General features: G+C 37.2%; 2 protein-coding genes and 1 non-coding gene across 15 annotated transcripts; 1 reads left to right on the top strand and 2 right to left on the bottom strand.

The window, feature by feature from the left end:
• Positions 1-26,217: 26,217 nt before the first annotated feature.
• On the bottom strand, positions 26,218-81,472 carry LOC117310586 (zinc finger X-chromosomal protein). Of its 6 annotated transcripts, none has more exons than XM_073799764.1 (10): positions 81,144-81,471; positions 78,329-78,464; positions 51,722-52,186; positions 46,725-46,813; positions 41,697-42,266; positions 32,336-32,485; positions 31,982-32,122; positions 31,454-31,609; positions 30,828-30,968; positions 26,218-29,929 (listed from the first exon to the last, which is right to left on the bottom strand). In XM_073799764.1, exons 4-10 carry the CDS (start codon positions 46,783-46,785, stop codon positions 28,746-28,748), a joined length of 2,403 nt encoding a protein of 800 aa, XP_073655865.1. In that variant the 5' UTR covers positions 46,786-46,813; positions 51,722-52,186; positions 78,329-78,464; positions 81,144-81,471; the 3' UTR covers positions 26,218-28,745. The 6 variants fall into 6 exon arrangements, with proteins under 6 accessions (XP_073655865.1, XP_033706166.1, XP_033706170.1 ...); XM_033850275.2 differs by lacking the exon at positions 51,722-52,186 and adding an exon at positions 47,672-47,759; XM_033850279.2 differs by lacking the exon at positions 51,722-52,186.
• A 788-nt stretch (positions 81,473-82,260) lies between these two features.
• LOC117310587 (eukaryotic translation initiation factor 2 subunit 3-like) lies at positions 82,261-126,980 on the bottom strand. Of its 8 annotated transcripts, XR_012329470.1 has the most exons (15): positions 126,780-126,967; positions 126,121-126,184; positions 124,745-124,872; positions 124,533-124,654; positions 117,287-117,381; positions 114,944-115,102; positions 113,898-114,032; positions 112,022-112,116; positions 111,617-111,761; positions 110,477-110,646; positions 108,758-108,930; positions 92,541-92,614; positions 90,278-90,548; positions 87,792-87,836; positions 82,261-82,418 (listed from the first exon to the last, which is right to left on the bottom strand). XR_012329470.1 is itself a non-coding variant. In XM_033850281.2 (13 exons), the coding sequence occupies exons 1-13, from the start codon at positions 126,846-126,848 to the stop codon at positions 84,846-84,848; spliced, it is 1,527 nt and encodes a 508-aa protein (XP_033706172.1). In that variant the 5' UTR covers positions 126,849-126,976; the 3' UTR covers positions 82,261-84,845. The 8 variants fall into 8 exon arrangements, 7 of the variants coding, with proteins under 7 accessions (XP_033706172.1, XP_033706173.1, XP_073655868.1 ...); XM_033850281.2 differs by lacking the exons at positions 90,278-90,548; positions 92,541-92,614 and having other exon boundaries at positions 82,261-84,972; positions 126,780-126,976; XM_033850282.2 differs by lacking the exons at positions 90,278-90,548; positions 92,541-92,614 and having other exon boundaries at positions 126,780-126,972.
• On the top strand, positions 114,543-114,647 carry LOC117310660 (U6 spliceosomal RNA). The gene has a single exon (XR_004524743.1). It is a non-coding gene; the product is annotated as a U6 spliceosomal RNA (small nuclear RNA).
• Positions 126,981-144,179: the final 17,199 nt, after the last annotated feature.

Raw genomic sequence — 144,179 nt, 5'->3', positions numbered from 1 at the left:
ACAATTCAATAACTACATTAAAATAATTGGCAAAAGACCTAGGTAGACATTCCTCCAAAGAAGACATACAGATGGCCAACAGGCACATGAAAAGGTGCTCAACAACGGAAGTCTTCAGAGAAATGCAAATCAAAGCACAAGGAGATATTGCCTCACACCTGTCAGAATGGCTATCATCAAAAAGACCAGAAGTAGCAACAGTTGGCAAGGATGTGGGGAAGAGAACCCTCATGCATTATTGGCAGAAATGTATATTGGTTCATCCACTATGGAAAAGAGTATGGAGGTGCCTTGAAAAAATAAAAATAGCGCTACCATATAACCCAGAAATTCTACCTCTGGAAATGAAAACACTAATTTGAAAAGTTTCATGGACCCCAATGTTCATAGCAGCTTTAAATACAACAGCCAAGTTATAGAAGAAACCTAAGTATCCACTGACGAATGGGCAAAAAAGATATGGTATATACCACAGAATTCTACTCGAGCGAAAAATGAATGAAATTTTGCCATTTGCATTAACATGGATGAGGCTGGAAAGTATTATGCTTAATGAAATAAGTCAAACAGAGAAAGATGAATACTGTGTGTTTTCACTTATATGTGGAATCTAAAAAACAAAAATAAAAGAATGAATGTAGTAAAACAGAAACAGACTCACAGATATTGAGGACAAACTAGTGATTACCTGTGGAAAAAGGGAAGTGGGCTGGGCAAGTAGAAGTAGGGTATAAGACTTACAAACTACTTAGCTACAAGATATATTGTACCGCACAGGTAATATAGCCAATCTTATGATATCTTTAAATGGAATATAACGTATAAAATTGTTGAATCTTTATGTAGTACACCTGCAACTAATTTAATATTGTAAAGCAACTATGCTTCAATTAAAAAACATTTTTAAAGGATACATTTAGTGTATTTTAAAAGGACATATTAAGTTAATAAATTAATTTTATAAAGGATGTTAACTAACTCCAAAAGTCAAATGGATATTAAATAATGGAGCAGGACTTGAACCAATATCTGTTTAACTGGATTGCCCCATTGCAGTTAAGAGTATCTCCCAATGATGTTAAAAATAGTTTAGTATAACCAAGCAAACTTGTGGTTGGCCATTACTGTCAATACTAGTATTAATTGCTTCTAATTGGCTGGTAGATTGTTTGATTGTTCCACTCATCAGTCACTGATGAACATTTCATTAAATACAGGTTCTACTGAGTCTGCGCTCTGGAGCCCGTGCTCCACAACAAGAGAAGCCACCACAATGAGAAACCCGTGCACTGTAGCGAAGACCCAACACAGCCAAAAATAAAATAAATAAATTTATTCTTTAAAAATACAGATTCTATCAACTGTGTTTTACATTCATGTAATGTTTGCATTACTTGTTTTACACAGTGCCTAAAATTTTGTTTTAAGTAAGTATTTGACAATGTTCAGTTGAAAATATTCTGCAAGTTATATTTTCCTATGTATAATATCTTTCCCTTCAAAGAGCCTAATGGAAACATACTGTGGTTTACAAACTCAGAATTTGTGTAACAAATAGGCAATATATTCATATGTAATTTTACTGTAACCAAGCTCAAGTCCATGGCATGTGATGACCCTTGAACATTTAAGGTTGATGGCACATGGCCAGGGGTATCAACCCTTTAAAATCCTCCCTTCTACTAAACAAAAAAATCTCACATGCCCTCCCCAGCCAGGATTACTCTGATACCAAAGTCAGACAAAAATATACCACTAGAAAAGAAAATTACAGACAAATATCCTTGATGAATATTGATGTAAAATCCTCAACAAAATACTAGCCAACTGAACTTACCAGCATGTCTAAAGAATTATATAAGGGCTTCCCTGTGGTGCAGTGGTTGAGAGTCCACCTGCCGATGCAGGGGACACGGGTTTGTGCCCCGGTCCGGGAAGATCCCACATGCCACGGAGCAGCTGGGCCCGTAAGCCATGGCCGCTGAGCCTGCGTGTCAGAGCCTGTGCTCTGCAACGAGAGAGGCCACAACAGTGAGAGGCCCGCGTACTGCAAAAAAAAAAAAGACATAACATGGCCAGGTGCATTTTACCTATTAATTGAACGGTAGTTCAGCATACAAAAATCAACCAATGTAACAAACCACAGGAATTGAATGAAGAGGGGGAAACACGATTGGTGCAGAAAAATTATTTGACAACACACAGTACCTTTTCAAGATAGATACTCAACAAACCAGAAACAGAAAGGAAATCTCCCCAATAATAGAATGTTTATGGAATAAAACCAGAGCTAACATCATACTCAATGGTACAGAATGAAATATTTCCCCCATATGATTAGGAACAAAATAATGTTTCATGCTTTTACCACTGCTACTCACATTGTACTGAAATTGCTAGGCAGAGCAATTAGGAAAGAAAAAGAAATTAATGGAATCCAAATTGGAAAAAAAAAAACCTCTATTTCTCTTTATTTAAAAAAATCAAAGAATTTACAAGAACATTAATTTAGCAAAATTTTGTGATACAAGATTTACACACAAAAACTCTGTAATTTTCACTGAGGGGAGGAGGAAGTGGGGAATTTCCATTCAATGGGTATAGAACTTCATTTTTACAAAATACAAAAAGTTCAGGAGATCTGTTGCACAAAAATGTAATAAACAGTACTGGAGTGCATATATAAAATGGTTAAGATGGTACATTTTATGCTGTAAGTTTTTAAATTTTTTTAGAATTAAATTTGATAGCCATATTTTCTGCATGAGTTTTTAAATAATTTTACAGTTGTCTCTAAAATTATAGCATTATCTGATCTACCAATAAAAGTATATAAAGGAAATATTAAGGCATTTATATTTACAAGTGAGGAGAAGGAGAGTAAAAGGACGTAAGATTTCTATACCTCACTCAAAGTGGTAAGGTGTTGATACTACTAGACCATAATAAGTAACATATACACATCGTAATAACTAGAGCAATCAAAAAAGTATACAGAGAGATAAATTTTAAAACACTTAAACAAATGTAGAATTCTAAATATATTTCCTGTTATACCACAAAAAGACCCAAAATTGGAAAAAGAAAAGAAACAGACATAATGAACAGAACACAGTAAATGTAGAGTTTAATTTTTTTAATAAATAATTGTGTATATATGTCAATCCCAATATCCCAGTTCATCTCACCACCACCCCCGCCACATTTTCCCCCCTTCGTATCCATATGTTTTTTTCTCTACATCTGTGACTCTATTTCTGCCTTGCACTCTGGTTCATCTGTACCATTTTTCTAGATTCCACATATATGTGTTAATATACAATATTTGTTTTCTCTTTCTGACTTACTTCACTCTGTGTGACAGTCTCTAGGTCCATCCACGTCTCTACAAATGACACAATTTCTATCCTTTATATGGCTGAGTAATATTCCATTGTATTTATGTACCACAACTTCTTTATCCATTCATCTGTTGATGGGCATTTAGTTTGCTTCCATGACCTAGTTATTGTAAATAGTGCTGCAATGAATATTGGAGTGCATTTTTCTCTTGAATTATGGTTTTCTCGTGGTACATAGCCAGTAGTGGGATTGCTGGGTCACATTGTAGTTCTATTTGCAGTTTTTAAAGGAACCTCTGTACTGTTCTCAATAGTGGCTGCATCCATTTACATTCCCACCAGTAGTGCAAGAGGAATCCCTTTTCTCCACATCCTCTCCAGCGTTTGTTGTGTGTAGATTTTCTGATGATGCTCATTCTAACTGGTGTGAGGTGATACCTCACTGTAGTTTTGATTTGCATTTCTTTAATAATTAGTGATGTTGAGCATCTTTTCATGTGCCTCTTGGCCATCTGTATGTCTTCTTTGGAGAAATGTCTATTTAGGTCTTCTGCCCATATTTTGATTGGGTTGTGTGTTATTTTGCTATTGAGCTACATGAGCTATTTGTATATTTTGGAGATTAATCCTTTGTCAGTTGCTTCATTTGCAAATATTTTCTCCCATTCTGAGGTTGCCTTTTCATCTTGTTTATGATTTCCTTTGCTGTGCAAAAGCTTTTAAGTTTCATTAGGTCCCATTTGTTTATTTTTGTTTCATTTCCATTTCTCTAGGAGGTGGGTCAAAAAAGATCTTGCTGTGTTTTATGTCAAAGGTGTTCTTCCTATGTTTTCCTCTAAGAGTTTTATAGTGTCCGGTCTTACACTTAGGTCTTTAATCCATTTTGAGTTTATTTTTGTGTATGGAGTTAGGGAGTGTTATAATTTCATTCTTTTACATGTAGCTGTCCAGTCTTTCCAGCACCACTTATTGAAGAGACTGTCTTTTCTTCATTGTATATCCTTGCCTCCTTTGTCATAGATTAGTTGACCATAGGTGCATGGGTTTATCTCTGGGCTTTCTATCCTGTTCCATTGATCTATATTTCTTTTTTTGTGCCAGTACCATATTATCTCGATTACTATAGCTTTGTAGTATAGTCTGAAGTCAGAGAACCTGATTCCTCCAGCTCCGGTTTTTTCCCTCAAGATTTCTTCAGCTATTCAGGGTCTGCATACAAATTTTAAGATTCTTGTTCTAGTTCTGTAAAAAATGTCATTGGTAATTTGATAGGGATTGCATTGAATCTGTAGATTGCTTTGGGTAGTATAGTCATTTTCACAATATTGATTCTTTCAATCCAAGAATATGGTGTATCTCTCCATCTGTTTGTGTCTTTTTTTTTAACATTTTTATTGGAGTAAAATTGCTTTACAGTGTTGTGTTAGTTTCTGCTGTATAACAAAGTGAATCAGCTATACCTACACATATATCCCCATATCCCCTCCCTCTTGTGTCTCCCTCCCACCATCCCAATCCAAACCCTCTAGGTGGTCACAAAACACCGAGCTGGTCTCCCTGTGCTATGCAGCTGCTTCCGACTGCTATCTATTTTACCTTTTGTAGTGTATATATGAGTTTGTGTCACATTTGATTTCTTTCATCAGTGTCTTATAGTTTTCTGAGTACAGGTTTTTACCTTCTTAGATAGGTTTATTTCTAGGCATTTTATTCTTTTTGTTGCAGTGGTGAATGGGATTGTTACCTTAATTCCTCTTTCTGAATTTTCATCATTAGTGTATAGAAATGCAAGAGGTTTCTGTGCATTAATTTTGTATCCTGCAACTTTACCAAATTCACTGATTCTGGTAGTTTTCTGGTGGCATCTTTAGAATTCTCGATGTATAGTATCATATCTTCAAAGAGTGACAGTTTTACTTCTTCTTTTCTAATTTGTATTCCTTTCATTTCTTTTTATTCTATGATTGCCATGGCTAGGACTTCCAAAACTATGTTGAATAATAGTGGCGAGAGTGGACATCCTTGTCTTGTTTCTGATCTTAGAGGAAATGCTTTCGGTTTTTCACCATTGAGAATGATGTTTGCTGTGGGCTTGTCATATATGGCCTTTATGATGTTGATGTAGGTTCCCTCTATGCCCACTTCCTGGAAAGTTTTTATCATAAATGGGTGTTGAATTTTGTCAAAAGTCTTTTTCTGCATCTACTGAGATGATCATATGGTTTTTATTCTTCAATTTGTCAATAGGGTGTATCACATTGATTGAATTGCATATACTGAAGAAGCCTTGCATCCCTGGGATAAATCCCACTTGATCATGGTGTATGAACCTTTTAACGTATTGTTGGATTTTGTTTGCTAGTATTCTATTGAGGATTTTTTCATCTATATTCATCAGTGATATTGGTCTGTAATTTTCTTTTTTGTAGTATCTCTGTGTGGTTTTGGTGTCAGGGTGATGGTGGCCACGTAGAATGAGTTTGGGAGTGTTCCTCCCTCTGCAGTTTTTTGGAAGAGTTTGAGAAGGATGGGTGTTAGCTCTTCTCTAAGTGTTTGATAGAATTCACCTGTGAAGCCATCTGGTCCTGGACATTTGTATCTTGGAAGATTTTTAATCATGTTTTCAATTTCATTACTTGTGATTGGTCTGTTCACATTTTCTATTTCTTCCTGGTGCAGTCTTGGAAGGCTATACGTTTCTAAGAATTTGTCCATTTCTTCCAGATTGTCCACTTTATTGTCATAGAGTTGCTTGTATCTTCTGATGCTTTGTATTTCTGTAGTGTCTGTTGTAACTTCTCCTTATTCAATTGTAATTTTATTGATTTAGTCCTCTCTCTCTTTTTTTTTGATGAGTCTGGCTAAAGATCTATCAATTTTGTTTATATTCTCAAAGAATCAGCTTTTCATTTTTTGATCTTTGCTATTGTTTCCTTTGTTTCTATTTCATTTATTTCTGCTTTCATCTTTATGTTTTCTTTCCTCCTACTAACTTGGGTTTTGTTTGTTCTTCTTTCTCTAGTTCCTTTAGGTGTAAAGTTAGATTGTTTATTTGAGATTTTTCTTGTTTCTTGAGGTAGGCTTGTATAGCTATAAACTTCCCTTTTAGAACTGCTTTTGCTGCATCCCATAGGTTTTGGATCATCATGTTTTCACTGTAATTTGGCCCTAGATATTTTTTTATTTCCTCTTTGATTTCTTCAGTGACCTCTTGATTGTTTAGTAATGTATTGTTTACCCTCATGTGTTTGCATTTTTTACGTTTCTCCCCTATAATTGATTTCTAATCTCATAGCGTGTTCAGAAAACCACAGGCTTGACTTGTGACCCAAGATGTGATCTATCCTGGCGAATGTTCCGTGTGCATTGAGAAGAAAGTGTAATCTGCTGTTTTTGGTTGGAATGTCCTGTAATTATCCATTAAATTTATCCGGTCTATTGTGTCATTTAAAGTTTGTGTTTCCTTATTAATTTTCTGTCTGGATGATCTGTCCATTGGTGTAAGTGAGGTGTTAAAGTCCTCCACTATTATTGGGTTACTGTCTATTTCCTGTTTTATAGCTATTAGCAATTGCCTTATGTATTGAGATGCTCCTATGTTGGGTGCATATATATTTATAATTGTTATATCTTCTTCTTGATTGATCCCTTGATCATTATGTAGGGTTCTTCCTTGTGTCTTGTAACATTCTTTATTTTAAAGTCTATTTTATCTGATATCAGTATGCTACTCCAGCTTTCTTTTGATTTCCATTTGCATGGAATATCTTCTCCATCCCCCCACTTTCAGTCTGTATGTGTCCCTAGGTCTGAAGTGGGTCTCTTGTAGACAGCATATATATGGGTCTTGTTTTTGTATCCATTCAGCCTGTGTCTTTGGGTTGGAACATTTAATCCATTCACATTTAAGGTAATTATCGATACGTATGTTCCTATTACCTTTTTCTTAATTGTTATGGATTTGTTTTTGTAGGTCCTTTTCTCCTCTTGTATTTCCCACTTATAGAAGTTCCTTTAACATTTGTTGTAGAGCTGGTTTTGTGGTGCTGAATTCTCCAAGCTTTTGCTTGTCTGTTAAGCTTTTGATTTCTCCGTTGAATCTGAATGAGATCCTTGCCAGGCAGAGTAATCTTGGTTGTAGGTTCTTCCCTTTCATCACTTTAATTATATCATGCCACTCCCTTCTGGCTTGTAGAGTTTCTGCTGAGAAATCAGCTCTTAACCTTATGGGAGTTCCCTTGTATGAGATTTGTTATTTTTCCCTTGTTGCTTTTAATAAGTGTTCTTTGTCTTTAATTTTTTTTTAATTTGATTACACTGTGTCTCAGCATGTTTCTCCTTGGGTTTAACCTGTCTGGAACTCTCTGTGCTTCTTGGACTTGAGTGGCTATTTCCTTTCTCTTGTTAGGGAAGTTTTCAACTATAATCTCTTCAAATATTTTCTTAGGTCCTTTCTCTCTCTCTTCTCCTTCTGGTACCCCTATAATGCAAATGTTGTTGCATTTAATGTTGTCCTAGAGGTCTCTTAGGCTGTCTTCATTTCTTTTAATTCTTTTTTCTTTATTGTGTCCTGTGGCATTGAATTCCACCATTCTCTCTTCCAGTTCACTTATCCATTCTTCTGCCTCAGTTATTCTGCTATTGAGTCCTCCTAGTGTATTTTTCATTTCAGTTATTATATTTCTGTTTGTTTGTTCTTTAATTCTTCTAGGTCTTTGTTAACTATTACTTGCATCTTCTCAATCTTTGCTTCCATTCTTTTTCCGAGGTCCTGGATCATCTTTACTATCATTATTCTGAATTCTTTTTCAGAATAAGGTTGCCTATCTCCACTTTGTTTTTCTGGGGTTTTATCTTGTTCCTTCATCTGGTACACAGCCCTCTGCCTTTTCATCTTGTCTATCTTTCTGTGAATGTGGTTTTCATTCCACAGGCTGCAGAATTGTAGTTCTTCTTGCTTCTGCTGTCTGCCCTCTGGTGGATGAGGTTATCTAAGAGGCTGTTCAAGTTCCAGATGGGAGGGACTGGTGGTGGGTAGAGCTGGGTGTTGCTCTGGTGGCCAGAGCTCAGTAAAACTTTAATCCGCTTGAATGCTGATGGATGGGGCTAGGTTCCCTCCCTGTTGTTTGTTTGGCCTGAGGTGACCTGGCACTGGAGGCTACCTCTTTGGTGGGGCTAATGGCGGACTCTGGGAGGGCTCATGACAAGGAATAGTTCCAAGAACTTCTGCTGCCAGTGTCCTTGTCCCTGTGGTGAGCCACGGCCACCACCCGCCTCTGCAGGAGACCCTCCAACACTAGCAGGTAGGTCTGGTTCAGTCTCCTATGGGGTCACTGCTCCTTCCCCCTGGGTCCTAATGTTCACAGTACTTTGTGTGTGCCCCCCAAGAGTGGAGTCTCCACTCACTCCGGTACTGTTGAAGTCCTACAATCAAATCCTGCCAGCATTCAAAGTCTGATTCTCTAGGAATTCCTCTTCCCATTGCCGGACCCCTGCGGGGGAAGACTGACATGGGGCCAGAACCTTCACTCCAGTGGGTGGACTTCTGTGGTACAAGTGTTCTCCAGTTTGTGAGTCACCCACCCAGCAGGTATGGGATTTGATTTTATTGTGATTGTGCCCCATGGCCATCTCATTATGGCTTCTCCTCTGTCCTTGGATCTGGGGTATCTATTTTGGTGAGTTCCAGTGTCTTCCTATCGATGATTGTTCAGCAGTTAGTTGTGATTGCAGTGCTCTTGCAAGAGGGAGTCAGTAAAGGTAGACGTTTAAAACTCAGTTATATTTCTACACAAAATAAACAATCTAAAAATGATATTAATAATTCAATTTACAGTGTTATCAAAAAGTACTTAGCAAAAACTTTAAACAGTAGTGCAAGATGTGCACACTCAAACCTTGGTGAAGAGAATTAGAGAAAACCTAAATAAATGCAGACATTTGTGTTCACTGATTGGTACAACTAAAATTGTTAAGGTGGCAATATCCCTCAAAGCCAATGACAGATTCAATGCAATCTTTATCAAAATCTCACCAACATTTTTTGCAGAATGGAAAAGCTTAACCTCAGATTTATAGGAAATTGTAAGTTATTGCAAATAATTGAAAAAATCTTGAAAGAGAAAAAAATTGGAAGACTTGCATTATTGGTTTCAAAAATTACTACAAGTCTACAACAATCAAGACAGTGTAGTACTGACATAAGGATAGACATATAGACCAATTAAGTTGAATTGACAGTCCCCCCTAAAACCCCTCTGTCTATAAAGTCAGATAATTTTTTTTTAAGGTCAGATAATTTTTGATGTGCATCAAAACCACTTAATGGGGAAAGAAATGTTTCCACAGATGGTTCTGGGACAATTGGATATCCACATGCAGAAGAATGAGGTAGTACTTCTATATCACAGCATATATAAAATTAATACAAAATGGGTTAAAAAAAAACCTAAATACAACAGCTACAACTATAGAATTTTGAATAAAACATAAGAGTAAATTTGGCCTTGGATTTGGCAATAAATTCTTAGATATGACACCAAAAATAGGATAAACTCAAAGAGAGCTTCCTTTATAAAGGTCAGTAATTTCACTGAATGAATATTCCATGTTTTGTTTATTTATGGACATTTTGCTTTCATTTCTTAGCTGTTGTGAATAATGCTGCTATGAATATATATGTACTAATATCTGTGTTCATTTACATTTAACGTAATTACTGGTGAGTGACTCTGTCATTTTGCCCTTTGTTTCTTATATTTCATATAGATTTTTGCCCCTCATATCCTACATTATGTGTTCTTTTGTGTTTAGTGGGTTTATGTAGTTAAACCTTATAATTCCTTTCTCATTTCCTTTTATATATCCTAATGGTATTTTTGTAGTTAGTATGGTCATTACATTTAGCTTCCTAAAATTATGATACTCTAATAAGAACTTATACAAGCTTAACTTCAATAATAAACAAAACTCTCCTCCTACTCAACTTTGTCTGCACCCTCTTTCAGTTGATGTTGTAAAATGACAATTTTATACATTGTGAGTCCAAAAACATAGACTAATAATTTTACCTTTTATGCATTCAAATCATATAGAAGACAATGGGGATTTACAAAGTTACAGTATAATACTAGATGTACTAAAACTGTCCAGAGAAACAAACAAATATATGATATTTGTTGTCCACTGTCTCTGGACTCCAAGTTTTCATATGAAAAAAATCTGCTGATCTTATTAGGACCTCTTACGTATGTAAAAGGAGATTATAGGAATTGGTTTTTGTAGTTATGGAGGCCTAGACAGCCCACAATCTGTGATCTGCAAGCAAAACAAGAAAAGCTGGTGATATAATTCAGACCAAGTCCAAAGGACTGAAAATTGGGGGCCAATGGTATAAATCCTGGTCTCAGTTCAAAAGCCCAAGAACTGGGAACACTGATATCCAATGGCAGGAGAAAAGATAGATGTCTCTTCAAAGGAAGAAAGAGCAAATTCATTCTTTCTGCACATTTTGTTCTACTTAAACCCTCAACGGATTGGATAATGCCCACTCATATTGGTGACAGTGATCATCTTTGCTGAGTCTATTGATGGAAAGGATAATCTTTTCCAGAGACACCTTATAGGCACATCCAGAAATAATGTTTTGCCAGCTATGTTGGCATCCCTTAGTCCAGTGAAGTTGACACATGAAATTGAGCATTAAATAGCTTTTGTAATTGTCCATGTATTTGCCTTTACCAGAGATTACATACTATAGTACTACATGGAAGAACCTTGAAGAGATAATGATAAGTGAAATAAGCCAATCACATACACATACACACACACACACATACACACACACATTAACCCAAACTATATTTTATTCATCTGAGGTACTTAGTATAGTAAAATTCTTAAAGATAGAGAGTAAAATGTTGATTGTCAAGGGTTGGCAGGAGAAAGAATGTAGTTATTTTTTTAAAGGACACAGAGTCTCAGTTTTGTAAGATTAAAAAGTTCTAGAGATAGATAGTTGTGATGTAAATACACTCAATGCTTCAGGGCTGAATACTTAAAAATTATTAAAGTGGAGAATTTCATGGTTTGCATGTTTTACAACTGTGTATGTGAATGTATGATGTCACCAAGATGGCAGACTAGGAAGCTCCAAGCCTCACCTCACCTCACCCCACAGAAATACAAAACACAACAGACTGACTAAATAGCTTTTATGAGCTTTAGAAACCAGTTAATGATCTGCAGACACTAAACTAATGCCCAGTGAAGAAAAGGCACATTCAAATGTACAGAATTTTGTGAAGTTTTTCTCACCTATGCCCAAACCTTTCCTCAGTATGGCATGGTCAGGAGGAAGCCACCAAATCACCTGTTCTTCCCTTTGGATAGAGGGAAAAAATTGAGCTTATTTGCAAGGTTCTGGAATGTTGAATTCAAAGGACTGGATTCTGTTTCACACAATTCAGAGCACTGACAAGAATGATGGCATAGTTTAGAAATCAGGTTGGAGTCACCGAAAGCAATAGAAATGCCACAGTGCAGGACACTTGCAGGAACACTGCAGAACTAGAGGGGCAGAGGAATAAAAGACAACATATAAGATGAGAAAAAGCAAGAATGAGACTGTTATGGAGTTTAAGATATTTAAAACAGCTGGGTATATAGTAAGAAGTACATTCATAGTTGTAAGGGAGACACATGCCCAGAAAAGGCCTCAAGGGACATTAAGCCTTCACACCTGGCTGATTAGCAAAGATCTTCCTCTGAATGGAGAGACTCAGCAAATTCTGGGAATAGTGGGTTTTTTTTCAAATGGCCACATTGTTGCAAAAGATCAGAGGGCATACAATGAAATAAGAAATATGATGCATTCAAAGAAATCATATAAATCTCCAGAAAGTGATCCTAAAGAAACACAGGCTATGTATTTAGCAGACAAAGATTTTACAACAACTTTCTTAAATATGCTAAAAGAGGTAAAGTATAACATGGACAGGAACTAACAGACATTGGGAAAACAATATACTGAAACTTGTGTGATGCAGTACTAAGCAGGAGGTTTATAGCAATAAACTCTCACATTAAAAAAGAAAGATCTCAAATCAGAAACCTAACTCTCCATTTCTAGTAATTAGAACAAAATAACCCAAAAGTTAGCAAAAGGAAGAAACAAATATTACAGTAGAAATAAATGAAATGTAGATTAAAAAACTAGAACCAAGGAAACTATGAATTAACTTTTTTAAAAGAAAGACAAAATTGGCAAATCCTTAGTTAGACTAATTTTAAAAGATATGACTCAAATAAGCACCAGAAATGAGACATTAAAACTGATGCCACAGATCTAAAGGGATTATAAGAAGCTACTATAAACAATTATAAGCCAATAAAATGAGTAATGAATCAGGAATGAATAAAAAAATCTGAACAGACCTGTAACTAGTAAAGAGATTGAATTAGTAATCAAAAACTTCCCAACAAAGAAAAGCACAGGACTAGATGGTTTTATAATAGAATTCTACTGAACATTTAAAGAAGATTTATACCATTCCTAATAAAATAAATTCAAAAAAATTGAAGGAAGGAATACTTCCAAACTTATTCTAAGAAGCCAGATTTACCATGATACCAAAGGCCAGAAAAAATACTACAATATTGATACAAAAATACTTAACAAAATACTAGCAAACCAAATTTAATAACATTAAAAGGCTTAGCCAACATAACAAAATGGGATCAGTTCCTGGAATTCAAGGTAGTTCAACATACAAAAATCAATATAATATACCACATTAACAGAATATAGGACAAAAACCACATGACCATCTTAATTGAAGCAGAGGCATTTAACAAAATTTGACACCCTTATATGATAAACACAGTCAACAAACTAGGAGTAGAAAGAAACTACCTCAACATAATTAAGGACACATATGAAAAGTCCACTACTAACATAACATTATATTCAATGATGAAAAACTAACGTTTTCTTCTAAAGTAAGGAACAATTTAGAAACCTACTCTAGGCAAGAAAAATAATATTAGGCACCCAACTGGAAATGAAAAAAAAAATTCTCAAATTATGTCATCTTAGATGTAGTAAACCCCAACAATTCCACACACAAAAAATGTGTTAGACTACTAAACAAATTAGACAAAGTAGCAGGATACAAAAAGAATGCTCAAAAAATTCATGACATTTTAATATACTAACAATAAACAATTTGAAGAGGAATTTGAGAAAATCCAAATAGCATAAAACATTCTTAGAAATAAACTTAACTGAGGAGTCAAAATTTGTATAATGAAAACTACAAAACCTTGCTGAAAAACACTGAAGTTACAAATAAATAGAAAGACATCCTACGTTCATGTATAGGAAGGCTTAATATTTTTAAGTGTCCATTTTACCCAGAGAGATCTACAGATTAAATTGAGTATTTCTCTAAATCTCAATGACATTTTGTAGAAATAGAAAGAAAATCTAAAATTCATATGAAATCTCAAAAAACACTGAGTAATCAAAACAATTTTGAAAAATAATATCACAACTGATTTCAAAGTGTATTATATATCTATAATAATCAACACAGGACAGGTACCAGCATAAAGACAGAAATAAAATAAAGAGCCCAGAAATAAACCCTCCTGTATATGGTTCAATAATCTTCAGTAGTGGTGCCACAGCTACCCAATGGGAAAAAGAGGTCTCTTAAACAAGAGAGAGTGTAAAGAAAACTTGATGCTCACATGCAGAAGAAGTAGACACTTAATTTCTATTTTACACAAAAATGTACTAAAAATTTAATGATCAAATGTAAGTCCTGAGACTATACAACTCCTGAAAGAAACATACGGTAAGACCTTCATAATCTAATGTTGAATTTGTCAGTGAATTCTTGGATACAACATTAAAAGCACAGGCAAGAAAAGCAAAACTAGATAGTTGGTACTTGATTATACTTAAAATCTGCACAGCAAAGGAAATAATCACCAGAGTGAAAAGGCAACTTCAAGAATGGAGAAAGTATTGGCAAACCATGTATCTGGTTAATAATAAGAATATATTTTAAAACTCTAAAAACTCAACAAGTAAACAAATAAGGTGGCATTACAATACACAAAGGATTTGAATAGATATTCCTCCAAAGAAGATATAAAAATGACCAGTAAGCATATGACAAGATGCTCAAAATCACTAATCATCAGGGAAAGGTAAATCAAACTAAAAATAAGTTATTACCTCATATACATTAGGATAGCCACTATTTTAAAAAATAGTGTAGGATAGGATGTGGAAAATTGGAATTCTTTTGCATTATTGGTAAGACTATAAAGTGGTAAAGCCATTTTGGAAAACAACAAGTAGTTAAATATTAAAAATAGAATAACCTTGTGATCCAGCAATCCTACTTCTGGCATATGTACATATTTTTTTAAAACGGAAATCCTATCATGTGCAATAACATGGAGGGAACTTGAGGACATTATGCTATGTGAAATAAGCCAAAAAGATGGCTGTCTACAGGCCAGGAAGCCAACTCACCCTTTATCTCAGACTTTGAGTCCCCAAACTACGAGAAAAACAAACTTCTGTTATTTATGCTACCCAGTCCATGGTATTTTGTTATGGCCTGAGTTGACTAAGACCAGAAGTATGATTAGCTCCTTGCTATATACCACACACACTATCTCAAGAGCGTGGCCTGCATATTTAAAACTAAGACTATAATATCAGCCCTGGCAAGGCATTTGGAGCACTACTTGCATCTTTTCAGTAGAAGGTAAAGATTACCTCCTTGATAACACCCTGAGGTGCATCCAGGAATGGAAAATTGGAACATGTCCTGCATCTTCTGGTCAGGTTTGAGTACGTGTGTATCCGTGTATAAAATCAGCTTCCCTGTCAGCACCACAGAAACTCTGTCTGCAGTAGTATTAGAGTACCACCAGCATCATCTGGAAGTATAGAAGATGAACTATCCACAGTTCAAGAATTACTATCCCAGCATGCAAATTGGGTCAGTATTTTTTCAGAGGGAAGAGAAAATTAACTCCCAGCTCAGCCCCACCAACATATGCAAGGGAATTGGAGAAATGCATATATCTTACTGGCATCAGTTTTCATGCTCAGAACTGCAAACACTGTCCCAGCATTTGGACTGAACACAACATGGATCATCTAGATTGGATATGAAGATCAACTCCCCAGTATAACCTGATGACATTATCCTGAGAGGGAAACTGAAGCACCACTGGCATCTTTTAAGAGTGGTGATACATGAACAGCTCCCTGTTGTAAACAGAGGACAGTGTCTTCATTGGGACTACAGTACCATGTACATTGTGTGAGTTAAAGATGGAAGATCAGCTCTTAGCACAAACTCATAAACATTATTTACTGTAGCAGGGGAAATTAAGGATTACCTTTATGTGCTGAAGGGTGTTTGAAACATCAACTCTCTGCTCAGGCCCACAGACACAATTCCAACTAGAAATTAAAGTGCCAGTGCATCTAGGATGCATCTGAAGAATCAGTTCTCCACTCAGATCCATACATACACCTTACCAGCAAGCAGAAGTGGATAAACACCTGTACTTTTTGAAGGTGTCAGTGAAGAAGTTATCTCCTTGCTCTGAACAGCAGAGAACTATGCAGTCAGTGGAATTAGTGAGCCAGTTGAAGTTTCCAGGTTGGATGGAGTAGATGTGGGAGAGGGTATACTACCATCTTCCCTCTCTAACTTGAAGACACTATGCTAGGAGGGCAGTTGAAGCATGGCCTTCAACTTTTGTGAAAGGGGGGATGGGAGCTCAATTTACCTCTCAGTAAACAGATGCTATCCTGGCAGGATAGAGAACTGCCTTCATCTTTAGGGGAGGGGAGAAATTCAGCTCCCCTCTCTGACTCTCAGACCCTATCTATATGACACTATATGTCAGGGAAATTGGAGCACTGCCTGCATCCTCTGGTGGGGGTCAGGTGCGGGTTGTATGTTCATCTCTCCTCTAAGCACTGCAGATAATTTTTGTGAGTTGGAACTGTAACAGTGCCTGCAAACCTGGTGGTGGTGGAATGGAAAATCGTTCCCTGCTCAGTCTCTTAGATACCCCTGCAAGGGTACGGAAACATTGCCTGTACCTTCCTGCTGACAGATGAATATTAGCTCCCTGTTATATTTGCAGACAGTCTTCTGACAACACAATTAAAGCACATGTGCACTTTCTGCATGGAGAATGGAAAATCAGAATGCCTCTGTCTTGCAGACCCTATGACTTCAGATGATTTGGAGTACCACCTGCACTTTTTAGATGCAGGATGCATACATAATAAACCCTCACTGAGTCCCACAGATCATATCTGGGACAATAATTTCTTCACCAAATGGTTCTGGGAAAACAGTATAAATACATGTGAAAGAATAAAGTTAGGAAATTTCCTGGCGGTCCAATGGTTAGGACTTGGCACTTTCACTGCCAGGGCTGGTTTCAGTCCCTGGTCAGGCAACTAAGATCCCGCATGCCACACAGCGTGGACAGAAAAAAAGAAAAAATGAGGTTAGACTCTTGTCTTATACCATATACAAATACAGAAATTAATTCAAGTGGATTAAAGAACTTAAACTATAATCTGTACCTCGGGGTTGGGGACCCCTGCCCTAAGACAGGAGTTTTCTCAATTTATAGGAGATTGCATATCTCTTGGTTAACATACTTAGGTACTCCTAAGTGCTGTCTTCAGCATGCTAAAAGACTCATTTTGAAAACCAAATAACCACAAAATCAGTATGCTGCTACCACTGCTCCTCTGATATGGACCTCATCCTCTCTGAGTTTCATTGGTACACCCTAGAAAGGGAAGCTGTCACTCACAGAAGAGGCTAACTCTAGGGAATTCCTTGGTGGCACGGTGGTTAAGAATCCGCCTGCCAATGCAGGGGACACGAGTTCAAGTCCAGGAAGATCCCATATGCCATGCAGCAAGTAAGCCTGTGCGCCACAACTACTGAACCTGTGCTCTAGAGCCCACAAGCCACAACTACTGAAGCCTGCATGCCTAGAGCCCGTGCTCTGCAACAAGAGAAACCACCGCAATGAGAAGCCCACACACTGCAGCAAAGAGTAGCTCCAGCTCGACGCCACTAGAGAAAGCCCACGCTCAGCAACAAAGATCCAATGCGACCAAAAATAAATAAATAAAAACTGATTCTAAAAAAAAAAAGTACAATTAAACTTGAAAAATTATTAAAAAAGAAGAGGCTAACTCTAAACAACAAGGGATTTATTAGGTAAACACCCAAAGGAAAATTTAAAACCAAATGGTCAAGGACACACAAAACAAAAATAAACAAATGAAAAATTAGGGGGTACAGGTGAAATGTTTGGGGAACAGGACTGACTTCACTGCAGACAGGGACCTTTCTAGAGACAATCTGCTGAATAGAGGTACTGAATCTCTTCCCTCTCCTCCAGAGACAGAAATTAAAAATCTTTTCTTCAGGTAGTTAAAAGCCTAAAACAGGAAAAAAAAAAGGCAGGAGCTATGGGGAAACCACAACAAATAGAAGGGAAATGAAAGATAATTAAATTAATTGTATATATGTATATATACACACACATAAACATATAGCACATATACCTTTAACTTTTCATTATATACACTTATATATATAATTTTAAAATTAAGTAAAGGTATATATAATATATAACTAAATGAAAAAAGGTCCATAATGTGACCCTCAAATTTATTCTCTAAAAATTTATGTAACAAGTTATATGTAATACATATATGTACACATTTTTTAAAATAAAATTTATATACTAAAGGAATTATATACAAAAGTATAAACAGGTGCTGGTTGGCTTTGTGCCTCTACAACCTAGATTATCAACTATCTTTAGCATTTGCTAAAATAACCCATTAACAAAACTTCATGGATTTAATCAATTCTGGGACTCAAATTGTACTTATACTTGGGGATCACACCAGTTTAAACACTGTCACTCCCCATAATTAGGAAAAGTTTAGAAAAACTAAATGTAAAATAGAGAAGAAAGGGTATACCTAAATTTTCCATAGTTATAATACCCCTCCTCCTAAAATATTCAATATTGGGCATAGACACTAAAAACAATGAATAATTATATTTAAAGAAAGACTTTGGCATTTACAAATTGACTTGATAAAATGGAATCCCATGGAAACTCTAATTAAAATAGTTAATGTTGCCCAATGTTAAGTAGGACCTTCAAGGATTATAACTCATTTTGTAAAACCTAAGTAAAGGGGTGATTCTTCCCACTGCTTCTCCATTTAAAGGTCAATTTGCCTGTTGCTAAACATGAAAAATATGACACCTCATGGTGGATTACCACAACCTTAATGCTATGATACCATTCATTAGGGGCCTCATATCCAATATACAATGTTGTTAAAATTATTGACTATCCAAACAACAAACACGAAATATTTCTCTCTTATAAACTGGATAATATATTCTATTCCATGTCTTACCTCTCAGCTTCAGTTTGCAATAATCTGCAAATGGTCACAATACAAAGGGCACCCCAACAGCCTTGCCATGAAAGTCTTTGCAGACATCTTAATGATAGCCACATTTCACTAGGAACACAGGTATGACATTACATTGGCAACATCCTCATCCAAGGAGATTCACTTGACACACTCATTACAGACACAAAAGTCTGACATCTTTTAGTCTTCTTTTGGTTCTGAGGGCAATATACTCGGTATTAACAAATTTTACTTCATCCCATTGATGCTGCTAGTTACAAATCATCAACCCACCCTCAATGGGACCCTTCCAATAAAAGAGTCTAAAATCTATTCCCATTAAAATCAATAGGCGCTCCCATTAGTGCCCTCAGGGACTCTGTCACTAAAGACTTTGGCAACCTTCTCTCATGCCTCCTATGATGCCATAGTAGCCTAAGGACTTATCTAATATAAGAAGCTGTTCCTCTTGGCTCCATGCTATACAACATTACAACTACAATTGCTGGCCATATCCTGGGCTCTTCTGGAAAGAGAGGATCTCATGGGACCTGAGTCTGGCCCTCCATACCTAGCTACACATATACTTTGGGTCATGGAAATAGTATTCCACAAGCTTGGCACAGCACTGAGGCCTCATTATTATTGGATGCAGCCAAACCTGGGCCTTCTGACATAGTCTACCTGCAGGAGAGCGTGTCCTCCCTGTCCTAGTCCCTTTCAGATGTTCTGGTGATAAAGGAGGTCACCCTTCCCCTGACCAGTTGGCTACCTGGGGAACCCCTTGGGATTAACTGAGTGAACAGCAATGGGAGTCAGTAGACTAGCAGTGAATGGCACTCTGTGGAATGTTACTGCTTTCCATCTTTGAGCCAGCATATCCCAGAAAGGATGGAACCCAGGAAACAACATTCTTGGCCGAACTTCAGCCAACTTAGTGCTGGGTGACTTTACCAAGTGCTCCCCATCTTTACATTATCACCTATTGGGCCATTGCCTAAGTGTTACCCCTTGAGGACAAAGAACTGGGAATTTCTTACCTCAGAGATACCTGACATACATCAAAATCAAAATCATACATGTCTTTACATATACTAAAGCCACAGTAAAAGGCCTTGCCAGGACATTCTATATTCCTTTCAGAGTTACAAACATTACTGATAATAAGCAAGGCATACATTTCACTTGTCAAATTCACAATGCTGGGCTCTTGGAAAAGGCATTCAAGGAGTTTTATGTTCTTGATAGGATGCAGATAGCCAATTTAATTAAGAAACACATAATACATCTCTTGTAACAACTCCATTACAAATTGCAGTCCAGCAAATGAACCCCTAAATGCATCTCCATCTTGCCCCAGGTCTTAACCTCTATTTACAACTCCAGGGTTAGAGAACCTGGAAATTTCAGATCCATATCTGGGTTAATAATATACAAATGGGAAACTTAGATATGGACCAACCTAAAAAAACTCCTTGTATTTCAATTTGTGTTGCTCCTTTCTATCCTCATTTTTAAAATGTTTTACACTGCTTAAGGCAACTTATGTCCTCATCTCTAAAAGTTTCCACTATTACTCCCCAGTTTCCTTGATATGATTCCTAAACATTGGATACCTCTTCTCTGCAGCGTGGGTTTTCACAGATGTATGGAAATCATATTGCAAACCTCCAATGCGAACTCCAACATCTGTGTTTTACTTCCTGATCAATCAAAAACATCCTCACCTAACAGCTTTCCACCTCTACAATAATAGAGGTAATACAGTAAGAAGTACATCATTTTTCCCCCTTGCTCTGTATGTCTGCTTACCAATCCTAATAATTCCCTATGTGGCACAGCATCCTAGTAGGGCAGAAAACACTTCTGTGTGTCTCCTCTACTCTCAATATGTTTGGGATCATATGTATTTAGGTTTTCGTCATAAGCAAAGCAGTTCTCCAACATCAGCTGAGCGTCCTATGATTTAACTCAATTATAATACTATCTACCTGGAGATAGCATCAGATCCCGCAGGTCAAGCGTTCAGTCTTATAAGACTCTCTCATCACCCCCTCCCCCACCCCAACAGACACCAATCACAAGACCTGTTCTTCACACCAACTGGCTGGCCTGAAGATAGGAGGTTCCTATGATTTCCTCCTGGGTTAAATTAATTTGCTAGAGTGGCCCACAGAAACATTTTAATTACTAGATTACATTTATTATGAAAGGAATTCAGGAATAGCCAGACAGAAGAGAGGCATACAGCAAGCACGCCTCTCCATGCTCAACTTCCACCCCTTCTCCTCCTGGCAGTCAGCCCAAACTTTTGGTCCTTTACAAAGGTCACCTAACAGAAACTCACGTGTGGTTGAAATGAGTTTGTTATGAATATCAAGACATTTTTATCCCCCTTATCACTTAGTAAATTCCAGGGTTTTAGGAGTTCTGTGCCAGAAACAGGATAAAGACCAAATGTATATATTTCTTATTAAATCACCAATATCATGCTGCTCCTCTTGGGAACTGTAAATAATGAACTCTCCTTTCAATGGCATTGACTTTTTGTGTCATCATTCAGTCATACCTAAAAATTAAATCCTGGGTACATTTTAAAGATTCCTATCCCTCAATTCCATAGTTAACTACTGTTAACAGTTTCCTGTGTGGCCTCTCCAACAACTTTATACCTGAATAAACATACATGGAATATTACTATAAAGTTATTTTACAACCTTCTTTTCACCAACAATAGAGAAATCCTTTCACATCTCTTATGCATAGCTCTATCTATTTAACCTTCTTAATGCCTGCATAGCATTAAATGTTTTCCAGTAGGAGGGAAAAGGGTACAGATATGGAAGGAATTACACATAAATTTGTCCATCTGAAAGCACCATGTGTCCCAGATGAATAAATGTTAAGAGCAGGGCTTCCCTGGTGCCGCAGTGGTTGAGTCCGCCTACCGATGCAGGGGGCACGGGTTCGCGCCCCGGTCCGGGAGGATCCCACGTGCCGCGGAGCGGCTGGGACCATGAGCCATGGCCGCTAAGCCTGCGCGTCCGGAGCCTGTGCTCTGCAGTAGGAGAGGCCGCGACAGTGAAAGGCCCACGTATGGCAAAAACAAAACCAAAACCAAAAATACATCTAAATTTTAAGAGCAGCTGTTTTAAACCACTAAGGTCACAGTTTCTCATCTGCAAAATGGAGACAATAACAGTCCCAGCCACCTTAACAAGATTTTCATGAGGATTACACAGACAGCAAAAGAATGTGTAACAGAATACTTTGAAAACTTAAAAGAAATATGAGACTATTATTCCTGGAAGGAAGAAGGGAGGGTCTAAGGTCTAACTATCAGCAACTATTGCTTCTCTTGTCCATCACAGCCAAATGAACTGTTCATCTTTGCACAATTGAGACCATTCACTGAGTTCTTACTTTGCCAGGCATTCTCCTACAATATATTTATTTAATCTGAACAACTCTATGAGATAGGTACTTTCATTGTCCTTGTTTCACTGATGAGGGAATTGTGGCTGACAATTGGGAAATAGTAATCTTACTTCTGAACTGCACTAACTGCATATAGTTGGACCATTAAATTAAAAAAATTTTATATACTTCATATATTATATATTTATATATATTAAAATATTTTAATCGTTCAACTATATGATATCTACAGATTAACTTCGCATCCAAAAATACAAGAATGAAAGGGTGAAAAAAGATAGTTCATGCAAACAGTGACCTAAAGGGTGCTACGGTAGCTATACTGGTATCAGGCAAAATAAAATTCCACTGAGTAAATTTTCAAGACCTTACTGGATTCAGTCAATGATATGTGAATCAGGCAACATATCATCCATCAGACAGAAATGAGCTCAAAGTAGCTGTACAAAATGAAAGGCTTTCATAGGCAGAAGGAACAAAGAAGTTACACTCTGCAAAAACAAAATGAGTTGGTTATTGCAAAGTTACTTTCCTTTAGGAGCCGGCAGAGGGTATATCTAGCAGATTATCTAACCAGTGCTGATCAGGTGATTCCTAATTGACTGGTTTAAGACTCCACTTCTGGGAGAGCAGAAGCTGTAATTAACTTAAACCTCTATTTGGGGCTTAGCATAAGCCACTGCATTTTGGACCTATTGTCTAGTTTTTAACAACTCAAAAACTGCTACAAGATACAAAGGACATTATATATTGACAAAAGGGTTAATCGATAATCAGATATGAAGATATGACAATCAGATACACACCAAATAAAAAAAAAAGGAAACCAATTTATATGAAATACATATAGACAGAACTGAATGAGAAACAGCTCTCCAATAAAGACTTCAGGCTCACATTCAAAAATGGATAAAAACACCAGAAAAAAAGATGAAACAAGGAATGGAGGAACTGAACACTCTATAAACAGAATACTGATTCCAAGAGCTAACTACACCTTTCCCTCAAATGCACATGGAAAATTCTCCAGTGTAGACTATACATTAGGCCATAAAACAAGTCTAAGTAATTTTTTTTAAAAGTTGAATTTATATAAAGTATCTTTTCAACCACAATGGAATGAAGCCAGAAATCAGTAACACAAGAAAAACTGGAAAATTTACAAAAACATGGAAATTAAATGACATAGTATTAAACAAGCAATGGGTCAAAGAAAAAAAAAAATCACTAATGAAATTAGGGGAAAAAACCTTAAGTCAAATGAAAATGAATACAATAAACCAAAACTTAATAGATGTAGAGAAAACCGTTCCCAGAGGGAAATCTATAAACACCTACATTAAAAATAAGAATCTTTCATAAATAAACTGTTTAAACCTTAAAGTACTGTGTTTTAGTATAGCAAAACTAAACACAATGCAAGAAGGAAAAAAACAATGAAGGTTAGTGCAGAAATGAATGAAACAGAAAAATAACAGAATTAACAAAACCAAAAGCCATGCTTTGAAAAAAATTGATGAAACATTAGGTAGACTAAGAAAGCTAGAAAAAAACATTAAGTTACCTAAATCAGTAATGAAGGTAGGGACATTACTACTGATGCTTACACAGAAAAAAAGAAGTTAAAATACATTAATATTATCAAAAATTCAACACCAGCAATTTAGACAACCTAGATGAAATGGAGAAATTCCTGGAAATGCATAAATTACCAGAACTTAAGAAGAAATAAAATAAATACAATAAACAAGTGAATGTAACAACAAAGCACTCTCACAGATACAGAGAAAAAAACTAGTGGTTACCAGTGGGGAGAGGGAAGGGGGGAAGGGCATGATAGGGGTAGGGGTTTAGAAGGTATAAACTATTATGTATAAAATAAGCTACAAGGATATATTGTATAACACAAAGAATACAGCCAATATTTTATTAACTATAAATGGAGTATAACGTTTAAAAATTGTGAATCGCTTAAATTGTACACCTGTAAGAATTAACACCAATAATAGTAAAAATATTCCCCAAATACAGAATACTTCCAAACTCATTCTACGAAATGACATTATCTGATACCAAATCCAGAAAAAGGCGTTATAAGAAAACTACAGACCAATATTCCTTATGAATATTGATGAAAAAATCCTCAACAAAATATGAGTAAATCTTAAGCACTACTGAAGTGTATACTTAAAGATGTTAAATTTTGTTACGTGTATTTTTACAAGAACAAAATAGGTTGCTAGGTCCTATGCAGTTTCTGATGTAGTGCGTATATAGCGCACCCAAAAATCTGTATTTCAAACACGTTTCCAAGTAATGCTGATACTAGACATCCTTGGCCCAAAGTTCAAAACCCACTATTCTGAAATAGCACATCCTTAAGATACTGACTGGTCATGCTTTTCCTTATATGACCTACCATTTGTGGGAAATAAAGGAAATCAGTGAAACGAAGATTCCAGAGAACAGGGGTATAAATGATCTGAGTAGGGGGATCACAGACTTGGTTAGGTGTTATTTATAAGGCACTCTATTATAAATGAGTTATTCAGTTGAGTTGCAGTTGTCTTGTCTGACTTATGACTTGTCAGAGTGACATTCACCATATTCTCTTAATATTTAACTCAAACTTTTATTATTTACTGTTTGAACTATTAGGCAAACACATATTCCTATACAGTTGAAGAAGTGCAGAATCTTTATCTTTAAAAATCTAAGATTTTTGGAACTAAATAAAGGTGATTGTAACACAACACTGTCAATGTTTAAAGGCCACTAATTTTACCCTTTTAGACAGTGACTTTTACGTTACATCAGTTTTCTCAATAAAAATCTGAATGTCCCAATCTTTTTAACTCCTATTGACTAAATGCTTTTGACTCCCTAAAATTATGTTTTTATGTGCCATCGAATCCCAATGTCATGGTATTACGAGGTGGAGTCTCTAGGAGGTGATTAGGTCATGGGGGTAGAGCCCTCACAAGTGGGAACAGTGCCTCACTATTCCCTCCCTCACTCCTTCCACCATGTGAAGACACAACCAGAAGCTGGCAGTCTATGAACTAGAAAAGTGGCACTTACCACCCACTGAATAAGTTAGTGCCTTGACCTTGGACTTCCCGGCCTCTGGAACTGTGATAAATACTAAATGGTTAAGACAACTCCTGATAACTTTTATCTAATTTTTACTATGACAATAACCTGTTCTACAGTATGTTAGTGTCTGTAACAGACCTCCAAACTGGGCACAAAAGGGTAACTCAAGGACAGAGTCTTTTGCTATGAAAACAGTAATAACCATCATTGATTGCTGTGGTCTTATACTGAAATGAACTTTACGTGGTCTAAAACAACCACTTTATACATGGGACATTTATCTCAGAAGTAGTTGCAGATGGAAAACGACAAATGTTTTGTAAAGATAAAAGAAAAAAGTGTATTTCAAGGACATGCTAATCAAAAGGACTTACCAATTAGCTTTTTTTTTTTTTTTTTCCTCTCGCTGTTGTAGCCTCCCCCGTTGCGGAGCACGGGATCTGGACGCGCAGGCTCAGTGGCCATGGCTCACGGGCCCAGCCGCTCCGTAGCATGTGGGATCTTCCCGGACCGGGGCACGAACCCGTTTCCCTGCATCGGCAGGTGGACTCTCAACCACTGCGCCACCAGGGAAGCCCCCAATTAGCTCTTAACTACTCTAAAATATTACGTGCTAACTCACAGGATGAACATTTCCAACCAAGTCAAAAAAATGAAGCACAATTAAACATTTTGCATTCATTCCACTTCTATACAGAATGAATTAAGAAATGGGGAAACAAAAATAGTCCACTGTATTATGTTTACTAGATTTAAGAAAGCTGCACTTTTTTTTTCTCAGGCAAGTGTTAACTTTGTACTAGTATCAAATAGACTAAACACTGATTATCAGGAAAATAGTCTGATTTTTATTTTTGCATGTTACTCTCAAGTACACATTTACAATAGTGTCACATTCTTCTATATGAATTTCTTATTAAGTATTTTACTTTAAGTATTTTACAATGTGTACAAAGGAGGGAACATACAATATCTGACAGGTTATTTCAACAAAACAATAACTTATGTTCTTCTAAAAATTGGTACCTCTTTAAACACTAAACTGAAACATATACTTTTTTAGCTTTGCTAATCAAATTGTTTTAAGAATTAAAACAACCTCAATTAATATCAGTACATAACAGTAAGTACAATTTCATTTTTTCTTTATAAAGGCAAATGTTTTATATTAACTTGACCAAATCCTTAATACCTTTTAAAGGTCTCAATATTGCGCTTAAAAACAAAACAACTGTTTATGACTCCAGAATGTGAGAAATATGATGTAAAGTGTTGTTCTTTATCTTTCAGTGTATTTTTAAAATAAAATTAATTATTTATCTATATTAATTTTACAGAATGTTTTAAAATTCTTAAATGTAAACTTTCATTAAACGTTTCCTTTTATGTTACTTCAGGGAATAACAAATTTGAGGGAGATTTAAAAGATACTCACATACAAAAATAAGAGTTTTCCAGAACAGGTCAACAGATGGACAATAAAACAGATGGGGACATATACGAGGGCCAAGAAGGCAGAGGTTCCAAAATCCATCTTGTGGCTGTGGCTGGCATTAGGTTTAAATTCCTATATACCTAAATCACTTGATTTAGAACGAGATTAAATTAATCTAGCCTTGAGTGGCTGTGAAAAACCCCAAATGCTTAGATTTCTGACTGTATTAATATAACTTCTGAATATGAATGGCACAGAGAAAGGTAAAACCTCTACAGGAGTAGAAGAAAGCACCATAATGAAGTTGTAAGGTACCTACCACAAGGGAAGAAAAATTTCTAATCTCCCACAGTGTGCCAGTATATATGTGCCAATAGCTAATTTGAGCAACCTAAAACGTGTTTCCTTTTCTCCAAAATTTGTATTAACACAACCAAATTCTAATTAACTGAATTCATTTTATATCTATGTTTATGACTCACTAACTGCTTAAAATATTTCAACTCTCAAATAAAAAACAAAACTGTGAAAGAATTTATATTTCAAATAAAGCCTTACATTTTATTATGTACTTTAAATACAACTTCTGTCTTCTAATAAAAGGCAACTTGAGTATTATTCAAGTTTGCTAACTGCCTAAGAAATAAAAACGCAGGCTGAGCTTGTCAAGTTTAATTTGCACCCATTCTCTAGTATATACAGCCACCGCTTCCTTACTCTCTGCCTTATTTTGTGAGAAGACAGGTTCTTTACAGGCTTCTCGGTCTGAACAGAGAGATTAATATCTACTGGTACTCATTAGGTTTTCAGAAATTTTTAAGGTATGAAGATAAACCTGTATGAAAGCATTCTATCTAGAAATACCATTAACTTCTCTTTTCCAATTACCAAAGATTTTTATAAGATAATACTTCACTTTATAAAAATATTAGTGTCCTTATTTTTTCCTAATTCTTCAGCTAAATTTTGATCCTTCTGAATAAAAAGTTGGCAAAAATGCTCCTTCATACATCTGTGGATCTTTCAGTTCATTGTACATTTGATACTTTTCATCATAGACTTAGAATTTGGGATTGTGTGTTTAAGTATGTAAAATAAGCAACATACAGGCACATATAAAATTTAGGGTACCTTGCAAAAGCATATGAGCCACATTTCTCTCTAAAAAATTCCAAAACTTAGTTCACAATAAGTCTCATTTACAGAACATAACTATTCTAAAACAAAGGAGTACAGACAGAGAATGAAAAACAGGAAAAAGCAAAACCTTTCAATACCACTTCTAAAAGTGTGCTGTGCTGGCAAAAAATGTAAACACTACAAAGAAAGTAAAAAGAAGCATATTTTGCCTGTTAAACAGAATGAAAACTAAGCACAAACTTAGCCAATATACTATATTCAATGTTGAGGCTCAAATGCAAAGTTTCACGGTCATGTGATTTGAAAATGTTAAGCTAGACAAGTAAATGACTCATGTTATAATTAGAACTGACAGTAAAATCTCCCATTTATATTCCAGATGTTTCTATTTAATGCAAAGAATTTGTGGGGGAAAAACGAGTCAAAATGATTACTTTTAGAGTTACTAAATCATGTTTTTATCTTTAATCGTCTTAGAAGAGTACCATCAAGGTGAATAAAGTAAATACTTAAATAGTTAAAACTTCTAAGATGGAAAAATTCAATACAGAATCAGGGATTATTTTATTGAAAGCAACTTGTTTGTTGCTACTTTTCCTCATTAAACAAACTAAATAGGATTCAGAACACTACTGAATAAAATGTAAAGGTAACGAGAAGGAATAATCCTATCTGTACACAGTATAAATCAATGTACAGTACTGTATGTGAACAAAACTGATCGGCTTTAAAATTGGCTTTTAAAAGCCAACCTCTACAAAAGTCTGTGGAAGTATTGTTAGGGCAGGCCAACTTCTTTATGATGTCGCATTATGTGCTGGTTCTTTTCTGAAGGTCTTCGGAACCCTTTCTTGCAGTACTCACAACGGTGAGGATAGTCTTTCGTATGAATGGAGATAACGTGCCGTTTAAAGCCTGAGGCATCTGTAGTGCTATACTCACAGTACTCACACTGATATACTTTTCTACCACTGTGCGTCTTCATATGCTTTTTAAGCTCATTCTGTTGCCTAAATCCCTTTCTACATCTCTTACACCTAAACGGAAGATCTTTTGTGTGAACTGAGAGAATATGGCGACTCAGAACGAATGGATCTGCAATCTTAAAGTCACAATGTCTACACTGGTGCATTTTTTTACCCTTGTGGGCAGCCACATGTTTCTTCAGTTCTGAAGGCCTATGAAAGCCTTTATCACACATATCACACTTATGGGGGTAGTCCTTTGTGTGAACTGAAATTACATGTCGTTTCAAATCACTTGAGTTCGAACTCTTGTGGTTGCAATGCAAACACTGGTGAGTTTTGCTTTCTTGGTGGATAAGAGCATGTTGCTGCACCTCTTTGGTATCTGAGAAAGTCAGAAGACAACTGTCACACTTGAATGGCATCTCTTTACTATGCTTAGTTTTTACATGAGTTTTCAAATTAGAAGAGTCTGCAGACCTATATTCACAGTACTGGCATTGGTACGGCTTCTCCCCAGTATGGATTCGCATGTGCTTTTTGAGCTCTGACGGGTGACGAAAACCTTTACCACACTCCACACATATATGAGGAAAGTTCTTGCTGTGTACTGCCAAAAGGTGGCGATTCAATAACCCTTGTTCAGCTGTCTCGTATTCACAGAATTTACACTTGTGCATTTTGTTAGCTCCTTTTTCCTTATGCACCATTTTGTGAGTAAACAAAGCCCCAGCGTGAGAGAAATGCTTCCCACACTCATCGCATTCAATGGCCTTCTCCGCCTTGCTGGTCAGCTTGTGGCTCTCCAGGTGGTTGTGAAAACTTATCTTCTTGTTGGTAGTGTAATCACAGTCAGTACAGTGGTACTTCTTCTTGGTGAGGTGTTCAGGGTGGTTTTTCATGTGCCTTTTCAAAAAACCTCTCGACTTAAACTTTTTCCCACAAATCATACAAGGATAGACAGTCAAGGGATGTCCATCAGGGCCAATAATTATTGCTAAGAAAGGAAAAGAAAGGAGCATGAGTGATCAATCCAAGTTCTGTTTTGGTCTCTTCAAGCATTTAAAGTGTGTGTTCTGAACACTGTTTATAAGTACCTATATTACTTTAACATACCTTTTATTGTTTTTCAACAAAAGATATAGAAACCTAGTAATAAAGAGAACCTGGTCCAGAAACCTCATTATGACTGTACCAATCTTATTCCTAGTTTAAAATATATAAAGTAGCAATTTAAAGCCATATAAATTTAGATATCTAGAGAAAATCATTCATAAAGCTCAACATTTCAGCTTTTATTATGTCAAGCCAAACTGACATTAACTTAAAGTTCACCCAGACCTATAAAAAAATCTAATATGCAAATCATTATACAAGATATACAAAAAAGGAATATATGAATGAACAACTGACATATCTGTCCTGCTCCTCTCTGAATGATGCCTCATGCTGACAGAAACAGAACCCTTTTTTTTGGCCAAGCCATGCAGCATGTGAGATCTTAGTTCCCCGACCAGGGGTCGAACCCTTGTGCCCTGCACTGGGAGTGAGGAGTCTTAACCACTGGACTGCCAGGGAAGTCCCTAGATTTTTTTCAGTTTTTTCATTTAAAGTTAACTGACATAATATTTTAGTAATCTTTTTTTGCATTTCCACTAAAATAACCTGATATTTTTATTTTTCCTGAAATAGGTTCTGATCCAAAATCTATTTTTTATCCAAGGAAATCATTCATGAATATCAGTGAATTCTTAAAATTATATTTTCAAGTTCAATACACAAAAGCTACTGTATTCTAGCAGTTAAAATGCCATCATAACACCTCTGGGGATACATACTAGTTTCAACTGAGAGCTTGCAGAGCACGCTGCACTGTGGAACTCGTGTGCCCTCACCTGTTTGGTACTGCCTGGAATCAGGTCTTCTCCTTTTCTTTGGTTTTTGTTTAGCCAGTCTGCCAAGTCCAGCAGACTCATCTATGTGCAAGAGGGCACTTGCAGTACCATTCCGGTTTTCAATTCCATCAGAATTATTACCTAACAATATGCATTAAAAAACAAAATTATACAGTATTATAAATTATAAAGAATTAAGGATTCTTTATAAACTACAACAATGAAAAACCATGATACTCATGAATGACAGAAATTCCCTTTCTAGGTACTAGGCTTTACTGGGCTTACTTATATACAAGACTGTAGGAAATGCCTAGCTTCCAAATATAGCATCATTTTCCCCCATGAATTCTCTCGTTCTCACTCAAAGGTCATGAGCCACATATACTAAAGATTAAAAAATTTGAGCTTGAAAGTCTACATACTTCTTAAATATAGGCACGAAAAAAATTCCTGTTAAAGGTAAAGGCAAAGGCAAAAGGTAGACTATATCATCTTCCTGTTTTTACTTAAATCACTACACTGGTACATCATATTGCTGAAACTTAAGACCCTAAAAACATGTTTTTCAATAATAAATTCATGTTCAAGAACCATGCAATCCTTCAAGCTGCAACATGACATACCATAAGCTGCTGCCCATGCTATTGGCATGAATGTTTTGATTTCATTGTTATCCATTTGCTGTTCATGCACTGCAGCAGCGGCTGCTGCTGCAACAGCAGCATCCTCCTCTCCTACAATCACTTCCATATAAACTTCGTCTGCAATTTCTGCAACATCTGAGTAGAAAATCAACAGAAGCACTTTTGTGACCAAGTTTACAGATCAGACAGGGAAGATATTTTTATTTCAATTTTGTTATTAAACAGAAAGGAGGTTCAAATGTTACATACCTAGAATATTACTTTCCCATAGTAAATACACTATAAATATTTATTCAATGAATCATCACTTTCTTGGCTTTCACCATAATTTGCTTACAAAATGACATCCTGAGCATACATCAAGAGTCACTGATATTCTTCTTTGGAATACAGCAGTACAATAATGTCTTCTTAGTGCTGCTTATTTTCTTCAAATACTGGTGCTTTAAAAAATTTAAAGCCTATAGAAACATAAAATTCTCTCCCACAAAAAGGCCACCTACTTACTTAAATCTTCATCTTGCTGAGAGTCGTTAACAGTCATGTAAACCATCTTTTCCCTTGGCACACGAATACTGCTATTCTGATCAAGTAGTTCAACTCCACGATCATTCTCAGGCTCACTCTCCACAATGTCTACAGTGCCACCTATCAGAGAAGATGAAGGCTCCAAGAATTTATGTGAAGACTTCATTTCCACCTGTTTCACTTACTACATTTTACATACTTTTCTGTTACATTGGAACCCTCCTAAAAGTTACCTTCAGAAAAGATTACAGCATTCTCAGTCTAAACCACCAAAAAGTAATTAGGCTGAAGTGTTTGATCAGGATGTATAATATGCTGAAGGTTTCCTCTTACCTAAGTCATCCTCTCCAGGGTCAGCTTTAAAAATGTACACCTTGATGACTTCAGGGCAAGTGCCATCCACTTTACAAGGATCCATTTCCGACTCTGCATCCATGGTCATTCCAGAGGAACCGTCGTGTTCTATTTTGCCAGCATCATCCACTAAAAAGGCAGGAAACACATTACATAGTAATAGATGCTTAAATAAAATATTACCATTTTCAAAACTCCTTTTTTACAAACATAATCTCTAACCTGACTCATGTAAAACTGGATGATTCTACCCAGAAAGCAGAAGATTCAATGAATACATTTTGAAAATTTTCGAAAAGCAGATGAGATATAAAGGTAAAAATTATTTTACTTAAACTGCTGGTAACCTAGGAAACTAACAAAAGTAATGAAATGATATACCTTACCTTTGGATATAGTTATATGCATAAGGTAAAAGCAGTATTATATTTTCGAAAATCTTGTGGGAAATGTCCTAGTAGTAAAATCAGCAAGCACTAAATTTAATATAAATGCTTTATCGGTGTTATCTCATGTTCACTACTCCTGAATACTGTTTGATCTTATGTTTCTATTAGAATTGAATTAAAAAAAAAAACAACGAAGTATGATTTTCAAAAATGTATATTACAATGGTCAATGTAAACATCAAACTGTTTCATGTAAAACCACATACTTACAGACATGGTATATATACGTGCACATAACAAACACACAGATACTTGAGTTCATAAAAGTAATCATTCTGGGTCATTGCTTACAAATGCAGCAAATCTATACTTAAACATACTCTTATAGACCTTAATGAAGGTAGGGTGTTTTACATTTTTGGGAAAAAAACCCCCAAAATCCTTATTTAACAATAGAGGCTCTCATGGTTCCCAATAGTAGAGATTCAGGGAATACAGAACAAACATTTCATATTTTAAACTTCATAACAGAAGAAAAAAAATTTGTACAGTATTATGTTTAGGATTTGGAAAATTAACAAAAGTAAAAAAAAACAATGTCTCAAAGAAACATATTCTGAATTGTAATAATACCAAAAATATAATTCCCAAATAATATATCCTTTCGTGCACTGCTATCTCTGGCACAAAAGAAAGTTTGGCAAAGACTGATAAAAACTTAGTACTATTCAACTCATCACTGACGCTGTGTGCATTAGAGAAAGATTGAAGGAATGTTCTCTCTGCTCTAGACACAACAAGTGGTCTATCTGGCAGAGCTGAAGACCAAGCAGAGAGAAGCAGAACCAAAGCCCAGAGAAGACTTCAATTTAGCTTGTCTTCAATACTGCCATCAAGCCTTTTCATTTCCTTTTTGCTTCTGGTGCTCCTCTGCTAGACGTATTTCATTATCCTTTTCGTTGAACGATTATATTTTATTCAATTCAACAATGAATCACAACTATAAGTGCGACTTTGGGCTAGATACCAGAGATACAAATAAAATACGAAAAAGTCATGGACTCAAGAAGTTTGTATTCTAGTAGGAAAACAGATGATGAACAGATGATTTGATTATTTTAAAATGTGATATAGCTACCATTTAAGAGATTACCTACCTAGTAACTAAATACTTAAGGAGGGAGGTTTTAAAGTACTGCCAAAATTTTAAAGGACAGGAAACCTATGTTAATGAAAGTTGAATGATTTATCTGAGATCACACAGGTAATGACCTAAGCCAGAATACAAAACCTAATCCATGTGACTCATAGCTAACATTCATCAACTTTTAGGTATTTTAAGAATTCTATGAGATTTAAGGTGATTTTTTTGAAAAATCCATAAACGGTATAATTAACAGAAGGTGGTTTTTCCATGAGTAGCGATCAGATGAGTAAGTTCATGACTCAAGCACAACTCAAATAAGGCCATGGCGATAGTTTTGACCACTATGTAATTTTACGTCTTAAATTCCTAACACTGGCTTAGAAAGACAGAATTCAGCTTTTGATATCTTTAAAATAACTTCTCCAAATTCCCCATCATGTTCTCTATAAGATCTAAAAATTTCATTTGTCTAATCAAATTCTTACATAGAATTATAGAATATTCTTACGTAGAATATTCAGATAAATTAAGTATCTCCCAAGTGAAAATACAACACTTTAGTTTCTTATTACAAATCAAGACCATCCCCATCCCCAATAAATTACTTAACATAAAACTGCTTTCAAACAGCATCCTGAAATATTTTTACCAATGTGCAAACCCTACTATGGCACACAGAATAACACAACACACATACGAAGTCAAGGAGGAACATCTACACTGGTTTATAGTAACCCAGAGGTCACTGATATTCTCGATGAAAAGTGTTTTAGTGAATGCTATATGGGGTCAGACAAAAGTGGGTGGAGAATTCTATATAGGATGTAAATTTCTTTAAGTTTAGTATAAAAAAGGAGAATACAGAAGCAGTAATCAGAATGGGTTGCAGGATCAAGGAGATTACTGTTTGATAAAAATACTTAAGCCTGCTCAAAGTCTATAGGTAATAAAGAAAGTGAGAGGCTGGAATTAAGAGGGCATGGTGAATCTGCTGGATCAAGACCTCAGAAGGAAAGGGAGAAGACGAAACTAGGAGCAAAAATGAAGGCAGTTTCCTTATACAGGAGGGTAAACACTATTATTTTTGATACCCAGAAGCAAACAGCAATAGCAATGTAGCTAGCCTGTTTTGGGGGGACAGGAGCTAGAAATGCAGAAAACAAGAAAAAAAGTCCTGACTGGTGGTTTCAACCAGATATACACAAGAGGAGGCAAAGGACTCTGGTTTAAAAGTAAGAGAAAGGTAGACTGGGTTAAGAACTTGAGAAGTGAGGGAGAATGAGCTGGTACAGGATGAACCTAATGATATCAAGGGTCAAAAATCCCAGCTTGTTAAACTCTTGGCAATTATAAACAAATAACACACACACTCCCCTTCCCTAAACCCTGAATTTAACTAAATTGTTAAATATCTTTACAATATTTAATAAATACAGTTCGTGAGGAAAAAATAGGCATTATATCCTTAATTCTGGTCTGACGTGTAATAGCGTTTTTTTTGTTTGTTTGTTTTGCGATACGAGGGCCTCTCACCGTTGTGGCATCACCCGTTGCGGAGCACAGGCTCCGGACGCGCAGGCTCAGTGGCCATGGCTCACGGGCCCAGCCGCTCCGCGGCATGTGGGATCTTCCCGGACCGGGGCACGAACCCGTGTCCCCTGCATGAGCAGGCGGACTCTCAACCACTGCGCCACCAGGGAAGCCCTAGCGGTTTTTTTAATGACATATCCAGCTGACTGACAATTAAAATTATGTTCTTAAAGGTGACTTTGGAATGTCAAACTGAGATAGGGGCTGGAGATCTCAGCAAACCAGGCAGGACAATCCAAAATAAATGTATAATTCTTTGGAGAACTAACCTCTAAGAACTTTGTAGATGAAGCTGCCCTCTTTTGGCAAGTTTATAAAAAGTCATTTTAAACAGGTACTGAAAAACCTAATGTCCTGTGTTTACAAATTCACACTAGATGTTTTTATAAATGTTAATCTGTAGGTAACCATAAAACTCTTGAGGACTGTAAAATCTAATAATTTTGGAATTGCAAAATGTCACATATTCACCTGCAGCTGTAAAAGATCCTTCTAGTTGCTTCTACGTTTTTAAAAATATGCAATAAAGGGAGTTCCCTGGGGACTTAGTGGTCAAAATTCTAGGCTCTAACCCCATCACCTAAAACTATCAATAGTTACAAGAATACTGTTCAGATATTTCTCTATGCATGTATACATGTAAAAGAATGGAAGAATGAACACAAATGTTTTAAAGGAAAATTATAACGTTATTTATTTTTTTGCGGTCCGCGAGCCTCTCACTGTTGTGGCCTCTCCCATTGCGAAGCACAGGCTCTGGACGCACAGGCTCAGTGGCCATGGCTCACGGGCCTAGCCGCTCCGCGGCATGTGGGATCTTCCCGGACCGGGGCACGAACCTGTGTCCCCTGCATCGGCAGGCGGACTCTCAACCGCTGCGCCACCAGGGAAGCCCTATAATGTTATTTTTAAACAACAAATTCAACAATAAAGCCAATTTAATTTCACGTTCACCATTCTAGTCCCTTGAATATTCTCCCAATTCCTATGGCCCTCTCTCACTTCATCTGACCATTTGATTTGCAGAATCACACCCCTGCTGAATGTAACTTTTGTCTTTGCACCTATTATCTATGCAGCTACATCTGGATTTTTTTTAAAAATCACATAATTCTTATGGTTTCATTTTCAAATACATGACCATAAACTGTTGTGAATGAATTATATTTCACATTTTTTCCTCAAAACTCCAACACTACCTACCAATTGATTTTACTTCCTATTTCCCTAAGAACAAGTGAAACAACATTAAAAAAAATCCACTAAATTTGGCTCTACCCGCTTGACAACAACTAAATCCATAAATTCTATTTTTACTGTACGTTACCATAAACTATTTGTACTCCTCCTATTTAAAAGCAATCCCTCTGACTTGAGCACTAATTTATATTTTCTCTGTACTGTTCAATAATTATCTTTTACATCAATTTATCCATCATTTTCTACAGGAACATTCCTTTCAGAAAACAACTAAGCTTTCTCTCTGTAAAACAGCAACAATGATAAAACCACCTTATCTTGATCCCACTTCTGCAAGTTTCATTTCTCCAATTCTCATTCCACATTCTCTGAACTCACTTCACTTAGGCTTCTGCCAAACTTCACCAAAACTGTTCACTAAAGTCACTCATGACCAATTCTCAGCACTCATTTGACTTGCACTAGCATCTGACACAGATGTTCACTCTCCTCTGTGACTGACTTTCCTTCTTGACTTCTTTGACCTACACTCTTGATTCTTCTGTCATAGCTGCTCCTTTTCCCCTGCCTCTTAAAAACTTCACGCCTTTTCATTCTTGGCCTTCTTTCCTTTATACATAACCAATCCCTGTTTTGGTGATCTCACCCTTACGGTTTAAATTTCATCTATACACTAAGAATTCTCAATCTATATCAATCTATATCATTAACCCAGAACTATCTCCTGAACTCAGTTTAGCACATCCATTTCCTTTTTGATGTCTACCAGAAAACTCAAATGAAGTCTTTCATAAAATGTCATCTTCTCTAGGCATCCTGAGCATAACAACTCACTATCTTCTTTATTGGGCTATTTTAACTTTTTCAAAGCACTTTCTAATACACACATAATTCACTTATTAATTTTATGCCTGTACACTTCTGCTAGAAGGCATTCCCTGTGAAGGGAAGGAACTTCCATTCATTTTATTCACTAATCCCAAGAGCCTACAACATTGCCTGGCACATCGTTAACTATTCAACATCCATTTGCTAAATGTATAAGTGATGGTCTTCAAGTAAATGTCTATTAGCCCAATAAATGTAGATTTTAAAACACCCCTCTTGGAAAAGTATTATAGTTATTAGATGGTTATCATATTTTAAGGACAGTTATCTACTGTCATCTGTGATGAGAGATAGAAATTAACACACTTATACATCATGCCATCCGAAATACTTTATAGTTAATACTTTGTACATAATTACTTTGTTGCATGATCTTAAAATATACATTTGTTTAGTCTACTTTTATTTTTTACTTTACTGAAGTACAGTTGATTTACAACATTGTGTCAATTTCTGCTGTTCAGCAAAGTGATTCAGTTACACACATAATTTTTATATTCTTTTCTTTTATGGTTTATTATAGGATATTGAATATAGTTCCCTGTTCTACACACACAGTAGGACCTTGTTGTTTATCCATTCTGCATATAACGGTTTGCATCTGCTAACGCCAAACTCTAGTTTTAAATTAACACCAGTTTTTCCCTCCATTCCTGAGATATTTCTACTGATGTATTTCATTTAATTGTTCTATTAATTACTGAATAGCAAACCCCCACCACTCATGAGTCCTAATGTCTGTGAAATCTTGGGTACCTGAGAATGACTTATCTGTCATTTTGTTTTGAAGAACAAGTTGGCTGGGTATAAAATTTTTAAACTATAGTTTCCTCAGAATTTTTAGACCCTGTTGGATTATCATATGGTATTGAGTATTTTGTGGTTTATCCTCTAAAAGTTCACTAACGTAACTACCATTACGACTTGACGGTTTTATCATTCTGTTAATTTCTTTTTACAATGTATTGCCTCATATGATTTCAATGATTCTCTTTTAATATTGAGATAAAATTTATATACCATGACAGTCACCCTTTTATAGTGAGTAGAGTGCACAATTCAGTGGTGTTTAATAAATTCACAGTCGTGCAATTATCATCGCCATCTAATTCCAGAATATTTCTATCGCCCTCAAAAGATAACCTTTGTACTCTTTTACCAACCCATCTTCAACTATCTCACAATTAGATTAGGCGATCACTAATTTACTTTTTGTCCTTATAGATATACCTATTCTAGACATTTCATATACTTATTTCTTGAACTTTCTAAGTTCATCCATGATGTGGACTGTATCAATGCTTCTCTTATTTTTATGGCCAAATAAAATTCCAATGTATGGTGATACCACATTTTTAAAGTCAATTCACCTACTAATGAACATTAGGGTTGTTTACATGTTTTGGCTACTAGCATTAAAAATGCTGCTATAAACATCTGTATAAAAACTATTGTGTGGACATGTTTTAAAATTTCCCGGGTATATGCTTAGCAGTAGAATAGCTGTGTCATACGGTAATTTCATGTTTAACTTTCTGAGGAATTGCCAAATTTTTCTGAAGTGGCTACACCGTTTTCTTTCCCACCAGCAATTTATGAGATGCAAAATCTCCCCATTCGTGCCAATACTTCTTACTTTCCATTTCTTAAAATACCAATCTGAATGTCTGTAGTGGTATCTCACTCTGGTTTTGATTTGTATTCCCCTCATGACTAACAATGTTGAACATCCTTTATATACTTACGCTTTTTCCTTTGAAGAAATGTCTACTCAAGTTCTCTGCCCATTTTTAAAATCAGGTTATCTGTCTTTTTATTACTGAGTTGTAAAAGGTTAATATCCTTGATTCTTAGACCGTTACATACAGGCTTTACAAATATTTTCTCCAATTCTGAGATCCCAGTATCATTTGTTGAAGAGACTATTTTTCCTCCCCATTGAACTTTTTTTTTTTTTTTCGGCCTCACCACACAGCTTGTGGGATCTTAGTTCCCCAACCAAGGATCAAACCCTGGCCCTTGGCAGTAAGAGTGCAGGCTCCTAACCAATGGATCCCCAGGGGAGTCCCCCCATTGAACTATCTTGAAACCTTTGTGAAAAATCAGTGTATCAATCAATGGCCAGAGATGTATGGGTTTATGTCTGCACTGTCAATTCTCTTCCATTGATTTATATGTCTATCCTTATACTAATACTGATCAGTCTTGATTACTGCAGGTTTTTTTGTTCATATGGGAAGGTCAATTTCTCCTTCATTTTTAAAACTTTAGCTAGATATAGAATTCTTGGGTGACCGTCTTTGTCCCTTCAACATATTGACTGTATTATCCCATTGCCTTCTAGCCTCCATGTTTACTAATGAGAAAACCACCATTACTCTTTTTGAGGAAAGATCATTTGTATGTGATGAGCCAATTCTGTCTAGTTTTCAAGGTTTACTGTCTTTTAAGTATTTAAAAAGTTCACTGAATTTTTCTGTATTTGGGTTTTATCTCCTAGTTTCTGTCTCCTGTGTCTATCAATTTTCTCCATAATCATGTTTAATTCTATTTTTTTTGCCATTTCACTTTTGCAATATTCTAAAGCCTGATCAAAAGATTCCTGATAATAAATTATTTATTTTTATTCTTATTGTTGCTTTCACAGTGGCTTTTTTTTTTGCCAATTAGTTTACTTTTATTAAAAGAGTAATCCATGTATGTGGTATAAAATTCAAACAGTACATCACTGAAAAGCGAGATAGAATGCCACACAGTTAAGGAGAAAGAAAACTTGTTAAGAATCTCTGTGGATAGAGAAGATGAAAAAAGTGCTGTTGCACTGGAGCAGTGGAGGCTGTAAAATGTAGAAAATTATCATTATCATAAAGCTGGGCCACGATGATGATATACCTGATCACACTGGAGACATATAAATGCCTACTATCTCTGCCCCCAAAATGTGTGCAGTAAATTTTACTGTGCTATGCTCAAAGACACAAGGGAAAAAGACTTATATTCAGAGTCAGTGGGAACAGTCTGAACTCCACCTGTACACTAAAACTTGATTTTAAAGACCCTAGCTATCTGTATGAGCTGCTAATTTAAGATAACCAAGTTGTTTAAATCAACAGCTAGATAATGGAACTAGCCAACAAAGTGAAACCCCATTAATGTAAGGAATATATTTAAAAGCTGGAGTCAGAAAGATCAGACACCTATCGAGGCATTCTACTAACAATTATTATGACTATGATATGTGCTATAAGCAAAACTATGTCTAATTATGTCCTGGGTGATTAAAAAAAGTACGCTCAATGAAGAAAGCCAGCATTCCATAAGGAGTAGTGAGCAGAATGTAAAACAATGATATTAAATTTCTAATCAATCTAAAATCTACATAAATTAGTTGTTTACGCTCTTGTACATGACTACTTTATTTCAAGGTGTTATACTAATATAATTCCAAATGCAAAAGTGAATTTATTTTTAAAAATACAATTATTACTCCAAAGGGAAAAGAGACATTGGTGTGGGAAAAAGTAAGTGCAAAAGTGAGTGCATTATAAAGAGAGAAGATTTTTTTCCAAACTGAAACCCTTTCAAGTTTTGGTGGTAATTCTAATAAGGGAAGTAACAGCCTAATTACATCCTTCACGATTTCATATAGTTCAGTCCTATTCTTTGCAGCCTTTATCTTTCTATTACAACCTTATGTAGAAATAAATAACTTTACTTTTGTATCATTTCACTTTCCTTAATTACAGCTTATCTTATAGGAACCACACTAAAACAATATTGCAAATAGGCTTATGAGATTTATCTTAACATTATATAAATTTAAGTCAAGAAAACATCACCCTGGGCTTCCCTGGTGGCGCAGTGGTTGAAAGTACGCCTGCCGATACAGGGGACACGGGCTCGCGCCCCGGTCCGGGAGGATCCCACATGCCGCGGAGCAGCTAGGCTCGTGAGCCATGGCCGCTGGGCCTGCGCGTCCGGAGCCTGTGCTCCGCAGCGGGAGGGGCCGCAACAGTGAGAGACCCGCGTACCATAAAAAAAAAAGAAAGAAAACATCACCCTAATGTAAGTTAGGAAAGACAGCCTTCAAAAACACCTTGGACAATCACTGTACCCCAACACTTACAGGAAATCATTAGGTAGTCCTCACAGTTGCCTTTGTCATCATCTTGCTGGTCCACAGGGATCCCGTTGGCATCTATGACTGCTTCAGAGGCACAATCTGCTACCAATACTTCTTCTGAAACTACATCAGTTGTCAGAGGATCAGTGATGATTTCTGCTTCAACTACACTATCATGAACGTGTTCAACGTGTCCAATGTCAGACACATGTATGGATTCACTTGTCAAGACGTGTTCTGGCATAGACATTGAGGCTGAAGTAATATCAGAAGCTAAAACATCATCTGGGACTGTGCAATGTGCTAAAGAAACTTCTTCGGTTACATCTGAGGTAATAAGCACTTGCTCTGGAATGATGACATTTTCAGACACATCTGCTTCTTCTAAGATATCTGAGCACTGAACATCCTCAATAACAACATCCTCAATAACATCTTGGATTACAACTGAGTCTGGGTCATCAGGAACAAAGTTATGTACAGTTATATCTGAATCCACAACATCTGAAACAAAAACCGTTTCTTGAACTTCCACAACAATTTGATCACCATCCATGTGTGTAGCATCAGTTCCTTAAAAAAACAAAAATTAAAACGACAAATTTCAGGTAGGCATGAATGGCTATCTTAAATGATGTAAATGTTCTTTAATTTCCACCAGGAGAACAGACTATATCCTTGGCTTTCTCAAACATTAAAATAGCTTTAAGAAATAAAGAGGGAATCTATCTGATTCATATAAGAAACAAAAGATTTTAACACAAGCACGGTTTTATTCAACGCTAACCAATTAACATGTAAAGAAATACTAGAAAAACAAAAAATGCAGGGCAGTCACAAAAGAAAAATATTCATTAAAACAAACAAACATTAAAGTTACCAGGCAACCAAAATAAAATTTTAAGCCATAATTATGAAATTAAGTAACACAAATTCAGAAAACTAATGAACCATTTTCCCTCCTGTCTGTTCCATTTCTTTTCTTTTCCCCCCCAACTCATTCAACACAGTTTTCTACTTTTAATCATTCATATATATTTCTTTTCTTCCCTTCCTTTAAAAAATTTCATTGTCTCACCCTATTCTGGTATAATATTCCACCATTATTCTTTAATGACTGGAAATTTAGAAATTATCCTCTAAATTTATCCTCTGAATTTGGCATATAAAAGGAGCTGGGCATCAGTGAAAAGTGAGATAGAATGCTACACAGTTAAGGAGAAAGAAAGACAACTTGTTAAGAATCTCTGTGGATAGAGAAGATGAAATAAAGTACAGCTGCACTGGAGCAGTGGAGGTTGAGGTTAGTTGCTGTGCAGCCTGACCGAGTTCACCAGGGTATCTTGCCTCCATCTAGCCTCTTCCCAAGCCCGTACACTCCATCTCCAAGGCAGTTTCCTCAGAATATAAGAAACCCTACTCACTCCATTCTGTAGTTAAGGTGGAGGGGTGAATCAACTGGAGCCCCCTGAGATTAAATGACTTCACCAAGATCACACACAGTTGCTTGCACAGCACATGTACTGAATGAATGCCATGAATGGGAAAAGAAGTAAAATATCCTTACCAAAAACATAAGATAAAAGAAAACAAATCTGGTATCTTGGCTCTTGGTCCAGTAAAAAGCAATCATGGAAGTCTTAACTACAATGCTACTTGGCTGATTAGTGTCCCTGGTCATGACTCAGAGAAACTGAATTTAAGCAGATGCCTAACCCAATGCCTATGTGTCAATAAGCAGGCCCTCCGAGAAACAAACAGATTCTTCAACAAACAAAAATGATCAACAAGGGCCAAGGAATAATAAAAGCTGCAGGGAGTCTTTAAACCAGTTAATACCCACTTTCATTACACATAGAAACAATAACAAGAAAATGTCTTCTTTAATTTCTATAAAACTCCAACATAAAGCTTAGTAATAATTTGTCTTCAATGTCTCTAATAATTCACATCAAGCAATAGATGACTTTAAGCTGCATCTTAAAAACATACCTGTGAAAGCACTTAGTGGCAACAGCACTGATTAAAAGGTCTAAATCACAGAGCACAGTTTAGACACATTCATTTTGTAACCTTGGGCAAGTCATTTAACCTCTGAATTTTGGTTGCCTCATCAGTAAAATGAGGACAGTAATATCTGTCGTGCATACCTCACAGGAGTATTGTAATGATCAAATGGCAATGTAAGGGAAGTGTTCTGAAAAACTGTAATGAGAGGTTTCATTATTATTAGGACATGTAAAAATGGAGGACCTGGTAAATTAAGTGACTTGTTCATAGACAGACAAACAACATAGTCTAAATAAATAGAGCTAAAATGAAAAAGCCCTTCATTCTACCCCTTGACCCATGCCCAGGCTTGCTTGTGGCTTGTGGCTTTAAGCTAGTAAATCCTATGTGTTTTTCTCCAAGGAACTTACAGTCTCTCTTTCAAGAACATTAATTATACTTCAATATGTTCAAGTGTCCAAAGATGTATTTACCATTATCAAATAGAAATTACCACGAGTCAAGACTATCCCAAATTGTTTAAGAAACACACACACACACACACACACAGGATTTAGAAAGCATGTTAAAAATCCTCATGTTTCTTAGTAAAATTAATTACTGTTGCTTTAATATATGGCAATATGATCATATAAAATTCAATGAGTAAAATTCTTAAAATTTTAACTTATAAGAATAGCTGTGTAAATCACTTTACAATATTATGTACTTAGAACCATCTGTAAATGTCAATACTTTTTTTCCCACTGTTAAAACTTCATGAATATAATTTTCCTTGAGCAGTTGGAGGAATGAAGCAAGATTCCATCTGCCTGATGCAGAAGGCTCCTTTCAGAAAGCCTTTTGAGAAACAGGGCTGTATAAGTAGGACACTATCAAAACAGAGAATTTCAAGTTTATACTTTATCTCCTGGACATCGAAGAACAGAGAAATGACATCATCCATGTGTTATTTTAGAATGAGTACTCTACTGGTACAGGTAGTGAAAAAAAGAAACTAACTTCAAGGTAAATAATTTAATATAAGTTAAGAATGAGATAATAGTGCCTGGGCTAAGTGGGAGAACCGGCATGAAGAGCAGTGTGGTATACAGCCACCCCAGCCCATTTAGTCCACCCTACCCTCTTTGCAAAATGTCCATGCCACAATGGCTGAAATTGTGAATACATCACATTATGGCTAATGCCATAAATACTTTTCAGATATAATTAAAGTTATGAACCTTAAATAGGGTGATTTTACTAGATAAACATAAACCCTTAAAGCAGAGAAATTTCTTAGGCTGGCATTAGAGAGTTGAAGCAGAACGTTAAGTATGAGAGAGATTCAATGCCCAATTGCTTTGGGTGGGGCAGGATGGGGAGCACATGAAAAGCAAGTGAAGGAACACTAGCTGTGAGGAGCAAAGGCCAGCCAGCAAGGAAATGGGCACCTAAGCCCTACAACTGTTAAGGAAGTGAATTTAGCCAACCACCTGAATTAGCTTGGAATCAGTTTCACCCCAGAAGCTCCAGAAAGGAACAAACACCCTGCTGACACCTTGATTTCAGCCGCATGAAGTCCAAACCAAATAGCATAGCTATGCGGTGATAGACTTCTGATGTATGGAAACCATGAGATGAAGAATTTTACTATGTTATACAGCTACATTTGTTTAATGTTTGGCAGAGCAATAGTAATAGAAATGAATACAGATTTTTGGTACCAGAGAGTGGAGTGCTGCTGTACAAATACCTACAAATGTGTAATGGTTTTGATACTCCCTTGAATAGTCCAGTAATGGAAATATGGATGTTAACAACTCATGCTAGTGAGAACTCAGAAGGAAGAAACAACCAAAGCAGAAAAATTTTAAAAGAATTTACAGAATACCTAAGTCACCATGTACAGACAGTTAATACAAATCTAGACTTTAAGGACACTGCTAGTAAAAGCTCAAAAGATAGTGAGAAACATGTTACTCAAAACTGAAGGAAGGAAAAACCTGTTACATTGCGACAAGTAGCTTAGCAAAATTGTATCCTGAGGTTATATGGAAAACGTAACTTGTAACAGTTAACTCAGATATTTAGCTCAGGAGATTTCAGCAGAGTGTTGATGATGTGACCTGGTTTGTTCTTGCCGCTTATGGTAAATTCAAGAAAAGAAGATAAATTGTGGAAGAACCAATAAATAAAATGTAGCAGGACTTAACAACTGGGGAAATTCTCAGCATCAACAGATGACAAAGAAAAAAGGAGTTAAAATTGGGGTGATTTGCTGTCAGGAAAGAACCTTTTAGAGGAAAAGTAGTTTCTGACTACAACTCTTCTATAATCTCAGACAAAGCAAAAGGTCTGAGAATTCAGTCATACAATGTCTTTCTAAGGCTGTAAACTGTGTGCCTCACAGATTCCTTAATCAAAGTAGGATGCATCTAAAGAGCTTAGGGCGTTGTCCTGCAACCATCTCAGCAGAAGTCAAAAAGAAGTGGGACTATCTTGGAAGGATATGTAGATGGATTTCTTTTCTAATAAGGTAAATGCCAATGACACAGAAAGGAGATTCACAAAATTCTTTAAAACTTTATACCATCAGAATGAATACTAGTTTGGATTGCTAGCTCCAGAAAAGAATGAAGCCCTGCCAACACTCTGTGAAACTCTACACAAGGACCAAGTTTAGCCACACTGTAGCTGAACTTCTGACCTACAAATCTGTGAGGTAACAAACTGATGTATTTTAGGTCCCTCAATTTGTGGAAATGCATTACAGCAACAAAAGAAAACCAGTAACAGCAGAAATAAACAAGAAACACTTTCAAAGTCAGAACTAATAGGACTTAGTAAACTGAGAAAATTTAGAATAAAGATAACAAGACTTTGATACTGATGGTATTACTGACAGACTGAGTTGGCAACGAGATTTCGAGAGGAAAACAAGATACCTAAGGATAAATCAATACAGATCTAGCAATACAGCCTCTTGGTAACTCCAAATTTGTCAGATGGAAAGTGGAACAACCCAAGAAATAGATATACCTATTCCATCAAAAAATGAGTTTGGCTCTTGTGGCTGTAATTCAAGTTCATCTTCATCCATGGCCTTTGATTCTCATTAGTCACAGCTCCTAAACCGGGAAATAAAGTATATCAAACATTAACTTTTTCGTATCACATACTTAAAACGTCATCATGATATTTACACTTCTGAAATGGTCACATTTCTTGATTTATCAAAACCTATCAAGGTAAAATAAAGTGAACATAATGATTACCAATTATTATTATTTGGGTAGCTGTATCGTAAGAGAAGTTAACTCAAGCATGTTGACAGTGTTTTGGGGTTTTTCTCTTTGTTTTAGTTACATTGTACTCTACATAAAGTGCAGAAATTTTTTTCTTTTTTTAAACTGAGGTACAGTTGATGTGCAATTGTTATATAAGTTTCAGTGATTCACAATTTTTGAAGGTTATTCTATTTCTAGTTATTATAAAACACTGGCCATGTTTCCTGTGTAGTACAATATATCCTTGTAACTTATTTATGTTATACATACTACTTTTTAACCTCTTGATTCCCTACCTTATTTTGCTCCTTCCCTCTCCCCTCTGGTAACCACTAGTTTGTTCTCTGTTTTTTTTCTGCTATATTTCACTAGTTTCTTTTATTAAAGTGCATAAATCTTAAGTGTTTAGCTTAATAAATTTATATTTGTGTAAATTTGTATTAGCATTACTCAGAGTAAGATATAAAACATTTTTTGTACCCCAGAAAACTCCCTCCAGCCTCCTTTCCATAAACAGCCATGACTCTTTAAGGTTCAACTTTAACACATTTTGTGGAATACTGAGGGAATTCCTAAAAGATTTTTATTACATCTTTAAATTTAATATAGTCTACAATCTCCTACCAATAAATTACAAAATGGTAAAAATTCAAAATTCATTACAATGGTAAACCTTCTTAAGATTTCTATATAACTTACAGTGACCTCCCTTAATTGACCATCTAGTTGCGGAAATAATTCTCAAAGTATATGTATATTCTCCAGGCCACGAATAACTTGGTACCAGCTGAAAGGTTAAAAAATAAATTCATCTTTACACAATAAAATCAAAGTCCCATCTATAGGATGTCTGAAACCACAAGCAAGAGTTTCTCTCTCTCTCTCCTGGTGACTGAAACAATAACATAAAAACATGAAACCTGAAGGTAGGTCATCGACAAAATATGGCCTAGGGTAGAAAAAATAGCCAGTTTAAAAAAAAAAGAAAAATTAAAAAACAAAAATACGAAGAACCTAGCACATGCCTAAAAAGCAAGTGAGGAGATAGAGGGAGTAGAAAGGGGAGGTTTATTAGGGGCCATGATTTACTTATGTTGCAAGTACCACAGAAACTTCCTAATTGGTTTTCCTATCGCCACTTTCTCACTTTCTAACTCACCTTCAACAGTGCTATCACATACAGCTTCTTTAATCTCTATCATTTTTGCTGACAACATATAAATTGTTACTATTAAGACTGCAAGTAATGTAGTGCACCAACTATATTTCTCTCTCTTTTGTGACCTTGATCCTGGAGGGACTGCCTACTGACAGCAATAGTCTCCCTGTGAGTGCACCTTTGATATAAAAACCAACCAATCAGAGCCCACACCCCTAACCACCAAATTTACTAAGCCAAGATTCTCCTTACTCTAAAATAACCCAGGGCCACATTCCAAACAACTAGGGACAGTTCCTATAGCCCAAAGGCCACTAACATTGTTCAACCTATCCAATCCTAAACTTAGTATACCTATTCTTCCTTGCCCATTCCTTCCCTATAGAATCCCAATAAAAGCTCTGGACTATGGCATCTCCTCTTCTCCTCTGCTTTCTTACCCTACGTGGTCCTTCATGAACGGTATCCCTCTCTCCTTCTCTTATACATGTGAGTGTAAACTTCTTCCTTTTCTAAAGCATACTTTAAATGATGTAAGACCTCAATTCAAAACATGTTAATGACTCCCTACTGATTCTCCAAATAAAATCTGATCTCCTTGGCTTACAAGCCTCTAAGATCTGGTTCTGACAACCTTTCCATTATTCTCGTAATTTTTCTTCATCTTCCCCTCCTTTCTACCACTACCCCAATCTCTGTTTCTGTCTCTCTCATCAGCCAAACAAAAATATCCAAAGTCTCCATAAGACCCAAACTCTATCCTTGGTTTCAGATTTCTTCTATGTAAATGACCTTTACGTGTTATTCCTGCACTAATTTATCCCCTACATGTCCTTCCTCATGAAGAAAATGCTAAAAACAACTACTTCCTCTGCTGCTGAATTTCCAGAGCACGATTATCCCTTTCTTCTTCTTTTTTTTTAAGCATATGTCGTGGTTATTTATATCTCTTTTTTTAATCTATTTATTTAATCTTTGGCTGCACTGAGTCTTCATTGTTGCATGCAGGCTTTCTCTAGTTGCAGTGAGCAGGGGGCACCCTTCATTGCAGTGCACAGGCTTCTCCTGTTGTGGAGCACAGGCTCTAGGTGCATGGCCTTCAGTAGCTGCAGCATGTGGGTTCAGCAGTTGTGGCTCACGGGCTCTAGAGCACAGGCTCAGTAGTTGTGGTGCACAGGCTTGGTTGCTCCACGGCATGTGAGATCTTCCCCAACCAGGGCTTGAACCCGTGTCCCCTGCATTGGCAGGCGGATTCTTAACCACTGCCCCACCAGGGAAGTCCCTATATCTCTTATTAATGTTTGATATTGACACAGTCTCTAAGGAACTATGCAAGTAAGAATTAGTTGTAATTTATACTATAAAAAAATTAATTTCCAACATGCCACCCCTAAGACATCCAATTTATTTTCAAAATATAATGTATTTTATGAAATTTATTCAAAATGCTTCAAATAAAAAGGCTATGATAGGTACAGTAATATTTTTTCAACCATAAAAAAATGGAAAAGATAGTTCCTCTAAATAAGTTGTCACTGCTTCCTCTTCCCAAAACTTTCTAGCTTGTACTTCTTTTCCTTTTTTCAATATGTGACTATAAAAGGATAAATGAGAAAATATCTTACGAGCATAATAATAAAAAATAAAATGATATCTTATTTAAGGTATCTTAAAGTTTCCCTACAGAAATCAATCTCATTATCTCTAATAAAAGTTGAACTTAGGGCTTCCCTGGTGACGCAGTGGTTGAGAGTCTGCCTGCTGGTGCAGGGGACGCGGGCTCGTGCCCCGGTCCTGGAGAATCCCGCATGCCGCAGAGTGGCTGGGCCCGTGAGCCATGGCCACTGGGCCTGCGCGTCCGGAACCTGTGCTCCGCAACTGGAGAGGCCACAGCGGTGGGAGGCCCGCGTACCGCAAAAAAAAAAAAAAAAAAAAAAAAGAAGTTGAACTTGTATTCATTATGGTGCAATAAGAGTTTTCTACTGTCTTCACTCCAAAGAACACTGACTGAGACAATCATCCATGGATAAGTGAGCTTTTGTGGAAGTTCAAGAGTCAGTGGAGAAATTCCAGAACTCCCTTCAGCAAAAAATCTGAAACTGGATGCACTGGAGCCAGTAAGAATGGTTTCACATTACTCACATCCCCCAAGGCAGCACAGCTCAGTGCCAAGAGAGTCCTTCTTGGCCTGTGAATGAGGACCCAGCTACCTCAGTGGTGCAGAATATTGTCAAAGAGATCCACTTTGTTTGCCACATCCAGAATACTGAGGTGCGGCTACAGGACTAGGGGCTGGAGAACAGCTATGAGAACAGTAGCCAGGGTTCTTGCGGGGCGTCAAAGGAACATGATCCTCCTGCTTCACAACTCTATCAGAAAACCCACCCATGAACTGCTGGGGACCCCCTGCTTGTTCCACCCCCATACCTGCCTTACCCATACACACTCCCATCGTATGGCTGGCTCTCTGTTGTGTCTTGTCAACAGTACCAAGAGCAGGTCTGACTCAATGGGATTGCGAGAAACCATACCAATTAGGATATTCAGCACAGCCCTGGATAAAGGAAACCTGAGGCTCTCAGCACCCATGCTGGCTTTGCAGAATAGGAATAAGGCATACAATCTAAGGATTCCCTCAAAAGAGGGAGCAAAAAGGATGGAACAGGCATGTCCATAGAAAAGGTATTAGAAAGCCTCAGAATCCCTCATAGGGATGAAAGAAGGTATTTCTTTGCTGAGGACAGTTAAGACTGGAAAAGTGACTGCTTCTTCTAATGCAAAGAAAATGACACAAGACTTCAAGGAATTTGAAAAACGAAGGACACGCAATACCACCAATGGAACACAGTAACTTTCAAGTAACCAACTCCAAAGACATGGAGATCTTTATGGCAATGTGCCATAAAGAATTCAAAAGTTATTTTATGAAAGCTCAGAAAACTAGAAGAAAACCCAGAGAAACAATTCAAGAAAACAATGAGAGCAATACATCAACAAAATAAGAAGTTCAAAAGCAAGACAGAAAAAAATAAAATAAAAAATAAAAAATAAATTAAAAAAAATTAAAATAAAAAAGCAAGACAGAGATCATAAAACAGAACCAAACAGAAATTCTAAAAGAATACAGTGAAATGAAATGGGAAAAAAGTGAAATAGAGAACATCAACAAAAAACTGGATAAAGCAGAAGAAAAAAATCTTATGACAAGTCCTTTAATATAAACCAATCAGAGGTTAAAAAAAAGAAAAAAGAATGGAAAAGGAAAGAGAGCATACCTTAACTGTGGGATACCATTAAAGAAAACAACCTACATATTACTGACATCCCAGAAAATGACAACAGAGACAAGGGGAAACAATGGCTTTAAGGAAAGAATGTCTTCCCCAAACTGTAGAGGATTTGGATATATCCCCTGAATTTCAACCTAAAAGGATCTTCTCTAAGACACGTAATTAAACTGTCTAGGGACTTCTTAACTGGCAAAGTGGGTTAAGAATCCACCTGCCAATGCAGCGGACACAGGTGCACTCCCTTGTCTGGGAAGATCCCACATGCCAAATAGGTAGCATTTTCCCCCATAGGAAATCCACCTATATCATGATGGTGGTTCCCTTATGAAAGAACGTTTTCCTCTTGCTGCTTTTAAAATTCTCTATTTCTTTTTGATTTTAGACAGTTTATTTTTTTAAATAAATTTATTTATTTTTGGTCGTGTTGGGTCTTTGTTGCTGCACGCAGGCTTTCTCTAGTTGAGGTGAGCAGGGGTTACTCTTTGTTGCGGTGCACGGGCTTCTCATTGTGCAGCAGGGACTCTAGGCACAAGGGCTTCAGTAGTTGCAGCATGCGGGCTCAATAGTTGTGGCTCGCAGGCTATGGAGCACAGGCTCAGTAGTCGTGGCACGCAGGCTTAGATGCTCCACGGCATGTGGGATCTTCCTGGATCAGGGCTCGAACCAGTGTCCCCTGAACTGGCAGGCAGATGCTCAACCACTGTGCCACCAGGGAAGCCCCTTTCCTTCATTTCCGAAGGACATACAGGACAATAATAAATTGTTCTATAAATTAAAAGACAAAAAGTATTAGAAACAATGTTAGCTACAATTTGTTGCTAGATATGTAATATGAGAAAGGCAAATTCTGTCAACAGAAACAAAGTGTGAAGGGTTTGGATAGGGTTTTTGTATTCAATCAACATTTTAAGTTGTTATCAGCTTAAAACTGATCATTATGTGCATAAGATAATTTATGGAAACCACAGCAAAAACCTACAGTAGATACACAAAAGATAAAAGAAGAAAAGCAAAGCTTACCACTATGAAAACTAGTCAGTTCCCAAAGGAAAGCAGCAAGAGAAGAAGGAAGGAAAAAAGGAATTCATGTCTGTTTCTAGTCATTCAAGAAACAGTAAGAGAGAATTAGTACATCTCTAAGTATCATTAACCATCCTAAACATAAATGGACAGAATTTTCTAATCGAAAGACAGAGTGTGGCTAGATGGATTTGAAAAAAAAAGAGACAAGACTCAACTACCAACTATATGTTGCCTAAAGGACACTCACTGCAGCAGTAAGGACAAACACAGGCTCAAAGTGAAGGCATGGATAAAGATAATCCTTTCAAGTGGCAATGAAAAGAGAGCAGTGGTAGCTACAAATATCACACAAAATCAACTGTACATCAAAAATGGTACAGAAGGTTATATACAGATAAAGGATCAATTCATCAAAAGATATATCAAATCAAAAATATGTATGCAACCAACACTGGACCCTACACTGGCCCACTTAAGCATATTAACCAAATAATGGTGAATCTGAAGGGAGAAATAATATTACAACAATAGGAGGAGGCTTCAACAGAGCAACTTTTAACAGACAGGTCATCCAAACAGAAAATCTAAAAGGAAACATTAGAATTGAACTATACATTAGACCAAATGGACCTAAAAGACATATATAGAACATTTCATCCAACAGCAACAGAATACCCATTCTTCGCGCGTGCACTCAGAATACCCTTCAAGATAGATTATTATATAGGTCATAAGTCTTAAACTTAAGAAGAATGAAATTATCAAGTATCTTTTCCTGCAACAATGGTATGAAATGAGAAATCAGTACCAGGAACAAAGCTGGAAACTAACTGAACAAAAAACTCTGAATTAATTTGTCAAAGAAGAAATCATACAAAAATTTTTAAAATATTCTGAAGCAAAAATGGAAACAAAATGCAAAACGTACCAAAACTTAGATGTGGCAAAATGACGATAAACACCTACATGAAGAAAAAAGATCTCAAATAAACAACTTAACATTACCCCTCAAGGAACTATAAAAAGAACAAACTAAGCCCGAAGTTGGCAGAAAGAAACAAAGAACAGAGCAGAAATAAATGAAATAGACACCAGAAAACAACAGAAATGATAAACAAACTGAAGAGCTGTTTTTTGTTTGTTTGTTTTTTTCGATACGCAGGCCTCTCACTGTTGTGGCCTCTCCTGTTGCGGAGCACAGGCTCCGGACGCGCAGGCTCAGCAGCCATGGCTCACGGGCCCAGCCGCTCTGCGGTGTGTGGGATCTTCCCGGACCAGGGTACGAACCCATGTCCCCTGCATCGACAGGTGGATTCTCAACCACTGCACCACCAGGGAAGCCCCTAAGAGCTGTTTTTTTAATGAGGTAAACAAAACTGACAAACCTTTAGCTAGACTAAAAAACAAAAAGTCAAATAAATAATATCTGAAATGAAAGGAGACATTACCACTGACACTAGAGAAATACAATCTTTAAGAACAACCACATGCCAACAAACTGGATAACCTACAAAAAATGGATATAGTCCTAGAAACATATTTCCTAACAAGACTGAATCAGGAAAAAAATATACAATCTAACAGACCAATAATAAGGAAGGAGACTGAATCAGTAAATAAAACCTCCCAACACAGAAAAGCCAAGGACCAGATGGTTTTGGTAACATTTAAAGAAGGATTAACACTAAGCCAATTCCTTTCAAACACTTCAAGAAGCTGAAGAAAAGGAAACAATACCAAGCTCATTTTATGATATTAAAGCAATACAAGGACAGTCCAAGAAAGGAAAACTACTATCCCTGATGAATATAAACGCAAAACTTCACAATAAAATTGTACTAAACTGAATTCCACAGCACATTAGAAGGATTACCACATTAACAAAATGAAGAATAAAAATCCTATGTAATAAGTCCACAACTAATGTAAGCATCTCCTCTATGATCAGACACAAGAGTGCTCACAATCACCACTCGCATTAACACAGTACTGCAAGTCCTATCTAGACCAATCAGGCAGGGAAAAAGAAAAGGCAATGGAACTAGAAAGGCAAAAAGTAAAGCTGCCTCTACCTGCAGATGACACATTTGATATACAAAATCAAATGTCCTAAAGACTCCATCAAAACACAAATTCAGTAAAGTTTCAGGAGTTGGATGAAGTACAATTGAAATTGTCTTCAATTGAAATTGAAGACACAAATAAATGGAACGATATGCTGTGTTCACAGATAAGAAAAATTATTGTAAAATGTCAACACTTCGCAAAGCTATCCATAGTTTCAATGCATTAAAATTCCAATATTATTTTTCACAGCAATGGAAAAAACAATCCTAAAATTCGTGTGAAATCACAAAAGAATCAGGAGTCCAGAAATAAACCTATATAAATACACTCAATAACTTATAAGGAAGTTAAAAACAGTCAATAGGGAAAGAATGGTCTTTTCAACACTGTTGAGAAAGTTGGATAATCACACGCAAATTATGAAACTAGACTTCTATCTTATATACCATTCAAAAAAATTAACTTCAAATGGACTAAGACTTACAACCTGAAACCATAAAACTCCTAGGAAAAGACAGAGAAGAAAAGCTCCTTGACACTGGTCTTTGCAACAATTTTTTGGATATGATACAAAAAGCAATCTGTTAGAGTCATCACTTAGTATCTGTTAAATGGCTAGTCTGAAAGAGATGATTAAGTGTTGGTGAGGACGTGAAGAAAAGGGAATGCTTCCACACTGTGGGTGGGAATGTAAACTGTTGTGGCCACTATGGAAATCGGTATGGAGGTTCCTCAAAAAATTAACAGGACAGCTCCATGGGGACCCCAGTGGGGTCCAAATGCCCAGTGAGCTCAGCATGTGCCCAGAGGGTGCCCAAGGACAGAGACCCAGGCCTGGAGATAGCATGTGTGACTCTGTCTGCAGGCTAGACAGGGTGTGCACCGCAGCTGAGCTCCGCATAGCCATCTGGGAGAAGGGGAGGGGAGAGAAGCCTTTAACACTCTGACATTAAACCAAAGAGGCCTCACTTAGCCAAAGTTACTATTTTACCCTGAAATCGAATGTCCTACAACTGATAAACAAGGAGTAACCTTAATGGACTGGTGTACTACTCTACTCTACTGCGAGTGTGAGCTTGAGCACCACATTATGTCAATTATATGGATAAGAAAGGAACCATATTTTCAGAAAACAGAAAGTTGGAGACAAGATGGCAAAGTAGAAAGACTTGAACTCACCCCCTCTCACAAAAACACCAAAACCAGGACTAACTGCTGAACAACCATCAATAAAAAAGGCTGGAACCTACCAAAAAAAAAATCTACATCCAAAGACATAAAGAAGAAGCCATAATGACATGGGAGGAGGGGTGCATTCACGATAAAATCAAATCCAATACCCGCTAGGTGGGCAACCCACAAACTCTAAACTAATTATATCACAGAGGTTCTCCTTTAGGAGAGTAATGACCCCCACGTCAGGCTCCCCAGCCCAGGGGTCTGGCATTGGAAGGAGGAACCCCCAGTGCATTTGGCTTTGAAGGCCAGTGGGGCTTGACTGCAGGAGCTCCACAGGACTGGGGGAAACAGAAACTCCACTATCGGAGGAGGTACACAAGGTCTCATGTGCACCAGGACCCAGGAAAAAGACAGTGACTTCATAGGAGCCTGGGTCAGACTAACCTGCTGATCTTTGAGAGTCTCCTGGGGAGGTGAGGACACTGTGCGGACAAGGACACTGGTGGCGGAGGTACCAGAAAGTACTCATTGGTGTGAGCTCTCCTGAAGGCTGCCATTTTGACACAAGACCTGGCCCCACCCAATAGCCTGTAGCTCCAGTGTTGGGTCGCCAAACAACCAACAGGGTGGGAATACAGCACCACCTATCAGCCGACAAGCTGCCTAAAATCTTCCTGAGTCCACAGCCACTTCTAAACACACCCCTTGACATGGCCCTGCCTACCAGAGGGACAAGATCCAATGCCACACACTGGAGTGCAGGCACCAGTACCCCCACCAGGAGGCCTGCAAAAGCCTCTTAGACCAACTTCACCCACCAGGGGGCAGACACGGAAGCAAGAGAAACTACTATCCTGCAGCCTGAGGAACAGAAACCACAAACAGAGAAAGTTATAAAATGAGACAGCAGAGGAATATGTTCCAGGTGAAGGAAAAAGGTTAAACCCCAGAAAAATACCTAAGTGAAGTAGAGACAGGCAAGCTACCTGAAAAAGCATTCAGAGTAATGAGATAAAGATGATCCAAGATCTCAGAAAAAGAATGGAGGCAGAGACCAAGATACAAAAAATGCTTTACAATCAGCTACAATATATAGAAGACAAACAAACAGAGATAAACAATACAATAGGGGCTTCCCTGGTGGCGCAGTGGTTAAGAATCCTCCAGCTAATGCAGGGGACACGGGTTCGAGTCCTGGTCCAGGAACACCCCACATGCCACAGAGCAACTAAGCCCATGTACCACAACTACTGAAGCCTGCGCCCCTAGAGCCCATGCTCCACAACAAGAGAAGCCACCACAAGAGAAGCGCGTGCACCACAACGAAGAGTAGCCCCCGCTTGCCGCAACTAGAGAAAGCCCGCGCACAGCAACAAAGACCCAACACAGCCACAAATAAATAAGTAAAATAAATTAATTTTTAAAAAATACAATAAGTTAAACAAAAAGTACACTAAAAGAAATCAACAGCAGAATAAATGAGGAGAAGAATGGATAAATGAGCTGGAAGACAAAACTGTGAAAATCACTGCTGCAAAACAAAATAAGAAAAGAATGAAAAAAAATGAGAGTGGTTTAAGAGACCTCTGGGACAACGATAAATGCACCAATATTCGCATTACAGGGGCCCAGAAGGAGAAGAGAGAAAGGGCCTGAGAAAATATTTAAGGAGCTAATTGCTGAAAACTTCCCTAACATGGGAAAGAAAACAGTCACCCAAGTCCAGGAAGTGCAGAGTCCCATACAGGTTAAACCCAAGGATGAATACGCTGAGACACATATTAATCAAATTGAGAAAAATTAAAGACAATGAGAAAATATTAAAAGCAATAAGGGAAAACAACAGCTGATTTTTCAGAAGAAACTCTGCAAGCCAGATGAGAGTGGCACAATATATTTAAAGTGACGAAAGGAAAAAACCTACAACAAAGGATACTCAACCCAGCAAGGCTCTAGTTTAGATTCGCCAGAGAAATCAAAAGCTTTACACACAAAAGCTATAAGACTTCAGCACCACCAAACCAGCTTCACAAGAAATGCTAAAGGAACTTCTCTAGGTGGGAAAGAAAAGGCCACAAACAAAAATAAGAAAATTACAAACGGGAAAGCTTACCAGTAAAGGAAACCATACAGTAAAGGTAGAAAATCATCCACACACAAATATGATACCAAAACCAGCAACTGTGAGGACAGTACAAATGCAAGATATAGGAAATACATTGGAAATTAAGAGACCAGCAACTTAAAAAAATTTGTGTACATACAGACTGCTACAGCAAAACCTCATGGTAACCACAAACCAAAAATCTACAATACATACAAAACAGAAAAAGGAATACAAACACAACACTGAAGTTAATAATCAAATCACAAGAGAAAAGAACAAAAGAGGAACAGAAAAAAAAGACCTACATAAACAAATCCAAAACATTAACAAAATAGCAATAAGAACATACATATCGATAATTACCTTAAACGTTAAGTGGATTAAATGCTCCAAGCAAAAGACACAGACTGGCTGAATGGATATAAAAACAAGACTGCTATAAATGCTGTCTATGAGAAACCCACTTCAGATTTAGCGACACATACTGAAAGTGAAGGGATGGAATCAGGTATTTCATACGAATAGAAATCAAAAGAAAGCTAGAATAGCAATATTCACATCAGACAAAATAGACTTTAAAATACTGTTACAAGAGAAAAAGAAGGATATTACCTAATGATAAAACCATCAACCCAAGAAAATGATATAACAACCGAAAATACATATACACCCAAATAGGAGCACCTCAGTATATAACATAAATGCTGTCAAAAAAGAAGAAATCGGGGCTTCCCTGGTGGCGCAGCGGTTGGGAGGCCACCTGCCGATAACAGGGGACGCGGGTTCATACCCCGGTCCGGGAAGACCCCACGTGCCGCGGAGCGGCTGGGCCTGTGAGCCATGGCCGCTAAGCCTGCGCGTCCGGAGTCTGTGCTTCGCAACGGGAGGGGCAGCAAAGGTGAGAGGCCCGCGTACCGCAAAAAAAAAAAAAAAGAAGAAATCAACAGTAACACAGTAATGGTGCAGGACTTTAACACCTCACTTACATCAATGGACAGATCATCCAGACAGAAAATCAATAAGGAAACACAGGCCTTAAATGGCATACTAGACCAGATGGATTTAATGGATGTTTACAGAACATTCCATCCAAAAGGAGACTACACATTCTTCCCAAGCGCACATGGAACATTCTCCAGCATAGAGCACATGCTGGGCCACACAAAGTAAGCCTTGGTAAATTTAAGAAAATTGAAATCATATCAAGCATCTTTTCTGACCACTACATTATGAGATTAGAAAGCAACTACAAGAAAAAAACTGTAAAAAACACAAATACGTGGAGGTTAAACAATATACTACTAAACAACCAATGGATCACTGAAGAAGTCAAAAGGAAATCAAAAGATACCTAGAGACAAATGACAGCAAAAACATGAAGATCAAAAACCTAGCACATGAAGATTGGGACGAAGCACAAGCAGTTCTAAAAGGGAATTTTATAGCAATACAATCCTATCTCAGGAAACAAGAAAAATCTCCAATAAATAACCTAACCTTACACCTAAAGCAACTAGAAAAAGATACAAACAAAACCCAAAGTTACTAGAAGGAAAGAAATTATAAACATCAGAGCAGAAATAAATGAAAAAGAGATGAAGAAAATAGAAAAGATGAATGAAACTAAAAGCTGGTTCTTTGAAAAGATAAAACTGATAAACCATTAGCTAGATTTCTCAAGAAAATAAAGAGAGCACAAATCAATAAAATTAGAAATGAAAAAGAAGGTACAACGGACACCACAGAAATACAAAGACTCATAAGAGACTACTATAAGCAACTATGCTGATAAAATGGACCACCTAGAAGAAATGAACAAATTCTCAGAAAGGTACAATCTCCCAAGACTGAACAAGGAAGAAATAGAAAATATGAGCAGAACAATCACAAGTACTGAAATTGAAATTGTGATTAAAAAACTACCAACAAACAGAAGTCCAGAGAAAAGTCCAGGACCAGATAGCTTCACGGGTGAATTCTATCAAATATTTAAAGAAAACTTAACACCTATCCTTCTGAAACAATTCCCATAAATTGCAGAGGAAGGAACACTCCCAAGCTCATTCGATGAGGCCACGAACACCTTGATACCAAAACTAGACAAAGATACCAAGAAAAAAAGAAAAAATACAGGCCTGTATCACTGATGAACACAGACACAACAATCGTCAACAAAATACTAGCAAACTGAATCCAACAATACATTAAAAGGAAGATACATCATGAGCAAGTGGATTTATCCCAGGTATGCAAGGATTTTTCAATATCAATCAGCGTGATACACCACATTAACAAACTGAAGAATAAAAACCACATGATCATCTCAACATATATGGGAAAAAACCTTCTGACAAAATTCAACATTTATGAGAAAAACTCTCCAGAAAGTGGGCACAGAAGGAACATACGTCAAAGTACTAAAGACAATATATGACAAAGCCACAGCTAACATCATACTCAACTGAAAAGCAGAAAGCATTTCCCCTAAGACCAGGAACAAGACAAGAATATCGACACTCACCACTGTGATGCAACACAGTTTTGGAAGTCCTGGCCACAGCAATCAGAGAAGAAAAAAAAAAAAATCCAAACTGGAAAAGTAGTAGTAAAACTGTCACTATTTGCAGATGACATGATACTATACATAAAAATCCTGAAGATGCTACTAGAGCTCATCAATGACTTTGGTAAATTTTCAGGGTACACAATTAATATGCAAAAAATCTCTTGCCTTTCCATACATTAACAACAGAAGTTCAGAAAGAAATGAGGGAAACAATATCACTTACCATCACATGAAAAAGAATAAAATACCTAGGAACAAACCTATCTAAGGAGGCAAAAGACCTGTACTCCAAAAACTGTATGACACTGATGAAAGAAATCAATGATGGCACAAACAGATGGAAAGATATACCATGTTCTTGGATCGTAAGAATCAATATTGTCTAAATGACTATACTACCCAAGGCAATCAAAGATTCACTGCAATTCCTATCAAATTAGAATGGCATTTTTTCACAGAACTAGAACAAAAAAACTTTAAATTTGTATGGAAACACAAAACACCCAAACAGTCAGGTTCCCTGACTTGAGACTACACTACAGAGCTACAGTCATCAAAACAATACGGTACTGGCACAAAAACAGAAATATAGATCAACAGATCAGGCTAGAAAGCCCAGAAATAAACCCATACACCTACGGTGAATTAATCTACAACAGAGGAGTCAAGAATATACAATGGAGAAAAAAGTATCTTCTATAAGTGGTGTTGGGAAAACTGCATGAATAAAGAAATGAAAGAAAATAAATAAAAGAATGAAACTCGAACATTCCCTAACACCATACACAAAAATAAACTCAAAATGGATTAAAGACCTAAATGTAAGACTACATACTACTAAACACTTAGAGGAAAATATAGGCAGAACACTCTGACATAAATCGCAGCAATCTTTTTGGCTTCACTTCCTAAAGTAATGAAAATAATAACAAAAATAAACAACTAGGACCTAATTAAACTTAAAAGCTTTGCACAGCAAAGGAAACCATAAACAAAATCAAAAGACAACCCACAAAATGGGAGAATATATTTACAAATGATGTGATCTACAAGGGATTAATCTCTAAAATATACAAACAACTCATGGAGCTCAATAACAAAAAAACAAACAACCCAATCAAAAAATGGGCAGAAAAATCTAAATAGACATTTCTCCCAAGAAGACACACAGATGACCATAAAGCACATAAAAAGATACTTACTCAACATCACCAGTTATTAGAAAAATGCAAATCAAAACTACAATGAGGTATCCCCTCACACCAGTGAGAACGGCCATCATGAAAAAGTCAACAATAAATTGCTAGAGAGTGTGTGGAGAAAAGGGAACCCCCGTACACTGTTGGTGGGAATGTAAATTGGTACAGCCACTGTATGGAGATTAATTAAAAAATTAAAAACAGAGCTACCATATGACCCAGCAATTCCACTTCTGGGCATATATTTGGAGAAACCCGTAATTCAAAAAGGTAGATGCACCCCAATGTTCACTACATCACTATTTACAATAACCAAGACAGGGAAGCAACCTCGATGTCCATCAACAGAGGAATGGATAAAGATGTGGTACACACATGTACAATGGAGTATTACTCGGCCATGAAAATGAATGAAATAATGCCATCTGCAGCAACATGCATGGACCTAGAAATCATCATACTAAGTGAAGCAAGTCAGAGAAAGACAAATATCATATGAAACCACTTATATCAGGGATCCCCAACCCCCGGGAAACAGACCATTACCAGTCCACAGAGGTGAGTGAGTGGTGAGCGAGAGAGCAAAGCTCCATCTGTATTTGCAGCCGCCCCCCACTGTTTACATTACCACCTGAACTCCACCTCCTGTCAGATCAGCGGCAGCATCAGATTATCATAGGAGTGTGAAACCTAGTGTGAACTGCACATGCGAGGGATCTAGGCTGCATGCTCCTTATGAGACTCTAATGCCTGATCATCTGAGGTAGAGCTGAGGCAGTGATGCTAGTGCTAGGGAGTCGTTGCAAACACAGTTTACCATTAGCAGAGAGGTTTGACTGCACAGAGAACATAATAAATCAATTGCTTTCAGTCTCATATCAAACCCCTATCAGTGAGTGGCAAATGAAAACAAGCTCAGGGCTCCCAGTGATTCTGCATTATGGTGAGTGGTATAATTATTTCATTATATATTACAATGTAATAGTAATAGAAATAAAGTGCACAATAAATGTAATGTGGTTGAATCATCCCGAAACCACCCCCCACCTCCCACCATCTGTGGAAAAACTGTCTTCCACGAAACTGGTCCCTGGTACCAAAAAGGTTGGGGAGCGCTGACTTATAGGAGGAAACTTAAAAAAAAATGATACAAATGAACTTATTTACAAAAGAGAAACAGACTCACAGACTTAGAAAACAAACTTATGATAACAAAAGGGGAAAAGTGGGGTGAGGGATAAATTAGGAGCTTGGGATTAACATACACACACTACTATATATAAAACAGATAATCAACAAGACCTACTGTATAGCACAGAGAACTCTACTCAATATTCTTTAATAACCTAAATGGGAAAAGAATCTGAAAAGAACAGATATATGTATATGTATAACTGAATCACTTTGCTGTACACCTGAAACTAAGACAACACTGTAAATCAACTATACTGCAATGTAATATAAACTTTAAAAACTTAATAGAATTGAACTACCATAAGATCCAGCAATTCCAGTTCTGGGTATATATCCTAATGAAATAAAATCACTATGTCAAAAAGACATCTGCAGTGCCATGTTCACTAAAAAACAGTAGTTACCCTCTTAGCCACCAGGACAGGTTCCAAGACCCCACTGGATACCTGAAATTGTAGACAGTACCAAAGCTATACATTCTATATTTTTTCCTGTAAGTACATACCTATGATAAAGTGTAACTTTCAGACACGGTGAGAGATTAACAACAGTTAAGTATTAATAAAACAGAATGATTACAATGTATTGTAAACAAAGTTATGTGAATGCGGTCTCTCAGAACATTTTATTGTACGAATTCAATACCTTTTTAAGCATTTATCATGCATTGTGGCTGTAACTTTTGCAGTCTGACGTGTGACAGTAAAACCACGAGGAACTTTTTTTTCCTGGATAGGATATTTTATACATGGATAGAATATTCATTCTTAATGTAAATCTTAGCAACCTAAGCAATTTTTTTCTTTCCTTATTATGTCCAGAACTTTCACCTTCTCCCCTGAAGCATTTTATGGCTTCTTTTTCACATTCCCAAATTGCTACCTTTTCCCTTAAGTAAGCACTTCATGCTTGTCTTTGGCATTTCCAAATTGCCAGCATCACTACTCTTGTGCTTTGGGGTCATTATTAGGTAAAACAAGTGTTACCTGAGAACAGGCACTGTGAAACCATGACAGTAGATCTGAAAACCAAGGAAACTACTAAATGACTAAGGGGCAGGATACATGGATCAAAGGGATAATTCATGTCCCAGCTGAGACAGAGCCAGATGGCAAGAGGCTTCAACATGCTATTCAGAATGGCATGCAATCTAAAAGTTAAGAGCTGTTCATTTCCAGAATTTCCCATTTAATATTTTCCAACCACAGTTGACCAGGGTAACTAAAACCCCTAGAAAGTGAAACTTCAGATAAGGCAGAGACTGCTATACTATTTGCAATAGCCCAGATATGGAAACAAGCTTAGTGATGAATGAGTAAAGAAAATGTGTTATAGGCATATCGTGGAGGTATTTTGGGTTCAGGTCCCGAGCCCCACAATAAAGGAAGTCACATGAATTTTTTGGCTTCCCACTGCATACAAAAGTTACGTTTATGCTGTACAGTAGTCTATTAAGTATGTAACAGCATTATATCTTAAAAAAATACATATCTTAATTTAAAAATACTTCACTGCTGAAAAACAATAACCATCATATGAGGCTTCAGCTAGTCCTAATCTTTGCTCATAGAGGGTCTTGCGCTTTGATCTTCATAGCTGCTGACTGATCAGTGTGGTGGCTGCAGGAGGGCTGTGGCAATTTCTTAAAATAAAACAATAAAGTTCACTTCATCAAGTGACTCTTCTTCTCACTCCTAATTTTTTTTCCTTTCCTTTTTTTTTTAATTGAATTATAGTTGACTTACAATTCTGTGTTACTTTCCAGTGTACATAACTGAATATGTATACATATTATTTATCATATTCTTTTCCATTATGTTATTATAAGATATTGAATATAATTTCCTATGCTATACAGTAAATCCTTTTTATCTGTTTTACATATAGTGGTATGTACATGTTAATCCCATTCTCCTAATTTACCACTGCCCACCCCTGATTTGGTAACCATGTTTGTTTTCTATGTCTGCTTTGGTTTGTAAATAAACTCATTTGTATTATTTTTTAGATTCCACACATAAGTGGTATCATACGATACTTGTTTTTCTCTGTCTGACTTCACTTAGTATGATGATGTATACAGGTCTCTCCATGTTGCTGCAAATGGCATTATTTCATTCTTTTTTATGGCTGAATAATATTCCATTGGTGTACATACACTGCATCTTCTTTATCCATGTTTGTGTTGATGGACATTTAGGTTGCTTCCATGTGTTGACTACTGTAAACAGTGCTCCTATGAACAGTGGGGTGCATGTATCTTTTGGAATTAAGAGCTTCCTTTGGAAGCTAGGAGTGGGACTGCTGGATCATATGGCAGCTCTATTTGTAGTTTTTTAAGGAATCTCCATACTGTTCTTCACACTGGCTGCACCAATTTACATTCCCACCAAGTATGTAGTAGGGTTCCCTTTTCTCCACACCATCTTCAGCATTTATTGTTTGTAGACTTTTTGACGACAGTCATTCTGACCGGTGTGAGGTGACACTTCATTGTAGTTTTAATTTGTCTTTCTCTAGTAATTAGCAATGTTGAGCATCTTTTCATGCCGGTCTACTTTTATTACATATTGTTGTGTCCCAGGGAATAGGGAGACCTGAGAAAAGGTACAGAATGGGGAATGGCCCAGAGGTGAAGCAGTCAAAACACACACAACATTTATTAAGTTCATTGTCTTATATGGGTGCAGTTCCTGGTGCCGCCAAACAATTACAATAGTAACATCAAAGATCACAGGTTATCATAACAAATATAATAATAACAAAAAAGTTTAAAATATTGAGAGAACTACCAAAATGTGACACGGAGACACGAAATGACAAAATGCTGTTGGAAAAATGATTCCAACAGACTTGCTTGACACATCGTTGCCAGAATCTTCATTTTGTAAAAACCTCAGTATCTGTGAAGTGCAATAAGCAAAATACAGTAAGAGCAGGTATGCCCATCTATAAATACAATGAAATAAAGAGTAGGATCAGGAGCAGGAGAGTTTGGGGAAATGAGAACATGCTGGTCTAAGAGTACAAACTTCAGGTATAAGTTCTGGGGATCTAATATACCAAATGGTGACTTCAGTTATCAATACTGTATTACATACTTCAAAGCAGCTAAGGTGTCAAAATTTAATGTTCTCACCACACACAGAAAATGTAAATACATGATGAGGCAGAGGTGTTTACAACCAATTCACAATGCATACTGGCAACATATCATTGCACTGTACACCTTAAACTTACATAATGTTATATGTCAATGATATTTCAACGAATGGTAGGGTTAACCGTAGGTTAAAGAATAACCCTTTTTCTCATTCACCCCATTAGCGTTTGAGAGAGAATACCCTCAGTTTTGAAATTCTCTTGTTTCTCAGTCTTTAAGTGACACCCTAGTTTTCTTCCCACTCTCCCAAGTTCTGGTTACTGTGTCACTCCTCAGCCTTTACTGTCTTGCCCAAGGTTGTGCAATCAGCCATGTCTTCTACTTTCTCTTTATTCCTATGGTTTCAACTACCATATGCAGAATGATAATTCCCCAAATCCACATACTCAGACTAGGCTTGGACCTAATTCTTCCACCACACTATCTACTGAATATTTCATTTGGATAAAACCCAGCTTCCTCCAGACGTGATCACTATGACCTTTTCTTCCTTCCCTGTCAGTTGGGATGTCTGATCTTTCCTATTCTTTCCCTTCCAACTACTCAATTATCTGTTCCTTTCTCTTATTCCCATGATCATTATTCACTCTCAGCCCCCTATTTCCTGATCCTAGGAGATGAAAATAGCCTCTAGGGACTTCCCTGGGTGGCACAGTGGTTAAGAATTCACCTGCCAATATAGGGGACACAGGTTCGAGCCCTGGTCCGGGAAGATCCCACATGTCATGGAGCAACTTGCCTGCGAGTTGGATCCCACAAGCCTGCAAGCCACAACTACTGAGCCCGTGCACCACAACCACTGAACCCCACCCACCTAGAGCCCGTGCTCCACAACGAGAAACCACCACAATCAGAAGCCCACACACCACAACCAAGAGTAGCCCCCGCTCGCCGCAACTAGAGAAAGACCATGTGCAGCAACAAAGACCCAATACAGCCAAAAATTATTAATTTTTTAAAATTTACCAGTATTAACCGGAGATAGAAAACTCAAGCAATCGTAAAAGTAAATACAATAACCTGTCTAATGTTAACATTTCAAACAGCTTGAAACCCAAATTCTTTCATAGGTGAATTTTTTCACAAGTTCCAAAAACAAATAATTCTAAAGTTTTATGAATTATTTTAGAGCATTTTACAATTCCTTTGGCAAAGTCAACAAATCTCCAAAACCAAAACCTGATAAAATAAATCAAACCACTCCCAAACTCTATTACTTATGACACCAGTTCAAGTATTTGCAAATATGATCCATAATCTGAAAGAGAAACACACAAACACATCCCTTAACAAAGTAAGAAATCAGGATGGAGCCAATTAGTCCATATCAATGGGCTGCAAGTAAAAAACGACGATACTCTTAAAGATGTCAAAAAGTTGAAATTCAATATTGATTTTTTACTTAAAAATATTCACTCAGGGCTTCCCTGGTGGCGCAGTGGTTAAGAGTCTGCCTGCCGATGCAGGGGACACGGGTTCGTGCCCCGGTCCGGGAAGATCCCACATGCCGCGGAGCGGCTAGGCCTGTGAGCCATGGCCGCTGAGCCTGTGCGCCCGGAGCCTGTGCTCCGCAACGGGAGAGGCCACAACAGTGAGAGGCCCAGTTACCGCAAAAAAAAAAAAAAAAAAAAAAAAACAATATTCACTCAGTAGAAAAAGAGATATGTCTTAACACAATAAAAATGTGTGCACAAGTGTATAATTATGCACTTCAGAATTTCAAAATCAGTCTAACCTGCTACAAAGGGTTTCTATTACACAAAATCAGCTCACATAATAAAGAGGAATGATATTTGCATTACTTTAAAGTAAAACTGCATACCTTGAATTTAGGGGTGAAACACTACATTCTCACAAAGGTCAGAAGATTAAGATGCCTTTTAACATATTGTATTTTAATACTGGAAACTGCTAACCAATTCAGTTAGGTAAGATAAGTAAATGCATGATTATAGTCAAATTTCTGATTTATACCTTATATATCCAAGAAATCCAAAAAACCAACAGAAATATTATCATCATAACCAGTTCAGAAAAGTAGAATAGTACAAAATTAGTACTATTAAAGACAATAGATTTTTTACCACTTAAATACATGATTGGCTATGTTAACTGAAAACTCTAGTGAGATTCTTCTTAAAAGACAAAGGGAGAATTCTGTTGCTCTAGAAAACACTGCCTCTGTAATGTCAATTTCCCCTAAATTAACCTCTGTATTCAATTAAAATCCTAGCAAATTACTGTTTACTACCAGCACCAAAGCATGTACTAGGTAGGCTAAAAAGTTCGTGCCGACTTTTCTGTTAAGATTTTACAGAAAAACCGAAATGACCTTTTTGGCCAATCCAATAAATGTACATTCTCCAACAGTACTCTCTGAAGTTAATATCAGAATGGATAATGATGGAATATTTATACAACTCATTATTATACACAATAAGAATGAATTAACTGCTATAAGTAATTTCATGGATAACTTTTCCAGGCATAATGTTGCTCTGGAAAGCCCAACACACAAAAATAAAAACCAAATCAATGGTAACAGAAGTCAGAATAGTGGTTCTTTCTTGCAAAGGGAGGAATAATTGACTGGGAAGGTGACAGGAGTGAGGCTTCTCTGTTACTCATAATGTCATTTAAAAAATCAGGGTAATGGTTATTCACATGAGTGAATGTGTTTAATACTTGAGGCCAACACAATCGATATCAGATAAGGTAATAATGCATTTTAAATAAACTACCTCTACATCTTACCACCATTATGATTAATGTTCCTCAAGAGGGCTACTTTTCCTCAGCAGGTAAGAATTATTAAGAGATGCTCCATTTCCTGCTAGATTTTTAAAAAGTATGGTAAATTCCATAATTTGCCCTTTAAGCAGATTCAGTTGGTTATGAGTAGGCTCTTACTTAATTTAGCGAAGTTCAAAATGAGACATGAATACTGCTTGCATCTCTCTCAGTATTTTAGTATGCAACACTGTGACAGCACATTTTGGTTTTTTGCTGTGTCGTTTACATTTTGGTGGATATTCTATAGGAAAACTGTAAAGAAGGTCACGTGAGTCAGACTGTTTTGTACACATAAAAATTTGAAGGAATATCCTCGCCGTCTGGCGGTTAGGATTTGGAGTTTTCACTGCCAGGGCCAGGTTTGATCCCTGGTCAGGCAACTAAGATCCCACAAGCCACATGGCACAGCAAAAACAAAACAGAAAAAACCCCGATACTGTTAAGACGCTCTCCACAAAACTCTCCTAACAATTTTTATGCTTTTACCAGTAATGTAAAAGTACCTACACTTCCCTAAAACCCAATGAGCACTGGAAATTAGTATTTTTAAAATTTGTAATTTTACTGAAAAATGAACGTTTGGGTTTTGTTAATATGTTGCTTATGAGTTTTATACATCTCTCAGCTGAGTTTTATCTCACTGACTTTTTAAAGACCTATCAGTATATGTGTGTTGTATATTCGTCCTTATTGGCATATATTTAAACCTCTCTTTAAAGGGGATTGACTGGGATTCTGTTAATTTATACTGACCAATTTGGGAAGAACTGACATCCTTAAAATATTAACTTTTTCCAATCTACTACTCTTCTTTAATTTATGAATCCTTAAATTTAATATGTTTGTGAAAAAGATCTTACATTGTTTTATTAAAGTACTAGATGTTAGTCTACCATTATTTCTACTTTGTTAGCTAACAAAGTCAGGAAAGTCCAGTGTGTATACTTTTTAATTTGTATTCATGCTTATTTTAATCTATTCTGTTTCCATCCTTTAAAAAGCTGTCATTTGCAGATAATTTGCTAGATCTCAGAAACTGTACTAAAGTCTTTGCATAAATTATCTCATTTTATCTTTACCTGAACTAGGGGTAGATATTACCAGCCCCATTTTCCAATTAATGACATTGAAGCTTTGAAAGCTAAGAAATGTGCTCAAGGACACAAAGGGACTTTACTCATTTCTCATAAACATGTTATCTATTTTACTTTTTTAATCCTTCTAAGACTCTTATTCTCCAGTTTCAATTATTTCACAGTATCTTCTGAAGCCTATTTAAGTTGTTTGAATGTTCATTACCCAAATCTCAGCAGATCTAATGGTTGCAGGAGAAGCAAAAGTCTTAAGAATGAACGTATTTAATGTGCCACTGGCACTGAAGTGATAATGTGCACACCCCACAGAACTGTTGTTTATATATAATTTTTTTAAATGCTGTTCATTAAAATGACTATATTGTATATGTTTAAAAATATACAATAGTTTAACAATACGGGTGAACAAGAAAACTGCTTGGAGTTCACTCAACTAATGAACTCAAAACATTTCTTCCACGTAACTGTAAACTCTGCTTTCCACTCAAAACACATTATCTTTGTTGATTAGTATGACAGATCAATTCTTTAAACATAATAATAATACAAGCTAAATACAAAGTAATTATATTTAAAGTGAAAATGTAAAGCACAAAAGATGTAAAAAAGTTGGTGAAAATGAAAAAGATATGCTCAGTCACAGTCATGGCCACTGACTTAAATTAAAATCTATAGGAAGACTAATTAACAGCTAGAGAAACAAAAATATCCACAAGATTAAGCCTAGCAAAGGTCTTAGAAAACTGACATACAATTTTCATATTGCAATTCCAGTATGAAGTGAAAATGCCATATAATGATGGCTCACAATTATGTCAGAAAATCATGCCAAAATACAATCCACCTCTATTTATTCTCTTCATTTGGAGAATTAGTGCACTGTTAAAATTAGAACTAAATCTAGTTTTTAAAAGATGAAACAAATATAATTGCAAATTTTTAAATTTCATTCACAAGAGATAAAATATCAAGCTGTTTCATCACTATATATTAAAAATTCTTTATTCTAGGGACTTTCTTGGTGGTCCAACGGTTAAGACTCTCCATGCTTCCACTGCAGGAGGCATCGGTTCGATGCCTGGTTGGGGACTAAGATCCCACATGCCACAAAGGGTGGCAAAAAAACAACAACAAAAAACTTATTCTAGTTTTCCATAGTCTAGCCTTCTTCCATATAAAAATTCTCAAAAAAAAAATTTAATTAATACTTTAAAAATTGTATTTTTAAAAAACCTCTCACTGTTATCCTTTTAAATCTATCTAGTTTTCCTCTAATATTTTAAAGTTAACTTTCATTCTATCTTAAGTAAAGTCCTAACCATCTTTTTTTTCCCCCTTATCCATCCCTCAGCTAATCTTTTTATTACCTGGCACAGTGAATTTTAAACTTCCTTTTTTTTTTCTTCTAGTCAGCAAACCCTACCTTCAAATGGAAGTTTAAAAAGAAGGTAAGCATACTGATTAACGTTCATTACCTGAAATCAAGTTAAGCAATATTTAACATTTAAGTTGAATAACTGGAAGAAGAGAAGTAGAAAGAATTAGTTTGTAAGCTAGTGTTTAAAAAGATCTTGAGAAATAAGGGACAAATTACAGCTCAATGATATGGAAATGTAAATACTAACTATACAGAAAATTCAAAGAGAATTTAAAGTTAGGAAATCCATTAATAAAATTCAGCACATTAATGGATCAAAGGAAAAAAAAAATCAACAGATGCAGGCCAAAGCATCCCCCAAATTCAACTCCTCTTTATGATAAAAACTTCTAAACTCTAAAGGAAGAGAATTTAAAGAATATTTACCTAAGAGAACACTGCAGTATCAATATTTAAAGAAAAAAACACTGGAAACACTCTTTCAAGTACCTATACCATTAAAAACTGAATCTAACATCATTATTAACAGAAAACACAATTACACAGAAAATGCAAAAAGTCCACTAACTAGTATCACTACTGGATTTCATGGACTCTGAAGATGCTCTCAATTATTAGATGAACCATTATTTTACATACCACTAAGAAAAACTACTGCTCAATAAAATGATATAATTCGTCATCATTTATAACTGTAAAATACATACTGGAGTTGGCATGTGTGTGAAAAATAACCAAAAGAAATGCATTTAGAATATTAAAACTTCTTCACATCACATTCAGGGTGCTACTGTGGCTCACTTTTCTGCTCAAAGCTGTTCAATGTCCATGTCTAACTACAGTTTTCTCCCAACAACAAGGTGTTGATGAAGCATCTCTTAATTATCATCTGTAGAATTTTCTTACAAGTCAATGACACTTACTTCTCAAACTTTGATGCCAGCACTTTATTTTTTGACTAAAGTCATTATTTCATTTTTGCTAAAGTAAGTTAAGCAGCTTCTGTTCAAAGTTGGAAATTTTGTGATAAAAAGACTCTCAATGTATGACCACGTATCCTATGACTGAAATATGAATCAAACAACCCAGGCTCTGACTGCTGTTTAACTTCTTTCAACTCTTCCAAGAGCAATTTATTCTACTTTCAGGAGTACTGTCTGATAAGTATTAGCAATGTATGTAGTAACCAATAATGACTGTAACTCATGTGGAGGGATACAAAATGAGTAGTTCCTGAATACTGCAGGCTGTGATAAATACATTTCAATTTCAGAGATACTGACCTATAAGGAGGAAAGTGCACCTCAGAATCTATGCAGTATGGTCATACATTTAATATTGAAAGTTTGCATAGTCGATTTCTGCATGTCAACAGAGTCTGTTATAAATTATAAACTGAAATTGTTACTTTTAAAAAACTGCTATTCACTATGGCCACAAAAGTTACACAACGTAACACAATACAGTTAACAATGCATATATGAAAAGCAATATATAGTATGGTATAGGTGTAGACTCTGGGGCCAGATGGTAAAATTAAAATTCTACCTCCACTAAGATTATGGGTTTCAATCCCTGGGGTTTCAAAGTTTCAAAGCAAACTTAGGATACAAGAAAATGTGTATTGGGAATTCCCTGGTTGTCCAGTGATTAGGGCTCGGAGCTCTCACTGCCAAGGGCCAGGGTTCAATTCCTGGTTGGGAAACTAAGATCCCACTAGTCACGCAGCACAGCCAAAAATAAATAAATAAATGAAATGTGTAATTATGGTAGGGAGATTTTAGAAGTTATTATATTAGTACTGTCTGAAGAACAGTGCTGGCACACAATAAGTGTTTGATGACAATGGCAAAGACGATAATGATGATGGAGAAAATGTTATAAAAGGACTTTAATAAGCCTACAGAAATAAACCATGTTCATCAAAGGCATACATGTATGTCCATATATTGTCCATATATTGTATAAACTTGATGCAAATACAAAAATCTAATAATTTTTCCAACTGAAATAAAGAGTCTAAAAAAAGTTAAAGGAAAAAGACAACTAAAACAATTCTACAAAGAATAAGAGAATACTTACTAAGATTTTGAGGAGTTGGAAGACCCTGAGCTCACCTCCTCTCACACACACACCAAAATTATATCTACAGAGCAAGTATTGTTGAGAAAAACCAGAGACTAGTAGAAAAGATACAAAGAAGGAACCACAAAGAGACAGAAGTGGTGGATATGCAGTACAGTCAAGGTCTATGCATATCCCTGGGTAGGTGACCCACAAATGGGATGATAATCACAATTGTAGAGATTCTTCCCAAGGAGTAAAGAATTGGAGCACCTCAGTAGGCTCCTCAGCCTGGGGGTCTTGCACTGGGAGGACAAGTTCCCAGTATGTCTGACTTTGAAACCCAGTGGGGCTTACTCTGAGGAGACCTAGAAGAATGCGGGAAATAGACTCCATTCTTTTTTTTTTTTTTTTTTGCAGTACGCAGGCCTCTCACTGTTGTGGCCTTTCCCGTTGCGGAGCACAGGCTCCGGACGCGCAGGCTCAGTGGCCATGGCTCACGGGCCCAGCTGCTCTGCAGCATGTGGGATCTTCCCGGACCGGGACACGAATCCGTGTCCCTGCATCAGCAGGCAGACTCTCAACCACTGCGCCACCAGTGAAGCCCTAGACTCCATTCTTAAAGGGCACATACAGAAGCTGTGATTTGAAAGACACCCAGGTTAGATCCATATACTGATACCTGATCTTGGAGAGTCTCCTGGAAAAGAAGGGACAAATGGAGCTCACCCTGGGGATGCAGTCACTGGAGGCAGCCATTCTTGGGAGCTTTGTTCTACCATGTGGACACTGGTGCTGGCAAGCATCACTCTGGAGCCCTCCCTCTAGCTTATTAGCACTGGGACCTGGCCCAGCCACCAGTCTGTCAGCACCAGTACCAGGAAGTCCAAGCAACTAGCCAGGAAGGGACACAGCCCCAGCCACCAGGAGGCCAGCTAATCTTAAGGCCCTTCAGCCCATAGCTGCCCTGGGAATCAACCACACACACAAGTGCACTGGCACTAGCATGGGACCACCCAGCCTGGGAACCTCATGGGACTTCACATCTCAGGCCCTGCCCACCAGCTGGCTAACACCAACTCCAGGACACCTTTGGCCCTGCAGTTAGAGACCCCAGCACTCAGCTCTGCCCACTAGTGGGTCAGCAATAGCCCTAAGACCCACTAATACTCCACAGCCAGCTGCCGTATGTACAGAAATAAAACCCCAGAGGAACTAAATGAAGTAGAGATAGGCAATCTACTCAATAAAGAGTTCAAGACAATGATCATAAAGATAGTCAAAGAATTTGGGAGGAGAATGGATTCCCAGAGTGAGAAGTTAGAAGTTTTTAACAGAGGTAGAAGACAAAAAACAACCAAATAGAGATAATACAATAACTGAAATGAAAAACACACTAGAAAGAATCAACAGTAGATTAGATGATACAGAAGAACATATCAGTGACTAGACAGACTAGTGGAAACTGCTGAGGCTGAACAGAAAAAAGAAAAAGAATAAACAGAAATGAGGATCGTTTAAGAGACCTCTGGGACAACTTCAAGTGTACTGATATTCACATTACAGGAGTCCCAGAAGGAGAAGAGATTAGGAAAAGAGGCAGAGATCATATCTGAAGACATAATAGCCAAAAACTTCCCTAAAATGGGAAAGGACACAGACATCCAAGTCCAGGAAGCACAGCAAGTCCCATACAGGATTAACCCAAAGAAGAACACATCAAGATACAGTGTAATTAAAATGGTAAAAGTTAAAGACAAAGACATAATATTATAAACAAGTTATGTACAAAGGAACTGCCCATACTTGCACGTAATTAATCTGTAACAAGGGATGCAAAAATAATACAATGTGGAAAAGAGAGCCTCTTTAATAAAAGCTGTTGAGAAAAGTGGATAGCTACATGCAGAAGAATCAAGCTGGACTACTCTCTTCCACCATGCACAAAAATAAACTCAATACATATTGAAGACTTAAATGTAAGACCTGAAACAATAAAAATTCTAGAAGAAAACACAGGCAGCAAACCCTTTGACATTAGTAGTATTTTTTTTTACACACATAAAAAAGAGAAATTTTATTTCTCTTCTTTTATTTCCCTCCTCAAGGGAAATAAAAATAAACAGATGTGGTACTACTTCAAACTAAAAAGCTTTTGCACAGGGAAGGAAAATACCAACAAAACGAAAAGGCCCCCAATGAATGGGAGAAGATATTTGCAAAGGATATATCCAATAGAGCGTTAATATCCAAATGTAAAAAGAAGTCACACAACATCAAACAAACAAAACAAAACAAAACCCCACAAACAACCCAATTAAAAAATAGGCAGAGGGGCTTCCCTGGTGGCGCAGTGGTTGAGAATCTGCCTGCTAATGCAGAGGACATGGGTTCGAGCCCTGGTCTGGGAAGATCCCACATGCCGTGGAGCAACTAGGCCCGTGAGCCACAACTACTGAGCCTGCCCATCTGGAGTCTGTGCTCCTCAACAAGAGAGGCCCGCGCACCATGACAAAGAGTGGCCCCCGCTTGCCACAACTAGAGAAAGCCCTCGCACAGAAACGAAGACTCAACACAGCCAAAAATAAATAAATTAATTAATTAATTTAAAAAAATAGGCAGAGAATCTGAATAGACATTTTTCCAAAAAACACATACAGATGGCCAACAGACACATGAAAAGATGCTCAACATCACTAATTATTAAGGAAATACAAATCAAAACCACAATGAGGGATCACATCACATCACATCAATCAGAATGAGTAGTATCCAAAAGACAACAAATCACAAGTATTGGCAAAAGGATGTGGAGAAAAGGGAACCCTCATGCACTGTTGGTGGGAATGTAAATTGGTGCAGCCACTGTGGAAAACAGTATGTGGAAAACATACTGTGGAAAACATACTGTGGAAAACAGTATGAAGATTCCTCAAAAAATTAAAAATAGAACTACCATATGATCCAGCAATTACACTCCTAGGTATTTATCAAAATAAAAACACTAATTAGAGAAAAACATGCATCCCAATGTTCATTACTGCAGGACTGTTTACAATCACCAAGGTATAAAAGCAACCTAACTGCACCATACAGATGAATAAAGGTGTGGAATGTTAACCATAAAACAGAATGAAATATTGCCATTTGTGACAACATGCATGAACCTAGAGGATATGAGACTAAGTAAAATTAGTCAGAGAAAGACGAATACTGTATGATTTCACTTACATGTGGGAAAAAAAGGCTCCACCTCACTAGTATTCTGACTGACGCAAAGTTAAAGCGACAATCAGAAAACATCTAATCCCTGGAAACTGGAAGAAATTAAACTGTTAAGTCTTTGGCAGTGCTATGAAGAAACAGAGACTCACAATTTAGTATCAACTAAATACAACCACTGTGGAAAGAACTTGGCAATTCCCAGTAGAGCTGACAATGCATATATATACACTTCAGTGTACCAATTCCATTTATATCATAAACACAAGAGAGAAGAGTTATGTACAAAGAGAGCAGCACTGTTTTGAAAATTCAAACAACTTAAAACTTAACTGTAACTATTAATGAATAAATAAGCCACGGCCTATTTACTTATTAAAATACAAGTCTACTATGAAATTAGACTAGGAGTTTCTCAAACTTTTCCACGTCAGAACTCCTGCATAATTTTATAAAATGTTGTACTGAAAAATAATAAGAATGGACTGTCCATATTCCTATCGGGTGAAGAATATGAAAAAGAGGAGAATAAAGCAGGCAGGGAAGGTTATCCTGAGCTCCCATTTGGACTTTGTACCTTTATAATGTGGACACAGTATGCCTTAATATTTATACCCTTGTCCATAACACAGTAACTGTTTAAGCTAATTCCAATTGGAAAGTTATTCAACTCCATATACATCTCTGCATTCAGTCATTCAAATAATATTTATTGGAAATGATGCCCATGCGCCAGATCATTTTGCTAAGGGGACAAGGCAGGATGAGAAACTGTCTCTACAGTTAGGACCTCAAGAAAACAAAATATAAACTAATAGAATACAACAGCTTCAATGGTAAGTTAAAGATGTCTGTATTGTTCTATGGGACACGAAAAGAAAAGCCTGGGAAAATAAAGTCACAAACAGAAAGAAATCAACAAGCAGGAGTTGTTTTAGGGATTCTATGAAGAAACTGCTTTTTCAGCTCATATTATTGGGCACTTAATATGTATCAGATACATTTTATTTTAGCCATATTGAGTATGGAGTGTCAGGAAGGCAAATGAGTTGTTCAGCAGGCAACGAGAAATGCTAGGTGAGAATCTCAGACAAGAGGAGACAGCGAAGCCAGAGAAGACTGGAGAAAACAGGATAGAGGACTGACGTCAAGGGAGATTCCACATGAGGTTTTAAAAAGAACCACAGCAGAGACAGAAGGCACAGAGTCTCTGAAACACAAAACACTTTTATGTGACATACCAATTGTACTGTGGAATAGTCTCGTTATTTGGGAAATAATGAATTTAGAAATAAGTGGGGGGGAAAAAAAAGGACTGATGATTTTTAGAAGATTAGAGAACCTAAGAAAATTTTAAGGAGAGAGAAATGAGCCAGCAGAGTGTCTGGGAAGAGGTTAAGCAGAGCACCTGGGCTTGGAAGGAGAGCACTGCAGTAAAAGAAATGGAAGAAAGCCTAGGTAGAAATAGAGCAAAAGCATGAAGCTAAAGAGAACAATCATTTACATCAAATGACCATCTACCTTTCTCAGTTAAGTAAAAGAATAAAAAGACTTCAAAAAAAATTTGAAAGACTGGAGTTGACATGAGAATTTTTTTTTAAAGTTTGTAATTGCCACAATGTGCTCAAATACAAATAACACAAAGATTATTCTGTGAGAATACAAATTAAATAGGATCAGAGAAACCATTTACAAAAAGTGCTGTATGCTTTTAAAAAAAAAAAACTGCCTCTATTTGAAAAATACACATAAATTAAAACAGCTGGCTAATACCTGTCATCAGAATCTACCCCTTCAAGCAAAAAACATCATATATTTAACCATTTCTGATAGAAATGCTTTAAAGTCATACACTTACCTGTCTTCTTAATTATACATTTGAGTTTAATATAATCATTATCTTGAACATCCTTTGTTGCTGTACTGGAACATCTGCTTCTGCTGTACTATGCAGCATACCATTCTATCTTCTCAGAGTTCTTTCTGTTTCCCAGCTGTCAAGATATAAAGCAACTATTTCTACAGTTTATGTTCATCCTTCACACCTCAACAACTAGGCTGCATTAGCAACTTGCTTCCCATCTGTCTCCTTCAGTCCAGTTTCTAAGTTTTCTAAACATGGCCATTCATGATAAATGTGATAATCTTTCTCATGGAGCATCACGTGTTGAAAGATTAGGAAACACATGCTTTCTGAAACCTGCATCTAGGACATTCATAAATGAAAAAACAAAGTTTAAAGCTTGGTTCAGAGAAGAGTAATAAAATTATTTTCACGATGCGGTTGCCTTCACCGGGGGAAGGAGGTTTGCACAAGGCCATGTCAAGGTTATTTATTGTATTTTTAGGAATTACTCTTCTGTTTTTTCAAACCTACTTCCTAAATTATTCCTGTAATGTTGTACCATGGTTAACTAAAATTTTGTTCACTAGAGGAAATATAATAATTTTGAGCAAAACGTTACTTGATGTTAGAACTTAGGATAGAAAAAAAGGAGCAGCTGTCAGGCTACCCTGGTGGTGCAGTGGTTCAGAATCCGCCTGCCAATGCAGAGGATACGGGTTCCATCCCTGATCCAGGGAGGATCCCACATGCCATGGAGCAACTAAGCCTGTGCGCCACAACTACTGAGCCTGTGCTCTAGAGCCCAGGAGCCACACAGCTACTGAATCCCAAGTGCCTCAACTACTGAAACCCGCGTGCCTAGAGCCCATGCTCTGCAATGAGAAGCTGCTGCAGTGAGAAGCCTGTGCACTGCAAGGAAGAGAAGGGAGTGGGGAGCTCACTGCAACTAGAGAAAGCCTGGGCGCACCACCAAAGACCCAACGCAGTCTTTATTAAATAAATTTATTTAAAAAAAGAAAAGAAAAAAGGAGCAGCTGTCAAGAACACATGAGTCATTCAAGAAGCAGCAATACTCGATAATTTTTCTAGTAAAGAAAACACTGATCAACTTACTACTAGTTTTCATTATTTCTCAACTTTAAAAGTTCTCCCCAATGGTTGGAGCCAGAACTGCTAAATAAATACGAAGCACAGCTTAGGTGTTCCATCAGTCTACCTCAAAATCTACCTTTTCTAGTCTCAATTTCCAGTATGCCGCTACCTATACATCCACTCTAGTCAAACTTTAAATATGTACTGTCTTCTGAAGAAGCTTCAAACTTAAAATATGCCCTTTCCCTACTTCTATCTCCACCTAATGAAGTCCCACAAATTTTCAGTAAGTACCTTCCTAGAATTCCTCCTACTTCAGGGACCCTTTCCGAATGCTCCAAATGAAGACCTCGCATTCCTATGAAACCTTAGCAGTGAACTTCTTGCAGGCATCATCCGATTTTCGGAACTTTTTCAATCTTTACTAGTACAACGCAAAGCTCACACTGGCTTAAAGAGTTCACCAATAAACTTGAATAATATACAATGTAAAGTACTGTAAAGAATGGGACTGTACCTTAAGACTTTTCAAATAAGACAAAATCTAAACAGCAGCACGGTACAAAAACTCGTAAATAATGCATCACTTTATCGTACTTCAGTAAGAAAACCCCATTTCCAACTCTTACTATATCCTGTGTAAAATTATCACTAGTCGCTTAAACGCAAGTTTCCAACAAAATTTTTTCAGCTAAGGAAAAGAAGACTTCAGACTTTTAATCGCTTTCGAAGTATCTGTATCCTGCGGCACAAAAAAGAGTTACGAGCACTTTTTTCCCATCAAATTCATTTTTTATTACTGAGATACTCAGGGAGGCAACTGGTGGAAAACCTAAAGATAGGCACGTCAAGGTGCATGTATGACTTTACTTAAGTAAAAATAAAATTTCCTAGATTCTCATTTGCCTTCGTGAGCTCAGGTGCCTAGGCGGTCATCGGCCCTAACCGCCCTAGAGTGGCTTCAAGGGCGGGGGTAAGGCGCGAGGTCGTGATTGCCAGCAGCTCGGCTAAAATACAGCGGAAACTGCAGCCAGCCAGCAAGCTGCGGTAGGCAGAGCAGGAAAGAGGCGCTGCCGCCGAGCGCCTGGAGCCCGAGGGCTCATCACGACTGGAAGGACCACGGCCGTTGTAGGCAGCGAGCACGCCCCCTCCGCGCGTACACGCTGCCGTGCCGGGCCGCCGGTACCCGCCACCCGAGCCGCCGCCGTCTGCTCTCCGACCCCACCTCACGGGCTGTAGCGGAATTTCGCCTTCAAAAGCCACCTTCAAGATGGCGGCTCCCCCTCCCAGCCATCCCCTGCAGCAGGCGTAAATCCGCCGCCATCTTGTCCCCCCTCGCCCCCCCCACCCCGTCTATATTTACATAGCGAAAATCGGGCAGGCCGGCCAGCGGCCTTCACCTCCCGGCTACAGCCCTCGCCTCCTTGCCAGGCCTCACTCGCGCGCGGTGCCCGGGCCGGCCGCGGCGCCAACCCGATGCCCCTCGGCCGCCTCCCGGGCCACAGGGAGACCCTCCCCCAGATCCCGCCCGGTAACAGAGCGCGCCTCCGCCGCTGCTCGGGGCAGCCGGGCTCCTTCCCGGGCCTAACTGCGGCCTCCTTGGGGCCTGCTCGCCGCCGCACGCCACACCGACCCGCCTAGCGCGTAAGAGCGCCACACGGGCCGCCGACCAGGCCGAGACCAGGCCGTCCCACTCGCTTTAGGCCCCGCAGCCGCGGCCGCGTCCCAGACTCACCAGACCCGGGTGCGGGCGCTCGGCGACGGTGGCGGGTGCCGCAGGCCGGCCTTTCTCTGGAGCACTGGGCCGGGCTCCGGCTGGTGGGGCGGGCGGAGGGAGGGAGGAGGGGCCGAGCTCGGAGCTGACAAAAAGCGGCCCAGCTCCCCGGCACGGGCCCGCCGTCAGCACGTCACGTCACCGCCTGGGACAGAAACCCAAGAAAATACGGAAGGGTGAAGTCCCCTCTTCGGCCCGGTTGGTCCCTCGGCGCCTCGTGTCGAAGCCACTCAGGCCTTTCGACCTGAGAGTATAGTTGCCGTGCTACGGCGGGGTCTCCGGCGGCCTGACTGACAACGTTCCTTCCTCCTCCTCCGCGCTCCCGCCCGCCGCCGCCGCCGCCGCCGCCGCCGCCGCCGCCTCCGCCGCACACGCGCCACTGCCGCCGCCTCGGCCGTAAAACCCACGCAGGGCCGCGGTCCGCCAACCCCGCGGAAAGACAGGAGGTCCGCACCTGGGCGGACTGGGTTCTGCCCAGAGACGTACCGCGTCTCGGTGCGGGTCGTGGCCCAGGTACTTGCTCGAGTTGTTTGCAAGCTGTCAAGACCCATGCCTGCAGAAAATGTGTTTTCTTCATCCTTGTAGCTAGAAAATTTAGCAACCCCCGCCGTACCCTTCCTTCGCTTAAAAAGAAAAAAAAAAAAAAAAATTGAAATAAAATGAAAATAGACTTGCCACTCTGGTTTATGGGCAAGAGGAGCAGGCGGCTTGTTCTAAAACTACCAAATATTTTCATTTTTAAAAGTTAGAGAACCTGATATGAATGTAATGTGGGAAAGGATTAAACTTTGAAAGCGATTTTGCACATTTCAATGAACACTTTTTAACGTATCGTTAATTTTCTATGTACCTTGTGTTTGAGGATTTCTGAGCCTATTGAAATGTAAGTCTTGTGTATTTGTTTCATAAATAACGCTTTTTTTTGTATTTCAGTATTCTTTAATAAATATACATATATACTGGCAGAATTGGCTATGGATTTTTTTTTTTTAAAGCAAGCTACATAAACAGCTCTTTAAACGTTAAAAAGGCCTGAAAGGGAAAAATTTGATTAAACAGACATTTATCAGCTCCGAAACCATGTATTTTCTGTTTTTATTACTTTAAATTTCTCTGCTATCTTTCCATACTGAACTTGGGGTCCAAACTTCGAAAGATGGTAGTAAAAAGTGAAAAAATGTTGCCTTTCTCTATATTAATCTGGAATCCGACATGCTGTATTTCCTCAGTATGGACCTAAACGATAAAGACATTTTAAATAACAAGGAATACAAAAATAACAGAGCCAACAGAATACAGGTGGAGAAATCTCTTTAAATGTAGAGGCTAAATATTTAAGTTTTCTATCATACATATTGTCAAAACTCCCAGAATGCAACTCGTCCTTGCCTCACATACATTAAAATCATGAAATGCTTTGTAAAAGGAAAAACAGAGGTACAGTTAGAAATCTCTGGGAAAGTCTCTGGGTGATAGTTTTCCATTCAAGTCCATAGCTTAGTTTTGTTTTTGTTTTTTCTGAGTGACTAAATATCCTTTCAGAAATCACAAAAGACAACATGTCATTATTCTTTATAGAAAACTACAAAAGGCTGTGATAGAATATATTTTCACAGAAAGGTGAAGAAAAATATTTTTTCAGGTGAAAAAGAACTAGCTTAACTTCAAATATAATTAACATAATTTCAAAATAATGACAACCAGTGTTTAAATATTTTCCAAAGGCCTTGTTTAATGTTATGGTATGCTAAGAATGGGGTCTGACATCATCCTTTCAACTGTAGTTAACATAATCAGAACACAAGAAGATAATATCAGTATTCTTGTTAGATCTCCCATGATTATAAAAAATACTAGTAGGACCATCAGTATAAAGCACTTAAGAAAACAGTGGCCACAGTAAAAAGAAAAAGATGTTTCCTAATTTCAGAGTTAAGTAGTAGTTTAGACAGTGTTATTTTTATAATAGCCTTTTAATATTTCATACATTAAAAGATTGTTAGCCTTTGATAGGATACAAGTGATGGCCTAATTATATTTGTTAGATAGACCATTATTAGAATTCAAGAAAGATTATTTAATAGATGACTATACATATGAAGTCAACTATATTACATTAGCTTTTTTAAAATGCAAAGTCATTTGTATTTCAAATACATTTATGGATAGCAGTAAAGAAATACCACTGTATGACAAATCATTTTACCAGAAATACATGTAAAAATACAAGATACTTATGATAAAATGAAGAAGTATGAATAGAGATGTGAAATTGTTTAACATTATAAAATATTAAAGTAGTTACAGTAAGACCTTTAGTACACCTAACATCACCGTGAGTTTTAAAGGATCTCCTACATTCTATCTTGTATTAAAATTATTGATCATTGTTTTAGTATTAGGGGAGGGGCCTACAGAATTCTGGACACAGAGTGACGAAGATGTGCTTGGTTCTTGCCTTTGGGGAACTCCATATAAGAAACTGCGCCTGACAATAAAAACCTTCAGAAGTGCTTTCACTTTCACAAAGAAATACACGAAAGGAAAATTTAGAAAGACTGGCAGTGGTTGAGAGTCCGCCTGCCAATGCGGGAAACGCGGGTTCGTGCCCCGGTCTGGAAGGATCCCACGTGCCGCGGAGCGGCTGGGCCCGTGGGCCATGGCCGCTGGACCTGCGCGTCCGGAGCCAGTGCTTCGCAGCGGGAGAGGCCACAATAGTGGGAGGCCCGCGTACCGCACGAAAAAAAAAAAAAAAAAAGCTTCCACATTTTTAGGGATTTGTTATTGCAGCATCCCACTTCTCAGTACCCATAATCTGTATTAGTCAGTGTTCTCCAGTGTTGACCTATAACAAACCCAGTTATTTCTTCAGGAAAAAAGGGGAGGGGTTTTGAGATCAGCATAGAATTGCTATTCACAGTCTGCAACCATGGGTGAGCCACACACAAGTTCCAGTACAATAAGCAAAGGAGAACACTTCTATAGAGGAGAAAAGGAAGTTATGAGGGCTGTAGTAAACAGAGAGCCCATGGGCTTTCATTGGCTGAGTTCTTGCCAGGGAAGAAGAGGACTCTTTCTTCTTCCTGCTGGGGTCTACTATTTTTGCAGAGCATGAGAGCTTCCCATTCCAGTCTCTCAACTTCATTATACAGAGGTTTCTGTTTATTAAAATTTTTCATTTTCCCCTTTGATCAAGATTTTTTTCTGAAAGCATCACTGATCAAAAGTCAGCTTTTCTAGTTTCAGCAGTTTTGTCCCTCAGGGTCAGGAAGGACCTTTCCTGGGTGTATTTTCTCACATCAGTCGGAATGTGTACAGATTGGAAACGTATTGAGGTCATATTCAAGCAATAGGCAGGGGTAGGAAGGAGAACTCTCAGGGATCTTTTATCTAAAGTTCATATGTTACATAGAGCATAGACACTGCAGACCATCTAAAGCAGTATGTCATCATCAGAGGTTTGGTGACAAATTTTCATCAGTCCTGGTCTGGATGTCTTCGGAAAGCTGTCTCATCAGATGTTTTCTACTTCTATTCCAAGAAATCTTTAGTTTAAGGTCACCAGATAATGCACAGGTCCAGTCAGCGTTCAGTGCTTTTTATTTTTAGGTGTGCCACGTGAATCCAAGAGTCTTTCCCTGGAGATTGATGCCACACGGTTGTTCAGCTGTACCTGATAAAGGTCCCTCCACTGAGTTGAAAATAATCTTTCTGAAGGTATCTTTTCCAAGACACAAAATCTCTAAGTTGCAAGGTGTGATGCTTAAGGTCTTCATCTTCAGAGAGTGCACTGTGAAAATATTGCTCTATGAAAACATGGTTATTTGTAATAGCAACACTTGGCCTTACAGGATATTGAGTAATTCTGGTAAGAGGTTTTGAGGGGATCTATGAGAATCTTTTTTTTTTTTTTTTTTTTTGTGGTATGCAGCCCTCTCACTGTTGTGGCCTCTCCCGTTGCGGAGCACAGGCTCTGGACGCGCAGGCTTAGTGGCCACAGCTCACGGGCCCAGCCGCTCTGCAGCATGTGGGATCCTCCCGGACCGGGCCAGGAACCCGTGTCCCCTGCATTGGCAGGCGGACTCTCAACCACTGTGCCACCAGGGAAGCCCTATGAGAATCTTGATGGGAGGGGTGGCTGTGAATTTTGCCAATACCAGCTGGAGATTTTGCCCATACGAAGGTGGTAGCTGATTCAATAGGGACAAATGATCAGCTTTTCCAGAATGTGCTCTCGTACTGACAGAGACGCAACACATAAAAGATGTCAAAGGGTCATTTATTTCACCTGGTTGATGACTTTGATGACTACTGTCAATTCTAGAATTAGTTTCCATTTTGGAGAGGAGCAATTCCAGCATGATACTCCTGTAAGAAGTCTCTGCCTAATACATGAAAAGCGGTGGAGGAAGCAGTGAGAAAAGGGTGTGTGTCTCTCAAAGCTCCCGAACAAAAGGGCATAGGTTCAGAGACAGGAACCTCTTGAGGTTCGTTAGAGATCCCACTCTGAAAGATTTCAGTGATCCAAGGCAGGGGCTCTTGGTAGTAGAGGGGTAGAGCACCAAGAGTGTGGCTCCAGTGCCAGTTAGGGCCGGAAGCAGGTTCATCCTGAGTGAGGAGAACTGCTTCCCCAAGCTGCTTAACAGGGAGGAGTGGGAAGAGCCCCTGTAGTTCCTCAGAGCTCCATCACTGAGAACTGGGAGGACGTGAAAGGCTGGTTACTGGGTCAAGGTGCCTGAAATGCCTAAATTAACAATCTCTTTTTCAATCTCTGCCTCTTGGCAAAAACAGTAGAAACTAGAGGGATTTTTTTTTTTTTTTTTTTTTTTTTTTTCATTTAGGAGACTTCATTTGCTGGAGTTGAAGATGAAGAATTTCAGCAGTGTTCCTTTTAGGTGGCTTACCTAGAAGGTGAGAGAGCTGGTTTACCAGATTAACTAAATCTGCGTGGACATAGTTTCCCATTCCATCCTGGTCCTTTTAACCACAAGGGGAAAACAATCCTTATTTAGTCCATTAGTAAACAAGAGTTAAAAGCTACCCAGGGGAATCAACATTTAAAGGAAGAACAAGAATTCAACAATTATTTGAAGTCAATTGTAATAGTCATGAACAGGTTCATCAGATTTTGTGTGCGAGCCTGAATTTCGTTACAACCAGCAGGCTTTGGAAAAGCCCTAGGAATTTCTCCATGAAGTTGCCTGATGACCGTCTGAGCGTGATCATATAATAAGTTAGTGGGCTCATCTCCCAGTTGTAATTCTAGAGACCTTTGAGGACTTTCCCAATTAGGGGTTTTCATCTGAGGCTGGGCATGCCCTTCACAGCACATTATCAGCTGATATAAATCAGAGAAACTAGGTTGGTAAGTTTGAATGAATATATTAATTTCGTTAACAAATCTATGAGAGTCTTTGGTTATGTTAGGAAAATCTTTGACTATGGCTTGCAGTTCAGCTTTAGTCCAGTGAGAATAAGAAATTAAGGGTTTAGCTTCTGGATCCTTAGAAGGCTTAATTTTAAAGGGACAAGTTCCGATGGGTACAGAGGAAAAGGGGGTGGGGAGAGTTTCAGGGAAAAAGGAAGTTTGGTTAATAGAATTAGTATAGAGGATTTGAGGGTATAGGGGAGGCATAGGTACAAGAAAAGGAGGAAGATGGCACGGAGGCAGAGCCTGAGACAAAGAAGCCAAGGAAGAGAAGCCTGAGGCTTTGGAAACCATTTTATCTGTCTTTATCATTTTCTTGCCTCAGTTAATCTTAAAAATCTCGTTTTGCAAAGAGGAAATTTTAGACTGCTGATAACTTCTGGCAGCTTCCGAATACAAACTGAAAGAGGCATTGCATTCAGTTTTGGAAATTTTAGAGCCACTGTAGTCCAATTCAGTTTTAAGAAAAGTTAAGTTTGGGTTTGTTCAAAATTAGCAGAAAATTAGTTTGGGGTCTGCAACTGTGACCGAGCCATTTGTACATCCCACGTAGCACAAGAAGGAGAATACTTTTATAGAGAGGAGAAAGAAGTAATGGAGTGCTGTAGTAAACAGAGTTCAGGGGTTTTCATTGGCTGAGTCCTTGCCAGGAAAGAAGACAAGTCTTTCTTCTTCCTGTTGGGCTTGCTACCCCTCAGAGTGTGCAAGTTCCATGCTGGCCTCCCGACTCCATTTAATTTTTTTAAACATTAAAAAAAAGAAGCAAAGATAAACAGTGAAAAAATGAGAGACATACAGAGACAGAGACACAGAGACAGGAACAGAGAGACAGAGAGAGAGAAAGACAGATTTATTTTAAGGAAATGCCTCAGGAGATTATGGAGCTGCAGAAGTCCAAAATCTGCAGTGTAGGCCAGCAGGCTGAAGACCAAGGAAAATGTTGATGCTATGGTCTGAAGGCAGCCTTTTCCTCTTCAAGCCTTTAACTGATCGATAGAAGCCCATCAATATTACGGAGGGTAATCTGTTTTCCTAAAAATGTTAACCTCATTTGAAAAAACACCTTTACAGAAACACGTCAAATAATGCTGGACCAAATATCTGGGTAACCTGTCCTAGCCAACCTGACCCATAAAATTAACTATCACCCTAAGCATGACTTATAAAAATTTGTCATTTACCTTGGACAATGAGCAAGTTGCATGTTGTGCTGTAATTTGCTGCATCTATAAAATAATATCAAGTATAAATTTTAACCTGCATATTTAATCCATACATATTCAGCAAATAAAATTAGTTTAAAATTTTGATGGTCAATGAGGTGATTTTCAAGCAGTATTTTTCACACTTGTTGAATAAGGTTATTTAATTTCTAAAAATCACCACCAGCTTAATTATACTTTATAGTTATAAGTCACAAGGGATGAAAAACTAGCACTACTAAATAGGTAAAAATCAATATATGAAGCCTAGAAAAAATAATCAGCAGCAATAAGCACCGCTCATACATGGTTTGGGGCTTTTATATATCATTTCCCACAAAAAGCAAACAGCTTTCCTTAAAGAAAAGACAATTCCCTGGCTAGGACATCTTATACCATAAATTAAGAAAATAAAGTATTAAAAATTAGTAGTGTTTCTAAACATGTCACAACCCAATAAAAAGAGGATTCCATTTGCTAAAGATGAGAATATTTGTATCAAAACTATATTAACTGCAAAAGAGTCAAATATATCAATGGTGTCCACATTTATGAATTTATAGTGACATTTCAAAAAATGATCACTTTTGATAAAGTAGGCAAGAATATACAATGGAGAAAAGACAGTCTCTTCAATAAGTGGTGCTGGGAAAACTGGACAGCTACATGTAAAAGAATGAAATTAGAACACTCCCTAACACCATACACAAAAATAAACTCAAAATGGATTACAGATCTAAATGTAAGACCGGACACTATCAAACTCTTAGAGGAAAACATAGGCAGAACACTCTGACATAAATCACAGCAAGATGTTTTTGATCGACCTCCTAGAGAAATGGAAATAAAAACAAAAATAAACAAACGGGACCTAATGAAACAAAAGCTTTCTAACAGCAAAGGAAAACCATAAACAAGATGAAAAGACAACCCTCAGAATGGGAGAAAATATTTGCAAATGAAGCAACTGACAAAGGATTAATCTCCCAGATTCACAAGCAGCTCACGCAGCTCAATATCAGAAAAACAAACAACCCAATCCAAAAACGGGCAGAACACCTAATTAGACATTTCTCCAAAGAAGATATACAGATTGCCAACAAACATATGAAAGAATGCTCAACATCATTAATCATTAGAGAAATGCAAATCAAAACTACAATGAGATATCATCTCACACCAGTCAGAATGGCCATCATCAAAAATCTACAAACAATAAATGCTGGACAGGGTGTGGAGAAAAGGGAACCCTCTTGCATTGTTGGTGGGAATGTAAACTGATACAGCCACTATGGAGAACAGTATGGAGGTTCCTTTTTAAAAAGCTAAAAACAGAACTACCATACGACCAAGCAATCCCACTACTGGGCATATACCCTGAGAAAACCATAATTCAAAAAGAGTCATGTACCACAAAATTCACTGCAGTTCTATTTACAACAGGACATGGAAGCAACCTAAGTGTTCATCGACAGATGAATGGATAAAGAAGATGTGGCACATATATACAATGGAATATTACTCAGCCATAAAAGAAACGAAGTTGAGTTATTTGTAGTGAGGTGGATGGACCTAGAGACTGTCATACAGAGTGAAGTCAGTCAGAAAGAGAAAAACAAATACTGTATGCTAACACTTATATGTGGAATCTAAAAAAAAAAAAGTTCATGAAGAACCTAGGGGCAGGATGGAATAAAGACTCAGACTTACTAGAGAATGGACTTGAGGACACGGGGAGGGGGAAGGATAGCTGGGACAAAGTGAGAGAGTGGCATGGACATATATACACTACCAAATGTAAAACTAATAGCTAGTGGGAAGCAGCCGCATAGCAATGGGAGATCAGCTTGGTGCTCTGTGACCACCTAGAGGGGTGGCATAGGGAGGGTGGGAGGGAGACGCAAGAGGGAAGAGATATGGGAACATATGTATATGTATAACTGATTTACTTTGTTATAAAGCAGAAACTAACACACCATGGTAAAGCAATTATACTCCAATAAATATGTTAAAAAACAAAAAAAGATTGCATTTGGAAAATGCTAGAGAACATGTTATTTGAAAAATGCATGATTATAAGCCATTCCTACAATGAAAGAGGAAATTCTGTCTTTACAGAGGTATTCCAACTAATACATTAAGAAGGACTGAAGTAGATATTTCACCTTAATCTAACCAATGATCATCAATGGCTGCTTAAAAAAAGAGGAACAATTAGATATTTGCCTCGTGATGACTATACACAATACCACCTATGTAGTAATTTGTCCTTCATCACCTCACCCTAAAATCAAACCTCAATACGATCAACCCTGTAGATTTAACTATTTACCAATAAATACAAGGGTTCAAAGAAGCCAAAACCATGGGGGTATGATGATTCATAGAGATTAATTCACGAAATCCAGATGGTAGGAAATTTGACAAGACAAATGACCTGCTTTATTTATCAATTTTTTTCTTACCTTTGTATTTGAAAGAATTCTTGCAGAGACGCAAATATTACCAATACTGGTTGCTGCCTTCTTCACTCTTCTGTGGACCCACATCATAACATATATTTTCAAAACCACCACCATTGGGCTTCCCTGGTGGCTCAGTGGTTGAAAGTCCCCCTGCCGATGCAGGGGACACAGGTTCGTGCTCCGGTCCGAGAAGATCCCACATGCCGCAGAGCGGCTGGGCCGTGACAGCTGAGCCTGCGCGTCCGGAGCCTGTGCTCCGCAACGGGAGAGGCTTCAACAGTGAGAGGCCCGCGTACCGCAAAAAAAAAACAAAACAAAAAAAACAACCAGCATAACTAAATAAGCAAAAGCAGACCACTTATATTTAAGAGAACAGCAATAGTTCTCAAACTGTCAAGGGAAACATGCTGGTAGAGATGCATATTCCAGAGCCCTAACTTCTACGGACAAGAATCAAGTTTAACAAGCACAGATAATACAGACAAATGGCCCAAACACCAAAGACACTGAAAAATATTAGTACATATTTTAAGACCCTCTTTGACCACATTTATAAGACCTTCTCTTGGAGTACAAAGAGGTAAAATTGCTGGATTTGGCACATTTGTACTATACTAATGACAACACTAATATTCATTCTCTTTTGTAGAATATGATGGTTCCTAATTCTTTACTTCTTGACCAGTTCTTTTAGTTCTTTTTTGGAGCGATGAGGGTTCACATTTTTACAGGGGGACGCAGAAGGGGGACTCTCCTCTGTCAATAAAGGTTCTCACAGTTTCTTCAACAATGCTAATAAGCTTGAGCCTTGGAGGTCGAGTAGCTGGGCACACTAGGCATGTTCTAATCATCTTACAGGGGCAGTGGGCAGTTGCAGGGTGTGGCCAGGTTGGACAGGATGGTATATTTGGTGTAGAAGATTAAGGGGTTGAGCAGAGTTATAGTCATGGCTATACTGGTCTCATTGGTGGCCTCTTTGGCCAATAGCCAATTTTTTTTTTTTTTTTTTTGGCTGTGCTGCACAGCTTGTGGGATCTTAGTTCCCTGACCAGGGACCAAACCCATGTCCCCTGTAGTGGAAGCATGGAGTCCTAACCGCCAGGGAAGTCCCAAATTCTTTTTTTTAATTTGATTTTTTAAAATTGAAGTACAGTTTATTTACAATGTTTCAGGTCTCCAGCAAAGTGATCCAGTTATACATAAATATACATATGTATATGCTTATATACATACATATACATACGTACACATATACATTATACATTCTTTTTCAGATTTTCTTCCATTACAGGTTATTACAGAGTATTGAGTAGAGTTCCCTGTGCTATACAGTAGGTCCTTGTTGTTTATCTGTTTTATATTTAGTAGTGTGTATGTATTAATCCCAAATTCCTAATTTATCCCCCCCCCCCCCACTCCTCAGCCAATCCTTTTGCGAAAGCCTGGAATCCTAAACACTATTGGCCAATTCTTGATATGCTCATATTTTTAAAAATTTTTAAATGTCAATCTGATAAGCATGAAATACTAACACTGTTGTTTTAATCTGGTAATCTTTTTATTTTCATTAGCTACTTAGTTTCACTCTTCTGGACATTACTTTAGCATAAACTTTATACTTTTTTCTCTCTCGTGTTGCTCTTTTCTTTATTATTTGTAGTAATATTTTATACATTATGAATGTTAAACCCTTGTTGCTATGTATGTTACAAATATCTTCTTCCTTTTATGGAAACCAAGTTCCTCCGTATTTTCAGGACTTTGCAGTTTTAACACTAAAAGTTCTGTTCCCTGTGAATTCCCGTAATCCCAAAGCAAACCATGACAGTAGATCCCACAGCCACTTGTCTTCTACTTGGTCTAACAGAGTTTTTCAAATTGAAATCAGAATCACCTGTCCATAATTCAATTTCCAGATAGTCTAATTTCATCTGGGTGGAACTTCAGACTATGTTTATTTTTCAAAAGCTCCATCAGATTGTATTAATGAGTAGCAAAGTAAAGAACCACAGATCTAGGGTGTTGCATTCTTTATGTGTACCAGAATGCATCAAAGCACATTGCAAGTAGCAGATGATTTTACAAAGTTCTTGCTTTATTTCATACTTTTGAAGGTATCTAACAGGTTAAAATATATACAGGAATACATATCTCGTTATTTTGCTCTTTGCACACATTGATATTTCTATGAATTGAAGGTGTGTGGCACCTCTGTCCTGGCAAAGTCTATATTGGTGCCATTTTTGCAACAGCATTTACTTACATCATGTCTCTGTCACATTTTGGTAATTCTTGAATATTTCAAACTTTGTGATCACTGATCTTCGATATTATCCACTGCAAAAAAAGATTATAATTCACTGAAGGCTCAGGCGATGGCTAGCATTTTTTAGTTATAAATTATTTTTAAATTAAGGTATGTATATTGGGGTTTTTTAGATACAATGTTATTTGCACACTTAACAGACAACAGTATAGTGTAAACATAACTTATTTATATGCACTGGGACACTAAAAAAATTTGATTTGCTTTATTGCAGTTGCCAGGAATTAAACCCATGGTATCTCTCAGATATGCCTATATAAAATTTCTCTTACTATACGTAAAGGTCAAACTTTTGAAAGTCAACTGGCTTATGGTGGATTGTGCAATCTTTAACTATCATATAATCAAATCACTTTCAACTTACATTGTTTCCTTTTTTTAAGTCATGTTTAAGAAATCCAAAGTTTTCCCAGGACTCTATAAATAGTAACTCCTTTATCTTCTAGTAAATTTTATTGTCACTTAATTCTTTAATCCATTTGTGTACATGAAGACTTTATTTTCATTTCTTTCTATATGGAAAGCCACTTGCTTCAGCATCATTTGTTGAATACTATACCCTTTCACTATGTGTGGTGCCAACTCTATCACAGTAGTATGTATTTATAGTTGCATGAAAATGTCGCTATGCTTCTCCTCTGGTATACTGATATATTCATTTGTCCCTACATAAAAGCCATACTTTAAAAATTACTGTAGGGCTTCCCTGGTGGCGCAGTGGTTGAGAGTCCGCCTGCCGATGCAGGGGACACGGGTTCGTGCCCCGGTCCGGGAAGATCCCACATGCCTCGGAGCAACTGGGCCCGTGAGCCATGGCCGCTGAGCCTGCGCGTCCGGAGCCTGTGCTCCGCAACGGGAGAGGCCACAACAGTGAGAGGCCTGCGTACCACAAAAAAAAAAAATAAATAAAATAAATAAAAATTACTGTAGCTTTTTTATAAGTTTTTATTTTGTTAGGTTAATCGCTTCCCTATCTCTCCGCCCCCCAGTTTTAATCTCTGTTTTCAAAATGGTTCTCCTTAGTCCTAGAAATGGAAACATAAATCTAAAATTTAAAATTTCAAACATCACAAGATATGCTAACGGAATTTATACTGCAGTAATACAATTATAGACTTAATTGAGCCTTTCCACAAGTGAACTTGATCTATCATTCCAAACTGCCTTTCTTACATATATTTTAAACATACTTTCCAATTTCTTTTCATAAAAATCACCAAGATCTTTATTTAGGCTTACTGCTCAGTTATCTTATTATGTTACTGTTAGGAATGAGTTGGTTTCTAAAGTGTATTTTAAAACAAGTATTACTTTATATGAAAGAAATGAAATTAGAATTGTATAGAATGAGCAAACTCCTAAAGTTTTACCATTGTGAACGTTTCACAATGTATCTGGTAGCTAACATTTCACAAGTTTTTGGCAGCTAAACATCACAACAAAGAAATTTCTCTCTATTCCTATCTTGCTAAGAATTTTTTATTACGAATGAATGTTGAATTATCATACTTTCCCTCCTTTACTCTGTTCATATAGATCTGCTATAAGTTTTTACTAAAGTTAAGCTATTCCCTTCGCTATGATGAATTCTACTCAGTCATAACTCTTTGATTGCTCCAATGAAGTCACCTACTATTTTCATGTTCGTGTTTTTAAGTAATGGTTGGTTAATTGTCTTTTCATGTGTAAGATCTCATTTTGATAACAAGGTTATCTCAAAGGTTAACTTCTTACATGGGTTGGGTGTAATTCCCTTTTAAATTACTATCTGAATATTTAGGACAAGATACTGTTTTCTTATAAGCTGGGCAAAGTTCTGCTATAAAGCCTACTTTGTGTGCATGTATTTGTGGTAGAGGATTCATCAATTTTTATTTCATTTTCATTTCTTGATTCCATTAGGAACTCCATATAGTTTATTTTTTTAAATAAATTTATTTTGGCTACATTAGGTCTTCATTGCTGCATGCAGGCTTTCTTTAGTTGCGGGGAGCAGGGGCTACTCTCTGTTGCGGTGCGTGGGCTTCTCATTGCGGTGGCTTCTCTTGTTGTGGAGCACAGAGGCATGGGTTCAGTAGTTGTGGCACACGGGCCTAGTTGCTCTGCGGCACGTGGGATATTCCTGGACCAGGGCTCAAACCCATGTCCTCTGCATTGGCAGGTGGATTCATAACCACTGTGCCACCAGGGAAGCCCTACAGATTTTATTTTTAAATGGCCTATTTGTGAATTTTAAAATGTATATTTATAAAGTGATTCAAAATATACATGTTTTTCAATCTTTATCAAATATATCATTTTCTCTTTTATGACTATTATTCTTTATGAATTCTATATTTACCCATCAGTGATGCAAGCAATTAGTCAATTTTTTACATTCTTTTAAAATATTAATGTTTAGTATCCTTGATTATTTTTCTTGGCTGTCTTTTATAAATTTGTTTTATATTTTCTTTTCACTCTTTTCTATGCATTTATCTTTTGTCATTTATAGAAGACTGCTAATTGTCCAACATCTTTTCTCTCCACAATTTTATCTATAATTTTAACAGAATTGTAGTTGGACACACGGCTTTGCAAGTAAAAGTCACATTTCCCAGTCTCCTAAGATACTATCTGATTCATCATCACAAAACAAAGTTCTAATAGAATGCAGAACAAGCTATTATGTGTCTTTTCAGGGTCTTGCCTTTCAAATAATTGCATGCACAGACCCTTGTTCTCTTTCACCCTTTCTGATGGCTGATGTGTGATAGCTTTTTTTACAGCTGTCCTGGAGATGTAAATTAAAAAGCTGATATTAAGTTTAACATGGCTGCTTATCAACCTTTAACTATTCCCCAATCATGAATCGATTTATGAGGGAAAAACAGAGTTCTTCATTTCTACCTATCTAAACTGTGTATTTATTAACATATTTGGCAGTGTTTTTAATAGAGGTACATCACTTGCATACTAAATTATTAGTTCTTTATCCAAGCACTTCAGCTTTAAAACAGAAACTTTGATCAATCTCAGCTTTAAAACAGAAATTTTGATAAATCCCACTTTTTTTTTTTAACTGTTGGTTCTAACTAGTTCATTATTTTCATTTTTGTTTCTTCTCTAACTAGTTAAGTATTTTGGTGTATTCTTAAATTTTGATACAGGGTCAGGACATTGCTATGTTTTTACCAATTATTCATATCAAATGATACCACTTGAAGCCAGAGAATGTACCCTTTATCAGTGCTGCTCAAGTTTTCTGCAGTAAAGAATTACCTTTAATTTTTAATTTACCAACCTACTGTAGGCTGATGCTTTTGTAAAATATTATAAAAATAAATTAAAAGTGAAGGGAATTAGATTCAGACAGGAAAAATACTTCGTCAATAGCTATAAAAGTTTCTAAGCTCTTAGTCTCAATTTTTGTACTATCTTGTCATAGATGGGTCAGAAAAACTGTTCATAGATTACATCCCTCCAAAAATCATAGTTCCAGTAGCATCGGTCTATATAATATATAAACCATGTAATACAGACTTACTTTGTATGATTAAAAGTTAACAGTTCTTGCCATAAGAGCTCTTGAAAAGGTATGACATCTTTTGAAAAAACAATGACTCTTGTCTAATTTATTTCTTCTTTTAATTTTCATAAAAGAATTTGTATTTATAAAAGTACACTTTCAGGGCTTCCCTGGTGGCGCAGCGGTTGAGAGTCTGCCTGCCGATGCAGGGGACACGGGTTCGTGCCCCGGTCTGGGAAGATCCCACATGCCGCGGAGCGGCTGGGCCCCGTGAGCCGATGGCCGCTGAGCCTGCGCGTCCGGAGCCTGTGCTCCGCGGCGGGAGGGGCCGCAACAGTGAGAGGCCCGTGTACCGCAAAAAAAAAAAAAAAAAAAAAGTACACTTTCAGAAAGCAACAGACAACAGAATAGGGATAATCTTTATATAAGCATACTTTAGTATAAACTGTGGTACACCCAGACAATGGAATATTATTCAGTGCTACAGTGAAATGAACTACCAAGCCATGAAAAGACAGGGAGGAAAGTGAAATAGAAGCACTAAGTAAAAGAAGTCAATCTGAAAAGGATACATTCTGTGTGATTCCAACGCTAAGACACACTGGAAAAGGCAAAAGTATGGAGACAAAGAGAAGATCACTGGTTGCTAGGGATCAGGGGAAATTTACAGCGGTAAAAGCCTAAATTTTAAAAAAAGTCTCAAATCAATAATCTAACTTTACACCTTAGGGAATAAAAAAGGCAGAGGTTCCAAAAGCTGGTAGCACAAAGAAAGTAACAGTAGAGAAGAAACAACAGAGAAAAGCAATGAAATCAAAAGTTGGTTCTTGAAAAGATAATAAAATTGACAAAAATTTAGGCAGACTGACAAAAAAACAGAGCTCACGACTACAACAAATGAAAATGGGAACATTACACAAACCCTCCTTAAACTTTTACCAAAAAATGAGTAGGAAACAGTTCAAAATTCATAGCACAATACCAGCATTACAGTAACAAGAAAGCCAAAGATATCACAAGAAAATGACAAATCAATACCTCAAAATATGAATCAAAATATGACATTTAATCAATACAACATACCATATTGTTCTGGGGTAAATTGTGTCCCCATCCCCCAAACGCAGAATAGTACTGAATTTGGAGATAGGCCTTTAAGGAGGCAATTAAAGCAAATCGAGGTCATTGGGTGGGCCCTAAACCAGTGTAGTGTTCTTATAAGAGGAAATTTACAAAAATAAAGAGATATCGGGGAGGTACACACACAGAGGAAAGATCTGAGGAGAAAGCATCATGTGGCCCTCTGCAAGCCAAGCAGAGGCCTTAGGAGAAACGAAATCTGCCAACACATGATTTCAGACTTCTGGCCTCCATACCTATGAGGGAATAAATTTCTGTTAAGATACCTCATCTGTGGTACTTTATATGATAGCTGCAGAAAATGAATAGTGATACCTCAGTATCAAAGGGGGACTGGTTCCAGGAGCCCCTGCATATTCCCAAATCTTGGGTGCTTAAGTCCCTTACAGAAATGATGTAGTACAATCAGTCCTCTGCATCCATGGGTTTCAAAACCTGTGAATATGGAGGGCTGACTATATATTTATTGATAAAAATCTGCATATAAGTGAATCTGCACAGTTCAAACCCATGTTGTTCAAGGGTCAACTATATAATCTTAATTCAATCAATATAATATATAATATCAACAGAATAAACAGCAAACGTCACATGATGAACTGAACAGATGCAGAAAAAAACATAAAATGCAAACCTTTTCACAATAGAAACACTCAGCAAAGAATAAAAAGGAACTTCCTAAATTTGATAAAGAACACCTACCAAAAGACAACAAAATCATTATACTTAATGGCAAAATACTGGATAATGTTCTCTTAAGTGTAAGAAAATAATATTTACTCTCACCACTATTCAAAATTGTACTGGAATTTCTAGGTGGCTAGGCAAGAGAAAGTTCTAGAAATCAGACAAGAAAAAAGGCATCCATACTGGAAAGGAAGAAGTAAAACTTTATTAGAAGATGACATGATCTTATAGTTAGAAAATCTTAAGGAATCCACTAAAAAATCTATTAGAATTCATATATGAGTTCACCAAGGTTGCAGAATACAAGATCAATATACAAAACTCTATTTTATTTCTATTGAACAAAAAATCCAGGACTATACAATGGAGAAAGAATGGACTTGTATACAAGTATCGAATCACTATGTTGTCTAACAGGAACTAACACAATATTGTAGGTCAATTATATTTCAAAAATAAACCAACAACAAAAAAAACAAAGTCACAGAAAAAGAGAGCAGATTTTTGGTTACCAGAGATGGGGTGGGAGGAGCAAGAACTCATTGAAGGTGGTCAAAAGGTACAAACATTTTTAAGATAAATAAGTACTAGGGATGAAATGCACAAAATGATAAAAATAATTAAAATTGCTGTATGTTATACAAGAAAGTTGTTGAGTTTTCATCACAAGGAAAAATGTTTTTTCTATTTCTTTAATTTTGTATCTATAAGAGATGATGAATATTCACTGAACTTCTTGTGGTAAACATTACATGGTATATGTAAGTCAAATCATTAAGCTGTACATGTTAAACTTACACAGTGCTGTATACCAATTATATCTCAATAACACTAGAAGAAAAAAAGGAAAAAATATGCTTCTAAGGACACTATCAAAACAATGAAATCAACCCATAAGAGAAAATATTGCAAATGACATCTGATAAAGCACTTGTATCCAGAGTATATAAATAACTCTTACAACTCAGCAAGACGAATTAATCAATTAAAAAAAAGAGCAAATAATCTTCAGTCGTATGATTCAAGTCAGGACCACAATAAGCTATCACTTCTCACTTACTAGGATCAGTAGAATAAAACAGTGAAGTATGAAAAAGTGTGATGAGGGTATGGAAATCAGAATTCTCATATATCACTGGTGGAAATGTAAAATGGTACAGGTACTTTGGAAAAAAATCTCAGTTCCTCAAATGATTAAACATAATTATATGATCAAGCAGTTCCACTTCTTGGTGTATACCCAACAGAAATTAAAACATATATCCATTCAAAGACATGTACATGAATGCTTATAGCATCATTATTTATAAGTCAAAAAGTGTAAACCAAGTGTCTATCAACTGGCAAATGGATAACACAGCGTGGTACAGTCATACAATGGAATGTTTGCCCATAAAAAATGAAATCGTATAGATGAAGGTCCATGCTATAACAGCAACAAAGGATGGAAACATGCTATGTGAAGATGCACAAAAGACCAGATTATGATTCCATTCACATGAAATGTCCAAAGCAGGGAAATCTACAGACAGAAAGTAAATTAATGGTGTTTAGGGCTTGTCAAGGGTGCATGATATACAGAGAGAGGAATGGTGGGTAATACTAAAGAATACAGTATATTTGAGGTACGGAAATGCTCTAAAATTGATTGTGGTGACTGTTCACATAGGTGTGAATACACTAAAACACCACTGTTTTGTATAATTTAAATGGGTGAACTATATGGTATGTTAACTGTATTTCAATAAAGTTATCTTTAAAAAGCTTCATAGGTATTAAAGGAGAGACACAAATATACAAATAGAACTGGAGACTTCAATATTCCTCTCAAAAACTAATAAACAAGTAGGTAAAATATCTGTAAGGATACAGACCTATGAAGCACTGTCATTTTGACCTAATTGACAGTTAAAGAAGTATTAAGGTTTTTAGTAGAAGTGATACCATCTTAGGCCCATACCATTACTCCTGTCTTTCGCTCAACCTACCCAGTATGGTTCAGTAAATCACTTCTGTTGTCAGGGGCTTTAGTTAATTGATATTGTTTACAATGGCTTGGATACAATGATGAAGACCTTTGCTGACATATTCCCAGCACACACCAGACTAGTTACCCAACTGTAAACCTTGACTTAGGGTTGCACATCCTGTTTCTAAGCATGTACCCCGATACCCTAGATTAACTATAAAACTGTCCTAATGGCCCCTCGATAGTGTAGAGTGCAGCTGCAAATGTTTATGGACCACTGTCTGATTCAGGTCCCACCCGCTAGGTTACCCTGTAATAAACTGAACCATTAATTATATGAAGCTGTCTGTCTCATTTTTAGTTCTCAGGATGCCTTCTCAGTTCAGTGAGCACTTTTTATTCCCTCCACCCTCCATCAAAAGCATTCCTGTCTAACAGCACTAAACATGTACTTTTCAAGCGCATATAAAATATTCAAAATATACCATATTCTAGGCCACAAAACAAACCTTAACAAAGTTTAAAAATAAAAACAAAATGTACTTTCTTGAGCTACAAGGAAATTAAATTAGATACCGGTAACAGAAAGATATCTGGAAAAATCCCAAATATTTGAGAACTAATCAAATACTTCTAAATACTCATGGATCAAAGAGAAAGTTACAAAGGAAAAATTTTATATAAATTAAATATGAAAATAGAACTTTTCACATTTGTGGGATGTAACTTAATTAGTACATAGAGGGAAATGTATAATACTAAACGGTGTGTTAGGGAGAAAACTAAGCTTCCAACTGAGGAAAAGAGAAGAGTAAATCAGATTTAGAAAAAGGAAATGGATAAAATATTTTTTAAGTGCAGAGATGAACACTGAAAAAGGAAAACAATAAAGAAAAAAGCCAAAGCTGGTTCTTTGATAAGATGAATAAATTCATAAACCTTTAGTCTAGCTGAGTAGGAAAAAAAAAAAAAGGCTCAAATTACCAGTATCAGGGATGAAACTAGTTATAACACTACAGACTCAAGTGTAGCCAGAAGATAATGGAATCTCATGAGTAACTTCTACCAAAAAATCCAGAACTTACATGAAATGAACAAATTTTTGAGACAGAAACTACCGTAACTCACTCATGAATAGCTTACACTAAAGAAAGGAATTTAAATTGCAGGTAAGGGCTTCCCTGGTGGCACAGTGGTTAAGAATCTGCCTGCCAATGCAGGGGACACGGGTTCAAGCCCCGGTCTGGGAAGATCCCACATGCCGTCGAGCAACTAAGCCCATGTGCCACAACTACTAAAGCCTGTGTGTCACAACTACTGAAGCCTGCATGCCTAGAGCCCGTGCTCCCCAACAAGAGTAGCCACCACAATGAAGCCCGCGCACTGCAAGGAAGAGCAGCCCCCACTCGCCACAACTAGAGAAAGCCTGCACACAGCAATGAAGACACAACGCAGCCAAAAATAAATAAATAATTTTTAAAAAAATAAATTGCAGGTAAAAATATTTCCATAAATATGAAAAAAAAAGAACTCAGATGGATTTTATGGCTTTGACTGACTTCCTTCACTTTAGCAAAAATATCAGTTCTGCACAAATTCATCCAAAATGTTGAAGAGAGAATACTTCTTCAGTTCATTCTAAGTCAGCATGCCTAATTTAAAAAATTAACTGAAAAAAAGAAAAATTCATACTAATAGATGAAAATCCTCAACTAGAAAAAAGAGCAAACAATCTGACTTGTCTAAATAATTATTTCATTTACAAACATTACTCCTCAACTCTTCCCTCCTCTCGATACTTCAAAATTCTACATGAAGTACATTTAGTTTTCCATTCTACAAAGCACATTTTTCCAGGAAGATTTACTTTGAAGACTGTGTTCTCTGAACAGTGAAAGGACATTCAATTAATACATCTGCATAAACAGATGTCTAAAGTTCTTTAGCTAATACGATCATTTTCTGTAAAAGAACAGAAATATTAACTGTAGAATAGGCACACATATGAACAAGCATTTTTAAAACTGCCACTCTGAGTGTAGAGTGAGAGGTAGGTTGATGAGAGTATATAAACTTCTTAACTTTACTTTTTTCACTCCTAGTACTAAAATCTACAGTGTTTTAGACTTACGTTGTATCATTTAACAGCAAAGTAATAAAGAAGCCCATCTAGGTGAAATTTTATCTTGGATGTTTAGAATCCAAATTATTATCACCATTGCTACCATCACAAGTAAAAATATCCTTCATCTGTTACTATTTTCTTTTACTTAATTTTTTGTTTTGGGGCCTTTTGCTCACTTGTTACCTGTATGAGCCCTAAAAGTCTGCTGTACTTTTATCAGGCAAACAACAAATACAGAAGAAATCATCATCCAAAGTAACATTTTTCACCATTCATGACTTTTCAGAGATATTAAAGGAGAAATGGTAGGGAAAGCTACTATTTTTTTCTCCCCTCATGATTAGCCTTTGAAATCACTACCTGCTTCCAACTCATTTCATTTTTCAAAACTGGTCTTCCATGGCCACAAATAATTACAGAATGAGCAGTGGACCTTTTGCTTCCCATGCTTCAACTACATGAATTTTTCACACAAAAATAATTCATACAAAACTAACTTTAGAAGAATTATTACATTTTGAGGAAAGATTATTTTTTAAAAAAGCTCTACATATTCTCTCAATGATCTTACTGCCAGCTAAGTACTACTTTAAATACGGAGCTTATGATCTGTAGCATGTCTTTGATTTGTTGTTAATGAACGAATAAAAAACCATAGGCTATATCCTAGTTATGCTGTAGAAACCAAACTTAAAAGTGCTTTTGTTCATTGTATCCCGTGCTCACACAAATGTAAATATTCTCTGATCTTCTATGAAAATAAAATTCCCAAACACTTTACTTCTGGCTAAAATTACTGTTGAAAGCAAAGGTCAAATATTAAATGATATGCTAGGTAGATAATAAAATTATGCTGGCACAGCTATACTAATAGCCAGTAAATTATACTAGCCAAAAACAGTATTAGACATTTACTTCCTTATGTTGAAAGATGCACTTAAGTCTACTTTATCTGCACTTACTCTTAACAGTAACAGAATAAGCATGTTATAATAAGCAGGTAAAAACAGTAAGAGAACAAGTAATAAAAGGAGCAGAGGAAAAAAGAAGTCTTAAAAAATGAAAAGCTCTTGAATGACAAATTTACAAAAGTTTATCTCACTGTCAAATATAAACCACGGCACCCAACAACTGGAAAATACACCTTCCAAAAGAGGCATGTAATTTCATGGTTAAGGGTATAAACTGTGGAGCCAGATTATTCATGTTTGACTTCCAATCCTTTACTTGCTAGCTGTGAGACTTGGGCAAATTTCTTATCTTCCTTATGCCTGTTTCTTCAATGGTAAAATAGTGATACCTGTACCCAGCTCAGTGGAACTTTGTGACAAATTACTATATATAAAATGGGACAGTGCAAAGCACAAGCAAAGCATGCAATAAATGTGTAGTAGTGGGGTTTTTTTGCAGGCACAGGTTAGATTGTAGCAATTTTTAATATGAATTTATGAAAGGACTCCAGTGGCTCTGTGAGACTACTGAAATCACACGCAAAACTTTAGACTTGAATGCAATTTTCCGGGAGATGAAACTGTTTTTGCTCTTAAATTTATGACCTATCTGCCCCAAGAGCCTAAATGTTAATACTGTGTTTATGCTTTTCTAAAAATAATATACTCAATATTGGAAAATAGTTAAGCCTCTCAGGCTATGATATCTCAAATTATTACTTTTTAAACATAACTGGTTAGTGATCAAGTCAATTCAATGTATGTGGGGTAAGAAAAACAGATTAAACACTTCCTTTGGCAAACCGCTTATTTTTATTTTTGGCAAACCGCTTATTTTTATTTTTTTCAAATGTAGATTAAAATCATCAATATGTCAATTTTGATAATCAGTAACTTCTAGTGAGTATTTTAAGAAAGAAAAATACTTGCTACTTGATAGAAAACAAAAGACTAGTATTAGAATCCATGTTATAATTATATAAACTGAACAGTTAAGATAAAACATAAAATTGGTTTAAGCTTCCTATGTTTCAGTCTAGGAACACAGTAAAGGGAGGGAAAGGTTTGTGCATGTAAATGAGCACCTATGCTCTAAAAGGACAATTTAATTTGAAGCTGTTAATTTTTGTTCTAAGTTTTAAAGAGAAAGCAAAATAAAATATGGCATAAAAAGGAAACCTAGTTTTGAAGGAGACTTTGTATCTTCAGGTTTTGACTGGTACAACCACCCTTCAGGCCCAGAAATACTCATAGACAAATCATGAAAAAATAAGAGAAAAACTTTATTTCAAACAGGGTCAGTGGTATGTATGTATGCTACAGAAAAGGCTGGTTGTAACAGCAGTTTCATTTCAAACCTGAATCGATGCACAAATGTGACAGTTTAATGATCAATTACTGCTAAAATGTGGATTAAATCCATCAACATGCCAATTCTGACATCTGTTATAGACACTATTATTTATTTTAGTAGTAGAGGCTAATTTTTATCAGAAGAAAATGAAAACAACCTTACGGTTTCTACTAATGTAATGAACTGTATCCCCAGTATTGCTCTGAAATTATACCACTAGGCTGCTAAGAGAAATTCTAACTTCATCCAAATGTATTATTTAACTGATAATCTTCAATCATCATCTACTGTTGGCTTGATGGTTACTCCTCTTCTTATCTGACCCCAACCAATTAAACTGAAAAATGAAAATAAAAGAAATCATGAATTTTAAATCCATTTCATTAGCATTACTATAAAATGTTGATATATCTAATTTTACTACACTCTCCTCTAAATTCAAACTTGTTCCCATAACATGTTCTATTAAAAAAAGTCTGTATGTTACCTTCTTAGATTCCTAGAATCGGACACATGGATTTTCGCCATCAGGAATGACAAGAAAAGCAAACAAGAAGTTTCTGTCACACATATGCTCATGTTTCTCTAAAAAAATATACCTATCCATTCAGAATCAGCAAACAAGAGCATCTCAGTTCCCCCAATGAACAATGCCAATAGACAAAACACATCAACTTAAATTAAAAACAACAACAACAAAAGAAACCCAACGCATTATCAATTCTTTTTTCCTTGAAAAATGCCTCTTTCACAGCATCTCAACATATCATAATGGCTTTAAAGGGAAATAAGAGAAAGAAGTGAAGAACTAAAATAGGTAGTCTATAAACAAATTACTCTCAATAGCAGAGGGATCAAAGGCCCTTCTAGTCAACAACCAGACTGGATTGATACCACAACTTCACTTTCTAGAACAAAACCCACCTAAACATGGGTAAAAAATACAATTCTAAAGAATATAAATGAAGAAGAAAGTTAGCAAAAATGGGGAACTTGAAGGTTCCAGATACCTGTTCTCCTATAGAACCAAGTAATTAACATTCTGAAAAAGTAGTTTTGTGGATCTGCAGCAGCCAAGCATATGCCCAACAACAAAAAAAAGCCACACGCAAGATAGAAAAAAAATTTGTGTAATTTTGCTCACCCAGTGCAGCATAGCCAAGAGGAACCCAACCAATTCCCAGTTCCTCCCATGGGACAGAAGGGAAAGAACAGAACTTGTTTTCCAAGGTCTAGTTTGTCTGGGGGTTGCTCAAGGGACTAGTTTCTGTCTTGTCTGACTCTGAGTACCCGGAGAGCTGTGGCATGGTTGCATCATCAGGTTGAAGACTCCAGAAAGTGGGAGTGTGAGACCAGGTGAGTAAAACCTTCAGAAGGACTAAGGGTGCCTGGGGAACAAAGGATTATGAGCAGAGAAATACAGTAAAGTGAGGTCACAGAAGAAGCAAGGGTGAGACTTGAAGAAACTAAGACATATAAAGCAGTTGTCTACATGAAAATATTGTACAAAAGAACACAGCTCCAGGGAAGATGCATACCCAGAAAGGCCTGAGAAGACAATAAACAGTCACACTCGGTTGATCAGTGAAGATTTTTTCCTTCAGTCTTCAAAGTCTATAAGAGATGGCTTCTTTTCCTTCCTTTCAAATGCCCAATTTTAAATAAAAGATCACAGGTATACAAAGATACAGGGAAACATGAACAAAGCCCCTGCAAGAGAACAAAATAAATCCCTGGATACTAAACCTAAAGATGCATAGGCCTTGGACCCACTTGAGAAGGACTTTAAAACAACTGTCTTAAATACTTCCAAAGAGCTAAAGGAGAAATAGAGACCTAAAAATATAATGAAATACACAAACAAAAAGAGAATTTAAACAAAGAGAGTTTATAAAAATAAAGAGAAAAAAAAACTAAATAGAAGTTCCAAAGCTGAAAAATGCAAGGACAATTGAAAAACTCAACAGATTAATAAAACAGCAGATTGGAACAGTATCAGCAAACAGACAACAAATCTTGAAGATAGGTCATCTGAAATTATTGAGTCTGAGAAGCAAAAGAAAAAACAAAGAAAAGTAAACACCAACTGAAGTACTTATGGGACATCCAGAGAATCAACACATGCATTATGGGAGTAGCAAAAAAAAAAGAGAGGGGCAGAGAGTTTATTTGAAGAAATAATGACTGTAATAGTTCATGAATATATATAAGAAGCTCAAAACCCTCCAACTAGGATAACCCAAAGAGAAGTGTATCAAGGCACACTGTGATCTAACTGTCCAAGTCAAAGACAATGAGAGACTTTTAAAACTGCAAGAGAAAAGACAGTCAGTACATATAAGGGAACTTCCTTAAGATTATCAGTAGACTTCTTAGCAGGTAACTTGCAGGCTGAAGGACAGTGGCATGATATATTCAAAGTGCTACAAGAAAAAAACTACCAACCAAGGACACTATCTTGAAAAACTGCTTTCAAAATGAAGAAATGAAGACTTCCACAGATAAAAGCTGAGTGATTCATTATCACTATATCTGCTTTTAAAGAAATGCTAAAATAAGTCCTTCAAGTTGAATTGAAAAAATACACAGCAACACAAAGACCTATGAAAATATAATGCTCACTTGGTAAAGGGAAATACACAAATATAAAAACCTGTATTATTTAATTCTGGTGCACAGAATCTAAATGACACAAATGTAAGAAGTAATGATAAATACAATATGCAAATATGTAATTCATTTGTCACATCAATAGCATTAAGTGCATGAATAAATATTTAAAAAGAGTAAGGTACTGTATGTAACTGAAGTTAAGCTGTTAGCAGTTTTGAATAAAATGTTTTAATGTTTAAGTTTTTATATGTAATCCAACAACAAGAACAACAAATCTATAGAATATACACAAAGGAAAAATGGTGGGGTGAAGTCATAAGAACATAGGAACAGGGAATTCCTGGTGGTCCAGTGGCTGAGACTCAGCACTTCCACTGCTCTGGGCCCAGATACAATCTCTGGTTGGGGAACTAAGATCCCACAAACGAACACAAGAATGAAGCGGAGGGCTTCCCTGGTGGCGCAGCAGTACAGAGTACGCCTGCCGATGCAGGCGACATGGGTTTGTGCCCTGGTCCGGGAGGATCCCACATACCGCGGAGCGGCTGGGCCCGTGAGCCATGGCCGCTGAGCCTGCGCGTCCGGAGCCTGTGCTCCGCAGCGGGAGAGGCCACAGCAGTGAGAGGCCCGCGAACCGCAAAAAAAAAAAAAGAATGAAGCGGAACAGAATCCCACTGGCCAATGTGGGTTATGAGCACCAAAATAAAAACAAACAGCGACGGATCATAACCCACTGTAAACAAGTAAATAAACAGGAAAAGAGGAATGGCAAATGATAAATGTAGAGAAGCACCACAGTTATGCTATCCCCAGAACAAAGCACAATTCAAGCAAGAAAAATCAAGTGGCAAAGGGGTAGGCAATTTGATGAGAAGCAGGCTATTTGCAGTCTTAAGGGTTCTCATCATAGACTTCATTAGTGCAAGCATAAAAAGAGAAACTTTACAAAAGAAAAATCAGATGTCTTGACTGTATGAACAAAATTAACCTCACCATCTAGGTGCAGCCAGATATTCTGTGCCCTTGAGATTCCTGATAAAGACACAGCACAAACTATATAGCATTTTGGTTTATAATAAATAACCTGAATCTAATAAGACAAAATATCAAATTCAAATTGAGGAAGATTCTATGAATTAACTGGCTTGTATTGTTCAAATGTCAATTCATGTTCAGACAAAAACGTTTAAAAAAGTTCCATATTAGAGAGACTATAGGAACATGAAAAGGAAATGAAATATGTGATCCTGGGGTGAAGCAAGAAAAATTCAATGAAGTACAATGGTGAGACAGATGACAAAACTAGAAAGAGGAGTTCAGGTTTTTGTATTTTGTCAACATTAAAAGTCTTGAACTAGCTGTATAAGAGAATATCCTTACTCTTAGGAGATACACACTGAAATATTAATAACTCTAGGTTATGCAACCTACTCAGTGGTTCATAAAAACTAAGGTGTATGCTTATGTATGTGCACATGTAATAATATGAATGGTGTACATATATAAAAAGTCAAAGAAAATGGAAATATTAATTCGGAATTGTTTGATTTTATATAGATTCTGTCTGAGATTAAAGGAAAGCCAGTTGCAATACCTGGAGTAAAAAAGTGAACTGCAACTTTATAAATCAGTGCTGGAAATATAGATTTTAGTGATCCAAATACACACCTGAGAATTAAAGCCATGAGAACCACTGAATTCAAGGACAAATGTGTTTGTGCGTGTCTATAACATCATTAAGAACTAATATACCAGAAGAAAATGTGCCGTTGCTCTTGAATGAAAGGTGGACAAGTTGACAAACTTACCGCCAGTGTTTCTCAACTCTTCGGCTAAGGGCTATTTTTTCTCCCACTTCTGTGCACACAGGATTAGTGAGAACTATTTTACCCAAATCAGCCTTTACTGCACTAACTCTTCCTCCTGTTGAAAGGGATCCTATGTTCACCATAAGCACTTCATTCTTAGATAGCTTTTGCACCTAGGGAAATAAATTAAGAAAAAAATCCTTAAATAAAGGAACGGCTTTCCAAAATGAAGTGAGAATTTACCAAATACTGCTAGAAATAAACTATGAAGGAAAAAAATTCTGCACAAATTACATTATAATGGGATTTGAACTATGTATGTGTCCAAACAAAACAAAATGTTAGTTATTTGGCATTTACTGAATATACACAAGGTCTAATTCTAAGCTACTTAGTATAGCATAGATCAGTCAATGAAACTCTTAAAATTTTGAAGAGACTTGCAGCAAAAAGAATGTACAGGGACTTCCCTGGTGGCGCAATGGATAAGACTCCCCGCTCCTAATGCAGGAGGCCCAGGTTTCATCCCTGGTCAGGAAACTAGATCTCACATGCATGCCATAACTAAGAGTTCACATATCACAACTAAGGAGCCCAAGTGGTACAACTAAGGAGCCCAGCTGCTACAACTAAGACCCGGTGCAACCAAATTAATTAATTAATTTAAATAAAAAAAGAAAAAAGAAGTTCAATATTTCTTGAAAAGTGCAGCAAGACAATAACAAAACACATAGTTTAGTGGGTTCTGAAGGCCTAATTCCATTCATGTAATGTTAACTCGGTACTTAAACTTCCTGGCCGCTATAAAACTGGATAACACCTACTATCCTAATTATTAACTGTTACACTGCCTACTGCTGTTGTCTATACTTACAGTCTCATGTCAAAATTCAGACCAGTGTTTTTAAGGGCTTCAAGTTTCATTAAGTCAGAGGGTAAGAAATATAAATATTAAAGGAACTCCAAAAAATTGACATGTAAATTTTATAAGCACTTAATTCACATCCAGAACAATTCCTTTCACATGACCATTGTTTTTTCCTAACATAAATAGGACTTTACAATCATACATACAGAATTTTGAGTACTGTACAGATTGATACTCAATCTTTCAAGAAACAAAGGTAAAAATTTTAAGCAACCCATCAACCAATCCTAAGGCCTAAAGAAAATGTGGAGAATAGAATCTGATAGCAAGAAAGAGATACAAAGAAGACTTAGTTACTAGAAAAAGCCCAGTGTTAAAAAGTTAATATAAGAATTCTATATCACTCTTTTGCCACCTGTTTCTCTCCCTAAGCTTATTATATCATCAGATATTTTAATGTCAAAACATGTATTATGGATCTGATTCCTTTTAAAATGTCATTTTCCTACTGCTGTTTAAAATAACTCTGAAATGAAACTGCTGGGACACTGCACACTTAAATACATTACAAATTTATACTTTCTCAAAAAAGGTTAAAGTGCTTATTTCTGTGTATCTTTGCCAACAAAATCTTACTTTTTAAAAAGAAGTGTATTCTAGAAATATTAAGTCTTTGTAATATGTGCCACAAACACTTTTTTCCATTAAAAAACAAAACAAAACTCTGGCTTGGTTTATGGCTGGTTGCTACAAAGAAACTTCCAGATTATACACCTTTTCTTTGTTTGTAATTCCACTGTGTAAGACAATGAAACAAAACTGGTTGAAACATCATACTTTGTCTCATTTACCTTTGCTGCTTTTTTGTCTCCTTCTGTGCGTACACCAAGAAGTCGTCTAAGTAGGAAATAGGAAATTTCCAATTCTGTGAAGATCTCAGGTAAAGCACCAACTGCACCAAGCACCTGCCCCACCATTCTGTCAGCCCGGCACAAAGTGGGGTCAATTTTTGTTCCAACTCCTAATACATGATATAAACATTACATATTCCAACTTGTTTTTTCTTAAAATGTTTGTAAAGTTAGTCAAACCAGTACAACAAGTCTCTACATATTGTAACCCTGTTAACTCATACCATGTAACAGCTACGTAACCAAAATCCCATAAATTCCTAATTAAAATCCCTGCTTTATTTAAAAATACAAGAATGGGAAAAAGTGTTGCTAGAAATTCAAGACTAAAAAAAATCTTCTTGATTTAAATTATAAAGAAAAAAATTATAAAGGTAAATGAGATATCTGCTTACCTCAAAAGAAATTTCATTTAATAAGATATTGTTTTAATAAAGATTGAAAAGTACAAAGTTTATAATGTTTACTTCAAGTTATGTTTGTACATTGATGCAATAAAAAGTTACAAGAAAATGTTCTCTGAATGTCCCTATTCCTAAACAAACAAAAACACCAACCGAACAAAAAACTGCACCCACATCATATACAGAAAACAGGCAAATTTATAGGCAACCTTCCGTTTGTAAAAATTTACATAAAAAGCAACCAAGAACAGTGTAAATAAAAGAGTATAATAATATATTCAATATTAAATCATAAAAACCTGGTTACTGAACTTATTCATGAAACTAAAATGTATTCTTTATATATAAAAGTATCCCCTTTTCCCCACCCCACCCTGTGGCAACGCACGACTTGTGGGACTTAGTTCCCCAACTGGGGATTGAACCCAGGACCACAGCAGTGAAAGCATTCAGTCCTAACCACTGGACCGCCAAGGAATTCCCTAAAAGTATTTTTCAACAAACATAAAAAATCATTTTATAATGATAATCAACAATTCAACTACATGTATACCTCCCATCCACTCCTTCATATTCAGTTAAAATATCTAATCAGAGATACAGACTCTCAGATAATCCATTTCACACAAAGTGACATGAATAGCCACTATCAAAAGAATGTAAGTGAAATCCTTACCAATAAGACCCCCTGGAGCAGCATACTGAAGATCATTGTGTTCCGCGAAAAGTGATACAATTTTGGAAAAGATTGGTTTGCACATGAGTTTTCCTTCACTATCTTTGGAAACAATACCAGGTCTGACTTCTATCTCCTGGCCCACCTGAAACATGCAAGTGAGTAATCAAAATATGTGGGGCAACACAGTTACCATTTACATGGTTAAGAGTCCTCACTGGTAGATTGCCAAACACAATAACCACTAAATTATCTAGCAATTACCTAGAAGATATATATGCTTTAAAGACATACTTAAAACATAAAACAGGAAACAAAACAATAAGTGTTTTTAAAGTTAATTTTGAGATTTTGTTTTTACCATTTTTTCCCCCCTAGATAACAAGAGTTCAAAATCAAGTTCACCTTTAATACTCCTTTTAAAATACTACCACCAGCCACACCACCTTTAAGGTCATCAACTTCACAGCCAGGTTTGTTGACATCAAAGGACCTAATAACTGGGAAGGGGATAAGGAAGAAAGGAAAGAAACCATAAGGCTCATCATGTTATTTAAATTAGATGTTTAAGTTAACTTACTATTTTTTTTTTACAAAAAGTAGCCAATTAAGATCTACACTTCAGAGTTGAGTTTGTGGGGAAATATCATTATTCCAATGCTTACTGTGCTCTTAACTATTGGAAAAATGAAAATAACTTGATCAGTTAAGTGACATGTTTAAGCTTTATCTATCTTTTGGAGTCTAATGTGACTGTTACAAAAGAAAAGACAAATAAATACCCTTTATGTATACAGTTAAGTGAAGGGATGACTGTTCTGGGCTGAATTATGGCTTCCTTCCCCACAATTCATGCTGAAGCCCTAACCCTTGGACTCAGTACCTCAGAATCTGACTCTATTTGCAGACAGGGTGTTTAAAGAGGTAATTCAGGTAAAATGAGATCAGTGAGGGCCCCTAACCAATCTGACTGGTGTCCTTATAAAAGCAGGAAATTTGGACAAAGAGGTACCAGGGATGCACACACAAAGAGGAAAAATCATGTGAGAAAAACCATCATGTGGCCCTCTGCAAGCCAAAAAGGAGAGGCTTCTGGAGAAACCAAATCTGCCAGAACCTTAATGTCTGACTTCTGGCCTCCATAACTGTGAGGAAATACATTTCTATTGTTTAAGCCACCCATTATGTGATACTTTGTTATGGTAGCCCTAGCAAACTATTACATTGGTCCTCACATACAATTACAAAAAGAATTAGCTATGAAATTAATCTCCAGAGTACAATCTTAGTCATTAAAAAAGACTATACAGGGACTTCCCTGGTGGTGCAGTGGCTAAGCCTCCGTGCTCCCAATGCAGGGGGCCCAGGTTTGATCCCTGGTCAGGGAACTAGATCCCACATGTGCCACAACTAAGAGTCCACACGCTACAGCTAAAGATCCTGCATGCTGCAATGAAGATCCCACATGCCACAAGTAAGACCTGGCACAGCCAAATAAGTAAATGTTAAAAAAAAAAAAGACTACACATGCACATATGTTTATGTGATTTTATGAACAAAAAGAGGTTTGGAAATATACATGTTATCAGTGCTGTGGGACTGAATTCTTTTATATACTTTTACATTACAACTTACGTAATAAAAATTTAGTTTTAAAACTACAAAATAATTCTAGGACTATGTAACTCTTACAAAAAGAACAGTGACACTTAACAAATAGTGTGCTTCAGAATCACTCAAAAGAACACTCTCCAGAAAACACACAGGAGGCCAAGAAGAGTGCCCAGAAAGGCTGATGTTTTCTACAAACTGTGTGCAAGAACCACAAACTTAATGTAATTACAGTTTTGGTACTGTAAGCTTAAGGTAAAAGGAACATGAAAATCTTCACCAGAAGTATGGTGAAATCATTTGTACAGAAATTCTAATGTCCTGTTTCTGCCTAAAACATTATCTCCACATAAAGAACACTGTATTAGTCTAATCTCAATTACATAATAAAAAAATTAATGTTCCTATTTTATTCAGGAGTCTGTTCCCAACCAATGTAGCACTGCCAATACAATCTTAGAATCAATCTATCTTAATAGATAAACTTTCACTCACTCCACTGAGTTCAAAATGGAATGTTGTCCTTGGTTTTCACAAACTCAATACTATTTTAAAATTCAAAAAAGCACATAAAGACTTCAATTTACTATTGCTTCTGTGTCCTTAAAAGCAAATCAACAATGCATAAAGACTGAGTCAACCATTAAAGGCCAAAAGGTTAAATCCTTACCAATAAGTCGGGGCTCTGAAGTAAAGTCTCTTAGAGGTACTGGAATTTTATTAACGATATACTCACAGACAACTTCAATATTATATTTCAGCTGAGCAGAAATTGGAATAATAGGAGCTCCTTCTGCTACTGTACCTATATGACAAAATTCAGAAAGATCCAAATTTGTCATTTTTACAGAATTTGTCCCATAGACTACTAAAGATTATTACATGGATATCCAGACATAGATATACAGATGTCAGCAAAATATGCCATGCTATCATCGTGTTCAGAAAGATGACAGTGTTTTTTCTCTCTAATTAAACATCAATCAAGAAGTCAACAGAATGGACCAAATGAGTTTTTATAGACACAACTTTTCCTTTTCTTTATCACATAATCTGGCTAATAAAGCCAGCCTATCTAATAAATAAAAGAGAAGTCAAATGTAAAAAATAATTTGCATCATGTCCTGCCCCAAATGAAAACAATATGTTTTACAGAAAGGGACACTAAAGATTAAAGAAAGCATTGTCAGTTGCAATTTGGGAAACAGATTCTCAATGAGAGTCTAAATAATTTGAAAACACACCAACATATATAAAAAAGCCACTTTCATTCATTTTACTATCACTGGGAAAGAATTTTAGAAACATCAGACTGGTGCTCACTTTGACAGCACATATACCTAAACTAGAATAATACAGACAATATTAACATGGCTCCAATGCAAGAATGACATGGAAATGTGAAGTACTCCATATTTTTATTATAATAATCAATCTGTTATACAGTTAAAAAAAAAAAAAAGCAATGTGTTTCCGTTTGAAAAAAGCCCACCTGGTAACCTTCATAGAATGTAACTTCTTTTCTATCTAATATGTACTTTTAGCACATCAAACTCAGAAACAAATTTCACTGCTTCTATAAACTGGCTAAAAGCAACAAACACCTTACGTGATACAGAGAAAGAGGGCTCAGTACCCTACCCACAGATTCACTTCGTTTTTGATAATTAAATTCTTAAAACTTGATTCATGCATTTATTAATTACAGCTTCTTACCTTGTACAAATGCAAGGATCTGTTCATACTGTTCTTTAGCCTGACTTTCTTTTACCAAATCAATTTTGTTTTGTAGAATCAAAATATGCTTCAGTTTCATAATTTCTATGGCAGCCAGGTGTTCAGAAGTCTGAGGTTGAGGACAGGATTCATTACCAGCTAAGTTGATTATGAAGAATTAAAACACAAAAAAGATGAGTAATAAGAATTAGTTCACACCTAATAGAGACTTTCGGATGTCTTAAAGCAAATTCCTGGACACCAGTGCCAAGTGTCTTTGTGTGCACATTTAAATTCAATGACAGACTGCCCTGGATTCCCCAGTCTTTTGGCTCCTATTCATGGTGCTATGCACAGTCCTTGGAATCAGCTAGTTTGGCTTCTTTCAGACTGCACTAAAGGCTTTTTACTCAGGCATAACACATGCCCCTCTGGTTCTGTGTAGTCTTTGGGATATTCTGGCTTCAGAATAGTTAAGAGTACAAAAGTTGCTTAATGTAGTCTTTTGAACAATAATTAACCAACCACAAATGTAGACAACCACAAAAATGGCTCAATGATCCCCATGTCTGACATTCACACCCTTGTGAAATCTTTCCCTTTAAATGTGGGATGGATCTAGTGACCTACATCTAATGAAGAGAACACTGCAAAAGAGATGGAACGTCACTTCTCAAAGTAGGTTACAAAGACCCTGGCTTCCAACCTGGAAGTTCTTTGTTTCTCTCAAACAAAGATCCATCACTAGGACAGATGGGAAGCTTATGGAGGCCCATGTGAGGAGAAACCAAGGCATGACTGAACTTTAAAAAGTGTACTCTCCAGCACCAGACAAGTCTTGAGGTAACAAGTCTGCATTCTGCTGACAGATGGCTATAACTTCATGAGACCCTGAGCCGAGACAGCAAAACTCCTGAGCCACAGAAATAGTGATTAAATGTTTGTTTTTCTACTTACTACATTTTGAGGTACACTGTTACATAGCAATAGACAACAAACACAGCTATTCATTTTAACAAAAGGGAAAAACACTACCTGCAAAAATAACAACGTATTATAAAGTACTATGTTTTGTCTAGTACCCCAGTGATCATCTCCCATCTCCTTGTTCCAAACCCATTCGGAATGCTTGTTAAAAAGCATAGCCTTAGAAACTAACACACCATTGTAAAGTAATTATACCCCAATAAAGATGTTAAAAAAAAAAAAAAAAAAGCATAGCCTTATAAAACAAAGCATTTGGCCTTGCCCCAAAAGAGGTCTAGTTCTTCCCTTTGGGCTTCTTGAAGATAAGCCATGTCATCTCTGATAGAAGTGTCCTTATTCAGGGCAGGAGCAGACTACATCAAATCTTAAGAGAGAGGCTGCTATACTTGATAGCCTTAAACAGGCTGGCCATGCCAGAAACACCAACCATGGGGATTGAAGACATGAGGTCTCTGCTGATTTGAAGATTAAAATCAACCACATGGGCAATCAATCACTCATATGTATGTAATGGAACCTCAATAAAAACTCTGAACACCAAAACTGAGGTGAGCTTCCTTGTTGGCAATATTTCACATGTAATGTCACATAATGACACCAAGAGAGTAATCTCTGCCTCCACACAGAGGACAATGGAAGTTTCATGTTTGTAACCCTCCTAGCCTCTGCCCTTTGTGTCTCTTCCTTTGGCTGACCTTAATTTTGCACCTTTCCCTATAATAAACTGTAATTGTGAGTAAAACACCTTTCAGTGAGTTTTTTAAGTCTAATAAATTATCAAATTTTAAGGATGATTTACAGAAGTCCCTGAATTTGCAATTGGGTGTCAGAAACAAAAGCGGTCTTGTGTGGAGACAGTGCTCTCTAACTTTACACTTGACCCTAAAATTCATGTAATCTCCAGTAATAAAATCTCTTGACAGCTCACAGAGAAAGCACAAAAAACTTCCCAGCTCTGAAAACCTTCACACACCTCTTGATTTCAGCATTTCACATGAATGTGCATCTAAAAAACACCATTATGTCAATATTGCAGTGGAGCGCTCAAAGATATTTGAAAAATACCCTTCTCCCCACCCCCTCATATTACTATATTAAAAATTCTAAGATAGTAAGAAAATGCATTGCTGTCTTACAAATATGTTTTTTTCCCTCACTACTCAAGAATTTCACCAGATATAAGCCCCAGTTTAACTTGCTTAGTATTTCATGATTGCTGGCAAGCAGGCATGGATACTAATTTGGATGACCAGTTTATTCTCATTTATGGTCACTAGAGACCCTTCTTCCCCTTTAAATATTCCACACTGGATCGGCTCCACACTAATTTGTCAAACCATATCTGATGTTATTTACCTATTAACAGAAGAGCTGCATCCATCACTGCTGCACCATTCAGCATAGTAGCCATCAAAATATCATGGCCAGGACAGTCAACAAAGGAAACATGTCTAGTAATCAAGAAATAACAATCAGCTTTAAGATCAACTAGCATTTAAACATGCAAGTCGCAGACTTCTAAAAGTTGGATCACTTTGAAAGAAATTAACCTTGCTGCAAAGTGGCTACAAAACATGATGCTTCCAGAATTTTGAAATGACACTCCCCGTTTGAAATTAAAATGACTGATGATACATTCCAAAGCAGATAAAATTAACTATATGCAGATATAACTTACCTAAAGACAAGGCTGTAATAAGCTTGGGATAACTCCCAATCCAATCAAAGTGAAAAAGATACTGACTTTATAGAGTATATAAATAGGAATAATAAACTAATAACAATAATAAACTGGGAATATTCTTGATTTGAAAGCCAAACAATGAATTATAAGAAATGTGTTTATTTGCCTACCAAATACAATATCCAAATCTTTAGACCATTGTCTAGTGGGATCATTTATTTCATCTGTTAAGTTGAAAGCTGTATGTTATAGTCCCTTCTGGACATGTTCACAAATATTATCTCTGGGTCAGTACTATGTCTTTTGACCCTTGCAACAGATCTTTTGCTGAGCAATATCTTTTTAATTTTGATGTACAACAATTTACTAATTTTTTTCATGGACTGTACCTTGCCATATCTAAAAACATCAAAGCAAGTCCCTTGTCCAAAAAATTTTACCTACATTTTCTTCTAGAAGTTTTTATGGTTTTATTTGATCCATTTAATACTCAAATGTGTCTATATTTCGAGTATGCACTCAAAATGTATGAGCACACACAAACATCAAAAGAAAATGTACATTTTGAATGCAAGGCATTAGGTTTAAAACTAGAATTATTTTTAATTGTTCCATCACCTGTTTGTTGAAAAGCCTGTTCTCCTCTGCTGAACTGCTTCTGCACCTTAGTCAAAAATCAGTTGGGACATATTGGAGTTGGTCCATATCTGGGTTTTCTAACTCTGTTCCACTGATCTGTGTCTCCCTTCACCAGCAATACATAGTCTTGATTACTACAGCTAGATACACTTTGAAGTCAGGCAGACTAACTCTTTCTATTTTCTAACTTTACCAAAATTGTAGCTATTTAATTTCAGCTCTCCAAATAAATTTTAAAATAACTTTATATACACCAACAATAAACCTTGCTGGAACTTTTTTTTGTTTTTGTGCAAAACTACTGTATTTACAAAAATGGCAACAAAAGTGAATTCAACAGTCTATGTACATGCACACTTCATTCACATCTTCAACAACAAAAGGTATTCTAACACTACAGAACTGAATAAGAATACTAGCTTCAACAGCAGCTGTTAAGCACTGGAGTCACATAAGTTACACCAGAATGGGCAATTATTGCCCAAGTAAAATTCTATTGTTAAAGCTGAAACAGATTTAAGGCCATTCAAGTTCAAGCACAGAATACAAATCTTTTGAAGCCCCATCTATTTGTGTTTGAAATATGTGACCTTTCTTCTAACTTGTGGTCTTAAACTTCTGTTTTACAAAATCCAAAAGGGAAATACAGAAGAAATCAATAAAATAGCAGTTACATTAAATAAGAGTAACATACAAAGCTATAATTAAGATGAATTAAAAAAGCCAAAACATTAAAATTGTAAAACTTGCTTGTTACTTGCTGGAACCAGCCCTACACTAGGAGTTAGGTAATATATACAATTATTTTCAAGTAGATTACTTTACATTGCTCTAACATGTTCTTTTCATCAGTGGACTGTTAAACTAATCAAAACTCTACACATGTACATTCCCTTACACACACACTACAACTACCTGCAAAGCCATAACTCTCAAATGACTTAGTGAGTGAAAGGAAATAAAAAGTGGAGAAGTAACATATTAAGGAGAAATAATGGGAATTAGAAAATTCATGCAGTTCAGCTCTTTTAATCAGCCAGCCCTTGCTGGCACTTTGATAAAATTTGTATTAAACCTGTATATCAGTTTAAACAGAATTAGCATTTTATTCTCTGGAGTTTCCAATGTGCGAACAGAGTGTATCTATTTAGATTTTCTTTGACTTCATAATTTTCACAGATTTTTGCATATATGTTCATGAGAGATATTTTCCCATAGCTTTCCTTTCTTGTAATGCCTTTTTCTGCTTTTGGTATAGGGTAAAGCTTTCCTCATAGACTTCCTCTGCTTCTATCCTCTAAAGAGATAGTGTCTTCCATCTAAGTATTTCATCTTTTTGAGACTTAAGTACAGCAGTTTAGATTTTCCTGTGTGTACGTCCATTGCTGGTACACAGAAATATAATCAACTTTTGTGTGCTGACCTGGTATCCTGCAACCCTGCTTATGAAGCAAGATTTTTTCTCTTTCCAATCTGTAACCTTTAATTATCTTTTCTTAAAATAATTTTATCTATGCAAAAAAAAACCTTGCTAGGATTTTGATAGGGATTGCATTAAACCTGTATATCAACCTGAGCAATCTGAATAGGTTTATATCAATTACATAAGTTCAATCAACAATTAATAACCTCCCCAAGCAGAAAACACCAGGCCTAAATGGGTTCACTGGGTGAATTCTACCAAACATTTAAGGAAGATATTACACCAATACCCTACTTGCTCTTTAGAGGATAGAAGCAGGTGAAACACTTTCTGATTCTATGAGGCAAGCTTTACCCCAATACCTAAACCAGACAAAGCCATTACAAGAAAGGAAAACTAATGGAAAATATCTCTCATGAACATAAATGTAAAAATCTTCAACAAAATATTAGCAAATCTAATCCAACAATGGATAAAAGAATTACATGCCACAACCAAGTGGGTTTTAACTCAGGTATACAAGGCTGATTCAATACCTGAAAATCAATTAATGTAAGCCATCACATCAACGGGTTAAAGAAAAATCACATAATCAAATAAACAAATGCAGAAAAAGTATCTGACAAACTTCAACTCCCATTCATGAACTCTCACCAAATTAGGAACAAGGGGTAACCTCCTCAAGCTGATAATGAGTATCTACAAAAGCCCTATAGCTGATGTCATACTTAATGGTGAGAAACGCAATGCTCTCCACTAAGATCAGGAAAAAGCAAAAATGTCCCTTTTACCAATGCTTTTTTTTTTTTTTGCGGTACATGGGTCTCTCACTGTTGTGGCCTCTCCCGCTGCGGAGCACAGGTTCCGGATGCACAGGCTCAGCAGCCATGGCTCACGGGCCTAGCCGCTCCGTGGCATGTGGGATCTTCCCAGACCGGGGCACGAACCCGTGTCCCCTGCATCGGCAGGCAGCCTCTCAACCACTGCACCACCAGGGAAGCCCCTACCAATGCTTTTGAACACAGTAATGGAAGTCCTAGCTTGTATAATAAAAACAAAAGAAAAGGAAATAAAAGGTATACAGATTAGAAATGAAGAAATAAAACTGCCTTTGTTTGCAGATGACATTGTTAAAGGCGACAAAAAAAACTCCTGAAACTAATAAGCAATTATGGTAAGACTACAGATTTGAGGTTAATATATAAAAGTTAATCACTTTCCTAAATAGCAGCAATGAACAAGTGGAATTTGAAATTAACAACACAAATCATTTACATTAGCATCCCCAAAAATAAAATACTTAGGTATAAATCTGAGAAAATATGTATAAGATCTATATTACGAAAACTACAAAATTCTGATGAATGAAGCCAAAGAACTAAATAAAAAGACAGATATCACATGTTAATGGGTAGGAAGACTCTACATTGTCAAGATGTCAGTTCTTTTCAAACTGATCTACAGATTCAATGCAATCCCCATTAAAATCCCAGTCAATCATTTTGTGGATATCAATAAACTGATTCTAAAGTTTATATGCAGAGGTGAAAGTCTCAGAAGAGCCAACACAGTACTGAACAACAATAACAAAGTTAGAGGACACTAGGCCACTTCAAGACTTAGTATAAAGGTACAGTAATCAAGAAACTGCAGTATCTGAAAAACAGTCAAACATATTAATGGAACAGAACAGAGACCCAATAAACAGATCCACATTAATAGAGTTAACTGATCTCTCAAAATGGAACAAGGGCAAAGACAGTCTTTTCAACAAATGGTGCTTTACCAACTGGACATTTACATGCAAAAAAATGCATCTAGGCAGAGACCTTGTGCCTGGTAGAAAAATGAGTTCAAAAGGATCACAAAACTATAAAACTCCTAGAAAATAACATATGAGAAAACACAGATAACCTTGAATAAGGTGATCACTTTTCAGGCACAATACCAAACCACAAAAAAAAAGAACTGATAAACTGGGCATCTCAAAATTTGAAATTTCTGGGAATTCCCTTGTGGTCCAGTGGTTAAGACTCTGCGCTTCCAACGCAGGGAGTGTGGGTTCAATTCCTGGTTAGGGAACTAAGATCCCATATGCTGCAAGGTGTGGCCAAAAAAAATTAAAAAAAAAAAAAAAAAAAAAGGAAAGGAAATTTCTGCTCTGTGAAGACACTGTCAAGACAATGAAAAGGGGCTTCCCTGGTAGCACAGTGGTTGAGAGCCCGCCTGCCGATGCAGGGGACACGGGTTTGTGCCCCAGTCTGGGAGGATCCCACATGCCACGGAGTGGCTGCGCGCGTGAGCCATGGCTGCTGAGCCTGCACGTGTGCTCCGCAACGGGAGAGGCCACAACAGTGAGAGGCTCGTGCACCACAAAAAAAAAAAAAAGAGAGAGAATGAAAAGACAAGCAAACTGGGAGAAAATATCTGCAAAAGACATATCTGACAACAAACTAGTACCTAAAATACACAAATAACCCTTAAAACTCAAAATAAGGAACAGGTTAAAAAATGTGTTCAAGACCTGAACAGACTTAACCCCACTAAAGATATACAGACAGAAATTAAGCACATGAAAAGACACTGCACATCACGTCATCAGAGAAATACAAATTAAAAAAATAAACACATAAAAAACTGTTTGAATGGCTTAAATTCCTAATATTGACACCATCAAATGCTGCAAAATGTGGAAAAACAGCAACTCTCATTCATTAGACGGAATGCAAAATAGGACAGCCATTTTGAAAGAGTTTGGTGCTTTCTCACAAAATCAAACATCCTTTTACCATCTGCACAAACAAATACACTTCTTAGTATTTATTTACTCAAATCAGTTGAAAACCTATGTCCACATACAAAAAAAACCTGCATGCAGATTTACAGCAGCTTTATTCATAACTGTCAAAACATAAAAGCAACCAAGATGTCCTTTTGTAGGTGAATGGATACATACGCTGTGATATACCCAGGGAACAAAATATTGTTCAGTGGTATAAAGAAACGAGTTACCAGTTACAAATTGATATGGAAAATAAAGGCATACTATTAAGTAAAAGAAGCCAATCTAAAAAAGCTAAATACTGCATGTTTCCAACTATTTACTATTCTGGAAAAGGGAAAACTATGCAATTAAAAAAATCAGTAGTTGCCAGGGGTTACGAAGGAGGGAAAGATGAATACACAGGATACAGAGGATTTTTAGGGCAGCAAAACCACTCTGTATCACAGTATAACAATGAATACGTGTCAAAAACTTTTGCAAATGCACAGCATGTAAAACATCAAGAGTAAACCATATGTAGACCATGGACTCTAGATCATAATGATTTGTCAAAACAGGTGAATCAACTGTAAAAAATATACCACTCTGGTAGGGAATGCTGAAAATGAGGTAGGCTATGTTTGTACACTGAGGATGAGAAATCTTCTGTACCTTCTGCTCAATACTGATTTCAATCTAAAACTCTCTAAAAAAGTCTATTAAAAAAAAAAAGAAAATGAACTACGGACATGCTCAAAAACCTGGACAGCTCTCAAAAATATTGTAATGAGTGGAAAAGTCAGTTTCAAAAAGCAATATATTGTATTTAATGTATACGACATTTCTGAAATAAGAAAATTACAGTTAAGATAACAATTAGTATTTCCCAGGCATTAAGAATAGTGGGGGAAAATGGAGCGATCTTTGTGTAATATCTCTGTTATCCAGAAAGTACTGGTGGTTACAGGAATGGAAATGTGAAAAAATAAGGTAGATGCATATACGTACTTTATATCAACAGTTATTTCTTTGTTTTGATGTTATACTGTAGTTTGATGTAGTACTATTAACTAGTAGGGCAAAATGAGTTAAAGACATGTAGGTCCTCTATGTTATCTTTCCAACTTCCTGTTACACTATAATTATTTCAAAATTAAAAATGAAAACATGGAGCAGAGCTGCTGGAAAATGAAAGAAAGTGTTACATTTGCAATGATTAATAATTTTAGGTCTAGCCTGATCTTAATAAAAAAAAAAAATTCAGCAACATAGAAGCATATAGATTTTGAGTAATTTTAGTTTTTAAAATTTGTATGAAAAAAGTTTAAGAGATTTTTGATGTTTTCATAGAAAGCGTAAAACTGTAGTCATGTGAAGCAAAACAAATTGTTTAAACAAACAAACAATAAAACATTAAAGAAACCACATTTGTGTTATGAGAATGAAAATTGTCATTCAAAAAAGAAGTTTGCTCAAGGGTTCCTAGTGTCTTGAAAGACTAAGTGAAATTGCCAGCCTAATTCAGGGCAGTCCAACGAAGAAAAATAACTATGCTTTCAAAACTGTTACCATTTTCAAAAATTGAATATTCACGTCCTTATGATCTAAAACTTCTTTGGGTAATTCTAATACCTACATGTGTTGGTTGGTGGACGTCAGGGTTCTGAGGAATTAAGACACACAAAAACATTCCAAAAACGGATAGAGACAGACAAAAGTATTAAAAAGACATAATTAAGAAAGTCTTTGGTCTCCTCTGAAGAAAAAGAAACAAAGGAAGCCTGGAAAAAAAAAAAACCCACTAAACGTAATTATTTTATTCTGGTAATTCTTTATAGAACCCACATGTACATATTTTAGCTTAGATTTAACTAACTGGCCTCTCAATTTATTTTTCTAGCTTTAAGTGCATAACAACAAACTCTTAAAAAAGTAATTAGTGACTACTGTAAACTGTAAATTTCTTAGCTAGAAAACGTTTTGGCAAAAATCCATCTGTATCAAGCTTAGGTTTGAATCATTGTTTACATTCTCAATTAATTTGTTCCATGAGCACAAGACAAAAAAGTGTGTTTAACACAAAAATGATCACCTGACGAGTTTGAAGTTCCCTTTGGTCCCTGGAATGTCTGTAGGAAACTCATCAGGTGTACTACTTCCACAAGATCTATAACATTCTGGTCGAGGACAACTTCCATCATCAAGTTTGTAAATCTAAAAGTTTCAATGAAAAAACTGAATTTGTCACTTGCATATCTAAAAATTCAAGTAAAATGATTTGTCCTTCCACAGTATACTATGTACCTTGGCATTAGCATACCCAAGCTTGATTGTAATATTTCTTTCTAGTTCATTTTTGAATCTGACAGTGTGAACTCCAGAAATAGCTTTTACAACAGTAGATTTTCCATGGGCAACATGACCAATTGTACCTACAAAGACCAAATAAAATTAATTTACATGCATTCCATTACACCAAATATTTCAGTAAAGTTAGAAAAACAAAAGGCATAACTCATTGTAAATAGTTCAACCAACAACCACCAGTGATTTCATTTTCCACCTCCATGTATTCTTTTCAACACAAAACTTTTTCTGAAACATGACCAAAAATAACTTTCCATGTACCTGAAAACTTTATTTAAAAACCATACTTAGTGTAACATAAGCTACTCAACTTATTACTCACAAAAAGAACAGTTCACTTGAAATAAACATTCATTGAAAAACACACAAAATTTTGTATAATTAGAAACTTGCGTGTGTGTGTGTGTGTGTGTGTGTGTGTGTGTGTGTGTGTGTGTGTGTGTGTGTGTGTGTGTGTGTGTGTGTGTGTGTGTGTGTGTGTGTGTGTGTGTGTGTGTGTGTGTTGTACACGGGCCTCTCACTGTTGTGGCCTCTCCCGTTGCGGAGCACAGGCTCCGGACGCGTAGGCTCAGCGGCCATGGCTCACAGGCCTAGCCGCTCCGCGGCATGTGGGATCTTCCCGGACTGGGGCACGAACCCGTGTCCCCTGCATTGGCAGGCGGGCTCTCAACCACTGCGCCACCAGGGAAGACCGCCAGTATTTTGATTGAGGTAAACATACATGAAAATCCCATAGCGGGGGGAAAAAAAGAGAAGGAATCCATGAAAATTAGAAAACAACATCAGTTTAATTACAAGAATTAAATACATGTTAAGAATGATATAACGTTTTACAATTTTTTCATAACTGTAGATAAGACTTAATAGGTTTTAGTGCCAATACAGATGCTAAAATATCTGAGGTTTATACTCAATTAAGTTCTCTTCAAAATTACAAAAGTGTCAACTAATAATATAAATAAAAGATTATTCTAATAATAGATTAGATATCAAATAAAACTTTTCAGGCCCTGTTAAGGGCACTGTTCTTAAAATAATCCTGTACAAAAAGCATTTTCACCTCTTCTTTAACCTTCTGCTACACATGCATATACCTCTACGTGTATCTATGCCTTCCCATTCTAATGGAGAATACTGTGTTTCCCAAGAAATCGAGCAGGTGCTTGCTCATAAGGGCCGAAATCTATTCCTTATATATCCGAATCCTCCTATAATTCAGTTAACGGAAAATGAAGAAATCAAAAATCATCATGGAAAAGCAACCAAGTCAGTCCTCCAGAAAGGTAACACTCTATGCAATAATTTATGCTTACCTATATTAATTGTGGCTTGTCTGCTGATAACTTCCTGCGAGAGTGGAGTCAACCTGGCAACGTCCTGCAATGAAACATTTTAGTTTAAACTACCTAACAAAAGACAAACCAGAACTTAGATTTCACGTTCTGTATCTACAGCTTGCCACCATCTACTCAACGCTCCACTGCTTTCCAAAAAATATCTTTCTTGTTAAGGCATTCTTTATTCCAGAGTCATAATCTTGGGGCTAATAAGTCCTAAAAGGCCTTTAGACTTACAAAAGAGACTATTATTTTCACTAACTCTAGAAGATTTGGAAGGCCGGAGTCCCAAACTTTAGGAGAATTAACACCAAGGACAATGTAAACAGTTCCTTCCCATAATTAAAGATGCTAACACACTCTTTTTCCAGATCTTCAGAGGAAAATACCTTAATGGCACTTAAAACTATGACTTTCCAACCGAAACCTTCGGGGTTTCCAGGTCCCACGACCTCATTTACACCCCCATGCCCAAGTGGCAGCCCTGCTGGAGCGCTCCTGAGAAAGCCCGGGCTCGCGTCTCCTTCCTAACCCAGGCTACCGACAGCCAGGTATTGCCATGACTCAACGCCTCCCGGAGGCCAGGTCATCCCCACTCCTGAGCTCACTCCAATCCACCTACAGGGAAGCCTTACCAATGTGGCGAGATCCTGGCGAGAAAGATGTGGCTGTCCCGAAGTCACACAAGCCTCGCCCCCCGCCATCTTGCCGGGAGAAGAAGTAAGTCATCCAGTGGACTGCCTGACCGTTCGCATGCCCTCTTGTGCGGGGGCGGAGCTGCGGAGGCTGGAGGGTCGACTAGGTCGCACGCCGGAGAGAGGAGGATGATCGATGCTCCAGAGAGGTCGCTGCGTGAACTTATTTCGCCTGACTTTACACCTTACCTGCAGGAAGGCTGACGACAAAACGAGAGGCAAAGTTTAGGGATGTATTCGTAGCAAACCTTTTGGATATTTGTGCAGGCAATGCTAAGGGCAGCCCCACAAAAGGACCTTTGTTGGGTGGGTGATGCAACCCAGGCTCCTGCTGGCAAGGCAGCGGCCGTTTCAGTTTAACTTGTGGATGGCCCGAAGGGTTTCCCAGGGTCAGGGGATCTTAGTTTGCGTGTAAGAGTGGCGTAAAGGGAATGGTCTTTACCAATTTACGTAATTTAATTTTATAAGCTGAGGTCGCTTGGGATCCCAGCCAGACGTGACCCAGAGGAGACCATGTACTAACCTGCTGGCCACGCTCAAGGCTAAGCCACTTCCGTTTTGGGCGTTTTGGGGTGACGGGGCGGAGGGAAAGACGCGTTTTGCGGAAAGGTTAATGGAGGGCTCCGTTGCGTAGGTATGGCGAAAGCAAGCCGGTATCTTGGGTCTCTGAGCGCTATGGCAGGGGACGTTTTTGTGTGGTGGTGTTAGAGTGCACTCAGATGGATATGGAGTGCGCGAAGAAAGTGTTTAAAAAGCAGATGTAAGGAAATCCATTTATTTGCAGAAAATGTGGGCAGAAAATGTCACCTGCTGCCTTAGTAATGGAAGGATGCTGAGGAAATGGAAATATGAGCCTCTGCAGCCACCTGCATATATGCCATGTAAGGGAATTTAGGGTGGAGAAAAACAGGGTACTGGCCTAAGATGGTTAAGATACATATCTAGGAATGATTTCACTGGGCCCAGGTTTGCATTTTCCCATTCAGAGAAAAGCACTAAATTCCTTAACTCAAGATGTCTTTTTAAATTAGTGGTAATCGTTTCATGTTCTGACTACCTGTGCTTGTTTTTTTGCAAAACTTCCCCCTTACTTCTTCGGAACACTCTTTAAGAGCTAATTGCCCCTCTTGGGCTGTAGTCCTCAGTAAGTCCTGAGTAAGTGGGCGGAATAAATCATAATTGTCAGCATTTAGGTTGTGCTTTTTTTTTCAGTCTGATGGTTTGGTCACCAACGAAGGCACACAGAGCAAACTTCTTTCACTGAACTCTGTAAGGATCTGGGGCCTTGGAAACAGCAGAGTCCTCTTGTGTCTGTGCACCTCCATGGAGTGTCCAGGTGAACTGAGGTCATTGTCTCCTGGTTCTCAGATTTGCTGTTTTTAGCTAATGATACTAAGTTTTATCAGTGGTGTCAAACTCCCTAGAGGAGTCGGTTCCCTTGAAACTTACCTTTTAGAAGTGGTACCTGCGTTATCCTCAGTTGAAAGAAACTGGGAAGAATTTTGCTCAGTTTAGACACATAGTGGTTTATCCTCAGTTGAAAGACTGGGAGTACTTTGCTCAGTTAAAAAACACTGAGTAGAGGTTGGGCTGGGTAATTAGGTGAAAGAATGGCCTGTCATTTGCCTTTGAATTGTCTAGATTAATCAGGCTTGTTGAAATAAAAGTGAAGATATCTCATGACAGCTTTCAGCTCTGAAGAAGGGATGCCTCCTCCTGGCTTTCTCAGGCAGCTTTCAAGAGTGGTGAATGCAAGTCTTCTTACCATGCTGCTGTCCTATAAGGGAAGCCCACTCATTTTAATCAAAAACTGGCTCTGCTGGAGACACACACAGGAGCTGCCTACTCTGTGATCTGAGCACCCACAGTGGTCTTATACTACGTGAGGGAAAAACCCAGATGCATAATAGAGCTGAAAGAAATCTAGAGTAAAACATAAAGGAGTTAAGCTCACAAACAGCCCATTGGCCCACTGCATGGATCTCAGAGAGGCAGCAGTGAGTGGTGGCTTGAAGCGAGATCTTAGTTCCCTGCCCAGAAATTTTGAACCTGTGTATCCTTGAAAACCAGGAATCCTAGCCATTAGAACAGCAAGGTCCAGAGGCTAGAAGCAAATTTTCCCTGGCTCTTGCCTGCATTTGAAAGCAAGAATGTTTTAAGACAAAAATTCTAAAAACAGGTGCAAAGTTTATTATTAGAGGCATAGCACAAGAAGTGGGAGAGCACCCGGAGAAGCAGTTTGTTATTTAAGACTGAAGCAAGGCAGAGATACAGCCCCTCCTTTTCACCTCCAAGGAGCCTTTCTGGGCGTGCGCAGTGTCTCCCTTGCCCCAAGAATGGGAAATGTGTGACTTCTTGATCTATTACTTAAACAGGGTTTAGCTCCTCTGTCCCTGCCTTAACTGTTATCTTAAAGTGACCACAGGAAACAAAGTCCAGCTATTTTTCCTGTCCCTGTTATTTCCATCTCACAGTGTAAACAGGAGGCTGGTTGTAAATATCTAGCCTAGAACCCACCTGCCTCCTTCTTGAGGAAATGCAAACAGGACACTGGTTGTAAATGTCTAGCTTTGAGCCCATCTAACTCCTGCCTTAACATGATTGTCACTAGTGATTTTTGTCTTGACAAACCAGTTGAGGAACAAAGCTTTCAAAACAAAAGAAGAGGATTGACAGAATGCCACCCTCCAACTAACAGGCCGGCCAGGTTTGTACTTGCTTAATTGGGATAAAGGAAACCTTGCCCTGAAAGTGATGAAGATGGGGCACTTTTATTGCATATGCAGTTAAGTTAGAGAAAGACAGCTTGATAAAACATCTTTTCAGACTTCTATCTAAAGTTGGGTGGACCAAGGGGACCCCCTTATTGGTCCCCAACACTAAAGGGCCCCAAATAAGTCAGCTCTATTTACCCCAGTTAAAAAAGGCTGAAAAAATTACATTCTGATACCTTACCAGTAATTGCTTGAGGGAATAGGGCAATTAATCAAGTTAAAGATTGACAAAAGGGCTTGAGTCCCTTGGCTGAACCCCTCACTAGGGACCCCAACTGTTTTATAGAAAAACAGATTAAATGATCAGGGGATTTAAAAAAAGAAAAAAGTGTTGATTCCTGGACTTGTAAAACCAAGGCTTCTTGATGGGATCCTGTGGGAAACTAATGTTAAAAGTAAAGAAATTCATAGAATTGAGATCAAGGTGTATAAAATTTGTATGTTTAAATGGATTTATATAAGATGGTTACATCTCTTTTGCCTAACTATATTCTAGGGTAGAAATGTTTCATTGGGGAATGCTTCCCCTGCCTGGTATTGTAAGACAGGGCATATAAATCTGCCCCTCAGACAATATTAATTAAACATACTAAAGGAAACCAATAGGATTACTTGAGCCATACAAATAAGTAAAAACTGGGAACTTAACATTCAGGGGCTAATAAAAATAAGTGATTTTGCTCTGGGTCTAACCTATGCACTCAGAAAGAGGGCCTTTGTTGAATGTCTTGTGGAAACTTTTTTTCTCCCTAGAATCACATATATTATTTATTTATTTGTTTATTGGCGTATAGTTGCTTTACAATGTAGTTTGTGCAAACTTTTGAAGGCAAACTTTTAGTTGGAAATCTTACTGATACTTTATAAAAGCAAATTAAAGGAAAAGCAGTTGGGCAAATCAATCTTTTATTATCGTTGGGTGGCAGACCAGTGCTTTGGAGAATTAAAAGCAACTGCCTTGTCTTGCAAATCTCTGCAAATTAGAAATGTAAATACAGCCCACAGTGACCTGAGACTGAGCCTAATTAGCTCAACCTGGTAAAACTTGAAGCCAAAAGGAAAAGGCCTTTTCAAGCTCAAACCACTGGAAAGGCTCCCTCACCCAAAATCTAATTCACAGCTTCCTTAGGGCTAATCAAGTGCAAATAGAAACCTTAAAAGTCTTTTCTACAAGTAGTAAAGCCTTAGTCATCTGAACAAATGAATTTAACTTTGTTGACAGAAAAAAAAAAAAAAGTACAAAATGAAAGTGGTGAGTTAAGATTTATTGTGGGTTGGGGTGGGGGGTGGGAAATGAGGACTATAGCCTGGGAGAAGCATCTCAGATAGCTGTGAGGTACCTGCTCTGAAGAGGCAGGAGGAGAGGTCAGTATTATCTATGATTTTAGTGAAGCAGTGGGCGGGTATTTGGAGTCAAGCACACATTTTGGCAGAGCCTTGCTGCTAGTCCTGAGGAGCAGATGTCACCATTAATGATTTTAGTGCTTTTCTAGTTATGAGGAGATGCAAGCATTGGGCTCATAAAATCTCCTGAAAATATCTAACTATCTGAAGGCCTATTTGGCCAGTTTTTCCCAGAGCACAGAGTGCATCATTCCTCATCTCTACTTTCTGGGAGTGGCAAAGGTCAGAGACAGCAGTGACCAGTGACCTAATCCTTGTAGAACCATATGGAAAGCAGAAATTTTTAGTTGGCAGGGCCCCCTTATGATCACAGATTCAACTATGGTTTAGGAGGCGTTCCATGACCATTTTGTCCCAAGGGTGCTAGGAATTCTCATTCCTAAGTCCGGCAAGGATTCCACTGATAGGCCACTCGATGTGCTATTAGTGGACTAGGCCCTGTTAACAGTAGCCAGAAATCTCTGGACCACCTGTTTTATTATTTTGTTATGTTCCAGGAAAAGATCCCCTTTTATAGCTTCTTCTCGTATTTAGAGTTACACTAATACCAATACCATCAGTGATCACATACAGAACTACATATCTGGTCAACTGCTTCAAGTTGCCTGGTCATTTTATCAGAGGCTCGGTGACATATCTGGTAATGCAAGACACAACAATTTTGTAAGACAGGCAAAATATAAATAATATAGCTAAGAGCATTAATAGACGTATAGGTAAATATTTAAACCAAGAGCTTGCTATATCAAAACAACTTCTGAATAGGTTACCAAGACTAGGGTCTGATTTTTCATATGGTTCATTAAGTGTGTTATATTAGAGGATTAACTGGGTATGAAAACACAGCATTCAGTTTGAATTATGGCACAGAGGCCTCCCTGAGATGCTGTAGGGATATCAAGGCCCACGTGGTTTTGTAGCACCACTTTTCTCGCCAGAGACCTCAGAATTCAGTAGGCTAATAGCCTGATTACCATTATTTAAGACCTGGGAGTGAACTTAGGCTTTGGTCTGATCAGTTACATTCTCCAATTCTACTGAAGGCACAAAAATGACTGCTAAATAGTCATACCAGCGAAATACGGATCTCTTGACCCATTAAGCTTGCATGAATTATAAATTTGCTAGGGCCATATCTAAATTATTACATAAATGATCTTCAGTCCAAGGGAATCCTAGGGCACATCTTCCTATCCATCTTGTGGGAAGTCAAGGCCATAAATTAGTACCACAAATCTATTCAGTTCCATTATGTGCAACCCAGTGAATCTCTGGTCTTCTGACTCAGTCTGTTCCAGACTGTCACTAAGATAATGATATGTAGGCATTGTTCATAAGGCACCCAGCCTAATTTCCTAGTGCTGCTAGGCTGATTATCCTTAGTATGATTTAATTCTTCCCAACATAAAGGACCCTTTAAACTTAAATGACCATAGCCTGGTGTTAACCATATAAAGCCATCCCTTAATTGTGAGAGGTTTCCTTCTAATCAGGAGTTTCAGTTTTTGACTGAGATTCAGCTCCTTGTTCTGACTGAGCTTGAGTTATCATAATAGAAAGTTCATGTTTATGGTCAAGGTCAAATCAGGTACTATTAATTGGCCACCTAGTAATATTGGTAGTGGCCTGAAAAGAACTGTGATTTATTTATTCTGGAATAATTTCCTAAGGACCATGCAGTTAGAACCTTGGACTGGAGAAATCCACGAAGGTAACAGAGAAGTACTGGATATAGGTCATTGACCATAAACACAACTGGATTAATTCGAAACTCTGCATAAGATTGTGAAATACATTTGTTTCATAAGAAAAAAAGGTGAGCAATTATCAAAGTAATTGGTATATAGCCCTAATCTGGCATCTTGGGTTAGATATCTACTTCAAATGTCTTCTCATCCTTGTCTGGTAGTTTCTCTTCTGCTTGAGTATTGTTTTAAGGTGATTTTCAGGCCAGCAGTTCTCACTAAAGGCCAGTCCAGTGCAGGAGTCCTAAGTGGAAATATTAATCCAAGAGTCAGTTCTCTTCAATTTCCCTGTGCATGAGCTCTCATCGCAGTGACTTCTCTTTTTGTGGAGCACAGGCTCTAGGTGCGTGAGATTCAGTAGTTGTGGCACGTGGGCTCAGTAGTTATGGCTCTCTAGAGCACAGTCTTAGTAGTTGTGGTGCATGGGGTTAGTTGCTCCACAGCATGTGGGATCTTTCTGGACCAGGGCTCGAACCCATGTCCCCTGCATTGGCAGGCAGATTCTTAACCACTGCACCACCAGGGAAGCCCCCCTGTGTTGGAATTTTTATTTTACTTTTTATTAATTTTTTTAACATCTTTATTGGACTAAAATTGCTTTACAATGGTGTGTTAGTTTCTGCTTTACAACAAAGTGAATCAGCTATACATATACATATATCCCTATATCTCCTCCCTCTTGCATCTCCCTCCCACACTCCCTAACCTACCCCTCTAGGTGGTCACAAAGCACCAACCTGATCTCCCTGTGCTATGTGGCTGCTTCCCACTAGCTATCTATTTTACATTTGGTAGTGTATATATGTCTATGCCACTCACTTTGTCTCAGCTTACCCTTCCCCCTCCCCATGGCCTCAAGTTCATTCTCTATGTCTGTGTCTTTATTCCTGTCCTGCCCCCAGGTTCTTCAGAACAAATTTTTTTTCTTTCTTTTTTTTTTTTTAGATTCCATACATATGTGTTAGCATATGGTATTTGTTTTTCTGTTTCTGACTGACTTCACTCTGTATGACAGATTCTAGGTCCATCCACCTCACTACAAATAATTCAGTTTCATTTCTTTTTATGGCTGAGTAATATTCCATTGTATATATGTGCCACATCTTCTTTATCCATTCATCTGTCGATACACACTTAGGTTGCTTCTGTATCCTGGCTATTGTAAATAGAGCTGCAGTGAACATTGTGGTACATGACTCTTTTTGAATTATGGTTTTCTCAGGATATATGCCCAGTAGTGGGATTGCTGGGTCGTATGGTAGTTCTATTTTTAGTTTTTTAAGGAACCTCCATACTGTTCTCCATAGTGGCTGTATCAATTTACATTCTCACCAACAGTGCAAGAGGGTTCCCTATTCTCCACACCCTTTACAGCATTTATTGTTTGTAGATTTTTTTCTTTTTTTGGTATGCGGGCCTCTCACTCTTGTGGCCTCTACCGTTGCAGAGAACAGGCTCCAGACGCGCAGGCTCAGTGGCCATGGCTGTCGGGCCCAGCCGCTGCACGGCATGTGGGATTTTCACGGAACAGGGCACGAACCCGTGTCTCCTGCATCGGCAGGCGGACTCTAAACCACTGCGCCACCAGGGAAGCCCTGTTTGTAGATTTTTTGATGATGGCCATTCTGACTGGTGTGAGATGATATCTCATTGTAGTTTTGATTTGCATTTCTCTAATCATTAGTGATGTTGAGCATCCTTTCATGTATTTGTTGGCAACCTGTATATCTTCTTTGGAGAAATGTCTATGCAGGTCTTCTGCCCATGTTTGGATTGGGTCGTTTGTTTTTTCATACTGAGCTGCTTGTAAATTTTGGAGATGAATCCTTTGTCAGTTGCTTCATTTGCAAATATTTTCTCCCATTCTGAGGGTTGTCTTTTCGCCTTATGTTTTCCGTTGCTGTGCAAAAGCTTATAAGTTTCACTAGGTCCCATTTATTGATTGATTGATTGATTGATTGATTGATTTTTTGTGGTACAGGGGCCTCTCACTGTTGTGGACTCTCCCGTTGCAGAGCACAGGCTCCAGATGCGCAGGCTCAGCGGCCGTGGCTCACGGGCCCAGCCACTCCACAGCATGTGGGATCTTCCTGGACCAGGGCCCGAACCCTTGTCCCCTGCATCGGCAGGCAGACTCTCAACCACTGCACCACCAGGGAACCCCGGTCCCATTTATTTTTGTTTTTATTTCCACTTCTCTAGGAGGTGGGTCAAAAAGAGTTTTGCTGTGATTTATGTCATAGAGTTTTCTGCCTATGTTTTCCTCTAAGAGTTTGATAGTGTCTGGCCTTACATTTAGGTCTTTAATCCATTTTGAGTTTATTTTTGTGTATCGTGTAAGGGAATGTTGTAATTTCATTCTTTTACATGTAGCTGTCCACTTTTCCCAGCACCACTTATTGAAGAGGCTGTCTTTTCTCCATTGTATATTCTTGCCTCCTTTATCACAAATAAGGTGACCATATGTGTGTGGGTTTATCTCTGGGCTTTCTATTCTGTTCTATTGATCTATATGTCTGTTTTTGTGCCAGTAACATACTGTCTTGATGACTGTAGCTTTGTAGTGTAGTCTGAAGTCTGGTAGCCTGTTTCCTCCAGCTCTGTTTTTCTTTCTCTAGATTGCTTTGGCTATTCGGGGGTCTTTTGTGTTTGCATACAAATTGTGCAATTTTTTGTTCTAGTTCTGTGAAAAATGCCATTGGTAGTTTTCTAGGGATCACTGAATCTGTAGATTGCTTTGGGTAGTAGAGTCATTTTCACAATGTTGATTCTTCCAATCCAAAAACATGATATATCTCTCCATCTGTTTGTATCATCTTTAATTTCTTTCATCAGTGTCTTATAGTTTTCTGCATACAGGTTTTGCTTCCTTAGGTAGGTTTGTTCCTAGGTATTTTATTCTTTTTGTTGCAATGGTAAATGGGAGTGTTTCCTTAATTTCTGTTTCAGATTTTTCATCATTAGTGTATAGGAATGCAACAGATTTCTGTGCATTAATTTTGTATCCTGCTACTTTACCAAATTCATTGATTAGTTCTAGAAGTTTTCTGGTAGCATCTTTAGGATTCTCTATGTATAGTATCATTCATCTGCAAACAGTGACAGCTTTCCTTCTCTTCTGAGTTGGATTCCTTTTATTTCTTTTTCTTCTCTGATTGCTCTGGCTAAAACTTCCAAAACTATGTTAATAATATTGGTGAGAGTGGACAACCTTGTCTTGTTCCTGATATTAGAGGAAATGGTATCAGCTTTTCACCATTGAGAATGATGTTGACTGTGGGTCATATCTGTCCTTTATTATGTTGAGGAAAGTTCCCTCTATGCCTACTTTCTGGAGGGTTTTTATCATAAATTGGGGTCAATTTTGTCAAAAGCTTTTTCTGCATCTATTGAGATGATCATATGGTTTTTCTCCTTCAATTTGTTAATATGGTGTATCACATTGATTGATTTGCATATATTGAAGAATCCTTGCATTCCTGGGATAAACCCCACTTGATCATGGTGTATGATCCTTTTAATGTGCTGTTGGATTGTGTTTGGTAGTATTTTGTTGAGGATTTTTGCATCTATGTTCATCAGTGATATTGGCCTGTAGTGTTCTTTCTTTGCGACAACTTTGTCTGGTTTTGGTATCAAGGTGATGGTGGCTTCATAGAATGAGTTTGGGAAGTGTTCCCTCCTCTTCAGTTTTTCCCAGGAGTTTAAGTAATTGCTTGAGATGTAAGTTTAGATTGTTTATTTGAGATTTTTCTTGTTTATTGAGGTAGGCCTCTATTGCTATAAACATTCCTCTTGGTACTGTTTTGCTGCATCATATACATTTTTGTATGGCATATTTTATTTTTGATTTGTCTTTAGGTATTTTTTGATTTCTCCTTTGAATACTTTGTTGACCCAATAGTTATTTAGTAGCATGTTATTTATTCTCCATATATTTCCAGTTTTGTTCTTGTAGGTGACTTCTAGTTTCATACCATCGTGAGTGGAATAGAGGCTTGACATGATTTCAGTCTTTATCAACACTTTCTTACTGAGACTTGTTTTTTCCTCCTAACATGGAGTCCATCCTTGAGAAAGTTCCATGTGCACTTGAGAATAATGTGTATTCTGCTGCATTTGGACAGAATGTTTGGCATGAATTTTGAAATCCACCTGTCTAATGTTTCATTTAAGACCACTGGTTTTGTTGTTGTTGTTTTGTTGACTTTCTGTCTGCATGATCTAGAGCTACGCATTTATGTAAGTGGGGTGTTAAAGTTTCCTACTACTATTGTGTTGCTGTCAGTTTCTCCTTTTAGGTCTGTTAATAATTGCTTTATATATTTTGATGCTCCCATATCAGGTGCATATGTATTTGTAACTGTTATGTCTTTTTGTTATTGTTGTTATGTCTTCTTGGTGCATTGTCTCCTTTGTCTTTACATAGCACCCATTTTGTCTCCTGTTATTATTTTTTTGGCTTCACATCTATTTTGTCTGATATTTGGAGTGTCATCTACCTTTCCTTCACTTTGAGCCTATCTTTGCCATTAGACTAGGTGAGTCTCCTAGAGGCAGCATGTAGTTGGGTCTTGATTTTTAATCCATTCAACAATGCGTCTTTTATTAGTGACTTCAATACTCTTTGGTAGACGAGGACTTAGTACCACAGTTATATCTTTTGTTTTCTTCTTGTTCTATATCTCCATTGTTTCTTTTTCATTATGTTTCTGTCTGCCATTTTGGTTTGGTGGTTTTCTATGATGTTTTCTCTGCTTTCTTTTTTATGTTTTGTGTTTTGTTCTAGGTTTATGTCTTGTGGTTACCATGAAGTTTGTATAAAATGTCTCATAAAACCAACTATATTCCTTAAAAAAAAAAATCATGCTTCCTACATCCACTAGGATGGCTGTAATAATAATTATTTTTTAAAGGAAAAAAGCAAGTGTTGGCAACAATGTGGAGGAATTGGAACACTTGTACCTTGCTGATAGGAATGTAAAATAGTGGAACAAAATTTGGTGATTCCTCAAAGATAAGCATGGAATTGCTATATGACCCAGAACTTTTACTCCTAAGTATATACCCAAGGGAATTGAAAACAAGAGCTCAAATATATGTCTATGCATGCTCATAGCAGCACTATTTACAAATAGTCGAAAGGTGTAAACCTGAATTTCCATCTACAGGTGAATGGATAAACAAACTGTAGTGTACACTAACAATGAAATATTATTCAGCCATTAAAAGGGATTAAATACTGACACATGCTACAGTGCAGATGAACTTTGAAGACATTACGTTAAGGGAAAGAAGCCAGTCACATAAGGTCATATGTGTGTGATTCCATTTATATGAAATATCCAGAATAAATTAATCCACAGATGGAAAAAGCGGGTTCGTGGTTGCCAAGCGCTGGGAGAAGGGAGGAATGGGAGTAACTGCTTAGTGGGTACAATGTTTCCTTTTGGGATGCTAGGAATGTTTTGGAACTATTTTAGAGGGGTGGTGGTACAACATTGTGAATATACTACATGCCACTGAAATGTTCACTTTAAAATGGTTAATTGTGGGGCTGCCCTGGTGCTGCAGTGGTTGAGAGTCCGCCTGCTGATGCAGGGGACGTGGGTTCGTTCCCCAGTCCGGGAAGATCCCACATGCCGTGGAGCAGCTGGGCCTGTGAGCCATGGCCGCTGGCCTACACGTCCGGAGCCTGTGCTCCGCAATGGGAGAGGCCACAGCAGTGAGAGGCACGTGTACCACAAAAAAAAAATTAAATAAATAAATAAAATGGTTAATTTTATAATGTTATATGAATTTTACCTAAAAGTATTTTTTTAACTGCAAACTACATACAATGCTTTGCTAGGATGGTTAAACAAATTATGACACATTGAAACAGTGAAATATTATTCAAACTCATTCTACGAGGCCACCATCACCCTGATACCAAAACCAGACAAAGATGTCACAAAGAAAGAAGACTACAGGCCAATATCACTGATGAACATAGATGCAAAAGTCCTCAACAAAATACTAGCAAACAGAATCCAACAGCACATTAAAAGGATCATTCACCATGATCAAGTGGGGTTTATCCCAGGAATGCAAGGATTCTTCAATATACGCAAGTCAATCAACATGATACACCATATTAACAAATTGAAGGAGAAAAACCATATGATAATCTCAATAGATGCAGAGAAAGCTCTCGACAAAATTCAACACGCATTTATGATCAAAACCCTGGAGACAGGCTTCCCTGGTGGCGCAGTGGTTGAGAGTCCGCCTGCCGATGCAGGGGACACGGGTTCATGCCCCGGTCTGGGAAAATCCCACATGCCGCGGAGCGGCTGGGCCTGTGAGCCATGGCCGCTAAGCCTGTGCGTCCAGAGCCTGTGCTCCGCAACTGGAGAGGCCACAACAGTGAGAGGCCCGCCTACCGCAAAAAAAAAAAAAAAAAAAAAACCAAACTGAAACCATTTCCACTAAGATCAGGAACAAGACAAGGTTGCCCACTGTCACCGCTATTATTCAACATAGTTTTGGAAATTTTAGCCACAGCAATCAGAGAAGAAAAAGAAATAAAAGGAACCCAAATCCGAAAAGAAGAAATAAAGCTGTCACTGTTTGCAGATGACATGATACTATACATAGAGAATCCTAAAGATGCTACCAGAAAATTACTAGAGCTAATCAGTTAATTTGGTAAAGTAGCAGGATACAAAATTAATGCACAGAAATCTCTGGCATTACTATACACTAATGATGAAAAATCTGAAAGTGAAATTAAGAAAACACTCCCATTTACCAATGCAACGAAAAGAATAAAATATCTAGGAATAAACCTACCTAAGGAGACAAAAGACTTGTATGCAGAAAATTATAAGACACTGATGAAAGAAATTAAAGATGGTACCAACAGATGGAGAGATATACCATGTTTTTGGATTGGAAGAATCAACATTGTGAAAATGACTCTACTACCCAAAGCAATTTACAGATTCAATGCAATCCCTATCAAACTACCTCTGGTATTTTTCACAGAACTAGAACAAAAAAGTTCACAATTTGTATGGAAACACAAAAGACCCCGAATAGCCAAAGCAATCTAGAGAAAGGAAAATGTAGCTGGACGAATCAGGCTCCCAGACTTCAGACTATACTACAAAGCTACAGTCATCAAAACAGTATGTTACTGGCACAAAAACAGAAATATAGATCAATAGAACAGAATAGAAAGCCCAGAGATAAACCCATACACATATGGTCACCTTATCTTTGAATAAAGGAGGCAAGAATATACAGTGGAGAAAAGACAGCCTCTTCAATAAGTGGTGCTGGGAAAAGTGGACAGGTACATATAAAAGTATGAAATTAGAACACTCCCTAACACCATACACAAAAATAAACTCAAAATGGATTAAAGATCTAAATGTAAGATGAGACAATATCAAACTCTTAGAGGAAAACATAGGCAGAAAACTCTATGACATAAATCACAGCAAGATCCTTTTTGACCCATCTCCTAAAGAAATGGAAATAAAAACAAAAATAAACAAATGAGACCCAATTATAGTCTTAAATGGAAAACCTAAAACTGTAAAACTCCTAGAAGAAAACATAGGCTAAAATTTCCTTGACATGTCTAAGCAATGATTTTTTTGATATATCAAAATGAGAAGCAACAAAATAAAAAACAAGTAGGGTTACATCACATGAAAAAAATCTTCAGCACAGAAAAGGAAACTATATACAATATGAAAACGCAATATATGGAAAGGGAGAAAATTTTTGCAAATCCTATATCTGATAGGGATTAATATTCAAAATATTAAGAACTCTTACAACTTAATAGCAAAAAGTAGTAATGCTGTTTTAAAATGGGGAAAAAACCTGAATAGAAAATTTTCCAAAAAGATATTTAAATGGCCAAAAGGTATATGAAAAGTTGCTCATAACTAATCATTAAGGAAATACAAATCAAAACCACAATGAGATATACTTCACACTTGTTATCAAGGCTATCATCAAAAATCAAGAGATAAAATGTGCTGGCAAGGAGGTGGAGAAAAAGGAACTTTTGTGCACTGCAGTGGGAATATAAATTGGTGCAGCCATTATGGAAATATTAGGGAGGTCTCTCAAAAAATTAAAAATAGAACGGCCATATAATCCAGCAATTTCACTTCTGGGTATATACTCAAAGAAAACAAAATCTTTTGTTGAAAAGATGCCTACTCCTTTCATGTTTATTACAACATTCTTAACAATGTCCAAGACATGAAAACAATTCAGTTGTTTGGGATGAAAAATGAGTGAATAAAGATGGTGTGGTGTATACACACCACGGAATAATATTCAACCATGAAAAAGAAGGTAGTCCTGTTTTTGTCACAACATGAACTGATCATGTGGGCATTATGATAATTGAAAGAAATCACACAAGGAAAGGCAAATTCTGCATAAACTCACTTAGGTGTAGAATCATAAAAAAAAAAAAAACAGGTTCCTAAGAAAAACTCAGATTTTTGGTTACTAGAAGTTGGTGGTGGGAGAGTTGGACATAGGTAGTTAAAAGATAAAAACGTCTAGGTATGAGATAAATAAGTGCTGGAGATATAATGAACAACATAATAACTATAGTTAATACTGCTTTATGGTACATTTGAACATTGCCAAGAGAGTAAATCCTATGTTTTCATCACCAGGAAATAAAAATTGTAACTATGTGATGTAATGGATGGTAAGTAAACTTATTGTGGTAATTATTTCACAATCTATGTATACTGAGTCATTATGCTGTAGACCTCAAACTTGTACTGTGCTGTATATCAATTCTATCTCAATAAAATTGAAAAAAAAGATTACATTATATACCATTAGTGAAATGCAAATAAAAATATCACTGAGATACCACTACACACCTATTAGAATATGTGAAATACAAAATACTAACAACACTAAATGCTGACAAGGATGTGGAGCAACAACAACTCTTATTCATTGCCAATGGAAATGCAAAATGCAACACTGAATTTGGAAGCCTTGTTTCTTACAAAACTAAACATGCTGTTACCATATGATCCAGCAATCACATTCTTTGATATTAATCCAAAGGAACTGATAACAATTTATGTCCACAGAAAATTTATGGCAGCTTTATTCATAATTTCCAAAATTTGGAAAGAAATAAGGCGTCCTCTAAGTGGATCCATGGATAAATAAACCGTGGTACATTCAGATAATGGAGTATTATTCAGTACTAAAGAGAGATATTAAGCCAAGAAAAGACAAGGAGAGACTTTAAATGAATATTTCCAGTCTTGAAAGGCAATCTACTCTCTGATTCTAAGTGTATAACATTCTGGAGAAGGCAAAGGTATTGTGACAAAAAAGACAGGTGATGGCTAGGGTTTGGGGAAGAGACAGGGATGAACAGGGCATTTTGGGGGCAGTAAAACTGTACGATATTATCAAGGTTGATAGGTGTCATTTGCATTTGTCAAAATGTTTGGAATGTACAACACCAGGAGTGAGCATAATGTAAAGTTTAGAATTTGACTGATAATGTGGTGTTAATATTGTTTTATTGATTGTAACATGTGTATTATATTGTCACTGGGAGGTTGATGGTGGGAGAAGCTGTTTGTGTTCATGGGGAGGGAAGAGAGGACAGAGGTAGCTTATGGAAACTTTCTGTATTTATTACTCAGTTTTGCTGTGAACCTAAAAGTGTTCTACCAGAGTCTATTAATTGAAAAAAAAAAAAAGACCCACAAGTAAATTTGCATAGATAATTGCAAATATATACCCAAAAAAACAAATATTGCAAAGTGAATCCTAAAATATAAAGTCTTTATCCCTGACTTGTGGGTATTTTGAGTGGTTTTTATTTCCTAAAGTGTGGTTTTCAGGATTCTTTATAACTTGTACAATGAAATGAACTTGTGTTAAGAAGATTAGTGAATTTTTTGAAGTTTATTCTGTATGAATCACTGATTTAAAATCATGAAGAGGCTTGCCCTTGAAGTGGATATTGTAAAGTCCAACCAATGAAACTAAATTCTGCAAAAATTTGTTAAAATAAGTAGAGGTGATAGACAAGGATGAAGATGTCAGAGGAGTAGGACATGGAGTGCAACTCCTCCCACAAATACATCAAAATGTATCTACAAGTGGAGCGATTTGCACAGAACATTTACTGAATGCTGTCAGAAGACCTCAGACATCTGAAAGGGAAAGAAAACTTCCACACAACTGGGGAGGACAAAAGAAAAAATAATAAAAAAGATAGAGAAAGGAATTGGGATGGGACTGCACCCCATAGAGGGAGCTATGAAGGAGTAAAAGTTCCTGAACCCTGGAAAGTCCCCTCACTGTGGGGAGATCAGCCTAGATGAAGGGGGAGCTCTGGGGCCTTGGAGGAGAGTGCAGCAACCCGTTTGAAGAAGGCAAGGTGGAAAGTGACCCGCACAGATGGTTGGTACCACCATCCTGCACTCCACAGCCTAAGACACACATCTTCTGGTGTGGGTGGGGGCTGGATGCTGAAGCTTGGGCTTTGGAGGTCAGACCCAGGGAGAAGACTGGGTTAGCTGCACAGAGACAGCCTGAAGGGGCTAGAGTGTGGCAAATGATGGTGTACTTGGAAGAAGCCTGGGCCCACCAGAGAGGCAATGTACCACTGTTGGGGGACATGTGAAGAGAAGGGTAGGATCAACATAGGAGCTTCTTTCCTGTACATGCTCTTAGGCATCAGGACAACTCCTACACAAGCTTCAGGGGCGGGAACAACTACAAGACCCATGAGCAGTGTAGGTGCCTAGCACTGCCCCTGCTTTCCTGGGAGTGCATGAGCCACCACTGCCACCGGGAAAACAAGGACCAGGGGGGCCAGTTGCTGCCCCCACCATCTGGGGAGAGTGTATGGGCTTTGAGCAGGTGCTGGTTGCTGCCCTGGCTGTCCCAGGAGTTCACAGGCACCCGCCCCTGAGAAAACCATGCGCAGGCTCTGATTACTGCCCCCACTATCCTAGGAGCACACATGGGCTGCCACACAGGCACACCCTCTATCAAGGGGATAACAGTCAACATATGCTGAGGAAAGAAGCAGCAAGGATACAAACTAAAAGCAGCCCCTCCATTCCAGGCAAGATGGAGGAGTAGAACTTAGAGAAGAGTTAACACCTATCCTTCTGAAACTATTTCAAAAATTGCAGAGGAAGAAACACTTCCAAATTCATTCTTTGTGGCCACCACCACCCTGATACCAAAACCAGACAAAGATATCACACACACACACACACACACACACACACACACACACACACAAATTACAGGCCAATATCCATGATAAACAAAGAAACAAAAATCCTCAACAAAATACTAGCAAACCAAATCCAATAATGCATTAAAAGGATCATACACCATGA

The sequence above is a fragment of the Tursiops truncatus genome, assembly GCF_011762595.2.
Source record: "Tursiops truncatus isolate mTurTru1 chromosome Y unlocalized genomic scaffold, mTurTru1.mat.Y SUPER_Y_unloc_1, whole genome shotgun sequence".
Taxonomy (NCBI): Eukaryota; Metazoa; Chordata; class Mammalia; order Artiodactyla; family Delphinidae; genus Tursiops; species Tursiops truncatus.
This window is presented reverse-complemented; position numbering and strand designations above follow the sequence as displayed.

Coding starts and splice junctions, on each gene's coding strand:
- LOC117310586 (XM_073799764.1), bottom strand. CDS start 46,785: ATGGATGAAGATGAACTTGAATTACAGCCACAAGAGCCAAACTCATTT. Junction 42,267..46,724: donor CTCATTTTTTGATGGAATAG/GTATATCTATTT, acceptor TGTTTTTTTAAG/GAACTGATGCTACACACATG. Junction 29,930..30,827: donor TTCCAGGCAGTACCAAACAG/GTGAGGGCACAC, acceptor TTCCTTTCTTAG/CAATAATTATTGGCCCTGAT.
- LOC117310587 (XM_033850281.2), bottom strand. CDS start 126,848: ATGGCGGGGGGCGAGGCTTGTGTGACTTCGGGACAGCCACATCTTTCT. Junction 112,117..113,897: donor TTCAGAGCCCCGACTTATTG/GTAAGGATTTAA, acceptor TCCCCTTCCCAG/TTATTAGGTCCTTTGATGTC. Junction 108,931..110,476: donor GAGACAAAAAAGCAGCAAAG/GTAAATGAGACA, acceptor TTATTTCCCTAG/GTGCAAAAGCTATCTAAGAA.